Source organism: Protomyctophum bolini, assembly GCF_963924005.1.
Source record: "Protomyctophum bolini genome assembly, chromosome: 11".
NCBI classification, from domain to species: domain Eukaryota; kingdom Metazoa; phylum Chordata; class Actinopteri; order Myctophiformes; family Myctophidae; genus Protomyctophum; species Protomyctophum bolini.
This window is the reverse complement of record NC_137872.1, coordinates 23271626-23415351: the sequence shown is the minus strand read 5'-3', so window position 1 is coordinate 23415351 and position 143726 is coordinate 23271626. Positions and strand designations below refer to the sequence as shown.

The window sequence follows — 143726 nt, the reverse complement described above, 5'->3', positions numbered from 1 at the left end:
TGTTTATATCTGCTGCTGCAACCTTCAAGGAAAATGAACCGGAAACTCAGAAAGTAAACAATAAACGGCTGTGGTCGTTCACTAGACACTACTACTACTACACTGCTACTATGTGTTGACATAGTCAGAGTAACTCTCCTAATTTGATTTACAATGTCACGGTTTTTAAAGTAATGGTTTTAGTTTGACAACACTAGTGATATACTGGACTGTTGGTTAGACCTGGTTTATTTGATGATGTGTTCTGATGAAAGGAGAGGGCTGCTGTTAAAATTGGAAGCAAACATTTCTAATGAAAGCTTTTCGAAGTCCTATCACATCAGATGTTAGTTTCAGAAATTTGGAGGGCAAGGACTGCATGGTCCGAAGTTCAGAGTTTGTCTTTTTTTACTACCATATTTATCACCCGCCCTGCTATTTTCCCATCCCCTATTTATCCACATGCCCAGTTGCACTGAAAACGCATGTGTGGTTTGTGCGCGTGCACACACATACACAAAGTTGGCAGATTGCCTGTCCCCTCTCCCCTGCTCAGTGTCCCTGTTGGTTTTGGCTGTGCCGGTGTACAGATGATTAATGGGAGCGCCTTCAGACTTCCTTGCTGAGTCTCATCACCGAGTGCACTGCTGCCTCTTCCAGTGACCCCAACCCCCCAGCCTAATGCATACCCCTCCTCCGCACCCTCCTCCAATCCCTGACTGAAAATGCCCCCACCCACCCGTCCAGTGACGAGGCTATCGGTTGAACCTCCTCTGAATTGCTGAGGGTTGGAGCTTTGTCACTCTGGCCTGGCAGCTGCGCCATTGTCTCTGGGAAGGGTGCATATGGCACTGTCCTGGATGACAGTGTCTTGTGTCTGGCTACAGTACACTTGCGCTCTTATTGGTTTCATCAGGGAAATCAGATACTGCACAGAGCTCTCACTGGTCACCACATACAAGAGTATGAACTAAAGTGAAGGCTTCTTTACTCTCCTGATCTCTTGGAGAAAATGCATAATGTAAAAATTGAGTAGGCCTTGTGTGCACTCTCAGATTTGTGTATGTGTAATTAAATTGTTTGAGATCCTTGGCATGAGGTCAGTATTCAGCTTTCCTTTGGCAGTTTATGTTGACTACCTAACAATGTGCGCTGGCTTTGATGAGCTGTGGTTGAGACTAAAGACAGAGGCATAGATGAGTGAAAAGTAAGGTATTTCATGAGAGATGTTCTCCGAAATTGACCTTTTGCTTTTGGCTCATCTGCCAAATTGTGCAAATGGGACGCGACAGTTTTCTGCCCCACGAAGGGAGGGATTTTCGCCCTATAGTTTTAGACCGCAACGGAGGGGAGCCGTCTCAAGCGAACTTGAGCCACCAAGTGAGCGAGTTGCCGTGTCGAACGTTGAGAAGTTCACTTGAGCCGACCGACTCTGCCCTGTTCGAGTCACGAATCACCCGATAGTCACAGAATAGTAAATCCTCGTCTGCCCTACAATGAACACAGAGGAGCGCTCCCTACCCCCGTCTCACCCAATCACAAGCCATGGCGCTTCTTCCAGCCCCTCCCTTCAAGGGGCAAAAAAACAGGGTCGCCAATGGGACTGGATTATAAAAACACCAGAAAAGCATATTCTTTTTTACCAGTCACCATAATAAATTGCCTCTTTGTGTTGCATGCATTCTTTTGTCTTATTCCTTGTACATCTTGCCACATAACTATTTAATTAAGCTGGCAGGTGACCGGCAGCAAGGGACATTTTATCAGAGAGCTGTGATGTTGAGTAGCTGGTGTCCTGTATGGCAGTTGTCCCCAACCACCAATGGTCTGCTATGCGGATCCACACCGATTGGATTGTTTTTTTTATAGTGACGTTGAAATGGCAGAGCAATTTAAAAAAATATGTTTCAGTTTAGCATCCTGAAACTGACTGGTTCATCAATGGCTGAGCATTTCAAAAACATTACAAAGCAATTGGGCAGTTATGACAAGATTACATTTCCCCATTATGCAAGTTATTTTAATCAGATATTCTGGTCATGACCAATTCACCGGTGGCCACCCCCTTATGTGGTCTGATTCAGGTGCCGCAGTTAATCAAATTATCGATAATATTGATTATAAAAAATAATCAATTTGATTCATTTTAAAAATGATAACGGTTAATAAAATTGATTTATAAATAGAATGATATGAAAGAACCTAGAATATCTCTAAAAGCATGATCAATGATCGCCAAAACCTACTTATCATTATTGAACATGAATACAGGCTCATGAATGTAGTCTGATCCCAGTCTGCTATTCAACTGCATGCAGGAACACATACAACACAACACATTTGTGTAACTAATAAGTTATAATAACTCAAACAAAACTACGATACTACCATTACAAACGGCTGAATTAACATACTCCAGATGGAGGAGGGAAGTCATCTCTGTAAACTGTGTAGTTTGGGCCATTCATCAATAAAATACATGTTTATATTATTGAACTTTAACACACATTTTCTTCCTTGCAGCAAGTGCCTGTAGTTGTTTAGATCCCATAGCCTGACAGGACATTCGGGTGAACATGATTTTGACAGGACAGAACTGCCAGTTCAGTGAGTGACATCACAACACAGGTGGAAATAGTACTGAACGAACTGGTGAACAAATCAATAGAAGGAAACTTAAGTGAACTGTACTACGTACTGAATGATTCACCCTACAATGTTACTGAGGAATAGAAACAAGAACTGATCAATTATCAGTTAATTACCAGTGGCTGCCTTATATCTCCAGAATTGTGCTATGAAAGGTAAATATTTTATAAATAAAAATAATAATCCGGTGTGCACATGACGTGCACGTTTTTTAATTGCCTTGTATTTTAATTGCCTTGTATTTGTCACAATGGCCAAAAATGGCACAACCTCTACACTTTGGTGTCAAGCAGGTGCCACTGAATGAGTTAACAACAGTATCTGTCAAGGTGACTGTAACTGACAGTGTAGCATTAGCCTACTACAAATGGAACCAAATGACACTTTTATAACAAACTCTGATGGAAATACAAATGGACTGTTTGTATTTGTGCACTCTCAGGTAGCACATTCTCCAAGACATTAAATGTCGCACCTCACGCACAGCTGTCGGTTGTAGTGTTGACATTGCCTTGGCAGGTACAAAGAACAGATGGGTCCCAAATACATTTTATGAGTCCTCCTTCAACAAAGTTAGAGTACAGTACTGAGAACACTCAGAACAGTATTGCATTCTAATCCCGCAACCCCCGGAGGGTAACATGATTGCGTCCTTTGTCAATTTAGTGTTCGTCCCAGCTTCCCATGTCCTGTTCCATGTCAGCGCATGTCGACGCAAGTCGGTTGAGTTGCATGGCGACCCATTGGTGTGTTTTGGGCTTAAGGATGCAGGCTATTTGCATCACTGACTATTGTATGGGGCGGCAGTGGATAAGGGGCAGAGTGGCCGGTAGAGCAGCCAGTTTGATCCCGGGCTCCCCCAGAGTTAGTGTCGAGGTGTCCTTGAGCAAGACTCTGAAGAACCCCTAATTACTCCAGATGTGCAGGTTGGTGCCTTGCATGGATTTCTTCGACATCGGAATTGCATTGATATATTGCTATATAAAAAGTCCTCCTTGATTATTAAATAAAATTCAATCTATTGAATCATTGCCAAGTATATAATCGATAGTTGCAGCCTTTGATTTGATAGTGAGTAGGCAAACTGAACAGGAGGTTTCATTGTGAGTAGGTGGACCGGAGGTTGGGTACCTGACTGTTGTTTTTTTGTGTGTGCAACAGGCAGGGTAAAGAGAGCATTACATGACACCCTGGGAGAAAGGATGGGGACGTGTGTGTGTGTGTGTGTGTTACATTTTCAACACATCTGTTCTTTGAGATTGTAAGAAGTGTGACTCTGCCTGGCAAATGCCCTTGTACTCATTACTCACAGACTTCACCTCTAAGAGGTATGTAGACATAAGTCATGTAGCACTAGTCTGTTCTCGCAGTGCTGTAGACGGTGTTGTTTTCAAATTTAACCACTTTCAACCTAGCATCTGTCATAGTGTTTAAAAATGGAAGGGGGGAATCAAGAATATAAATTAAACTCCTTATCATATATCTAGTGTGGTGATCAATTGTATACGTTTATGCTGGGAAAGTAATAAAACTTATATTTTTCCTGTTCTGCATTGGGATGTTTTGTAGATTTTTGACCGTTTTGCCATTCGAAAATACATGCCATGCCCAACAGAGAGACGTTGAAAAAGTGGTTAAAGGGATAGTTCAGATTTCTTTACAGTTGCAACCACTATATTAATGGCAAGTATTTCATACAGCTTAAATCTTAATTATCCCTTTAAGACGGTTGCTTTATTTAGAGTCTCCTGCCCGCTGTGGAGTGTTGGCACGTACCATCATGTTTATTGCCGGCTACTCTGCCTGACATAGGCACAATGGGTGGTCTCCCAGTCTTTTTTCACACTCTTTTTATCTCATTTCTCACTTACCACTCTTGTCCCCTTTATGTCTGCATTCTTGTCCCTGCTGTCAACATTCACAATGTCCTGCTCTCTATTCTCACTTCAGAGATGGGACTTTCTTTCTGAGACTTTACATGACCAGTGTTTCAGGTTTATGTGCTGATACGCACGCTAATTGATGTAATGAGTAAGTAAGTAAAGATGTGAGCAATGACATGGTCAAGTGTTTTTGTACCGCAGATCAAGTGTTTTTGATCGATTTTTCATTTTTTACTGTGGGATGGCTGATGTAAGCACTCATACCTGACCTAATTAATACTAATTAGACTTGGAGCTAGGTGTGACTACACATCTTGTTGCCCATTGATTTATCAAATCGATGCACACGGGATAAATCAGTCATTCCCACAAACGTTAAGAGAGCCAATCAGCCATTGTCGATTTGTCACAACAGATTATGTATCTGCCTTTTATCTATTTTATGTTTTTTTCCTTGTGGCTATCTATTACTATATTTCACCAAAGGCATGGCAAGCGGTGTATAATGGTCATTGGTCACATGGTTATAAACATACCCTTTGACCGGAAACCTTGGCTATCATCTATCCTGCAATTGAGCCTGTTTCATAGTGTCGTATTGGGTATTTGGTGTCCAGCAACAACATGTAATGTGGGAGTGGAGAGGAGTGAAGATAAGGGAACACTTGGTTTTTGGAAAGATCAGGGACGAGTCGGTGAGTAGGGGGTGGGGCGGGGTGAAATAGAGGGAAGAGGGTGCCAAAGGTGTAAGATTAGGGGGGTAGAGAGGGAGTGTGTGCACAAGGGACCTCCAGGCTATTGATGGGAAAGATGAAAGGGGTGGAGAGAGCGAGAGAGAGAGAAAGAGGGTGTAACAGAGCAAGAGGGAGGGGTGTGTGAGTGTGGGCTGAGGCTCTGGTGCGGGTGAATAAGGAAGCAGCAGAGCCATTTTTACTGTTGAGCAACTGCATGCTGCTCTCTCTGTCCGAGCTCAGGAGAGAGAGACAGAGAGAACTGGAGAAAGAAAGTGATCCACCTGGATCTCACCGGAGCCCCCCTGCCCTATCCCTCCCCCTCTCTCTTATGGAGCTGGTGTCCGTTTGAGTGGGGGAGGCCCGGAGAGGAGACAGACACACAATGGAGCGAAGAGCCTGTGGCAACTGGGCTGTTGTACTGTCGACTGTGCCGAGAGGGGGAGGGCGTAGAGAGGAGAGCGGTGCACACAGCTAACAGCCTGCCGGCTACCGGCCTCCACAGCCTCCCCTCGTTCCGCCTGGATCCACTCTGTTCCCAGGCTCCTTTCTGGGGCCTTCCTTGTCTTGTAACAACCACCTTCTAGGTTCAAACTGGGCTAAGGATTACAAAACCCGTCCCGCTGGATTTTCACACTGGAGTCTTCAGTCATGGGAGTAGCAAGATAAACGGAATAACAAACTTCTTTTATTCATTTGATCCTTTTTAGTTTTGGTTTCTGTTCAGTGAAGTTCATAAATGGATTACAAGATGCACGCCAAGTCAAGTGATTTGCTGGATTTTCAGAAACTGGATGCGCTTCTGGAAAAAATTGCACATTCAGTCTCTGTGAAAAGGTAATTCTTGTTTTTGTTTGGGTAGAATGTCCTCACAGCTGAGATATATTGAGGCTGCCTGAGAACATTGACAGTGTAAATATAATTCACTGAGGCATATGGTGAATGCTAGGATGAAGGCTAAATTCAAGACCGACTTTAGTCGTTCTTGGGTTCAACAATAATGTTTTTACTTGGAAGCAAGTGTTCAGTGTTAGGACTGCATTGTTAGTCAGGATACTACCAGAAGCTACGAAAAGCAACCTCCCGGTGAGAGAGGAGGGTGTGTGGGAAGGGGGGTTCGAAGAGGAAGAAGGGGGTTGTGTGTATGAGAGATGTATTGTGGCAGTAGCCTCTAGGTTTTTAAACATCTCCTGATTCCTGGCAGGGCTTGGCTTGCTTACTAAGAAGCTGGAAAGAAAATGTGAAAAGAGGGTTAGCTTTAGCTTTAGTTTCCAGTTACAGTGTGACTGAGTCATGCTTAGTCTCTGTGTCAGGGCATGTTGTCATCCTCTGACTCACAGTTGATGTTGGCATAACCAAAATGATCTTCCATGTCACTCTCCCAACAACCCCCCCACACACACACACACACATACACGTCCAGTAACTACTATAGAATTTATGATTCAAAATAATCAGATGTGTGTAATTATTAAAGCCTATGAAACAGCTGAGCTTAATTTCTTGGTCCAGGTCACACAGCTTTGTGGATCTTTGCCATTCGTCATGTCATACAAGTTCAGCTCATGGATGTTAAGGCTGATGCCAGGCACGAAGACCATTAACACAGTTAAATACAGTGTACTACCAGGAAGTGTGTGTGCGGGGGGTGTTGTCATAGCGTATATCTATTCTACGTCCGAGCATAGACATGGTAACGCCCCGCCTGCCTCTGATTGGCCTACCGACACTGCTCGTCTTGCCTGTCCTCCGAGATGCAAGGGTACTCGGTGGTGGGTACTCGGTACAAGAGAATGGCAACACGCTACAGTAACTTGTGACTTTAATTTTTGTAGAAGAGGCAAACTAATATTCTTTGTGCCGTTTGCTTTGATTGAACACGTATCTATGATTTGATTTGGCTGTGTTCTAAATTAAAGTGTTAGTGTTGATTATCGTGTATTAACTAATTATAGTAAACAATACTATTATACTAAAAAAAGATAAAGATCAAGGGAAAGAGACCTTTTTACAGTACGATAATGTTTCAAGTTTACACATGTATACAAATAAACAGGCCAATGGCATAAACAATATTAGTTTGCCTCTTCTACAAAAATAAAAGTTACTGTAGTGTGTGCCAAGCTGTCATTCTCTTGTATTATATCATACGTATTATTTATTTATCTCCCACCATGGCGTAACCTGCGGCAGACTATCCAGCATGCTAATAATTATTGTATATCCAGCATGTAGCTTCCACCTCGGAGGAAACTCTGGTAAGGCCGGCAGTCTCGTTAGGCCAATCAGAGGCAGGTGGGGCGTTACCATGTCTATGCTCGGACGTAGAAAAGATATATGAGTTGTCATAGAAACTGTGGCTACCATCTCTGCAGTCTGCACTGTATTTTTGGCTCTGATGTCTTAGTTTGGAGGAGCCTGTATGGTATGGAAGAGTTAAATGGTGCATGTAAGCAGTTCAAGGTTGGGTTATTTGCCTACAATATCGGCATTAAATCCCAAAGAACACCAATACATGTTTAGGCAATGATTGATTATCATGGTCATGTGTACATCCGGTTGTCATTGGTTTTCTTATGCAATAAAAAACAGCATTGTTCACACTTAAAACTTCTGTCAGCCTGTCAAGTAGTCGTCAGTAGAGAGGTGAAGAAGTAGAAGAGAAGAGACATTTCAGGTCAATTACATTTAAATTTCATATTTTGCATTGTGGAACATAACTATCAGTATCAGAACATGACAATATCCTTCCTATCTAGTACATGTGTTCATGAGTGAGCCATAATCTGTCAGTTTAATGGGAATGTTATCCCCTACTGACATGTCTACCGGTGCTTCTGTAAGATGTCATCATGCCTCCTAGGCTAATGGATGAAATTGATTGGATAAATAGCCCCCTTGTTTGAAGGTATGTGCGTACGCACTCAACACAGCCGGATGAACAAAATTATCGCTGTGTCGGAGCAAATCAATATGTCACTGTTGTATATTATATTTGCAGGCAATGCAGCACTTTTTGGAGATGCTGCTCCCTGGAGGTGGTGCTGAAGGGGATAGCATGAAAGAGGAGAGGATTGTTCTTTGCCATGTTGCTGTAGTGGCATTAATTATTTATTTATTTGCTTTCAGGCAAACCCACACCCTCACTGACTCTCTGAGCGTCAAGTGTAATCTATGGGCCTGCTTTTTTGTGTGCCTGCGACCATCTTCGCCCTCTTTGGAGATTAATGATTTATAGTTTACTTTCATGCGGGATACAGATGTTTTGCCTTCACCCCCCTCCCATCTTTAATGTAGGCCAGTCATTGAGTGGCTTTAACATAGAAACACATTTCCTGGTGTGGTGCTGTCCACCCCCTCCCAGTAACCAGAGCTACTTCCTCTTCTCCAAACATTCCACAGAAGTCTGGGGTGATCTATGTCCAGGTCAGAGGTCAACTGTTATTCCAGAGAAGGATAGAGCACATGTAGACGGGATGAACTGTTAACTCTGAGACACTCTCAAGGCTATGACATGGAAAGCCTGACACTGACACGAGTGAAGTTGGGTTACCGACCGTACTTGTTCAGAAATTAAAGCATCAAATTGTCTCGTGAAATTCTACTGCAACGCAATTCATAATTTGAACTGCGCCACCAACCCAAATCACAAGAGAAAATGAACACGCATGCAAGCACACTGGGACTGTTCTATCTCTCCATCGTCCCATTGAGTTTTTCTCTCTCTCCTTTCCGCTTGCACTTAAACATTGAGAGTATAGAGTAAAGAGTATGCTACTTTTGTACGATGATTCTCCTCATTCATATTTTCAGTTCAAAGCACTGCCATCATCAGCTAAATGTGCGCTAAGAGGGTGGGACTACTGTAGTTTTACACCGAGGATCGGGATCTTTGCAGACCTTCATCTATTTAATTAAAAACTGACTTTCTCAGGAGAATTTGCAGCAGTCAAACTTTTCATAGTTGAGATACTCGTCAATGCTTTCCTTGATGCAATGTACACATTACGTTTTGGTGGTCTGAGCTGCGTGTCCAAAATAGAAATAGAACCATGCTTTGAAAGACATGATTTTGACGCCACGGTACAGCAGCCGTTGCAAACAATGGGTGCATTTGATGATGCAAGCATCTGATGTTTTCAGTGTGTCAGGACCTTCAGAGTTTACAAATGGACAAGACAGACATGATCTGCTAGGTCTACTCTCATAGTAAGTGCTCACTGAATTCGCAACAAAGACTCTGGATAGTACAGAGCATTCTATTCCAAGCCAGAATAAAAACTGCCATGTTTTTTTGTCATCTCCACTGTTCTCCAGACTATCAGTAAAATTGGCATTTGTCAAGACAGAACAGACCAGAAGTGATGAATTGCATATTCTGGAGCGGATCTACCTGTACAAGCTCACAGTGCATTGAGTGCAACACGTTGTGAGCTTGTAGATCGGCTATACAGTCTGTTTAGTGTTTAAGTCTGTTAGATGTTTGTGACAGTGGGAATAGGCCCAGACTGATGGTGTCATGATAATCATTATCATAAACGTGGTGAAGTGATTCATCATGAGGTCAGATTCTTGGCCAAGTGAACTAATCATTCCAGCCTTGATTGCGTCTGTGTTCAAAGAAAAAAATAGTCTACTCCGGTGGTGTCAGTGAAAGTGGTGCAACGCTGAGATGGAATTGTACTATACAGCACATTTTGAAGAAAGACAGCCTAATTTACATTACCGTGGTTGTAATTTAAATGATTGTTGTAAATGTATGCAGTCTCCATCAGGTGAGAAAATCCAAAACCATTCGCATCACCAACCATTGATATGTAGAGAGCCATTCATGTTAATTTGTGCTACACTATGTGATTTGTTGGTTTTCACATTCAAAGCCTCAGACCTGAGTGTGATTGTTTTTGTTCGACGGTGTGAATGTTTGGCCCGTCAAGAGATTGTCTGATGTTTGAATAGACCCTCCTCTCATTTACATGGACCCATTGCTTTAGTATCAATGACTGCCATGATGTCACAGGGCAGCGCACTGTGAGTTTGTAGATCTGTTATTTTCAATGTCTGATTGTGTGGCACAGCGCACATTGATGGTACAGTACATCAAACCTTTTATGAGCTGTTGTGGACCATCTGGTGGCTTTGTATGTATTTTCACATACTATGTTGAGATGTGCTCTATGGATCACTGTAGGACAGCTGTGGACCAGGCTCATATTGTTGCTAACAGCCTCTGATTAGTCCCTGTGGAGTGTTTTGGTGTCTGGTCTCAACCATCTGTACGATACTGGCTTTCTCTGTTTCCAGGAGGTGCCTTTGACTCAGTCAGAACTGAATCAGAATTACTCAGCATAACAAATAACAAAAATAACACCATTCTATGTTTATGAATTGAATACATAGGACCACAGTGGAAATAAGTCCCCAGGACTTTTTGGTATTATGCTTTTAGCCCAAATGTATGTCTGTACCCTGTGCTGTTGGCATTTCTGTCTAATAACGTAATTATTCAACGATATTGAAATACGATTATTTGACAGTAAAGCCTGATGCATATTGCATACTCGACCAGAACAACAGACGTGAGTTTGTTTTGTCTTAGCTGATAAAACGGTGGACAGACAAATGTTTGCTCTGACTGAAGCAGTGTACGTACACTACAGCCGACAGTACTGCAACAGATGGCAGAGGTTGTGTGTTTATGAATGGTCACTAGACAGACATTTAGCTGTTTTCACTGGCTTCACTGGTGACAGAATGAACTTGGTGCTGGCCTGAATGAGTGCGGAAATCATGCAGAACATCTGTGACCAATCACAGTAGCCCTGCCAAACTAGTTTGGGTAGTTGCAACACCAACAAAGGTCCACCCGAAACTCTATTGTAGTCTAACTGGACCCAGCCGAACTGAAGAAACGTCTTCAGTTGGCTTTGCTCATAACATTCCCAGATAATTAGGCTAGTATGCAACATTATCATTGATCTTATCCCACTGCTCATGCTTTTTCCTCTGGCACCCTAAAGGTTTGACATCTTGGTTTTAAACCATGTCATTAAGTAGTAAACATCTGACAAGTATCATTGGCTCTATCTGTCAACAACATTTTGTGCCTCAGGTCCTCAGCCCAAACTCATTGACCATCTCAGACAGTGACGTTTACATTATGCTGTCATTGATGTATACAGTGCAAACATGAGCCTGTGACTTAAATTAGTATCTTCTTGCTACATGTACTTATTTAGATCAATGGATTCATTATGTGAGCCCTGCCTGTAAAGCTAGACAATGTAATGATTGATATGAATGGTCTAAAAATTGATTTGTGCACCGGCAGCATTTTGTTTATATTTTTCCAAGATCTCAAAGCCGAGTATAACAGGTCTATTACAAAAAAAGTAACATGGTAACCGTAGCACCATACCATGCTACTCCTGTGTTACAGGACTGTTGTGTGTGCATGACTGTTTAATGTACATTCCCTTTACATTTTGACTGAGTTTACAATGACTCACTAGTGAATTCTTATTGAAGATAGACTTAGACTGAGTTTACAATTAAACACTAGTGAATTATTTTCCACTGCTGTCATTCCACGTGTTGGTTTGTCTGTCAGTGGCGTGCCTCCGGGAGGCTGTAGCAGGAATCATGTGGTGTGGCGCAAGCCGCGCAAACTGCCTTTCCTCTTCGTAGAAAGAGGTTCAGTGACTCACCAAGAATGTGATTAGTCACACAGATTCATGCAGTGGTGTGTTTATCTTTTAAGGGCCTCCGCGAGGGTGTGTTTCTCTGTGTGCGACTGAGTGACGGCATTGACGCGTATTAGTAGTTTAGTTTTGCTAGTAAGAATAAATCCTTAAGAGCAATCATATTTTTCTTATTGTTTTCAAACTCAGATTATGGCGAGAAATGTTAGGATATTTCCAAACCAGTGTTCAGAAATGGTTTGTCACTCTGAAGTCTGAACCATATGCTACACAGTGCTAAAGTCCTCAGTGTTCGTTTAACTGAGAATGTAAAGAATGACCAAACAAGAGCTAAACTAATACTGAGAATTTGACTGTGTGCGGATTGCAGAACATCCCCAGGGCCTCCGTGTTCCTCACACAGACGCAATGTCCCTGCCGTGTTGGCCTGAGGAGAGGACGCACACGAGCAGGGACGGGGGTGGGCAATAATAGGCTGTGGAACAAGTTCCTCGGCAGCCAGATGACGCCAAACATTCCCATTCCCGTCCGCCCACATCCCCTAAAAACACTGCCAGGTCCCGAGACTGAGTGGGAAGACAAATGTCCACGTAAAGCACACTGCCATCTGAGCCAAAACCCAGAGCCAACCCACTTGTGTGTGTGAACTCACACTGACACAGAGCAGCTCTTTAATGGTGGATATTTTGTGAATTAACAGTTTTTATTTATAGTCCTTAAAGGACAACTTAGTTTTTTTCATGTTGAGTGTTAATTTCTTTTCATTTGCTGCTTTCTTTCATTTTAGGGATTTTAGCTGTTTTTGACATTCGAGCATGGGGGCTAAATATGTATTTCTTTACAAAATGTTATAGCGATTTATTTTTTTATTATTTACTATAGTCCTACTAGACTCCAAGAAATTACATCTGGCCACAGAAGATCACAGGTTCTACTGAATGTGAAGGTAGCCTACTGGGGGGAAGCCACACTGTGTCATAGGCTCAATATGTCAGTTTGACATATTTTGTGGCCAAATGTAATTTCTTGGGGTCTAGTAGGACTATAGTAAGAATAAAAAAATAAATCGTTATAAAATGTTGTAAAGAAATACATAATTTATTTAGCCCTGTGCTCGGATGCCCCCGCCCCCTGTAAAAAACAGCTAAAATCCCTAAAACGAAAGAAAGCAGCAAATGAAAAACACTCACCTTTTACTTTCTCTAATAACAACCTAAAACATGAACCGTGGTTGAAAAAACTAAAGTTGTCCTTTAAGCATGAGTTATACTTTGGTTGCCCATCCTGTCAAGCTTGTAGATCTGCTATTTTCGGTGTGATACTGGCACGCAACTAAGAATAAACCTGGCTTTAGAGACACCCAGGTGTGGAAACATTTGGGGTCAAACATGGCACTGTTTGATCTCTTTTTGTGTTTCACCCAAGAGGGAGTCCTTTGAAAATGTAATTGCGTCCCTTATAGGTCTCTTGTTACCATCTCTCATCACAGGAGGGGAAACATGATCAAATCTTTTAATCTAAGCTGTGTCTATTGTATGATATGACTATTTTTGTAACATAACCTGATCAGCAAGATATGTGTGGCTGTACGTTTAGATTTCACTTTCATTATTCAGATTTTGTATGTCTTGTGTATGTGTGCGAATATTATTATTATATGAAATATTATATTAAAGTGGTGTGGACTTAACTGGTATAACAAACGCTTGATATTTGATATCTGGTTGTATTGTGTCAGTCAGTCCACTACTGGGACAACCAGACCTGTATACACGAGAGTTCCTCTAGTATACAATTTATATAGCCCTAGTACAGAATGCAGTGAAGGAGTGAGTGTATATTGTGTACATTGCTAGATGTCCTTGGTTACTGGCCTGGAGGTTAAACATCACCTGAGAAGGGGATGTGTGGGGGATTTCACTTTCAGGTACATTAGGAAGGGGCGAAGGGGTTTTTATCATGCCGTCACGGGTATGGGGTTGGATTGTAATTTTCAGGTCCATTGAAAACTCTAAAACGGTGGTTGACATTTTCATGTCACAGACCCCCAAATTGATTATGCAATTGGCTGCAGACCCATCCGAAAATATTTTTGGCCAGGGACCCCCATGTGAGAAGAAATTTGTGTTTAATAATTTGAACTTTAATAATTCTAGGGAACCCCCCTCAGACACTACTTTGAGAAACACTGCTCTAAATATGACAATTACAACAAAAAACAAAAAAATAACATAACAATTATATATACACGTATATTATAAATGACATACACTATTGTAATTTCAATTCTATATTATTCAACTGTAGAATTTAAGAAAACCGAAGAATGTGTAGTTTCTGTTACCTAAGAACAAATTGCAGCGAAAACATTGGGTGAATGTCATAAAAATCTTTGTAAAAACGGCACAATGGTTGGTAAATGAGGCTTACTGTTACAATAAATGGAAAAGGATTGTTACTGCTCTACAGCCTTCATTTTGGCATAATGATATCATATGAATAGAACTTCATGTTGGGTAGTAAGTGACTAGATGTTATCAGGATTATGTCATCGGAATGTGTAGCAAATTGTGTGTGTGTTGGGGGGGGGGGGCAGGAAAATTGAAAAAGACTAGTCCTAATTCATTACGTAGAGAGCATTTGTAGCCTAGAATGAGGATCAGAAGAGGTGCACATCCATTTTCCATTTAAAGGCTGGTGCTGAACGTCAAAGTACTAAACTTAAATTTACTTTAATTGATGCTAATTTGTCCCGGCCCTCCTCTCTCGTCTCAAACTCATGCCGCGGCGGTGGCTCAGTGGCTGGATGGGAATCGCAAGGTTCCCAGTTCGAACCCGGCTCCCCCAGAGTTAGTTTCGAAGTGTCCTTGAGCAAGACTCTGATGTGCAGGTTAGTGCCTTGCATGGTTTCCGCCGCCATCGGTGTGGGAACTGGGAATGTAATGCTGATAGACGCCCGATGTCTGCAGTGGAGCCCCGGCATTAGGCATTTATTTAGCAGACGTTCTTAATCCACAGTTTGGGAGCGAGAAGAGAGAAGAGTCTTGGACGTGTGGAATGTTGTCCCGGGTGTTTTAGAGAAGGTTCTTACAGCTTCCCTGTGTTGGCTGATCTTTTATGATTGGGCTATTGAAGTAATCTGTTGAGTTAATCAAAAACACCTATTCACGCTATTCTACCAAAAACAAGCACACTCAAGCTTTCTTTAATGGTAAATGGTGCGCCTTTATCCTAACTTAAGCTCTTTACAATGTGCTTTTACATTCATCCATTCACACACAGATGGCAGAGGAAACCATGCAAGGCACCATCCGTGTGTTAGGATACTCCATCACTAACCCAGGGGGGCAGTGCAGAAGCCAGGAACCTTCCGTTCCCACTGCTGTTACAGCTTGTGTACAGGACGGGTACATACAGTAATCAGTCAAATTAATTTTATCTGGATAAAAGGAATAATTAAGAATAAGAAAAAGAACGGTTTGTCCGTTGGTCCTATAGCTGAAGGTGCGCTTGAATACCAGACTGATGTCACTCCCATTAAGCAGAGATCAGTAAAAAATATATATAAACTTTGCTTCCCGTGTTTCCAGAAGCACAAGGAATACCTTGTGTCACGCTGTGTGTTCCCTGTTAAGGCCATTATTAACACATTTATTATTGGACTCATCAGCCTACACTTAAATATGTAATTCATTTGTTTATGTCCGGATACCCCGTCCAGGACAGAAATTCCTAAATACATCATGAAAAGTGGAGTCATTACTGCTGCTCACAGACATTTCACTTGCACCAGGGAGTATTCGAAGTGCATGCCACCTGTAGTTTGCCACCCGAAGGTTTTATTTCTATTTCTATTTTACACATTGTCACGTCGTGTCACGTACATTTTGTACCGGCATGTTGGCTTGGAACAACTGGAGCTGCACATCATTGTCATCACGGAGATCATCCCTGATCCTACTAGGTTATTGAGCGCCGAAGTCCTGACGTCACTCGTTTGTTCCCTCCATTCCCCTGGTTCACAGAAGTCATTTCTCTATGGAGAATAACATGGGGTCTTAAAATCGTTTCATATAAGCGTTGTGGTTCAAAAGTAAACAAGCTGTCTCTGCGTTATTGTCAGGGAGGTGTCTCTGTTTGTGACTGTCGGTGACAGTCACTTATGATGCAGTCTGTTTCTAGCGAAAATGTAACTAATTCAGTAGCAGTAACATTAGTGTTTTCTCTCAGTCAGTTGATTCTTCATATCCATATGAGTGAAGCGGCCTGGATAATTTGTTTATTTTTCAAACGGTTATTATATGAGGCGATCTAAAATCCCTCTATGGGGATTAGAATGCAAATAAAAAGGACATGAACCTGTGGATTTGCACCCTCTATCGATATTGACGTCAGACTTCGGTTCTCTATGGGCTACATATACTACATATGTGCGTCTGTCTGTCTGTCTGTCTGTCTGTCTGTCTGTCTGTCTGTCTGTCTGTCTGTCTGTCTGTCTGTCTGGTACCCGAGAGGCAATTATTTTCTGAGGTTGTACTTGGTGAAAAAAGGTTGAGAACCACTGCTCTAGTCATCATCATGCAATAGGATTGTCCTGTTATTTAACCACAATAATATACCATGACATACTGTAAGTTTCATATATGATTCTTTACTCTAGCTTTAAAACTGAGGTTGGGCATTGCTAACGAGTCTGTGAGCTGCCGGCTGGCTGTTTGAACCGGTTTGAATGAGAGAGGGGGGGGAGGGACTGGGAGGCAGCTTGCTGTTTATGTATGCATGTACATTCAGTTTCTCCTGAAAAGGATGTCCTTGTCCCTCCACCTTTTCATGTCCCTGACTGTATCACCCATGTGATTATTTGCCCCCCAACCCCCTAAATCACACCTCTGTTAAAATGGTCGTTTGAATGTGAAACCCAACCAATCCTAAGTGTTGCAGAGCAAATTAACATTGATAGCATTAGTGGCTGGCTGCCTATCAATGCTAGTGGGCGTAGGCCTACCTGTTTAAGTAGGCTACTGTACTGGCTACAACACAACTACCTTTAAAACACAGTGAAGTGAGTACTAGAAGATACGTCAAGAAACGGTTCGACCACGCACGCATCGCGCAGTTACAGTAATATGTACGCAGTGGCTGGTGGTGGATTTGGCCTTCCTCGATAGAGATACTGAATTTACAGCTGCAAGGTAAATTGTACAATTCTGTGTGTTGATCACATCAGATGGAACGCTTGTAACTACTCACTGAGAATTTATTTCAAATGTGAAAATTGTAACCGTTAGTTTGTGAGTATCTACTGTGACCATTTGTAAGTTGAGCAAAACATTGAATTCTGAGCATATTCTCTTATCCACCCAGACTATTTGTTTGTAAACAAAAAGGTAGTTTCCAAAGTGTGTACATGATTGTGTAGGTTACAATCATGTGGTTTTCATATCGTAAATATGAAGTTTGCCAAAATCGCATTTAATCTATGTCTGTTGTTTGTTTACATTTTAAAAGTGTCAACATTACTTCAATATAGTACAGACCAGCGGTTCTGACTACCCCATGTGTCATGTAGTTGTTTTCTCTATTCTAAACCCCAGCCTCAACATCAGGTCATATACCTAAATAAATGTATTACAATTTACAACTTATTTAGTATAGGCATATTTGTCAGCATGTCTGTGTTTGTACAACATTGAAGTAGTTTTGGAAACTACTCACTGCCCCCACACACACACCAGCTCCATTAAAACATTCCTAAGATTCCTTTCTCAGATTTTGTGACATCTATCAGTATAAAACGTACTACCTTTTATTATGCTGGAGCCCCCCCTCCCCCCTGACTGCCTTCCGTCTCTACTGCTGCTGCCTGAGACCAGCCTAGAACAATACAAACTGATAGGCCATCATCTATTCAACTAGGTGTAGCCTCTTTGCAAGCTGTGTGTGTTGCTCAGTGCTCACATCACATAGGAATAGCATGGATAGGTAAAAGGACCAACAGCTGAAAGAGAGGTTTTCCTTACACATCAACGGATATACAGGCTGTTTTTCCAGATAAGCATGGTAATGTTTAGTAATTTAATTTCAAATGTTTTACGTTTGTTTTACCTGTAAGTTTCACCTACTAAAAGATATCATTTTGAAATTGAATTGGGACACTGCAAGTGTAATATCAATAATTAAAGTAGATATTCTTCTTGCTAATGAACACCATTTGAAAGTGATCTACTGTAGTTACTGCAATGACAAACTTTTGTCAATTTGTCAAATTTTAGTTTGTTGAAACAACTGAGAACTGACAAGACAACAATGCTACTGCCACAGAAAGAAAAATAGGTTTCTGTTAGACCCATTTATGTTTGTGTGAAATGGGTTGAGGTGTCTCTGACTGACTACTGGAATGGGTGAGGCCCATTATTCCTGTGTGTTCGCCATTCCGTCCCTGCCTATCTTCAGGTCTACAACTTTAAACATTGGCAAATGTATGCCAGTCGTGTTGTGTTTGGGGCTTTATACATCATGTTAGGACTAGGTTTTTTCTCTCAATTTTACTGCTGTGAAACACACACACACACACACACACACACACACACACACACACACACACACACACACACACACACACACACACACACACACTCACACACACAGAAGAGAGTTCAAAGCTACTCATTTCCCCTCCCCTACATTTTTGTGTTATTTAAGCCCTTTCTGGTGTTATGACATTGTTGCTCTTAGGTCACCTAGTTTCATATCATAATATCATATATATCATACTATCTTCAGCTTTAAAACTGAGTTTGAACATGGCTAATGATTCTGTGAGCTGCTGGCTGTTAGATTTAGTTTGAATGAGGGGAGGAGGATTGGGTTCTTGAGCTGGTGCTGTTTCTGTGTGGTCCTGTTCAACTCCTGTAGCAGTGTGTAGTTTCTCCATGTATCTCCAGAGAAGGCAGGGGACTATCCCCCACCACCATATTTTCTGGTCCTAGACATGTCCCCAATATCCGCCCCTAAACTACGCCCCCTTTCAGCCATAGACATGAATGTGAAACCCAGTCAAGCTGAAGATGAACTGACATGTGCAATTCATATTTAAGTCCAGTCATGCTTGCTTAGATTCCCAGTAATCTTGAAAACTAAGTATTTAAAACCAAGTTAAATACACATTTGTATTATGAAATAGTATCATGTTATTTCAAGAGTCCCATCATTATTGTTTGTCATGCGGACCAGATAGTCCGAATTTACTCCTCTTTATTATTCACTAGACCGGTGCCCGCACTGCCCGGCTGTAGAGCACAGAGGCTGTAACGATGGAAGTTGGAGATCCATGGCAACCCGGCTATGCAATACCCGTTGTACCCGTGTCAGAGTAACCGTTCCACCCAGCTTTCTGTATCCCTTTTATGCCCATATATGGAGATTTCTGTAGCCGTCTGTCTGTGTCCTTCTATATATGGAGTTCTGTGTCAGGCATGCCCAAATATGAAGTGTTGTGATATCAGAGCAGACCAGCTTCATATGTGGAGATATAGGGCTGATCAGGTCCAGAGCGGGCAGAGGATTTTGTGCTGGTTCTGGACAACCGGCTATCCGACGGACTGGACATGGACACCGGGCACTGTCTGCACTCCCTGTGGTGGTGTCACTGGTGTGGAGCGTGTGTCGAAATTGAAGTCGGTGGGGGCGAATGATTTTCAAGTTACGTGAATTACAGATGTACGTACAGAGACGTGGTGCATTTATAGAAAGATATTACATTATTGTCTCATTCTTTTTTTATCATTATTGACTCAATTAGCAGCCTATACTGATAATTTGAGCTAAAAGCAAGTAGTTTTCACTGTCTGGCACTTGCCTTGGAAAACGACCAAATGACAATGTGCTTGAAAAGGTTGCCCCCCTCTCCAACTGCAAAACGTCTGTTAGAAAATAGGTGTGACCAAATCTGGCGCCAAAGTCCCAATGCGGGTGATGTGTGAGGTTACAGATAGGGCTATGATAACCAGCATGGCAACAGCTTACAATGTTGTATTATTCAGATCAAAATGTTGATCCATATATGGACCTATCCTATCTATCTGACATATCTAACTAATCTATCCTAGTCTGACATCACAAACCCCAAATTTGGACTTGATCTAGAGCTCCATATATAGAGCTGGCAGAGATATCTACTGCTGACATCATGCTACAGTAAAACCCCATATATGGATATATAGCTGACTCATCATCGTGACAGTCAGTGAGTTGTCACGAGCATCCAGTCGAGCACTATATAAAGGGTAGCTGGGGCAAGCACTATTTACTCCACTCCTCACGTACAGTATCTCAAGTAAGTGCCTTGACCAGCTCTCACCAGGAGAGACTCAAGCGCCTTTGGTATGAGTCAGGATATTTGGCTGTGTTTCACTGCATTATACATGGTCTTCAGATCCATGATCTTAACCATCACGGTTGACATCTCTGTTAAGTTCTTACCGGACACCACTGCGGTGGGTCCTGGACTCGGATAACCAGTCCCCTTTGAGTAGTATTTTATAATGATCGGACACGTTGATTTATTTAATTGTTGTCTTGCATTATTGTAACTGTGTGGGTTATGTAGTGCCCGATCAGATCGCTAATTATTTCACATATACACATGTCTCTGTTTATGACATATACGCTGTCATAAAATCTTTAAGGTTTTCACACTAAACGATTGATCGCAGACAAGGCATCACTCACTGCAAGAGTTCACCTAGATGCGATCCAGACCCGATACATACTATAGGCTACGTTTGTTTTTATTCCAATTCATTTTGACGTCTCACGTACGTGCAGGCTCCCGTGATACATGCGTGATACCGACACAGGACGCTAGATCTTCTCACAGAGCCTTTCACACACAGTGAGCAAAACCATGGCTATCAAAGCCCGGTCTTGAGTCAGATTGGGGGTTTTGTCGGCAAGTGCCAAAACTGCATTATCGGAACAAATATCTTGCAGTGTGTAGGGGCCCTCACAGGAGATTGTACATTGTGTTGCTAATGAGTGTATACTCCCTTCCTTCACAGAGAGTCCAGTGAAGAGTGCAATGGGATCAGCAGTACTCTGTCAGTGGAGTCTGTGCCAGGGCCAAGACTGAACTGGTGTCCTGCCAGCACCGCTACCCCTGCTCCAGTTCCTGCCCCGGGACCCTTGCCTACGCCCAGCCGTGCTAGCATGGGGGACGGCCTGGACGCAGCACAGATGTCGGGCAGCAGCAGCCAGGGGCAGCCCCCTGCCCAGCCTCCTAACATCGTGATTCCAGAGTACATCAACCCCAGTAGGCCCAAGCGTCAGACCAATCAGCTGCAGTTCCTGCTGAAGGTGGTGCTGAAGAATCTGTGGAAGCACCATTTCTCCTGGCCCTTTCAGTCTCCAGTTGATGCGGCCAAGCTTAACCTTCCGGTGAGTGCTTTCTCTATCCGTCTCTTTGTTCACAGTACCACACAACTCGGGAATGTCAGAGATGCATCAAGTATGAGGTGCACATAGTCAACAGATTTAATTACAGTCAATGTGTCTTGCTGTATTATTTATCCCTTCATTGCACATAATGAGGTAGTTGAAAATGTTGCAAAGTCAAGTTAATTTATTTAAATTGAAGAATGCATTATAGCTGCATCATTACTTTACAAATTGCGACATTAAAATTAAATACCACACCTTACGGTACAACCAACTTTTAGTTTTTGTACTTCCTATGTCTTTATTTAGAGCTTGTGATGAAGCGTTCTCTTCTTACTCAAGTTGTTTGTAAAGATTAAGTAAGAGTAAGAGTTAGTTAGAGTTTAGAGCCCAAATAGCCTACATCTGTCTTGTCTTGCATTGAGAAGTCTCAATAACGTTTCCTAATATTAAAACAAAACATTGTAAAATGTTCTCTGCTACCTTTTGCTAAGCATACATATTTCAAGTCACACTCGTTTCTTCATTTCTGTAATTTAGACTTTAATGTCTTTGAATGCTTCTGTATGCTATAGATTTGCCCTTGTGTATGACATTGTACATTAACCTTGCCTTAATTTCTTTTAGGACTATTACTCAATAATCAAAACTCCTATGGACATGGGAACAATCAAGAAAAGGCTTGAGAACAGCTACTACTTTAATGCCCAAGAATGTATCCAAGACTTCAACACCATGTTTACCAACTGCTACATCTACAACAAGGTATGTACTGAAGCTGTAATACCAATCCACATGGATATCATGTTATAGAACGCTGATGGATGCTGATTCATGCGCTCTGTCTCCCCCTACAGCCCGGAGATGACATAGTCTTAATGGCTGAGGCACTGGAGAAGCTTTTCCTCCAGAAGGTCTCCGAAATGCCTCAGCAAGAGACTGAAATTGTTGTCATGACAGGCAAGGGACGAGGTCGGGGCCGACAGGCGAGGGACGGAGGTATTCAGACTTCAGCAATTTGTTTGGCAATAAAACCCATTTAGACCTGTGCACGCATCTGTGTATATAGTGTTATAACCACTAACCATTATTTTAAACTTGAGCTGCTGAAAAATAGCAGATGTACAAGCTCATAGTACGGCACAGAGTGCCATGCTATGAGCTTTTGGATCTGTTATTTTTGAAAGATTGTGAAAATGTGTGCAAATCTTTTAATATATATTCGTTCACTGCAAATGTTTTTAAACCAAATATTTGCTTCTGGGGGTCCCTGTAACAACATATTTTGAGATGGGGGTTGGCGGCCAAATATATATAATTTTGGGGCTCCTTGACATGAAAATGTGTGAAAACCACTGACATAGAAACATAGGTTTTTCAGAAAACCTGGACATTTTTATAATCGGCCTCAGTTCTTGATCGGTTATCACATTTATACAAATTTACTGTCTTCTGCCAGACAGTGTTTTTCATCTTATTGTGTCTTCCATCAAGGACTGAACTTGAAACCTGGACCCATTGTTGATGATTCTCCGTCCACGACGCCACACACCCGTGGCTTGTCCAACCCCCCGGCAGCACCGACGCAGACCAGAGGACCAGTGCAGGGCCCGCCTTCTCTACCTCCCCAGCCCATCATGCAGAGCCTTCCCCCTCGCGTGCCCCCTATATTACCAAGCCATGCACCACAGCTTGGACCGCCATACTCCCTGGGCCCATCGGACTGCTCCCCTCAAGTCCCGATGATGACCTCTGTGCCTCCACCCACCCTGATCAGCCACCCACCCGCATCCATGCAGAGCACCGCCCCCATGCTGCAGGGCCAAGTAACCATGACCAAAGTGAGTGCAATTGACATTGAGCTTATTGTTCAGCATTCTGCACAATGGGTGTTCTGTTTTTGGCATCTGATCTAATCATTGTCTTTTCGTGTTCTGTCCCATCTGTCTTGCTTTCTTTCCGTTCACCCATCTCCAGCAGAGAAAGAGCCAGAAAAGGAAAGCGGACACTACCACACCCACAGCGAATGACCAATTAAGCGAGTCCTCTCCCGTAGAGTCCAAGTCTGGGAAGACGCTGCCCAGGCGAGAGAGCGCGCGGCCTAGCAAACTGATAAAGAAGGAGGCCCCAGACTCCCAGCATCATATGGGCATGGGACTGGGAGGAGGACTGGGAGGACCAAGTGCAGGCCATAGCCCCAAGCCGCAGGATCAGCTGGGTTACTGTGCTAGCCTGGTTAAAGACATGCTCTCTAAGAAGCACGCTGCTTACGCCTGGCCATTCTATAAACCTGTGGATGTGGCCGCCCTCGGACTGCACGATTACCATGACATCATCAAACACCCCATGGACCTCAGCACCATCAAGGTGTGTTGAAAGTAGTGTTGGCCTTGTTACTTACAACACGTTACTCGTTGCTACTTCCATTAGTAATGGATTTACGTGTTGCTCCCTGAAAAACATGCTTACCATAAACAATCGGTAGCTCAGTCGGTAGGTCATGCATTCGATCCAGACTCCCTACGCAGTGTATGAGTAGCACGGCTTGATTGCAGTAAGTCCTGCAGTAAGGACTGGGAGTTGATGAGAAGTGGTGAGCTCCACATTAGCAATCTATCTCCCAGGGGTCTAGCAGATTCTCTTCTGATCCCATCAATAAGTCTCTCCGCCTGCACCTTTTTAATTACTTACTTATATTAGGGTTGTCCAGATCCGATCGGAAATCGGGCCGATCACGTCATTTTCAAATGATCGGATCGGGAGCAAAGAAACGTGATCGGGACATCCCTATTATCAATATTATATCCATACCATGATATTAGACTGGATATTGTCTGTAGTTTTGGATATTGTACTATTGTGATATGGAATAAGAGTTCTATAAAAAATATTGGATCAGGGAAAATCGGTATACTCAAAATCTAATGATCGGAATCGGAACGGCAGCAAAAATACGTGATTGGGACATCCAGATAAACAATACCAGATTCTTACCAGATTCTTGATGTGTTTATAGGTCAAGCTGGAGAACAGGCAATATAGGGAAGCCCAGGAGTTTGCTGCTGATGTACGGTTAATGTTTTCCAACTGCTACAAGTATAATCCACCAGACCATGAGGTGGTAGCTATGGCCCGCAAACTACAGGTAAAGGTGTTTTAACATGGATATAATCTCAGTAGGATTGCTCTGGCAAAACGATTGCTATGGCAGTGTTTTCACCATCTAATTAAACTCGTAGCTCATTGTGCTTTGTATGTTTATAATCGTACATTTCAACCTCTACTGTATATACACGCTTGCTCAGATCGTTCGTCTCTCCTCGTTTTCCAGGATGTTTTTGAGATGCGCTTTGCTAAGATGCCAGACGAGCCCGAGACCAAGCCGCTGCTCTCCACTCCGCCTCCCCCCCTGCACCACCCCGCCCCCGTCAAACCCCAGCCGCCGCTGTGCCGCGTGGCGCCCGTCGTGGCCTCCTCCGACAGCTCCAGTGACTCGTCCTCCGAGTCGGAGTCTTCCACAGACGACTCCGAGGAGGAGCGTGCCCAGAGACTGGCAGAGCTCCAGGAGCAGGTCAGTGAGGTCATACAAGTTCATTGATGTTCTTTGGGCGTTTATCAAACATTGGGTTGGGCACTGATATGTGTGGGTCGACAGTAATATCCCCCTTTTATATATATATCTCTTATTTTAAAATATTAAAAAAAATTAAAACAATTCCAACATACATATTTAATATATAATATCAGAAAAACTAATAATTTCCATAAATATAAGAGAATGTTTAAGAAGTATTGAAAATAGCAGATCTACGTATATACTCACAACACCTCACGAAGTGACGCGTTGTGTGAGCTTGTAGATCTGCTATTTTCACTAGTTTGGGTCCCGGGCAAAAGTCTTAATTTCTCTTTTGGGTCTCGACTCTCAAAGCTAAAAAGTTTGGGAACCACTGCTTTAGCCAGTTGTCCAGTTTTTTATTCCTTTTCTGGCCTTCTCTCGAAAACAGCTCAAGGCTGTACATGAGCAGCTCGCTGCACTGTCCACGCCGCAAACCAGCAAACCAAAGAGAAAAGAGAAGGAGAAGAAAGAGAAGAAGAAAGACAAGCATAAGAAGAAAGGAGGAATGCCTGGCCCGGTAGATGAGAACCTGGATCCCACATCGGTGTCCCAGCTCCCTAAGAAGTCAAAGAACCATAACAATACCAACAAGGAAGTTGTTCCCAAGAAGAAGTCTAGGTTAGTCAATTAATATTACACCCAACACCTCAACGCAGAAGTAAGAATTTTGTACAATTCCCTGAGGTACTGTGATGGATGGCGCCTATTCAGTTGGCTTGTAATTACAAAAACAATGTTGTATTTTCTCCCCAATCTCTTAAAGCTATGTTTGTATTTTGTGACCCCTTAGCAAAAAGGACGTGGTGAAAAACAACCACCCGGTGAGCATGCAGTCTGCTCCCAGTCTGGAGGATGACCTTGGGGCGGCTGGGTCGTCGGCCTCGGGGGAAAAGTGCAAGCCTATGTCGTACGAGGAGAAGAGGCAGCTAAGCCTAGACATTAACAAGCTTCCCGGAAACAAGCTGGGACGAGTTGTGCACATCATCCAATCCCGGGAGCCTTCGCTCAAGAACACCAACCCTGATGAGATCGAGATCGACTTTGAGACACTAAAGCCTTCAACTCTGCGTGAGCTGGAGAGATATGTGTCGTCATGCCTCCGCAAGAAGAAGAAGGCTCCTGGTGAGTAACTGTAGAGAATCAGAACTGGTCACTCTCCTAGCTGTTCATTTTGTTCTTTTATGGTATTATTTTAGCCTGAACATGATATATGATCATGCTCTTTTCCTGTCTGCAGTTGTTGACAAGCCCATGGAAACCACGACTTCCTCCAAAAAGGCTGGGTCCTCCTCAGAAAGCAGTGGCTCCAGCTCAGACAGTGAGCGTGAGGAGACGACGGGTAAGGATTGGTTCTTTGACCACTTGAAACCTCTGCATTTATGATCCTGTATGAAAGTGAAACTAAATCAGGCGTCTTTTCAGGAGTGGCCCCAAAACAACAGAAGAAGAAAGGCCAGTCTGTGAAGGAAGGGAGGAAAACTCATCCAACTCATGTTCAGGGTGGTTCTACTACAGCCCTGGCTGGACCTCGCTCCCAGGCACAAGGTATCCATCCTGGCATCCAGCTGAAGCAGCATCAGCCTCCTCCCCCCACAGGCTTCATCGCCCCCCCTGTAGCGCCTCTGGAGTCTTCCCAGATGCTAGAGAACAGCTTTGACTCCCTGGCGACGCACTTTGGCCCGCCCCTCATGCATCTGTCCCACCATGCTGGTAACTCTTCCTCACCCGCTCCCCCTCACCCACTCAACGCTCACCCTGCCGCTGTGCCAGTGTCTCCGGAGACTCACCCCTTCCTCAACCCTGTCCTCCCATCTCCAGGTATGGATCCACATATTTGTGGTAATCATTTGGACAGGGGTTATGTTTTTGCCTTATTTCAACCATAACCATAATAACTAGAGAATGGATGGTTGCATATAATAAAACGTGGTGTGAATGAGTAAGTTGCTCGAATAATTCCTGGGTTGAAAAGCATAGTGTTTGAGGGAAGTATGCACACTATTGCGGGCAGTCTTTCTAGTTTTTAAATCAACTTTTTTCTTTTCCTATCTTTCTTGACCACATTTTAGCCTTGCACATCGCCCTGCCCCAGCAGCCTTCTCGGCCCAGTCACAAGGCAGCAGCGCTACCTCCCAAGCCCCCCCAGCACCAGCCAGCAGCACCGCCACCACCTCAGCAGCAGCAGCCGACACCCATCCAACAGCAGCTGCAGCCCCCCCAGTCATCAGGCCCTCCACAACATCAGCTTCCCTCTCACATGCTCCACCCTCCTCAGCCTGTGCACCAGCGGCCTCTGTCCCCTCCAACACTCACCCCCCAAGGCTTGCTCTCCTCCCAGCCACCCCAGATACTGCTGGAGGAGGACGAGGAACCGGGCCCTGCAGTGCCCCTAAGCCAAGTACAGCTCTACCTGCAGCAGCTCCAAGGCCGCCAGACCCAGCAGACCCAGCAGTCCCAGCAACTCATGCAGACTCTCCAGGCCCAGGCACGTCAGCAGCAGCAGCACCAACAGCAACAACATCAACACCCACAACAGCTGCAACAGCAGCAGCCGCAACCAAGCCAGGCTCCTCTCTTGCAGTCTGTCCAAGTGCAGTCTCAGTTGTCCGCTCAGACCTCCCTGCCTCCTCCCCAACTCTCTGCCCAGCCTCAGGCTCCGCCAGCCCCGTCACATCAAGCCCAGCCCCAACAGATGCACTCGAACCCAGCCCGCCATATGCAACACACACAGCAGATGGGTTACCAGCAAGGCCCTGGTCAGACTGGTCAGTCCCAGATCACACAACACAAGGTAGCCCTGCCCACCACCAAAGCACAGCAGATTATCCAGCAGCAACCCTCTCCTCGCCAGATCAAACCTGACCCGTATAACACTGGTAAGTTAAATAAAAGGTGTGTGTGTGTGTGTGTGTGTGTGTGTGTGTGTGTGTGTGTGTGTGTGTGTGTGTGTGTGTGTGTGTGTGTGTGTGTGTGTGTGTGTGTGTGTGTGTGTGTGTGTGTGTGTGTGTGTGTGTGTGTGTGTGTGTGTGTGTGTGTGTGTGTGTGTGTGTGTGTGTGTGTGTGTGTGTGTGTGTGTGCGCGCGCGTGCGCGCACGTGAGATTATTTGTAGCACACACTGCTGTGGATGAAGCAGGCTGTAGTGTTAAGGATTTTCTTCCTGTCTTCCAGGTCATGCGAGGGAGAACCCTTCCCCTCTCATGATGCACTCCCCACAACTACCACAGTACCCACCTGTCACTCACCAGTCTCCACCTCAGATCATGCAACCTAAAAAGGTGAGTAACATTCCTTGACATAGCTATACAGTTGATCACTTGGGGATTTACAAAAGTGCTGCCGTTCTTGTGAGCTGCATCCTGAGCCTTGTCTCCAATAGAGCAGAGCCTACATCAGGAAAATGATAATTCAAATACTTGTATGTGTGCTTGAGCCATGGCTGCTTAGAAACCTCAATGTGACTGTATGTGTATATCCTATTCAGGATCAGAGCTGTGAGATTTAACCACAATCCTAATTTTGTCATACAACTAATATTTATGTCACCATTTGCTTTCCGTGCAGCAGAGGCCTCCTCCAAGTCACGCTGTGGTGAAGGAGGAGAAACCGCTCCCCACACCGGTGATGAGAGGAGAACCCTTCAACCCTGCTATGAGACCAGACCATCACAAACATCCTGACAACAAGTCCTCTCTACCTGGCCACGGCCAACAGAGTGAGTAACAAGTCTACTTCCTGTTCCTTTTTTACCTGTCTGTGATCAAGAGTGTACGCTCGATGCTGAGACTGTCTGCTTGTGTTGTGCAGATGTGAAGTCCATGGACACCTCCCGCCCTGTCATCCGTTCCTCAGAGTCCACTGGGCCATCCCCTTTACTGCAAGACAAGGAGAAGTTTAAGCAAGAGCCCAAGATGCCTGTTGCCCCAAAAAAGGTACAGGTGGGTGTTTGTCATTAGTGCATTACGTTGGCTTGATTTGAAAGTTAAAACATGCTGGCATGGCAAAATAATAATTCCCATAAATATCCATATAAAATATAACCATATCATGGTTATATACTGTAGATGTCTGTCTTGCTCCACAATTGCCATCAACTGCTTTTTGCCTATTCAAAGCAGTCACTTTTGTTATTAATTCAACACATGATACCTGATCAATAATGATTATCTCTCTTCCTCTTGTTACCGTCTTGTCTTTTACAGGATGTGAAGCTGAAGAACATGGGCTCATGGGCTAGCCTGGCACAGAAGTCTACGTCGGCCCCTTCATCTGCGGTGAAGTCCTCGAGTGATAGCTTTGAGCAGTTCCGCCGTGCTGCCAGGGAGAAGGAGGAGCGGGAAAAGGCGCTGAAAGCACAGGCAGAGCAGGCAGAGAAAGACAGGCTCCGCCGAGAGCAAGAAAAACTACGGTAAGACAGGCCGAGAGAGGAGACGCTATAAGCTTAAGGCTTTAAGCATTTTGACTTGACCTGGGTATTAATTCAGCGCTCTGTCTTCCCAGGGGTCGGGACGAGGAGGAGGTAATGGAGCCCACCAGAAGGCTGCACGAGGAACCTCGCAGTAGGCGGCTGGAACAGCAGCAGCACATTCAGGCCCCTTCGCAGCAGCAGCAGGAGCCCCCACCTGCTGCTGTCCAGCAGCCACCCCAGCCCCCCACGCCACCTCAGGCCTCAGCACAGAGTGCACTGGACCAACAGAGGGAGCTAGCACGCCGCAGAGAACAAGAAAGGAGGAGGAGAGAAGCGGTGAGATTTTGCCTTATTTTTAAAGTGTCTGTGTTTATTTTTACGTTTTCGTCTCTTTAGATTCTATATAGAATTGGGAAACAAAGGTCGTGAGCTGGTGTTGAACTGTATTATACAGGAATTTGACAGAAATATTTAATTTTCATGGGACAAAGTCTTTCTTGTTGTTTTCGGCCTCTCGCGTCATCGACCCATTTAACCCATTGCTCTTTTTTTCCTTCCCAGATGACGGCAACCATTGACATGAACTTCCAAAGTGACTTAATGGCTATCTTTGAAGAGAATCTCTTTTAAGGTGGAGCTCAACAGAAACGTTAACTGCAAAAAAGAAAAGGATCTTCCTCTGAAATGAAATAGTGATCATGTACTACAGAGGGACAAGGAGTCTGTGTAGACATGTCATGGCCCTCAGAGACTGAATTAAATAGCTGGACTGGCCCACAGTGACGTGCGGCCATCAGCTACCAGCCCTGGGGACCGAAAGGACATGGTGAACAGGGAATACAGCATTGTACTGACTGTAACGAGAGAAAAAGGACTCCTGTTGACACAATTACTGTTGTCACATGTCTCTTAAATGGCGTGTGCGGGAGCAAAGGCGAACAATAATTGTAAAAGGAAAAGACGTCCCAACAGCTATGAAATGCTCTGAAAAAGTACTGACAGACTGCCGAGGTGTTGTGAAACTGCCAGATGTCTGAGGTGGTGAAGAAGACTGGTCTTTTTATGTTCTGTTTAGTTTTGTTGTATGTTGAACACATGCAAGGGTGGGTTCCAGGAGAGGGATAAGAAGGAGGAAAAAAAAAAACTTACATACTGTAAAACATATTTCTCAGCAGAGAAGGTACAGTTTGCCTTACACACTATTTCCTATACAGATGGTATGTTCTGTGGCCTGGACACATGAACAAACCAATAACAACAGTTAAAACCAGGAGTGGGAGCAGTGCAGATCTTTTTCATCATGTAGGATCTACTGAAAGAAGTATTTTCTTATAGTACTATAACTGTTTATTTTGGATCTTTGTTGTTTTGTTTTTATCTTCTCACCAATACACTCCGCCACCAATGTCTATGCCAAACAATCCATTATCCTTTTATGCTAAAAGTCCTGGTCCCAAAACATGTAGGTAGCTAGCAAAAACTCCCCTAATATATGCATTATTGTTATTCCAGCAAGTATTTATCAAAAACAGAATAATTTGAAGTTTTTTGTATTACCATGTCTGTTTGTGTGAAGATAGAGCAGGATCTTGCTGGTAGAGAGTGAGGGGGGGAAGTCCAGCTGTTTCTGAGCTTTAGTTAGATTATGGTTTCATAATGACAGTAACACCATTATGTGTATTACACCTGGCGGTGGGAACACTTCTTTCATTGGCCTCTTTGCAACCAGCACACATTTCACACTACTGAACCTGTTTATTTAATGAAAAAGGTGACATGCTCCTTGTCCTTTGTTCCCCTAATTGGCCAGGATTTTATTCTGATCTGATTTAACCACTTGAACCCTAGCATCCCAATTTGGGGGCAAACAGGCGAAAATAGAATTATCTAGTGTTTTTGGAGGGAGAGATTTGGTGTAATGGGAAATACTAGAAGATCTGGTATAGAGCCCTGAAGGGTTAAGTAGACAGGGTTTAAGTGGTTAACTGTTTTGGTTTAATAGCAATATGCAAAGAGGGGAGAACAATCAAGGAGATAAAACACTGAACAACTTAATTACCCTGATAACAGAGACACTTCCTGTAGAGTTTTCCGTACTTGTTGCAGGGATTGGAATGCGGCAATGAGCACTCGATTAGTCTTTACAACACATTTTCCTAATTTATTGAGGGCACGCTGTTGACAGTGCAAGTATAATAACCAGAAGTTATGAAAAAGAAAACATTGAAAAAAACAAACAAAAAGTCTTGATTTATATCATTGTTCTTTCGATAATAGTGGATGTGAGTTCTGATTCTGTTATCTGAGACATTGTTAGGATTGGGGATTATTGAAATCTAACTTAATCTCATCCTCTTGACTTGTCTGTTATGGTGTTTTCTCCAGTGCCTGTATTGTGTTGCGAATCTAGGTGGCTTATTACACTTAGGGTAGGAAGGGGTGAGTACGGACTGGGTGGTGTAATATTTGGTGGGGAGGGAGATTTTGGAACTTTGTGTACAAAGGAAAGTCAACATTTTATATTTTACCCATTATCAATAATCAGGTTTTAAATTTAGTTTTAGCTGGACTTCTATGACGAGTGTACACACTTGACAACTACTTTTTCATTTTGTTCAATCATGCAATTTTAGATAGATCCATTTCCGCATTGCCACATTAGCATTTGAGTGTATGTCTAGGTGTGTGAATGTGTATATTTGGATGGCTGTGCGACTGTATGTGTTTTTTGTTTGTGGTGCAGGGAGACATGTTCCCCATTGTAGATAAGCATTCTGTTGGTGAGGAGATTAAACGATGCTTCAGGAGAACTTGTTTCTCTGCTTAAGTCACCTTTTATTTCTATGAAGTCCACCATATATGAATATATATAATTTTTATTATTAGAATGGTTTAAAAAAAGAAAATAAGGGGTTAAAGAGAAAAACTTCATTCCTTTAAAGCCTGATTTATGCTTCGGCAAAAAAAAGTGCTGTGCAACAAAAATACGATTTTCAACCGAAAAAGCATCAACACGTTACAGCAACGTGACTTCGCTTGACAAAAGTCATGTATTTTCAACTGAAAATACTATTTTTGTCAAGCAACACTTTTCATAATGCCTAATTTATGCTCCGCTGTACGTGCGTCACCGTCGTATGACGAAGCATAATTTAGGCTAAATGGGTTATGCCGTTTTCTTTTTCACAATAAGTGTTGGACATAATGTGCCATGGGTTCTACAGAGAATGTGCTGACCTGCAGCTCAGCCCAGAGTTTGCTTTATTCAGGTATTTTATTTTGTGTTACACCTTTTTGGGGGGAGGGGGGTTGTGTTCAGACATTTTCCTCGATTATTGTTTGGTATGTGAGTGGTCTATCGAGGTCTTCAATCTGTTATGATCATTGAATAAACTCATCTCTTTTATAGAAAATAAAAAAATGAAATAAATATTGTTGGTCTTTTTTTATTCATGTATCCAAAAGATCCAAAGAGGATTGATGATCCATCAACTACTGCCAGTCAGGTTTTTAAGCCAGGGAAGGTCAAAGGAATTGAGCTGTATGGGAATGTTCAGAAATGGGGTTATAAAAATTCAAATTTCATATTGTCCTGCCTATACAGTATATAGTTGTTTCCACTAGAGTGACTAGAATATCAGATGTCGTGGGAGACCTGACTTTTTGATCCACGATACCTGCATCTTTGAATCAAAACAACATGCCCCCCTTTTTCCCCCCTATTAATTGAATATGAAGGACAAGGCATAGGCAGACCTTGTATTGAACTGTAGTTTCCTGTGCTTTTTTTCTGCAAACTGTTAAAGTATTCAATCATGATGCACAAGATTTAGTGTGAATGTTTCCTCCCAATAGTGATTTTTGACATGTAGACCAAATGAGATTCTGTGAACCCACATTGATCCATGTCTCCAGAATGTTCCCCATTGAAGATGAATGGCCCCTGTGATCATCAGGATTAGATTCAGTGCAGCTCAGTATGCAGTAGCCTGCTGTGCTAACATACTGTTACATACAAGACAATACCTATTAGCAGTGTTGGGCAATATTTAGTTACTTCTTATTAGTCCTTAAAAAAGTAATCTATTACTTATTTCTTTGAATCAAGAGTAATATATTATATTTCAGATTATGTTAATTTTGTGGCACAACCACACTAGACAGCTATGTGTGTCCCTGGGTCCCTGGCTAGGTCAGTCTGTCTGTCCGAGCACAAAATTGCGTTTGGTTGGTTTTCACTTTTCAGTGTCACTGTTGCGCATCCTAACTGTGATGATTTGGGGTTTTACAGTACAGTACAGTAGAGGGACCCCCTGGGGAGTCGGGACCCCCACACGGTAACTCTGTCATTTCTCAACCATTTCGGATGGGGGCGCCTCGCCGGAATCTCGTGCAGCCCTGGGCGCGTTCCTGGGGTCTGGATGTTCCAGGGACTCCCACAGTAACTCTGTAATTTCTCGACCGATTTGGACGCAAGGGCGGCTCGCCGGCACCCTAGCCGCGTTCCTGTGGGTCTGGAACCTCCGGGGACCACCAAACGAAGTTGCACCACTCACTTCACACGGGTGTGATTGTTTTTCTTTTTTAAAGATATTTTTGGGGCTTTTTTGCCTTTATTGATAGATCACAGTATAGGTAGACAGGAAACGGGAGAGAGATGGGTTGGGGGGAAGACACACAGCAAAGTTCGTTGGGATCAGGACTCGAACCCGCGAGCAAAGGTGCCTGGACCGCTAAACCGGCCCAGGCCATTAGTTACATAGGGCCTATTACTTTTGCCACCCCCACCCAGAAAAAAGGGAACCTACAACAATAAAATCTGTTTAGTCAGAATCCATTTTTTTGGAATCAGAAGAATAAAAGTGTCACCATCTGCCAAATAGGCTATAAATTAATTAGCAATCTCTCTTGACCTTTTAAATGAAATGTTTTCAAACTGTAGCCAACAAATCCTGAGTAATATGTAATAGTGCTATTTTATTTACAAAGTAATGTGGTATAATAATATTAGTGTTTTGGCAGAGTAACCTTACTTTGATCGAGTCGTTATACTGGACCCTGCAGCCAGCACCATGGAGGTCGGAGGTGCGTCAGGCAAAAAATGCCCAGCAAGTCTCATCACTTGTGCTTACATCTATTTATTACTAGTAACTTGTTACTGCCCAACACTGCCTATTAGATGGGTTCTTAAGACAGCTGTTTGTCTTTAGGGCCACATCAGAGATTGTTTGGCAATGGTTACATTTTATTTAATTTAACCTCTCCAGAGATTTTCAATGAAAAATATTGAATAAATAAATAAGGTTACGAGATTGTGTTTTATTTGGGTACAATGTTTTTCATAGTGCTTTTTGTAAAGAATGTATCTTTCATGCCCTCCCTTTTCCTTGTAGCTTGTCAGTGATTGGGCCGTTTCTTGATGACGCAGTGAAGCAAATCCGGAAGTACCGTGCGTGAAGGTTGAATGTGAAGAGTTGAAGCTTTATATTGTAAACATCATGGCGGGTGTTAAATTAGAGGTGTTTCGAGTAAGTGAGAATACTAGATGGTTAGATTATATGATTTATTAAATATTACGGCTTTTACATTTTCCATTGGCAGGGAATAGAATGGTGTATTTCCACCCGAACTAGCCATTAGCCTTAGCTAGCCATGGTCATGATGACATGATATGTAACTTAAGCTAACATTACCATGTACTTATGGTTCTTATATCTACAGTCATAACGCTTTCTTGTGTCTGTCCCCCCCCCCCCCTCCCCTCAACAGATGATGGTGTATCTTTCCTTTCCAGTTGCCATGTTCTGGATCTCAAATCAAGCTGAATACTTTGAAGAATATATAGTGAAGAGAAAGGTCGGATTTCATTCAGTTCATTAGCCTTGGATGTATTTTATACCAGGATTAGACCTTCTGAATGAAACACAACTGAATATTACCCAATTTGTTTGTTGTGTTTATTTTTGAATTAACAAAGCTCTCTCCATGTTTTCTCTTGTGTTCTCTCTGTGGTGGTGTTATGATGTCCAGAGAGAAATATTCCCTCCTAATGAGAACATAAATGTAAGTTTTCTTTTTAAATTTATAAATTGCCACCAATTATATACACGACCATAATTAAAATATATATTTTCATTTGTTTTTATTATTTAAAAACTCATGATTCAGCAATCTATAGTAGGATTTTGTTTTACTTTTTTAAAGAAAAAACATACAGACCAGCAAGACAAACACAAAGCGCAGACGGGGACAAGACAGACATGCAGTACAGGGTCACTTTAGCTTTTAACCACTTAAACCATTATTTTATATTGGCTTTTCTTTTTTATCGTGAAAAAAAAAAGGTTTTATGTAGGCCATGATTTCAGGGCTATTTGTTGGTGCTTTCTTGAGTTAAAAGTCAATGGACCCTATAAAAACCCTACCAACAGTGTTTAGTTGTTTGAGATTTTTCATGACTGCAATAATAACTTTTAGTGATGCACCGAATATTCGTCCACAGAAAATATTTGGCTAAAACTGCATTTTCGGCCTATTCGGTTTCAGCCCGAATAGGCAGAAAATATATCACCGAATAGTGTATGCAATTAATGCATTCAAAAGAGCTAAATGTTTTATGGACCCATAATAGTGATTATTATTTAAGTTAATACCCTCAATTGACATCCCATTGATCCAAATTGCATTTCCGATCTGCTTGTATCAAACAATGTTAAACTTGCCAACATTGCAGCTGTAGGGAAAGCTTCAATTATCCTCTTTCAAACTGCAAAGCGTTTGCTTCATTAAAAAAAATCACCATAGACATGTTATGAGCTACTTCTTGTCAAGAAATTCTGTGCATGTGATTCTTTTTCAAAGTGTTGGAGTTTTGAAGCGCTCGACGAAGTTACTGAACGGCCCTGCATACCACCTGTTTAGAAATTGCACATAATGCAGGAGGCAGCAACAGCATGACCCTTCAATAAAAACGAGTGCTTCCAAACTCCAGCCAGCACTTAGAAAAAATATCACGGCATGTCATTTCTTGACAGAAATTAGCTCATAACATGTCTACGTTGGATTTTTATGAAACAAACGCTTTGTAGTTTGAAAGAGGATAATTCAAGCTTTCCCTACAGTTGCAATGTTGGTGAGTTTAACGTTTAATACAAGCAGATCGGAAATGCAATTTGGATCAATGAGATGTCAATGGATTATAAAAAATCTAGTGTTGCAAATTGCGGCTATATATAGTGCTATATTTTTATTCTCTTTTTACACCATTTACCATGAAAAGCAACAATGACATATGGCTTTGTAGGTTAGTTGATTAAGATTATGTAATATTTTTTGCAGAGGCAAGAGCTAGCGGATTTCAAAGAGCGAATGCGACGTCGTAAGGAGCAGAGGATGTTAAAAGAAATGACTGTGGAGTCTGAGAACTGAGGATTACATTTAGGGTTGGGATTCATAACCGGAGGAACTGGGGGAACCAGATCCAAATCATTTGGGACTGTTTCAGAAACCGGTTTTTATCACACTGTCAGAGCTGGTATCTGGACTTCACATCTGCCCAGCTGTACAATTACAATACCGGTGGTTTGCAAACTTTTACTTTTCATGGACCACCATAACTCTGGTTGTAGTACAGTGTACCAATGGTTCCGTAATCATAACCAAAAGGAACCGGAATCGTTAACATCGGAAAGGATCCTAACCCTAATGACATAGTGGAAGAAATAATTGCTGCCCCCCAGAAACACACAGGAGCATCTGATGAAGCAGAGATTAGACTTGTGCTGTAGCATGGAAATTTGGAAAATGCTGAGTAGAACTAAGTTGTACACCCCAGCAGTGTTTGTGTTCCAGGGAAAAGGGTTATCAGTTTCAATTTAATCTCTGAACTGCTTACATTTCAGCTCTGTGGGTGTTTTGCTTTGTTCAGCTGCAATTATGTGGTTGTCCCCCAAAATATCTGATTGCATCAGATAGAAATTGTAATTATTATTGTATTGTATATTATGTTTTGTATTGTGCAATTTCCTCATCAGCATATGAACACCTTTCATTAAATGTGTTTGCTTTGCATTCTAATTTAATCATTGCATCTCAAAGGACAACGGTAAACAAACACAATCTTGACATGATTTTCTTGTCTGTGTGCTGTGCCATTTCATGTCATCGTTAGATGACGATATCCAATGGGATGAAAGTTATATGGTAGATCACCTGCATAGTAAACTTCTGTATACTACAGCGTTATGTGTTTATTTAATCTGTAGACATGACATGCAGTATAATATGACGTTCCCATGACTTAAAAAAATACAAAGAGTGAAGAGGTGCTCAGTAATGCTGTTGCAGAAATCAGATGTTGGTAATTAGTTGGAATTTATATTTTGTGTCTAGATGCAAAAGATGTAAATGTATATTAACATTTTGAATGCCAAATAGTGACATCTAAACTGTAAATAATTTCAAGGAAGTGTATAGATGTCATTCTGCAAGGACAGGACAGTATACATATTTTTAGTGGTGCAACCATAGATATATATCTATGGGTGCAACCACTCCTATAGACAGCTGTGTGTCCCTGGGTCTGTCCGTCCTAGCAAGAAAATAGCAAGAAAATAGCGTTCTAGCGTTTGTTCACCAAGTGTCACTGTTGCACAGCCTAACACAGACCAGGGAGGATGGCTTGTACAGTACAGTACAGTACAGTACAGCACCACTCACTTCAGATGGGTCTGAATTTTTTTAAATAAATTGTATTTCCACTTTAGCAACAATTAACTATCTAGCCTCAAGTGTATTAAAGTATATAATGCTATCTGGCATCTAGAGTTGCCATACCAACCCTTTAACAGCCCATTCAAGTCCCAACGAAGTTAAACTCCTGTGTTTGAAAGATTGCATCTTTCCATACAGCTGCAATGTTGGTGAGTTTAACCTAACATTTAATTTAATTAAATAATTAGATAGGACTTTTCTATTTGGATGAATGGGCTTAATGGTTGGTATGCAACTCTCGATGCCAGATAGCATTTAGCATCTGAGTTGCTGGCTAGTGAGTAGTGACAGACTAATCCATTCAACAGAACTGACTAGCTTTTCATTGATAAAACTTGTTTCCATGTTGCCCTACCTAAAAGTCTAAAGTCTAAAAACAATATAAAGCCAAAGCAAACATATCTACTGAAAACAATGATGTGCTTTATATTTGTTTTGGTACAAGGTCTGGTCAACTGTCTATCAGGAAAAACTAGTTGTGGTTTTGTGTGTATTTGTCCACCATAGACTGACTGGTTTTTTGACCCTATGGTTTTGACTCACAATCCATGCATTACCAACACCAGCCGCTGGGGGGTAATGTTTAGCCTCAAAAGTTGCGTGAATGGAACGGAATGGACTGGGGAAGAAATCAACCAAAATCAACAAGGAAGTGACAGACTCACAAGTTGTCAAGATGGCACCGAGTGGGTTGAAGGCAGTAGTCGGAGAAAGTAAGTAACCTTTTCTTTCTGACTGTATCCTAAAAAATATAGAGTGGCCTCAATGTGATGTTTTATTCTAAACACGTCATGCGGATCTCTCTGGGTCTTTTGATAGCGTGTGTTTGAATAGCAAAAGGTGAATGACGTAAGTCGGTCGCCCAAGTGATTTCTCACCCCCAAAGATAAACTATTAACCGTGTTTTTGCTTGGAAATGAGCACTGTGCCACTTAAAAAAAACAATCATATGATGCGGATGTATGGTAGTCGTTAAATTGACCAGGGATATTAGTTAATTTGAATACACATAATTGAGAGGTAGCATAACCGAGCGTTAGCTTTCTGTTGTTGACAGGTGTCCGCTAAGGAAGTTAGTTCTGTTCACCTGCCTTGTTTACTTTGAAATGGTTTGGTTCATTCGTTTAAAATATAGTTGAAAATGAATGGAATTTTAAAAATTAAAACGTTTCTCAGCTGTCTCTGCTTGAGACTTGGGGGTGTGTTGAAGAATGTATGAATCATACTAATGTTCCATCCACATTTCATAACGACGTGCATTTGTTTTCTAATAATAATTGTGTTGTGGTCGTGCAGGTGGTGACTAATTGTCTGCCAAGAAGCCAATCGATAATGATCTTAACCTGATCGCAGTGATGCTATATAGCCTAAAGACTATTCTTCACCTGTTGAAAATATCAGACTGCTTTATTTTCGCCAAAGTTACCTTAACACACAAGGAATGTGCCATGTAATGGTGATGTTAGGTCATACTAGTTAACCACAGCCACTATAGTATCAAGTATTCACAGAGAGCTATTTATTTAGCTAGCATAAACATCTACTCTACTGTACAGTATGTGTTCATAATCACAGAACAATGTACTATCTCCACCATTATACATTTAGCTGAATGTTGCTACAGTGCCAAGTAATGTCATACAAGGAAATACTGAGGGAAGAACATCAGTTCCTCATTTCTCATCATTACTTGTGTGACAAGTCACTCTAGTAATGACACATCAGGGGTTTTCAAGTAGAGATGTACTGTATTACCGATTCCGATCGATACCCACAACTTGGTGAGGGTGTACACTGTCAGTTATGGAGGTCCTTGAAATTAAAATGTTTGAGTTCAACATCAACTGAAGCAATAAAAATATTACTATTAAGAAATATCACGTTATAAATTACCTGCTATCGGAATGACAGTATTCAACAGCTTTTCCGATACCGGTATCGGAACAACTTTAGTTTCAAGACATAAAATGCAACTTAAAAAAAATACTTTAATGTTGATTTATATCTTGAATTGATTACCACAAGTATTGTGCCAGTAAAGTATCATCTAATCATAAATCAACAGGTTTAATATTATATATTTTAGTACTAGGTCTAGGTTTAGTATATTATTAGAGAGATACAAGCTCAAAGCTGCAGGTCACAGTGTGTCATCATTAGTGTGTCATTGAAGAACAGAGAAGTTGTCTGTGTCTGCTGCTATAATGAGAGATAACACCCAAGACCACATTCCAGATGCTCATCTTATCCCCCTCAGGGACTATAAGTTAACTGCACACACACAGTTCAATTTTAAGGTCTCTCACAACAGATCTGAGCTGGTAACACGCATACATTGAAAGGCTACATCAGCGGTGACCAAAACGAGAGATTGTGTTTGCCCAGGAAAATACAGTGGAAATAGCTGATCTACAAGCTCACGATGTGTTTCACTACTTCTTAAACATTTGTTTTCTAATTTATGGGCTACATGATTCGTGTGGTTAACGTAATAGTCAGTGTAAAGGGCCGTTCACACTGAACACTATAAAACTATAACCATATTTTTCACCATTGTATTTCTTTATTATAGTTGGTGTGAACTCTGCCATCCACTTGACTTTTTATTTTATTTTTATACTTTATTTATACTTTATAGTTATAGTGCTCAGTGTGCGTTATTTACAAAAAATAAAATACAACAAATGATCCATTGCTTATGTATTCCTATGAAGGGGAGAAAGGCATGGTAAAGTTGTATGACACATACTTCTTTGATTATAGCAGCTAGAGAGGTTCCTTCCCCTCAGTCTAATGAATAGAATAGGCCTAATATTCCTTCTGCATTATGTATATTACTTAATAAATCCACATTGGTCTCTTGTTTCCTCACAGAAATTCTGAATGGAGTCATTAGAAGCATCAAGAAAGATGGCGAGTGGAAGGTGAGAGTTGGCGCCTTCATATTTTTTATCCTCACTCACACATTTGATGTTCAATCATGTTCTGTGTTACTCCAGCATTTAATTTGTTTGATGTACTGTACCTGTTCTGTTACTCCAGGTCCTCATTGTGGATCACATGAGTATGCGAATTTTGTCATCTTGCTGCAAGATGTCTGACATTTTGGCAGAAGGGGTGACCAGTAAGTATGGAGGCAATTTATTGTGAAGGTGTTACAACAACATTAGGAACAGTGCCATATTTGACAAATCAATGATTTATTAAATAGTGAATAAGTAGTCACACTGTCTACACCTATGTTTTAACCTGTTTAGCCCAAATTAGGTTAATAATGAACATGACATTTTAAAATCTGGTTTTGGCAGCTTATGGCAGTTATTGTAGGCAGTGTTTTCCTGGCCACTTGGAGGATGAGACTAATAACTATATAAACCCATTCATGAGTGATCTTTTCCCCCACATTTCATTAATAACAATAGGACTTCCCATCATTGGAGGATTGCATTGTTGCCTTGCCTTTACAGTATTGTTCCAAACATTTGATAATATTTTATTAAAATGTGTCTTCTTCCACTACACAGTTGTGGAGGATATCAATAAACGCAGGGAGCCCATCAATAGTCTAGAGGCCATTTATCTGATTTCTCCAGTGGAGAAGGTGAGAGTCAAGACATGAGCCTTTACCTGTTCACAATGTCACAACCATAACCATTATATGGGTTATTGTGTTTTTCTAATTGTTTTTTGCCTTCTATTTGAATTTCAGTCAGTCCATGCTCTGATCAATGACTTCAAAGATACTGCCTTTACTTACAAAGCAGCACATATCTTCTTCACAGAGTGTAAGTTGTTTCATAGATTTTAGTATATACACAAGTATTTGCAAGCATGCATGTTTTTTTGAAAACCATGTTTCAGCTTCTGGTGTTTATTGATGTGGATCTAAATTGATTATAAGTTGATGTCTCGTCTGTAGCTTGTCCAGATGGTCTCTTTGCTGAAATTGGGAGATCTCGGGTCGCCAAGGTCATCAAGACTTTGAAAGAGATCAATGTTTCTTTCTTGCCGTACGAGTCTCAGGTGTGTGACGAGGATATTTCTTTCCTACCTTTCCTCAAGCTGGTTCATTCTGTTGAGCGAGCCAGTTCAAAGCAGCCGATATGAACCTCACCTCCTTCCCTTACCCTTCAGGTGTTCACCCTGGACGACCCCACCTCCATGCACGACTTCTATAGCCCTGTTTCGTCCACAGACAAAGGCAAAATGATGGAGAAGCTGGCCGAGCAGATTGCCACTCTCTGTGACACACTGAAGGAGTACCCCGCTATCCGCTACCGCAGGTATATATATATATATATATATATATAGTAACCCAACATAAATGTTTTATTAGCAGCATTCATTCCATTGTATTCACACCTGCTCAGTTCAAAGTTCTACAACCATCCTGTCTCCACTCTCCAGGGGCCCGGAGGAAAATGCAAGACTAGCAGAGGAGGTCTACCAGCGCCTCAATGCTCATAAAGCAGACAACCCAAGCATGGGAGAGGTGAGGCTCTACTGCAGTAGTCCCAACATTTTACTTTGTATAATAATGTATGTATTTTTTAATTATTATCTATGTCAAGACGTATGAACAAACTTCTCGTGGTGTGTGATCCATTTTTAGCTAAAGGAGGTTGTTATTATTATCATGTTTTTATAATAAAGGCTAGCTGTAACAGCCCCACTGAAATTATGCTTCTCTATGGGTTTCAACGTTTGTGGGAGTTTCTGTGCTTTCTGGTTTTATTTCCTGTTAATTATTTTTCTACTTGTTGCTGGACCTTGCTCTCTATCTTCTCTTCTTCATTTCTGTTTTTCATAGCTGACATCTTGCGTCTGAGATGAGTCTCTACAGGCATGTATTACCTTTCCCTCTTTGCCTGAAATATAGTACAGTACAACATATCGTGTCATTTTCCAGTTCTTCTTGGGCTTTTTACCTATTTCAGCTCTTGCTGCTTTCTGAGCTTGTGTGCTATTCTCCTAATCTCCTTTATTCTCATCTCAAAGACAGTAATACTTGTTTGTGATGTTATCTAACACACCACAGATGCATTTTTATTGTATCGCACTTATATTTGTGAGAACAGCCAAGAAGTAGTAATATACCAATAGAAGGATGGCTGTGTTTGAGCTCCACGACTCATGAATTCCCTGACTTAACCCCCCCTGGTCCCCGTTCTTGAACATTCTAATATATATATTTTTTGGGGGGTCCAGAAGCTTTGATGTGCCCAAAAGAGCTTTGAAGGTCAGGCCTAGTGTGCACATGTGCGCATGCATGTGCAAGGGTGTGCACATTTGTGTGCCTATAAGTGCATACTTATAGGCACTGTGTCTAAGTGACACACACATGTGCATGTCTATGTACAGTATGTGTGTATGTAAGTGCGCACACACGTGCATGTCTATGTACAGTATATGTGTGTATGCAAGTGCACACGCATACATATCTAATTGTGTATACACAGCATGTACAGTACTCAAAGGTTGTTTCAGTGTGTCCTGCTGCGCTAGGTCAAAGATTCTAGAGGGAACACTACGTTGCCTTAATTGATGTGTGTGTGTGTGTGTGTGTGTGTGTTCCCTCCCCCCCTTCATTTTGTAGGGTCCTGATAAAGCACGCTCACAATTACTGATTGTTGACCGTGGATTTGACCCTGTGTCACCCCTCCTACACGAGTTGACCTTCCAGGCCATGGCCTACGACCTGCTAGATATCCAGCAGGACATCTACCAGTGAGTCTCTCTACATCACTGCTTCCCAAACATTTTTATGGGTCCATTTATTTTTGGTTTTTCCTATAATTTGGAAAAACATTCAAAAAGAAAGCTACAATTTTCATGAATTGAAAATAATGTAGAATAACCACCACTCATCTGCGGTGCAGTCACTGCAGTGGTATGCTGCTGTGCCTGAAATTGTGCCTAAATTCCTTTTGTTTTGTACCCCCGTCGTGACCAGGTATCAGACGACTGGGATCGGAGACTCGAAGCAGCGGGAAGTGTTGCTGGATGAAGATGATGATCTGTGGATTCAGCTAAGGCACATGCACATAGCAGATGTCAGCAAGTGAGTAGCACAGTTGGATGAAGCCTGTCCCTGAGTCAACATTCGAAACCAGTGTTGGAAGGTTTTTTCATGAACTGTATTTGTCATATTGTTATATTGTCAGTATTCTAATACTGTTTAATACTGTAATTATAATACTATAATAATGGCTTAGCTTTTAAGATTTGTATATTGTCACTGTCAGCCAGACATCTTCTAGCATCTCCATATTTCATCTTGTGTGTTTTCTTTCTTCTAAATTAATGCTTATTTTATAAGACTTATTACAATGTTGTGCAAAAGTACCTCACCACTAGATGTGCTGTGAGCTCGTCTTCTATTTGACTTGCAAGGTTTCACAACGATAAATATATAAAATAATATTCTGGTAGAATTCCAATTCTCACAATGTCTTATTTATTGAATGATTAAGTTTAAAAGTCATGTTTCTTACTTATAAAAGTTAAAAAAATAATTAACTCTTGATTATATAAGGATTTACCGTGATGAATGATACTTCTTCCAAAGTAACTCTCAAATGCTTTACTCTTCCTTACAGGAAAGTGACAGAACTTCTCCGCACCTTTTGTGAGAGTAAGAGGATGACAACTGATAAAGTGAGTGTATACATTATGCCCACTGTTTATTTGGTGTTAATTATTAGTTTGTCTTTTTCAAACATTTTTGTTATTTTTTTGTATCTTGTGTTTTGATTCTGAACATGTGTTTTGCTCTTCAGGCCAACATCAAAGATCTCTCTCAAATGGTAAAGAAGATGCCACAGTATCAGAAGGAGTTGAGCATGGTGAGTTCTGCTTTGGGCAGTATCTTATTATAAATGGCTGATTCTTCATCTCTAGTATCACCTCATGATTCTCAGTTAAAGGGACGATTCACCCTGAAATATCTACATACAGTACTAGCACATAACTACATTCATTACAGTGCTGTCACTGCTGTTCTGGTCCTAACCTTTACCTTTTTGGATTCACAGTACTCCACTCATCTGCATCTAGCTGATGCTTGCATGAAGAAATTCAAGGCCTCTGCTGATAAGCTTTGTGAGGTGGAACAGGTCAGTGTCACTGGATTTGTGTTTGTGGCTTTTTCTTTTTTTTTGTTAGGTTTTTATTCAAAGACGTGGAGTATAATGTATAAAAGTCCTTCGGAGTGTTTTGTTATCCCTATTTTAGGCATGTCATTATAGGCAAAACATTTCTAAAAGATTTCAAAGAATTGAAAAAATAATAATCTCTTTCCAAAATCTGAAAAGCATCTCAATGTGTGCGATGCTCACAATGCATCTTAATGTGTTTTTTAGAGCTGCTATAGAGCTGCTATATACTTTTTATTTAGATCCGTTACACCTATACTATACATTTCAAGCTGGGAACACCTGTCATTTTAGTAGTTACTATGTATAGAGCAGCATTATTTTCAGAAGTTTTTCAGAAGACTCTGGTCAGGATTGAGAGGGCGTTTTTGGAATCGGCCTCCGGGTAGGTGGATTGGCAAGTTTCTTTCAGCTTTAAGTTTCTGTGAAGAAAGTGGGTGGAGCTGAAGTTGTGAGTTATTTGTAGTCACTCACTTTACAAACTAGTCATTCAAGATGAGGTGGAAATATAAACAAGACGGTCCTCAATAGGTAGGCAACCAAAGATGACAATCAAATTTTTTGTTCATAATTTAGGTTCATAGTGTTAGTAACTTAGTGAAGTGGACTGCAACAGCTATAGTTGTCTTGTTTTTTAATGCAAGCAAAAATAGTAACCATATCAAGATTGTTTTTGAATAAAGGCTTTACAGCATAAATAATCACTTTCCATCCACTATCCTAACATGGTAACCCACTAGCCACTGACTTAAGAGTGCATTGCTGTTGCTATAATGCTCACGCCCTCAATCCATACAGTATAAAGGAAAGCCATGCTAGCATCTCTATTAATGGGTAATCTGGGTTTAAGTGGCATTGGCACAGCGTTGTGACGTTTATCAATCTTAATGGTAATATTGCATAATATATAATAATATTGCATTGAGACATCCTGTGCATAGTAATGCACAGGAAGCTGTTAAGTCACTACTGAGAGTAATGCCTTCAGCATGCTGTCCAGAAATCCCCCTGCATCAGCTTGAGCCTGGGGTAAAACTGCCGTCCCCGTCCCAGACCACTTCCAAGACCCAGTAAATTGTTTGGACGTCTGGTGTGTTCTCTACTGGACTTAGGCTTATATCAGATGAGTCACAGGCATTTTTTGCATGATTGTGGTATTATGTGATAGAAGTGTTAATGGGCTACTTGTTTGAGTGATTCTCTTGGTCCATTAATGGATCATCATCAGCATGTCTGAAAGCTGTCTCTATAATCATACAGGCATGTGTTGGCTTTAAGATGGACAGCTGGGGCCAGGCAGCCAGCCACAGCTCTTTACTGTCAGCTGTCCTCGTATGAATGCTCCACTGCATAGTTCTGTGCAGCGCCATCCAAATCTCCCTCTGTAACTGTATTAAGGATGACTCCCGCTAGTTGAAGTGTTTTATATTAATTGGCGTAGCTTTGTGCTAGATTTATTTGGGCTGGGGATTCCTAGGAAGATTACGCACTTTTGCAGCTTTCTATCTTAAAGGCAAGAGCAAGACTGCACCAATGCAACTCCTTGCAACAAAACGGTTTTAAGGCCAGTGCACACCAATGCAAGTGCTTGCAACTGCCATTGGGGAATGGGGATTATGTTTGCAACTGAAGTACTTGCAAGTAGTTGCATGTTACAATGCAAGGAGTTGCAATTAGTTGCATTGGTGTGGACTGCCATTTAGAAAGAACAACCCCCAACCCTAGCAATATGCATCGAACTAATGTGGCCAATATTTGGCACTGGTTTTCAAATGGCTTTTCGATCATGCATGCAGATTGGCTTTTTTTAATCATACTGTCATTTATTTACAGTTACTGTACTGTCAGATAGTAACTGCATTAAATTTAGCTGAATGTAATATTTAAATAGAATTTCTTCACTTTATATTCAATACCACGATAGGACTTGCAGAATGGCTCAATCACTGTTGTTCTTTTTTTTCCTTGCACCTCATTTCAATTTAGTTCGTGTAAATACCGGGGGTAAGTAACAGGGCAGACACTCTGAGCTGGTTTTGTAGCCAATGAAGCTAATGATTGACTTCTCCTGAAAAATATTTTAAATTTATTTCCTAAAATGTAAAATACTCTCCCAAACTGAAATGCCTCTTTAATGTGGCACTCAATTCAAAGGAGCTTTATTGGCATGAGTAAACATATGTTTACATTGTCAAAGCAAGTGTCAAAATGGAATAAAAACAATAGAAAATGGGGACGGTATATACAGTTGAAAAGGGTACAGCATTATGTCACAATCACATTGTGCCTATATGTTTATACACACACAGGGTATAAAGCTTTTTGAAACAAATAGAACTAATATTTTGCAGTCACTTTGGGCCATCCTCAGGGTGGTTGTATTGCTGCACCTTCTTTTATCGCAAAATCTGCACATTGTTGTATGGGAGTTTTTTGTTGTTGGTCATGTTTTCAACATCACTTTGGGTGTGTGTGTGTAATCTGTGGGAAGTACAGTATGTGTTTCTGATGTGACTCTGCCAAAACTAACTTTTAGACACACTCAATGACAATGATCTACTGCTGCTTTCCACAGGACTTGGCCATGGGGTCGGATGCAGAAGGAGAGCCTCTAAAAGATGCCATGAAAAGCATTGTCCCTGTGCTCCTCAACACTGAAGTCCAGGCCTATGAAAAGATCCGCATTATTCTGAATTACATATTCCACAAGAAGAAGGGTGGGTACTAAAAAAACGTTCTGTATTAAACAAAAAAGCACAAGGACTTTTTCATGCTTGTTTGTCTTGTGGTCTAATAAGCTCATATCTGTCTACATAAGACTGCCACTGAGAAGGACTAATTTAATATTTTGAAATGCTGTAGTAGACTAAAGAGTTATTAAAAATGCAGATCTTCTTGGCTATTTCTCCATAAAGACTGTGATTCTCTCCATGTAGGCATCGGAGAGGAGAACCTGACAAAGCTCATCCAGCATGCCAACATACATGCTGACAGCAACATCATCACCAACATGCAGCATCTGGGCTGCAACATCATCTCTGGGGTAAATACTCAACTGCTTTTTGTTTGTTCACATTCTCCCTTTGCTTTAAGCCTAGCATTCCTTGATACCACCCCCCCCCCCCCCTTCTGTCAGGGTCCTAATGCAGGGAAAACACTTCCAGAGAAGAAAGAGCGCAAAGAAAGCACCTACCAGCTCTCTAGATGGACACCCACCATTAAAGACGTGATGGAGGTATGAACGTCTGAGGGCTACTGGGGACAGACTTGGGACATGTCTCAGTGCTGACTTAGCCATTTGGATATTCTCATCCCTGACTTGGACTTCTCTGTTTCCATGTGTTGCAGAATGTTATTGAAGACAAACTGGACAAAAAGCTGTGGCCGTTCATCTCTGAGCCTGCTCAGATCAATACAACCCAGACAGCAGTCAGGTTTGTACTATTGAGAATGGTTAATGTTATATTGTCTGTGCAATAATATAAATAAACTGAATTAAATGTAGATTATCCTACAGTATTTAGACCTGGAACACCTGTTATTATACTTTTCAAGCCGGGATCACTTTACTTTTTAGAATAAAAATTGGACGTTTTTAAGAAAACTTAGCTCAGTATTTAGAAGGCGTTTTTAGAAAGGCACTTTGTAAGGCACTTTTGAAATAGTTCAGCTTATGGTTGACATTGACAATCCACTTGCTATGCAGTTAAATGATTGCTTTAACTTCATCTAACTTTGACCAAGATTTTGTTAAAGTGAGCTGGAGGTGAAAAGGTGAAATTAAGCCAGTTTTACTTTGAATAAATCCCCCATAATCGCCATGGGTTTTCCAACATGATTGTGGCGCTTACAGCAACCACTATCATGAACTTGGGAAGATCATAATCTGCATTTGCTAATGGACAACACTTTGTCTCGTTCCTGCTTGTCATAGAATTATTTTTGTTTAAATTTGACGTGTTATTAATGTCAACACTGATATTCCATTATTATGACAGCAACTGTTATCTGTACTATTGTGTGTGTGTGTGTGTGTGTGTGTGTGTGTGCGCGCGCTAAATCTGTCATGACTGTGGTCTGTCATTACGTCTGTCTCCCACGTGTTTAGATATGGTTAAGATTAGAAAATCCACCAAACATACATACAGATAACAGTTGTCTAATGACACCAACTGTTAACTGTACTATACTATGTATGTATGTGTACATAACGACAGATGCAGACGATTTTAATGTTTTAATCGTGAGAACGCACACACCAGATGTTTCCGTTATGACGCAGGACAACGCACTTGGACATTAAACAATTTCATAGTAGAGATTCCAGGGATTTTATCGAAAACGTTATGACCGTCTGTCACTCGTCACATTACTGGGATATCATATGCTACATCTGCTATGCACAAAAATGTGTATCTCCAATAGCAGTCCCTCACTCACCTCACGGATAGAGAAGAAACAGGTCGGTTTCATGAAGCAGGATTGCTTTAGCTTGATTTTGTGTTTAATTTATTATTATTCTTACTTGATTGATGGCAACAATTGATTGAGCAAGGGATCTTAACGAGAACCTGTCCACACCCTTGTCTGCTATCACTATTCTCTCCCCCTTTATTTTGTTAGACCAAGTTTCCTCATTGTTCTTCTTTTGTTGTTTGTCTGTTTGTTTTTTAAATTGCAGTGCACGTGCATATGGCCCAAAATGGCACAAAAATAAAAATCCGACAGAATATTGTTCAGGTCCTCGGCTCATCATCTTTGTGATCGGCGGGGTGTCACACTCGGAGATGCGCTCTGCCTATGAGCTGACTCGAGCCACTGAAGGGAAGTGGGAGGTTTTGATCGGTAAGCACCCCCGTGTTGCTTTTGGCAGCAAATTTAGATTTTAGTTTTAGTCATAGTCTCTTGAATAGTTGAATAGCAGTTTTAGTCACCTGGAATGTCTTAGTGTTAGCCTAGTTTTAGTCGACTAAACATCATAAGATTTTTAACAAAATTTATTTTGGCGGGCCTTGATGCTGTCGTAATGACAGTTTCTTTTCTCCACTTGCTGAAAATGGCTGATCTACAAGCTCAACGCGTCGCAGCACTTGTGAGCTTGTAGATCGGCTATTTTCAGCATGCAACTAATTGTAAAATGACTTATACTGGATCTCTTGTCCACTTGTCCCTTCCTAACATTTTAGTCTAGTTTTTATTTGTTGTTAGTATATTTAGGCTTAGTTTTCATTTAGTTTCCATGTAGTTTTCATCAGTGGTAGTCGAACATTTTTCGTCTTAGTTTTAGTCGATGAAAACAACACTGAAGCCATAAGGACATACTGAAGTCCAGATCTATGCACATCATTGTCTAACCAATTAAGAGCTGGAACACATCTGTGTCACTTTAGCGTTTAACCACATTAACCATTATTTCATACTTTAGCTATTGAAAAATGGCAGATATACAAGCTCGTAGCTATGAACTTGTACAGTAGATCTGCTTTTTTTTATCGTGAAAATGTGTGCAAATCATTGAATATATATTCTTTCACAACAAATGTTTTAACTCAAATCTTTGCTTCTGGGGGCTCCCTGGAACAACATATTTTGAGATGGGGGGGGGTCCGTGGCCAAATACAGATAAGTCTGGGCGTCCTTGACATGAAATAGTTTGAGCACCACTGATTTTTCAGAAAACTGTCAGGATTTAGAATTGAGACTGAGTTGATGGATTGTGCTTGATTGATTGAAATTGATTGACATTTTTATTCACAGGTAGCTAGAATGGGTACATTTCAAATGAGTCACAAAACTGCTACGAGGATGAAACCAGGAAAATCACTAAGACTTGTTTACATCAGGGTCCTCCATTTTCAATTCATCAGAATTGACCTTCTCTGTTCTCCTCTGCAGGCTCATCTCACGTCCTAACCCCCACCAGCTTCCTGGATGATCTGAAGAGACTGGACCAGGTGCTTGCTCCTGATTGTTAGGTAACGTCCCTGGGCATGGAGGAGCACACTGGGATTATGCCTTCAAGTCTTTCGTTCAACATGATTATTCAGAACTGGTCTTTTGTAACAGGTTTGAAATCTCTGAAGCCGAACATGAAGATGTAAGAATCAACCACAAAACAAATGGTCAGAGTCAATCGTAAAACAAATGTCAGAATCGATCATAAAACAGAACTTAAAGGACAACTTTAGTTTTTTTCAACCAAGGTTCATGTTTTAGGTTGTTATTAGAGAAAGTAAGTAAGTTTTCATTTGCTGCTTTCTTTCGTTTTAGGGATTTTAGCCGTTTTTTCTGACAGGCGGGGGCATTCGAGCATGGGGCTAAATATGTATTTTCTTTACAACATTTTATAGTCCTACTAGACCCCAAGAAATTACGTGGCCACAAAAGATCACAGGATCTACTGAATATGAAGGTAGGCTACTGGGGGGAAGCCCTGTGTCATAGGCTCAATATGGCACAATCAGTAGATCCCGTGATCTTTTGTGGCCAGATGTAATTTATTGGGGTCTAGTAGGACTATAGTAAATGATAAAAAAAAGAAATCGCTAACATTTTGTAAAAAAATAAGTATTTAGCGCCATGCTCGAATGCCCCCGCCCCCCCCTGTGAAAAACAGCTAAAATCCCTAAAACGAAAGAAAGCAAATGAAAAAAAAAAGAACACTCATATTTTACTTTCTCTAATAACAACCTAAAACATGAACCTTGGTTGAAAAAACAAAAGTTGTCCTTTAACGGCTAGATATACTTTGTTGCGCATGGCGGCGGCGTGCAATGAAAATAGATGAAAGTGCATCACACTGCAACACGTTGTGAGTTAGCATATTTGCTATTTTCGTTGTGTGGCACTGCCGCGAAACCATTTATATATCCAGCTTTACTTGTGATTCTCTTTTTTTTGCTCTTTAGAATATAATTGTTATTGTAATTCTCGGTGTGAAATGGTTAATGTACTGTATATACTGCTGCTGTGATTGAAATTGTATTCAAAATATTTAATTTAACGCACAGAACTTTATGAAGGTTATTTGATTAATGTACCATGTAAAAGCATCAAAGTTCAAATTGTTTTTATGTTACTATAATTTTCTTTTCCTTTGTGTTATACCTATAGAAATGTCTTAATCCCAACGGAGCTGGATAATCCTGAGTCAAATGTTACACATATTGACTGACACAAGTAGGAATTGTTTTAATAATTGTTTATTCTTCATTTCTGAAGGGCAGTGTGAGAAATATGTCTGACATCCAATGTTTGTTACCATTGAAGTCGAGGTGCCATCTTTTGATTATTTTCTTCCAACTTTCACTCAGACTCTTAAGTAGCGTTTTATTTTAAAACGATGCACTTTTACCATGTACTTGTACAGTATGTAGGATTGGGACTGAGTGTAGTGTGTTTTTGTTGTTTTGGTTAAGATGATAAATAAAAAACGCTGTATAGCTATTAAAATGTGCTTAAGTGCATCATTTCTTAGAAGATGGGACCTTACCGTAGTCGCTCAAAACCTCTTTACAGCATTATGATGCAAGCTTTGCAGAAGCCTTATGGTTTATTTTCTCCAATTAGTTATTTGAAACTTTGTTTTATTTCACCCACTTTCATTGATCCTAGGCATGACTTAACAAGGCATAAGTATTGAGACAGCCAAGCTGTGATGTAACTCAAACATTCATTGTCAACAGAGTAGGCCCAGAATAGATCAAACGGCAGCAGCTGGCCAGGCTTTGATCCAGTCAGTGTCTATGTGAACACCTTACTCTACAGGATAATTAAATCGGTTCAGACTAGCCTCGAATAGGGAATGCCTCTGCAATTGTCAGAAGGGGCGATTGAGACCCAAAATTAGGAAAATTATCTCTTGCAAGACTATTGCTATTTCTTAGTGGGAAAAGTGATTCCAGAACATACCACCTGATGGTGTCAAATCACAATACACGTAGAGCAGAAAACCAACAGAGATCCCAGGTAACCAATGTACTACTATTTTTTTTTTCCTAGTGGAGGAATTTCCCCACCCTTTGTATTACATTTTAATGAGTCATTAAGATGGAAAGTTTGTGATACGTTATTGTTCAGAGAATTACTTTCAGATTTATCACATGACATCAATAATGTAGGCTTACAGATGAATGGTTCCCAGGGCCCCGCAACAGCCACCACCAGTCCTTGCAATTCTAGGTGGACTGTAGCCTAGTTGTTTCACTCAAACTCTAGTTATACAGAATGATAATACGAAAATAACTGGATTAAGAAAAGCTTATTATTTTGTTAATTACTTTCTGCCTTCAGTTTCTCACTTATTCATAGTGCTGGCCTGCCCCTGCCCTCAAGACCTGTCGGGAAACGGCTGATCTAAATGACGCCAAAAGAAACTATACTGTTAGATCTGTGTCTCTGGACACGTCAACTTTGACATGACATACGCATGTTTGCAAAACGCAAACATATAAAGTGTAAGTGATGTCAGCATTTGCTCAGTTGAGAGCATACCTTACTACCAGTGAAAAGATCATCCCTCTCCATGCTGAGGGATTATGTTTTCATCTAGGATTACAGATGGCAATATTAAGAGGGGGGCAGCAGTTCGGGTCTTAATGGCAATGGGTTAATACTAAGAGCTTAAGTCTATTTAAAGTGCTCGCAAGCTACAACCAGTACAAATTTGGAGCTAAATCAAACTGGATCATATTGTTGACCGGGCGTTGAATGTTTAGACATCTAACGATATATCTCTGTAACGTTATATTACAAGGATTACTATCTCAACTGGCTGGAGATTTCTTTGTTGGACCACCTATTTTGTCATACCTGGTGATGACGAGGACTGCTTCTGGAGTGGAGACAAGAATGGAAGCAGACAGCATTGTGGTGGTAGGATGAGGGAAACCCTCAGTGTGTGTTATTACTAGTAGTGCATTGTTTGATGTAATTTCGAAGTCAAAGCTTTCTGGTTTAACTTTTTGCCTTTTTGCAACTGCTAAAGAAGGCAGAGATAAATATCTTTCAGTATAGACTGAAATGAGATACTTATTACTTTTTTGCAGTCTGTCTCATATTCCAGCTCTTATGGTGGTTCTTAATCTGGTCTGGTATTGAGAGATTATGTAAATTGTAAAACATCGTATTTTTAACCAACCGCTTTCTTTTAGGTGGTATATAAAAATAATAATAATTTCACCTCAATCTTATTCCCACCAGGGAACTAAAGACCAAGAGCAGATGATGGCCATTATGAGTTACTCTCAGCGTGGGCGCATGGATGAGCAACGTTGTACCTTGGCTTCAAGCAAGAGTGCCCCTGTTACACCTTGTCAAATGAGAACTGAACCCTCAGGTTGGGATAGTACTGTAGTAGTGATTGATTGATTGATTGATTGATTGAACAGTTTGTAAAATAAAAAGAAACACAGAAGAATACAGTTTAATACAAATACAATGCTACTAAAAGGATTGAACCCACGAATGCACTACGGCTATATGGCTATAGAAACATATAGTGATAGACAATGTACACGTTTTCAAAGCGGGGTCAGAACTACCCAACTGGAAAGGAGAGCTAATAAAATATAATATGAACATACCGGTATCTATATGAGTACATAATGTTTTATTGTGCCAGTTTGACCACTTTCAACCTGGTACCCCTATTTTGGTCAACATTTTTGAGTTGCAGTGTTTGGTGAAGAACAGTCTTGGAACCCTTGGTACACTACACACTCACACATATTCTATATAAGATACAACAACACTGCATCCATAATGTGTGTGCCTGTTATGTAGAGATTCTTCTGCTCCCCACAGGCCAGAGAGCAGTGATTAGCAGTGACGACTACTATTATACACTGGCCAATGTCCAGAGGAATCGACTTCACGGCCAACATGTTGCACTAGCGTTGCTGCCAGGGTTCAACCAACAGGTAAGCAATTAGATTAGTGTTCATCCCGACGCTCACGTATATCTATACAGAATTTGCATTATGGATGTATGTACCACTGGTAACTACTGTAAGATATGACCTTTTATGTTCTCTTAGAGCCAAATGATGGAAAAGGAGAGCCGTTCTGCACCTCAGATCATTTTGACTGAGAGTACTCCGGAACCATCCAGAAGACTGATCAACCCAGTGCATACTCTATCACATCCGGTCTCGTCCAAGCCCATTCAGGTTTTGGCAGTCTAGTTTAAAACTCTTCGAAATCACTGGTTCTCAAAGTGGGTTCCGGGGCCCCCTAGCAGTCCTTGAGGGGATTCCAGGGGCCCCCCATGAGTATAGCATCAAGATCAGTTTAACAACTTTAACCCTAGTTTACAAACTAGAAACTAGCAGATGTACAAGCTCACAACACGCCGTGATGCAACACATTATGCCGTGATGCAACGTACATTTAACAGTACAGTTAAAAACAATTTGAACCAATGAAAAGTAGTAAAAAGTGCTTCTGACAAAACCAGCTAATTCCATTGGACCCTCAAACTGTCTGCTAAAGCAGCTAACTCCACCACCTCTCCCCCTCTCATGCAAGTAATTGACAATATATAAAGTCACAATACCAACTTTGATGAGGCAGTATTGCTTTGTTAAAAAAAAATATATATATATATATTTATTTTTCATTTCCTGAGAAATGAACATTTTGGAGTTAGCTGGTTTCTTCCTGACAGCAGAGATATATGAATAAACCTCTGGCTTTATTATTTTAAGTTCAAACTCCTTTGGGACTATTTAACCCACTACAGCAGTTCATAACTACGATGGCCCCATAGTCAGTGTGGATGATAGCACTTCTCTTTGGTCAAAATGAAAGCACCCTGGCTTCTACAGCCAATACAAACAATTTACCACAGTGACATTTACCTCTGTGAACTATTCCAGAAAAGGGATCCAGGTCCAGATCCTGACCAGTTCTTCAGACTCTTGTCCAACTCTCAAGGTCGTCGGCTTGATGACCAGCGAGTGGCGCTTCCTTCTTTGCCGGGGATACGGCATCAAAACACCACATCAACTGCTGGAGGAGAGTCAAGTTACTTGTGTTACATGGTCTCCAAAGTTCAAGTTAGTATATCCCAACCCAATCTCTTGTTCACAAAAATGCCTGAAAACTGTCAAACCTTCACGTTGTTCAAACATAATAATATATTATACCAATCATTTTCAGGGTTCTAGAATGGAGGAACAAAGGTGCTCCTTACCCCAAATCAAGCCTACCCAAAGAAAGGATAGCTTGGTTCTTGGTTCAGACCGTCCACGTTCAGCATCTGCATGCTACAACTCAGATATAGTGCGGCAGAAGATCAACGATAAAATATTACCCCAACAGGTATATTCTGTGATATCCTGCTAGTCTTGGTGCCCTTTTCTATGGATAAGACACATTTAGTCAAATCTAAACTTTTTACTGCAACTTGACCTAGCTGCTTGGTATTCAATTATATGTGGATTGTGTATCTACCAGCTACATAAAAAGTAAAGGGTGCATTTATATAGCGTCTTTACGAAGTGCATTATATTCACCCATATGGTGGAGGAACCCATGCAAGGCACCAACCTAGCCGAGAGCAATTAGGGGTTCAGTGTCTTGCTCAAGGACACTTCTCCTCAATAACTCTGGGGGAGCCTGGGAATGAACTGGGTTCCAAATCGGCTGCTCTACTCCTGTGCCACTGCCGCCACATATATTGTAACAGCCAAGTGTCAATCAAAATGAATCATTTAGGCTAATCTGAAAATATGGATAGTATTATAAGTCTTGTTATGTTTGCATTGTTTGTAAGGATTAAGGAAGATACTGTAACTTGAGAACACATTTTCCCGACACTTTGTAGGATTGATAATTAGGCTGCCCTGAAGAGATCGTTCACTTTTGGGTTAAAAAAGGTTAATGGTAAAGGTCTCAATCAAGGTCTAAAAAATGTAATAGTTATTATTATTGTTTTTTTTTAAATTGTCTGTACAATACAGGAGATGTCTACAGCTGAGCAGGATAAGTTCATTTCATTAATGAGCCATGCCCAGCGTGGTAGAATGGATGAACAGCGCTGTGTCTTATCTCCCAGAAAGACCAGCACTGTACCCACAGGTGAGTACAGATTCATTGACGGGGACATGCGTGCCGAAAAACAGAAACACGTATGTTTGGTAGACAAAAAAGACTCCTAAGACCTCTACAGAGAGTGCGGATTGTATGTTCCTTTTTACGTATTATCTGAATCTGCACCCAGTATATTCATTCATTTCTCCAGACTGTCCTCGACTACAGTCTGGAGAAGTTAAGGACCTTGAGTTGAGTGAGCCTTTCTGCCTCTTCTAATTTGGTAAATAAATATGAACCACTTGAGCCAAAGCATTTTCTATTCTATTCACGCATTTTGAGCATGTAGATTGGCTGTTTTTGGCGAAGAGATTTGGTGTGGACAGAGTACAATAACTCAGTGGTTAAAAATAGTTTATGTCCTCAATTCTTGATTCATGTAGCTATTATAGTATATGTCTGTATTTACCCCTCCTAGGTCCAGAGTCTGATAAGTTCTTCAGCCTCTTGGCTTCCTCTCAGAGCCACCGGCTTGATGGTCAGAGAGTAACTCTCCGTACACTACCAGGGATACAGAATGGGGGGTCCACATCAGCTACTGGAGGAAGGGATGATTTGTGTTACATGGTTTCCAAAATCCAGGTGCGCCCCATATCTTCTACCATGTAAGAAACCTCAGTGTTCATTTAACTCAGAGTGTACAAATGTAATCAACTGGATCATAAAGGTCTATTTGTACATCTGAGTTACAAATAGATCAATAATTAACACAGAGAATTTATTGTGGACTGTAAATACTGCATATAAAGAAAAGGGCTTTGACAATTTGATGTTACTGCAAACAATTGCAGTGGTGACTGATTATGCATCGGCCTATTAGATCAACATTAGCATTACAAATTGCAAAATGTTCTTTCTCAGGGCTCCAGGATGGATGAACAGAGATGCTCTGCACCCCATATCCTCCAGAATCTGGGCACCCCATCAGTGCACGCTGATCCCCCATTGAGGTCTGCCTCCTTCAACAATGTCCCAACTGACCAGCCTCAGAAGGTTCGAGATCATGCATAACATGCAGCCTAATATCGATATACTTTTTTGTTTAGGGTTAGGGATAAATATTTATTTCTCCGTTTTGCAGGAAGTCTCTCCAGCTGAGCAAGACCGGTTCTATACCATGATGCGGCATGCTCAACGTGGCCGTATGAACGATCAGCGTTGTATTTTACAGCCTAGCAGGAGTACACCAGCCACACCCAAACACAATGGTGCTGTTGGACATGTGGTACCTGTACATGCAGGTCAGAGCCAAACCCATGGCATTCATGATCTGCTGTATGTATTTTCAGTAGAACCTGGCCAATACCTTTTTGGCGACATATGTATCGGCAATTATGCAGCCAAATATGTGTCTCAATCTCGATTTTCAACCTGTCGTCCCTATTATGGGCAGGTCATCACGGCCGAACATTTTCTAAAGGTTTTCAAACATTTTACATCATTTTGCAGTGTGTTGTCTGCTTTTCCGAATGGGGTTCAAGTTCTGTTTATTTACTTGTTTGCTTGGTCATTGCATAATTAAAGTTAAATGTTATTTTTATATTTTGAACTTTAATATATTCGGACCCAACAAATTGTCGTCGGCTTAATTTTCAGTATCTTTAACGGGATGTTCAGATCATTCACTACCAATCCTCCATTCATTTACAGGTGGTCCTAAAGCTGATGACTTCTTCAAGCTTCTGGCCTGCAGTCAAGGCAAGCGGCTGGATGATCAGCGTGTTTGCCTTCCTGCCTTGCCAGGGATAAGTGGCACTACTGGGAGACAGCGAAATGGAGTTCAGGTTAGTTAGTTACCCACCATAGAGATTATCATTCGCTATGGTCAAGAGTGTTATAGCCAACTTTTGTTTGTCTTCTGCCAGAGCCCTGCACAACACATCATGTTGACGCCAGGAAAATCAAGTATGGCCTGTCCAAGATCTGCCACTCTGCCTCAAAATCCATATGCAGAGATTGCAGAGTCTGGTGTGCTGAAAGCTCCACCCAGATCTGCCTCCTTCAGCCCAGACACGAAACATCAGAAAATGCAACCTTCCCCGCCCCAGGTAAATACTCCCCTTAAAATGTGATAGTTTGGTTACTCCTATTCTACATTTCATTTGTATCGACCTTTCTGCCAGGCATGATGACTACGCATCAGAAAATCTCCTTGCATTCTCTATTAATATTATGAATAAATACAATTATGTCAATACTTTCCAAACAACACTGAAATATTGCTTCCACACAGATGACCTTGAGTCTTACCATGAGCGTCACACCACAACAGGTAAGTCATTAGCATTCCTGACATGTTCCTAGGGGATTCAAATGGAAGATATGTTTTAGCTAATCACATTTACCACATATATTTTTCTGTCTCTACTTATATTTTGTTTATTTTTCATTTTTCAAAGGGACGTAAGAATACCGGTCAACCATGTGTATTCCCAGAGGTCTTCCTTACGCTGGGATCTCCGGGAGAGAGCCTTGTGGTTCCTCTGAGCCCATGTCCAGGCAGACCCCTCTCCCTCAACCTGAATCTGGTCCCAAAAGAGGGACCAAAGCCTACGGATGCCCACTCGAGGCTCTCCTCTCCTAATCCAGGAGCACGTAGTAGGCCATGCTCTGTACCCGCAAGCCCTCATCGGGATGTAGTGAGGAAACATGGAACCAGTCCTGCTATCAGCCCAGGTCTCTACGTCATCCAAAAGGTTCACACAACAGCCCAGCAGCAGCAGAAGGGGACGAGTCACGGAGGAGAACAGGGGAGAGGGGACCCCAGAAAGGGGAAGGGAAAGACAGAGCAAGGGAAGGGGAAGGGTGGGGGGAAGAAAGACAAGAAAAGATAGCTATAGGATCTGCTATTTTTCAATGGCCAACGGAAAAATCTCAAGTAACACATGCCTTCCCGGTTTTTAATGAGTTAATGAATGCATTAATTCATTATTTAAAAAGGTCAATAAATGCACTGCCACCATGAGCATGGAAAGATTCAGTGTTGTCAAATGGCAGTAGCTGTCTGGAACTGTTCATACAAGTTCATACATTTACAGTAAACTGCGTCATAATACTTTTATTTATCCAATGAAATGTGACATTTATAGTCATTTTTATACACAGGCCCTAAAATACATTTTGTGTGGCACTGTGTGGTTTGATTGATTGATTGAAAACTTTATTGAAAATTAATTCAAAAGGATACAGACACAAGAAAGCCGTTAGGCTTGTTTCCGTTGTGGTCCAGGGAGTAACAAAACAAAACAACAAAATACCATTTGTATTCTGCCCTGACCCTGTTCCTTTTGGGGAGACAAAGACAAGAACAAGAAACAAGAAACAAAAACACATAAAAAGTACAAAAAGAAATGTCTTATTTTTAACCTATTCTAATCTAAAAGGTCAGTATGGATTTAAAAATGTAGCTAAACTAAATGCTGTCTAAATTAGTGATTATTATTTTCAATTAGGGTGAACTATAACACGTTTGATATTATTGATTGCCACAAAATGACACATCCTGTGATCATGTGCAATCTGGGAACCCATTGGCAAAAAAAGTCTCGAGAGACTAAATATGTGAATGGAGTCATTTTAATAGATTTACATGACTTCACAACATATCGACATAAAAAGTTGTGTTAAATGTTCTTTATTTATGCCAATGGTGGGAGTAATTTTGCCAATTTATTGAATTTAATACAATTTCAATCATTAGAACTACATTGACATACATTATTATGTATGTTGTATTTTTCTTTATACATACCATGTCTGTACAGTACGTATCATCCTGATATTAACTTTTTTGTTAATGGACATCAATATATCAATAGGCTATATTTTCAACTGAATGCCAAAAATGAAAATAGAAAATGCAGACTATGGTTGGTTTGTGAATTGATCTAAAGTTGTACTTACATCCTGTTCATTTTGATAGCACACACAGTAAGAAGCCATTGGAATTTCAATTTACTTTTGGATACACACTCAAATGTAAAATGTTATTGCACCAACAAAGTTTAACTCATTCATCTTCTACTTTCGGCAGGAAAATAAAATTGCGGAAGGCTAAATGTTGTTAAAGACCTGGTGGACGACACATCTGCAGGTAGATGAAAAGCCCAAAGGCATCCATTAATTTCTTGATGCAACATTTTTCTCCAATTATTTCTGTATTCATTTAAAATTATACTTTACCTATTTTTTTCTTCGTTATTCTGATTAGCATAGGATAATAAGACTTAAAGGAGAATTCCATACTAAAAGTCTTTCTTACCTTTCTTTGTAGTTGTTACGTCCCCACCAAAGAGGTCCAGGTGTTATTGGAGAGACGGCTATTTCCCCTACCATAAGCCCTAAATGAATTGCATTGAATTGAATGGGGCTATGGGGTGTTGTGCTAATTCGCTTATTTCCATCACTAAAAAAAAAGCGATGTTGCCTACACCTGTCAGTATAATATCATATCCAGTAGGGGTTGAGATACACTGAATGAATGCTGCTGTTCTAGAATCTCTGTGCTAATGCTACAGTAAACAGTACCTACAATAATCCATACCATTTTGTAATAAAAGCTGGAATATTTAATATTCACCAACAAACTGTTTTCATGAATACATTTCTCTAATTTGAAGTAAAAATGTGTTTTTCATATTTCTTACACTGTTTCTCAATGTCAGGTGCAGGGACCACCAGGGGTCCAACCAAACGGACCCATAAGGGTTGGTTCCATTTGTACATAGAGTTAAATTAACGATGAGGATTTTACAGTAGAGACTGGGGTTGCAATCAAATGGGGGTCCGAAGGGCTAATGCTTTTGACGCCGATGGAGGGCTCGTCTGAGGACGACGTAGTAGAGAGTGGAAGTTCAACCACGTATACGTACATCCAGCAGTCCAGAGACTCCAGACTCCAGTTTGTTCAATTTCCAGCACCGCCTGACTCCGCTTAGGCCTTTGCAGTATTGTACTCATTGTCAGTGGGCAGTGGGCACTATATGTACAGTACATAATGTTGTACCCATTGTCAGAGTACCCATTGTATGTGTTGTGAAAATACTTAGTGCAGTACCAGTTATCATAGAATGGATGCGTCTATGATGTCATAGACTGACCTCCCAAGTACTCCGGTACGTCTATATATATTCCCTAAAGGATTGAGTGAGACTGATGTCATATTTATGACGTGTGATTTCAGTCAGCTTGGCTTCAAAGCTGATTGCACAGATTGGACTGAAAGAAAGATGGATATAATGCTGTAGTCACTAGTCACATCCTAAACATTCCTGGATCATAAAGGTCAGGTCAGATCACTGGTCGAGGACACCCCAGCAGCACCACTGCTGCTGATACAGCCAAGATTCCAGTTAATCAAAGTTTTTTGTAGTTTTAGAAATGGGCCAAATGGCATCCGCCAGCAGTCTCCTGTCTGAAGAGGACTTCCTGTGTTCTATCTGTCTGGATGTGTGCACTGATCCAGTCAGCACTACATGTGGACACAACTACTGTGAAACCTGTATCTCACTTTACTGGGACACTAATGATGTGTATCAGTGTCCACTATGTTTAAACATCTATAAGAGACCACTTATATCTGTCTGCCAGGATTCATCAGTTAAGGAGTAAAATGTTGAAAGAAGAATACGAAAGAAAGACAGGCTGAAATTCAACAGATTGTCCAGGAGAGAAAACGATGATCGAAGATTCAGGAAGTCAATCAATCAGTAGAGATCAGCCAGAAACATGTATAGACACAGAGATAGCAGACAGACAGTGTCCAGGTCCGATCGGCTGTATTGATAGAAGCCAGGCTGAGCTCGTTCATGTGATAAATGAGAAAACAACAGAGAAACAGGCTGAAGGCGTCATTAAGGAGCTTCAACATGGAAATCGCCCAGTTAGAGAATCTCTGAGATGAAGCAGCATCATCACACACTGGTGAGCACCCATGACTTCACATCCATCAACACCCACAAACGACTGGACCATGGTCAATGTCAATCCATCTCCATATGGGGGAACCGTGAGGACAGTCCCCGGTGCTGCACAGTAGCTGTTTAATGCTTCTAAAGGAGTTAGGATAATATCAAATTCAGAGCATAAACTTCCCCAACACCATGTTGTTGTACTCCTGTTCCGTATTCCCTTATGGTTCTCACCATTATGTGATATAACCTAGCGATGATATAGCAAAAACAAAATCACACCCGTGTGAAGTAAGTGGTGCAACTCCGTGTGGCGGTCCCCAGGGGGTCCCCTGCGTGTCCCCGGAACTTACAGACCCACAGGAACACGCCCAGGGTGCCGACCTGGTTCCGGTGAGCCGCCCCGCGTCCGAAGCGTTTGAGAAATGACAGTTACCGTGTGGGGGTCCCCGTGGGTCCCCAGTACACCCAGACCCCCAGGAACGCGCCCAGGGGGGCGTGCCGGTTCCGGCGAGCCGCCCAGCGTCCGAAACGGTTGAGAAACGACAGAGTTACCGTGTGGGGGTCCCCAGGGGGTCCCTGTACTGTACTGTACTGTACTGTGCTGTACTGTCACTCCCGAAATCATCATATATACAGTTAATATGTATGTGTGTTAGGCTGCGCAACAGTGACACTTGGTTGTGAAAACAACCCAAAAAAATTTCGTGCTCGGACAGACCCAGCCAGGGACCCAGCCAGGGAGACACACGCTCCTTAATGAAGTGGTTGCATCACTTAAAAACACACACACACACACACACACACACACACACACACACACACACACACACACACATGGTTGCACCACTTTAAAAAAAACTAAAAACACACACACACACACACACACACACACACTGCACTAAACACCAAACCAGACTATACTTACAATAAGTATTAAGTACACGAAGATGAATAATTATTTATCATCCTACCAGTTGGAGTCTTGGACTTCAACTCCAGAAGGTAGGTGGCAGTAATGCAACGCCAATGATGCAAGCAAGCTGAAGCTGCCGGTGAAATCCACAGAAGAAGAGAGCACAACACACGCTGAAGAACTAGCATGCTAGCAGTAGCAGCCGCTGGCTAGCCAACTTTACAGTCATTTAGTGTGTTTATTGTGTTGTAACTTGTAAGGATAACAAAAAATGGCTCCACTCAATGGAAAAGCGAGCGTCATGTTTGTAAGTCGATTCATGTATAACTTAGTTTGCTACGTACCTGTTACATTGTTGGTTTAATAGTTACAGCGTCATAAACGTAAAGGTAACGTCAGGAAGCGAGCTAGCTTGGCTAACAACACGTATCGTTCATTAAAGTTGGATTTTATTTTTTTGGCACAAAGTCACACAGCCGCCAGCTACGTTAACCACATTAGCGCCAAATTAGCCCTGAAATAATAAATAAGCTAAAGTTCTTGAACTGAGCTAACCGCTTTAATGTGTGCCATTAACATGGCGATTTGTTTGTACTCTCCTCCACACAGGAGGAAGATGATCTTCCATATGAAGAGGAGATCATCAGGAACCCATACTCAGTCAAGTGTTGGATGAGATACATAGAGTTTAAACAGAATGGACTCAAAGCCACCCTGAACATGATCTACGAGCGGGCCCTCAAAGAGCTGCCTGGAAGGTATGGAAGAAGTACTCACAGGTTTTACTTAAGTAAAAGTAGGTATACTCTGTTACAAGTGGAGGTCCTTTATTTAACATATAGTTGAGTAAAAGTACAAAAGTATTGGCATCAAAATGTACTTCTAGTACCAAAAGTAAAATTACTCATTGTGGGGAATGTCACATTTTGTCACATTCAAATGGCTCGATTCTACATATTAAGGCTGAAGTGCTTGGTGTAATACTAATCTATCTTCAAAGTAAATAAAGTTTTTATATAATTGTAATGGAGTAAAAGTACAATATTTTCCTCTGAGGTGGAGTAGAAGTAAAACAAGTATTGCAAATGTAAGTAAAAAAATACCTCAAAATTGTACAGTACTTGGTTATGGATACTCTCTCTGGCCACAATCAATTGTTCTCGACTGTCCTCTGACCTGCCAGTAAAGTGTCATGTCCGTACTTTGGGGACGTTGTCTCACTTAAGTTATAACAGTACGTTTTAACAGCGGGCGACAGCCAGACCAATATTCCTGAAGTGCATTATTTGTCTATGGGACCCGGCTACTACCGGCGATGGCAGGCGAACCGGCGATGGGCAACGTCGCCCGAAAAGATACAAATAATTCATCTTTTCGGGCGATGATGGGCAATTTGCCGATGTTATACGCTGTTAAAACGTACTGTAACACTGTTATCGAACCTGAGAGCCCATAACCTAACCTTATAGTTCATAATGTATTGTAGGTCTTTGCCGACACTTGTAGCAAGGCCACAGACACAAGGCAAACCCAATTAATAGTTAATTAATAGTTGTCGCCAACATAACTGTTCCTGTACATACAATGCAAGAGGGCAGCGTTAGTGTTTTAAGGTGGTTGAATAGTTGTGAACATGTTGGTATTTATTTACAATTGATCAACAGTGGTCTGCTCACTCACTCTTAACTTTTCATTTTATTTGTACAGTTACAAGCTTTGGTACAACTACTTGAGAGAAAGACGGAAACAGGTTAAAGGGAAATGCATCACAGAGCCTTCATACGAGGAGATCAACAACTGTCATGAGAGAGCACTGGTGTTCATGCATAAGGTGAGGCAATGCTCCTCAACCCAGTTTAGGAGAACTCGATGGTCAGTAGACAAATACATTATGTCTGGTCTGTGCATCTTCTAACGGTCCGCCTTTCCCCAATATTAGATGCCGAGAATATGGCTCGATTACTGCCAGTTCCTGGTGTCTCAGTGCAAAATCACACGGAGTCGGCGAATGTTTGACCGTGCTCTCAGAGCACTCCCGGTCACTCAGCATTTTCGCATCTGGCCCCTGTACCTCCGTTTTGCCAGGAATTTGCCTCTGCCGGAGACGGCTATCCGAGTCTATCGCAGGTACCTCAAGGTAAGAGAACGCATTGAAGCTCAACCCCATGAGGTGTCTTGTTAAGTTGGACACGAGTTAGACTAGTTTCTGTTGTCCGCATACACAGAGATCACTCGCTTGCTTCTAATGGAAATGTATTCGATGTCACTGTTCTAAAAGGTTTATTTTTTGACATTTTATGCTTCATTCAGATAAAGTTAGTGTAGGGAACCAAGGCCAGAGGAAAGACTAATGAAACAAGACAGTTTTGGTCTCAAACTAGTTGAGGCACCAAACACCCAAGCTGTCACTGTTTACATTTTTATTCCATGAACAAAACAAACACCACAATCAAATCACAATTGAGTGAGTTTGCAAATGACAACAAAAAATCAATTGAAGAGAAGACCAGATAAAAAAGACAAACATAAGCAGAGAAGCAAATGGGAAGGATTGTGGTGTGTACGCTTATGAGAGTGCTGTGTGCATTTGAAAGTATTGTACGAGTGGGAAGTAGCTGAATAGAAGCTAGAAGTCAACAAGCAAAACAACACTTTGCGCTGCATTTGTGTCATGAAAAGTGCTATTATTATACGTTTTGACCAAACCATAGCAAAATAGGCTATCCTGTTGAACACTAATGTTGCAGTTCAAGCGTGCGAATGCAAGTTGAACATGCTTTGAGACAGGTGTGTATTAGTTTAAGACTAAGTCATTATGTTGAGCCGTTTTTCCATGCCCTCCATAGCTGTGTCCAGAGAATGCAGAGGAGTATATAGACTACCTACATTCTATTGGACGCTTAGATGAAGCTGCTGTGCGACTAGGAGCAGTTGTCAATGATGAAAGCTTTGTGTCTAAAGAGGGGAAGTCCAACTACCAGGTAAGATTTTTCTCCCAATCCCATGCCAAGTTATCCGTTATTTTGTTGGGGCCTTTCACAAAGGCCCCACCAAACAGCCCATTATTAACTGTATTACTCTCCTGTGACAGTTGTGGCACGAGTTGTGCGACCTGATTTCCCAGAACCCTGATAAAGTCACCTCATTGAATGTAGGAGCCATCATCCGAGGAGGCCTCACACGCTTCACAGACCAACTTGGCAAACTTTGGTGCTCTTTGGCTGATTATTACATCCGCAGTGGACACTTTGAGAAGGTGGGTGTTCTTTGAATTCCGTCAATTAGTATGCAGTCCATAAGCAATGAATGGTAGCTAGGTTTAATTAATTAAATAGAAACTATTCCATCAGGCTTTGAATTATGCATCCGTACATTTTGTTTGAGTTCAATGATTATCCTCCATCAGGCCCGTGATGTGTATGAAGAGGCCATTCTGACTGTGGTGACAGTAAGGGACTTCACACAAGTGTTTGACAGCTATGCCCAGTTTGAGGAGAGCATGATCGCTGCCAAAATGGAGACCACATCTGAAATTGGGAAGGATGAAGATGGTATGTGGGGAATGCTTTTACAAATGAGAAGCAAAATGATTCGCGTTCAGTTCTTTTTGCCATGCTGCTGGTCGTTTTTAACCTTTTGGTTCCTCTTTTGTTCCAGAGGACATAGACCTGGAACTCAGGTTGGCCCGTTTTGAGCAGTTGATAACCCGGCGGCCACTTCTGTTGAACAGCGTACTACTGCGGCAGAATCCTCATAATGTTCACGAGTGGCATAAGAGGGTGAAGCTGTATGAGGGCAATGCACGACAGGTGAGTTTTATCATCATCAAGTAGTCTGTTACTACCTGACAAGACTTTGATGCGTCTCCTTGTGCTATCATAATTCTGTGACCAAAATCTTCAATTACAGATCATCAATACTTACACGGAGGCAGTGCAGACTGTGGATCCAATGAAAGCCACTGGGAAACCTCATTCCCTCTGGGTTTCTTTTGCTAAATTCTATGAGGAAAATGAACAACTGGATGATGTAAGTTAAAGGTTTCATCCCACTGTGAAACTATTAAGAGGACAAAAGTTGTATTGTCTTCTCGCATCTGTGTAACTTTTTTGTCCTTTACCACTCAGGCTCGGACCATCTTTGAAAAGGCCACCAAGGTCAACTACAAGCATGTGGATGACCTGGCAGGGGTGTGGTGTGAATATGGAGAGATGGAGCTACGCCATGAGAACTATGACCAGGCACTCCGCATACTGAGAGTGAGACAACTGCACACAAGAGCACCATTATTTTAAGATTAAATATTGATGATAATTATAGTACTACTAAAGTACCAAGTTGTTCTTTATCTGTCTAAATTATTTAATTGATATAGCAGTAAGATGTAAACCATTTAATTTTTGTTGCATTAATCTAGAAAGCTACAGCCATCCCATCCAAGAAGGCAGAGTATTTCGATGCATCCGAGCCAGTCCAGAACAGAGTCTACAAGTCCCTCAAGGTGTGGTCGATGCTGGCTGACCTGGAGGAGAGTCTTGGAACTTTCCAGGTATGTTCAAGAGAAGCTTACGTTTTAATTCTAAAAACTAAGGACATTTTGTGGGAACTGCCACCATTTATTGCCACTCCCCACTTTTAGTAGTATTTAAGCCTTTTAGCCGGGGATGACAGTTTGTTCCAAATAAAATTGTTAAATACAGATTTTAATTTTATAATGACTCTCATTCAAGTCAGCTGACAAGCTCTGTGGGAAACCCTAGTCTGGTGGTTCACTTTGACTTTGTGTACTGATAAATCAGTCTTTTGCTGTACACAGATTTTGTCTAATGCCTGCTTTTTATTTTCCCTTTCCTCCTCAGTCTACGAAGGCAGTCTATGACCGTATTATTGACCTCCGCATTGCCACACCACAGATCATCATCAATTATGCCATGTTCCTGGAAGAACACACTTACTTTGAGGAGAGTTTCAAAGTAATTATACCCATATTTTGTTAGTCAATCCTGTATCTCACTGTGCAGCGTTGATTCTTGTCAAAACAATTGAGCACCAACTACATTTCTCATGTTTATTCATTTCAACCCTCTTTAGGCATATGAGCGTGGCATCGCTCTCTTCAGGTGGCCAAATGTTTATGACATCTGGAACACATACCTCACCAAGTTCATTGACCGTTACGGAGGCAAGAAGTTGGAGAGAGCTCGAGATCTGTTTGAGCAAGCTTTGGATGGTTGCCCAGCCAAGTTTGCCAAGAGTAAGTAGTTTTGTTACATATCTTCGAATGGGGTTACTGGATTCCTAATGTATTAACTATATAATAACCTTGTGTCATTGTGTTTGGCTCCTAGCCATTTACCTGTTGTACGCTAAACTGGAAGAGGAGTATGGCTTGGCTCGACATGCCATGGCAGTCTATGAAAGGGCAACACAGGCAGTGGATCCTGGTGAAAGACATCATATGTTTAACATTTACATCAAGAGAGCTGCAGAAATCTATGGCGTTACCTACACCAGAGCCATTTATCAGAAGGCCATTGAGGTAACAAAGCGTAAATGTACATTGTACGTATGTAAATGTCATTGTCTTTTATACATGACATCAGACTATAACAGTTCTGTTCTTCCAGGTCCTTCCAGATGAGCATGCCAGGGAGATGTGCCAGCGTTTTGCTGACATGGAGAGTAAGCTGGGTGAGATTGACCGGGGCAGAGCAATCTACTCTTACTGCTCCCAGATCTGTGATCCTAGGGTGAGATATTGGCATGAACCCATATTAATAATACACTTAGTCATAATTAATTTCCATTATAGGCTATATACTGTATAATGTGTACATACTTTTTAGATATTCATGATTGTGCCGTCTCTGTGTCTTTTCTTTCAGAACACTGCCACTTTCTGGCAGAACTGGAAGGAATTTGAGATCCGCCATGGAAATGAGGACACCATCAGAGAGATGCTGAGGATCAAGCGTAGTGTCCAGGCAACATACAACACACAGGTTAACTTCATGTCAGCTCAGATGATGAAGGCCACGGCCAGCTCCACAGGTACTGGTGAGAGAAAGGCTCAGCATCACAGATTGTTATTACAATCACTGGTCCTAATACAAGTGTCTTATTGAGACTTACTATGTCTGCCAGAAGGCCACTCTAAGATTGTGTCCCAAATACCATGCTAATTTATGCACTGGCCCACAATTTATTGTATGTCTTTGCTTTAAAGTATCTTGTTTGTTTGCAGTGTCAGACCTCACTCCAGGCCAGATGGGGCTCGATGACATGAAGATGCTTGAACAGAAGGCACAACAACTTGCTGCTGAAGCTGAAAAAGACAAACCCAAGCCCAAAGAAAAGATTCTCTTTGTCAGGTTTGTAGTCTATGCTATACCCATCTCATTGCACAAAGTACCGCTACAGACTTGGTGGTGTATCTTGCTTTCTATTATTTTGTTGTTGTTATGCTTTATTGGTCATTTTGGCGTGGAATAAAGTCTGGGGGTGCCCGCTGGCCTAGTGGTCCAGGCGCATGCCACATATAGGCTCTGTCTCTCCCTCCCACTTCACTGTCTGTCTTCACTAACTATCAATAAAAGTAAAAAGCCAAAAACAAATCTTAAAAAATACAAAATTAAGTGTGAACACCCCTTAAAAATAGGAGCATGTGTGGCTTAACCTGTGTTATCTCTGTATATTGACTCGTGCAGGAGTGACACTTCTCGTAGTGAGCTAGCTGAACTTGCCAAACAAGCCAATCCTGATGAGATTGACATTGATGATGGTGATGGTGATGAAGAGGATGAGGATGAAGGACAAGGGCCAGAAGGTGAGTGGCAAACCCAATGACGGATACAAATGTTTTTGTTTTTTAAATCAGTGAAAATGTGCTCATCGTCTTTTGTTCTTCTGTCCACAGAGGTGCAGCTTGAACAGAAGAGTGTCCCAACAGCTGTTTTTGGAGGGCTTAAAGAAGAAGGGCAGAAAGAAGAAGACTAAATCTGGAAATCCTGTAACTTGTTGGCAACCACACATCCATGTAACTGAAATGTGTTTTACTGTGTTAGTCGAAGGACTCATTTGTTTTCAAACCCATGTAAATTACTATATTTTCCACTCTTTCTGTAGGTGATGCTGTATTTGTACTCAATAAATAACCACAACAATAGTGAAGAATTAGTCTTTCTTGGTACATGGTACATTATTGATGATGACTCAATTTGTATTGTAGATGTTTGTATTAATTTTGGCCACAAGGTGTCAGTGTTTTTCAATTTTGAAGTAGACCACAGTTCTAAAAAACGGTACTAGATTAGGATTCCTTGTTAGAGGCAGTGAGCCAGTGACTAAGTCTCTTCAAGTGTGGTCTATTTATCATATTTTATAGTTACAAATTAATTAATAGTGAAACACCTGTGATACTACAGACACTGAAAGGAAGAAAGCTGTTCTCCAGAGACATTGGGGAGGATTAAGGGAGCCAGCCAGAAGGAAACTGGAGCTGGGGAAGTACAAACCATGCAAGACTGGCCTGAACTTGTGTTTTGTACTCTCACAAAACTTCTGTTTGTTTTATTTAAAAACCACACCTGGCATTCAGACATAACCAACTATAATTTGAGATTGTAATCCATTATCCAGTTACTTACTGGCAAGTGGCAAGCAATTCTCAAAACGGAGAATAGCGGATCCAAGCTTGGATTTTTAAGGATTGTAAAACAAGAATGAGGAAAATTGCGTTCTAGTGCCATTAGATTAAAATAGTTCCATGGTAATCCTCTTACAAATTTACGGCTGAGGGGCGCCAAGAGAGCTCTTGGAGCCGTCGGTGACATCATGTGATGGGAGGTACTTCCAGAATGTTTTCATTATGGACAGTACTGCAGGAAACAAAACAACCCCCCACTTGGCATTCTTAATTGAGCACTGAGCCATTTAGCTTTAGGATATGTATTTTATAAATTGGGACTTATTTACATTATTGTCAGCTTGTATATTTGTAGCCCTACTGAAAAAAGAAGGGGCTCCCGCATACCCCGTTTCGGCCTATACAGCCTTCATCAGGCTATCTTTCGTAGTAGTAGCCATACTAAAATATATGTAACTTTGCCAGGCTGTTGAGACAGAATTACAATTATACTTTCCTCCAATTGATTATAAATTTGTTTTATAAGTTATTCTGCATGAAATATGAATACAGGCTGTGGTGAGTGATTGTTTTAATTGAAGCGTTTGTAGTAATGTTTGTTATAGTGTAGTTATTACTTATAAGTTTATGGTGTGCACACATTAAATCCAGCATCAATAGCTTTAAATGAGCTGAAATTAAACCCAAGGACATGAAAGTTCTTATAAGAGCACGTTAAAAAAAAGCATTGTTAATGCAGTTTTATGTGTCACAATTCCCTTTTCATTTAAACAGATGAGATGATGTAAATGTGTTTTGGATTTTCCAAGTACTGTCCCGTGTCACACAAACCATTAGCATTTTGCCATTATTTTTTATATTATTGAAATAACTTCCACCCTTTTCAAAGATCCATGGGATTTAAATGATAAATATAGGATGGTTCACCTTGTCTAGTATGCATGCACTGCACCATAGAAATCCTCAAGGTTAAAGGAGTAGTTCACCCAAAATGTTACTTATTTTCTATATGACTCGCCCCATGAAGCCTTGAATTCTATCAAAATGGATTTATTAATTTGTTTTGATAATTTGATGACTGGGTCATCGGTTAATAGGACACTCAGTTGTCATCAAACTATTGGTTTAGGAATGCGACAAAAACAATCTCCATTAATTCAAGGCTTCGTGGTAGTGTGTAATTGATAGAAAATAAGTCGTTTTTTGGGTGAACTACTCCTTTTAATCTATTTGTAACTCAGAGAGTGTACAAATGGAAGGGTTAATTTGTACACTCCCTGAGTTAATTCAACACTGGTAATAATTTCTGTGTATGCCTACTATCATGTACTGTGTGAGACATCCTCCCTGTCCACCTGCCAGCCAGCAGATGCACCTGTGTAACATACCTATACCTGCTGTTTGCGCTCACACGGCGTATGTCCCGCCTTCGCTGCTCACGCTCGGTTCCCATTGGACGGCTCGCCGGATGAGTGATGTCCGTATGGAGTACCTGGGAATCAGTCATCGGCGGCGGGGCTCTGGTCTACACACTGAGCTGTAGCAGCAATGCGGATGAAGAGGGCAAAACGAGTGGAATATTGCGGCTTTATGAGATAATCCGATGGTTTGGGGGCTTCGCTAGGTTTCATTGTATATGATTTAAACCGTGATATTGTCTCCCAACCAGAGGGGTGAAGGATATCTGGACTAGACTGGAAGCAGCTCCCGGGCGGATATTTTTCCTGACTAAACGCTTACCCACATCCGTATTCCAGCCCTGGTAATAATATGGAATAGACTAAACGTTACTCAAAAGGATGGTTGCTTGAATTTCTAGGCTGCCTAGTAGCCTCGTCGCTTGAATTGCTCCTATATATTTTTTACGATTCCACAGACTCGCTATGGTGGACTCCAGTGCCAGGAAGACTTTTGTAGTACCGGACATAAAGCCATTGGATTTGTATGATTGCACTAAGGCGAAAATATGCGCAAGTGTCGGATGGCTATTGGCAAAATCCTACGGCAATGCAGGTAGGTCAGTTTATATAGACTACGTGTGTTGGCCCGATGCTTAACAACCTATTCAGTCTGTTTTTGAAACCACTATTGTTTGCACAGTCCAGCATTTCTGCAGTATCCTAATAAAAAGCGCATGCATGTGACGTGTGCGTGTGTGTGTGTGTGTGTGTGAGAGAGAGAGAGAGACACACACACACACACACACACACACACACGAGCTCAGCGATTTTGGGCACACAAAGAGAGCAGCAGCACATGAAAGGTGAACCATGCACTCCTATAGCCTATACACATCTCATTCTCACTCAGATGATCACAGTTTGACATAATTGTATCAGAAAATAGGCCCCTCTCTTTGCCCAGGATTATCCATTATGGCTACTATACTATATTTATTCTAATAAATGTGTAGTGTAGTTTTAACATGAATTGATTTAAAACCATTTTGACCCCTAGCATGGACAGCTACTACTACTGCTACTCTTAACATCATTGTAAACATCTACTTCCCCCAGGCTGCAGAAAATGCCCAAATACTTTGCCTTTGTGTTCCTGTAAAATGCCCAAATACCTTGCCTTTGTGTTCCTGTAACTTACTGCGTAAACACAATGTAGGATATAATTTGACTTTCCAGACACTATGCAGCCAACAAAGCTCACGAGCCAACCACCGGGGCATAGTCATGATGCGCAAACACACCCACATCCACATGAGAAGATCCTCCTTTAGATTTAAGACCATAAGCTATCATGGGACAGGTTTTGCCTCAGGTTTCAATTGTATCTCACATTATAGTCTGCTGCAAATTTGAAGGGAGTTCTAGTTAAGTCTGTTCCCACATTCTTTTTGCTGTGGTGTGGTGCCTATGGGCTAGTGTACTGTAGTATATCCCATAAAACAGCCAAATAGGCTGATAAACCTCATAATTTACTGGTCCTTCCTCAAATTGGGGTCCAGCCTCCAGGGGTCCTTGCTAGCTAATGCAAGCTATTTGATTGATGGTTATGAACCAAATGGACCAATCGCTACATGTAACTGTAACTTTGAGTGTTTGAATGTAACTACATTGTTTTTGGTTTGGTTACATTTATTCACCCGTTTTACAGTGTAGATTGGGGTCCCATCATTAAAAATGCATCAAATGGGGGTTTGTGGTCGTCCTTTTAAACTATAACGTTTGAGAAACACTGTGATAGTGTGCTCTGTTTACCTCACCAGCACGGTAGGAAAGAAGTAGTATACTATATGGTTCCTGTTGTGCAAATCAATAATAATAAAACGAGCTAAGACATTTCATGAGGTCAGGTGTAAAGTTAAAATCCTGGGTTACCCGGGATCTAGGGCTCTTAGAGCGTTTAATCATATGCTACATACCAACACTCCGAATTGGGCGAGGTGAACTGGATTGTACTTTAAACAAAGTATGTGTTATGCAATCTCAGGCCATGGGTCCAGGACTCTAGCCTGCTGTTTGTCTACTCCCTCTCTCTCTGTGTGCTCTGTTTAGCACCTCAACCACGCCCACTAGTCAATGTCACCCTCCCTGTCAGTCCAAAGGACTCTGAGAGGCCTGAGAATGGCAGCAGGTTTTTTGTGTTGGAGTGCGCTCCCGTGCAGAGTGCAGACAGTGTCCCTCCTGATTGCCAGCTTTTAATGGCCCTGCTGCTGACCTGGTCTCAGTTGATATTTATTCCTGTTAAGGCAAAATGACATCATCTATCTATTCCCTTCCCAGAAATTCAACTGGTAGGACAACACAGCACATCATCAGGAGTCAGAGCAGATTGTCTGATAGCTCCTCCGGCCATCAGTGTCATTAATCTTCATGTAGGCTGTAGCCAACAAGGTTAATCTCTGAATCACTTTTTCACTAAATGTGTTTTCATGTGTTCCAGATTTAGCCCAGATTTGTGGGGGTGGTACTATAGTGGACTGTAGCCTATTAGATTATTCCTGGCAGGCAGGGATGCTATTATAGTACCGGTAGGTTAGGTTTTTGTGTTCCTGTCTGTTCCAGAAAAAAATAAATAGAGAAATAAGTGTTCTTTATTCTGGCCTAACTGTTCAGCATGACTAAGACTACTAAAGGTAGAAACCAGAGCACTGTCAGACATCAAGAAACTAACCGAGCATTCCTCTGTTGACAGTTACTTCAAGAGTGGACTCATAAAATGCTACTTTTATAAGTCCACACTCCACAGCTTACCTTTCCACCAAATTGTCCCCACACAGCATCTTCATTCTGTCATTTCAGCCCTTGGGAGAAACGTATGAACCATTCTGTTCTAGGATTTCCCTTTAGGGGCACTCTGGCCAGGCCCTTTGTGCTTGTTTGTATGTTTGAAACGTGTTTGTTTTGCACAGCCGAAACCTGTTGCATTAGCTCCACCTGGCTACAAAGCTGTTTGGATCAGTGTAAATGCCTGTAGGAATAATACTTAGTCATCCTCTCCCCATCAGTGTAGCTGGGAGTCAACATTATGACCAGGACCTAAGAAGGATGCTTGCTTAGTTGTTGTAGGATTGTCCTCGACTGAAGTAATTCTTAGTCTTATAATAGTCATGGGAATTTGTCGATAATCAATTAGTTGATATCGTCAGATTTGTTTCCTGAAAGCATACAATCATGTAGAGACCAGCCTTTTCAGATAGAGAGGTTGAGACTGAACGTTCTATTATTGATTTCACAGTGGGTTCTTCTGTCTATTGAAAGTATATAAAGGGTTTTAGAGTTCACAAGAAAAAAGCATTGGTTGACTAAGACCAAACCGACCAATATCGTTATTGACATTGATTGATTTAATACTTTATTAACATGATTATTAACAGTAAGTACAGGTTGTACAGTCAAAGGTTATGCTAAAAAGATAACAAAAAGCCTGACCAAACCAACCATTAAGCCTAATTTAATGTCCTATTTCCAGTTAATTAATTGGCTTAACCTGATTACTTCCCATCTTGTCGAATCATTCAAATGTTTAACAGTGCACATGAAATCTAGTGAGTGTTTTTCTTTAAAATTAGAATACTTCCGAGGCTTTTAGTAATATAAGGCCTGCAAAGTCAATCTCATTATACCAATTTTATTACCAAGGTTGACTTGGGGAAAGTGCTGCAACTTAGGACATTTCCATCTATGGCTGGGAGATACAACTCAAATATCATTATTTTATTGGCCTAAATACCTCTATCAATAGTGTGACGATAATATCACTTTTATTTTGGGGATATCTGTTGGTGTTTTCACAAAAGTATTTATTTAAATGATTACGATTGCATTTAATTAATTTAATACAATTTAATAATGACTGTACAATAACTAAAAGCAAATAATAGAACAGCTATAGTAGAACATACAAAATTAGATAATTTCATATTGTAATGCAGACTTGAATCACTTAAAACCTGGGGTCTGTTTTGGGCATGTTATCAGCATTAGTAGGAAATAAAGTATTGATAAAACCAGGAAAAGACACGATATTGCATTGCAATATACAAAAAGCTAAATCCTGTCTCAACTTACTATTGTTTGTGTATAAGTACATCCGATCCACAATCAAAGTATTTATTTTGCAAGCTTTCGGTCTACTGAAGAAGGTCAGTAGACCGAAAGCTTGCAAAATAAATACTTTGTGCACAGATCTGTGCTTCAGTGCTTCTCTTTATAATGTTTTCGAATAGCCACAAAGTATGTTTCCTTTTTTTTCAAACGAAGGCCATGCACCCCCTGTTACCTCCTGACCAAGCTGACGCACCCCCCCCCCCCCCCCACATGGAAATATAAATTGCATAAACTATATAGAGACATACATTTCCTATTCATCCACATATATGCACATATATGAACTTGAATATGGCGTATATAATCTGAAAATCAATAATCAATCATTGATTTCAGTTGATGTAGATTCTATTCTAGGTAGGCTGTATGTTTGTTACTCAGTGAGAATGACCAGCTTAGCGGTTGGAATTAGTACAGAAACATGATTTACCGTAACCAAAGACAGTGTATTCACCAAACACCAACAAGAGGTCATTCTCACACTCTTTCTCACATACTTTACTCGTTTACTCAAAATAATATTCTAATGAGCAAAATATTTCTATTCTATGCAGCAAAAATATCCCATTTCTTTAAAAAAAGAAAAAACGCTCAGCATGGGCAATATTTCACAGTTCTACATAACATGCCCCCAGCAAAAGTAGTTAATATATAGCGTCGCAATCATTTTAACCACTTTATCCATTTATCGATGGATTTGTTTTTACGTACGGTTCAGATCAGACGCGAGACATGGCTCAGATCTGAACCCATTTGATTTGATGTTGGGAACCAAGGCAGGGTTTGAACCCACAACCTTCTGCATGAAAGGCATATGCTCTAACCACTACACGAAGGCAGCCATGTTGGCTATTTTTAATTTCTTTAACATGAATCTTGTCTTCTGGGGGTCCCTGGCACAAAACATTTTCAGGGGAGAAGCGGGGTCCGCAGGCAAATGTATATAAATGTGGGTGTCCATGGAATGAAAAAGTTTGACAACTAGTACACACTGCCCTACAAAGCCAAAGTGCAGTAACTACGAACAAAAGTGTAATTGAAAAATCACACCTGTGTGAAGTGAGGGGCGCTAATATATTAAAGTTTAACGGTAATGTAAGGGTGATGTAAAACAAACAGTGCAAACACAAACATTAAATGCCATTAACAATCAAGAGACAATATGACGTAAATGGCACATTATGACAAATCTTCCCTTCATTTTCAATGGCGTTTACTAAAGACAAACATTAAACCTGTGTATAGGAGGGCCCCTCAAAAATGGGTTTAAATGTAACTGAGATGATATTACACTAATTGTTTATCTCTTCTTGAGGTAATTGTTTGTCCCCCATAATCACAAACTACTTTTCGGATACACAATGAAGTCGGTGTGTCCAAAAACGTAGTTGCTGCACTTTGGCTTTGTAAGACCGATCTACTGTATATTCTACTGCAGAGAGTTGGTGTTCCCTGCCAGGCTTGTGGCTGTACTGCATGTAGTCTTTGCTTTGTACTCTCAATATGCCTGTTTTTTCATCAAGGTGCTGGGATTAAAGGACTTGAGGTCACATGTAGGCTAGAGCGAATGACACGCCTCCTCTCTCACTGCTGCCATTTTGGAGCATTATAACAAGACCTGGCTTTGTCCTAAAACCAGAGAATATAATCGCCTCTGTTTGATACCTTTCACCACGTGGTGAAGCGTTTTGAAACTTTCTGTGTTCCAGGACATTCACATAAGAAAAACAAAGGTGATTTCTTTTAAAGTATTCCATCTGTAAAATGTTTCCCAAAAATTCTACGATGAGGAACATTCAGCAATCAGAAGATTACAGTAGTTTTCCCCTTTTCGGAAGACATTGCACAGGTCAACAATAACACTTGTGTTATTGTAGTGTTATTATAGTGTAGAACCGAATAACCAAGCCTTAAGAATAAAAGGGGAATTGTTTATTGCTAAGGAAGGATGACATTTGAGCCCCAGCTTCCTCTGTCTGGAAGCTTAGTTTGCACACTTCTGCACATCTGAGCTCTTAATATGAATTATTGAATCCGCACCAGTGTTCGTGAATGGGTTCTATCACACAACCAGGCAACTCGCATCGTCATCAGGTCAGTTTTTGCAGACGGCTGTGCCACTTAATTAATACGAAGAGCTTCTTAATGTTCACTCAGTCACCATGACGACCAGGCTCAAAATCCAATGCTGCATGGTCAGTCCTCTTGGGTCTAAAGTGGAAGAAGGAGGGACAGGGGTTTTAACCGTACTGATTGGGGTGAAACAGTTAATCAAAGAAAATTATAGATTTTGGGGGGGAACCAAAAATAGCAGATCTAAACGCTCACAATACCTCGTGATGCGGCATTGTGGTGAGATATTCTTGCGTGCGACAGTCATATTATGATGAACTTTGAAGTATTAAAAGTAGGGCTTTAGTGGTCAATCAGACTAACTGATTCAGTCGATTATGAATTCGATGATCACATAAGCATACATCAAGAAGGAGCTTCATGCTAAGGAAATAATCAATAGGTGCAGGCAGCCCTACGGTTTCTCCCCAGAGGAGCTACAGTAGCCTGTTTGGTTCACACACACTGCAGTTGTTTTCAGCTGAGCTGACCCTTGTGTTTGTTTGGATGTGTTTGTTTCTTTGTGTCTGGTGACGCCTGCCAGACACGTGTGTGTATAATGTTTGTGACATGACCAGCATGCTTTGCTAACTCAATCAATCAATTGGGTAGAGGGAGGGACACATGATGGCCATTTTTTATCTGCAGCAATGGCCTATCGGGCCTGCAGGTCAGCAGAGATGGATACTGTAAAAGCTTACACAGCTGAGCTCACTGAAGCAACGTTGGCAAATATTATCTGCATTAAATCCATTACATACTGTAGTAGTAGTAGCAGTACATACAGTAATCTTCTTCAACCATTTCTATGTCGTGGTCTGTGTTTGTAACCACTAAAGCCGTATATACAGTACCTGGTCCTTGTCGTAGCATGTATAGCTATAATAGCAAGTTCGGAGCTCCCAATGTATTACCCGTATTGCTTCCAAGATCATCAGACTTCCTATACCCACACTCTCTGATATGAACAATAAGGTTATAAGGCCATCACACGGTTAGAAATTTCGATATCAAATGACACTGATCATCCCCTGGATCGCTTTTTCAACCTCATGCCAGGCATCTGGACATGAGGTTGCGTGCACGCATCCGCCTCGTTGACGGCAGACTGCTGGGCGAGCGCTGGTGCTTTGGCATGGGGGGTCAGACCAACATGGAATGAATTCTGTACTGGCCATATTAGTAGCATTAGTGTCCAGGGTTTGACGAGGTCAGATCAACATATGGAATGTCAGAACAGGTCAGCTCCATACAGTATGGAGATTTAAGGGTGGTAGCGGGGACATTATCTTGACTGTACAGATACAGAACCTTACTGTGGAATAAGGTCCGCTTTAGTAGGAGTTTTGTCCTCAGCCATTGCAGCATTAAACAAACTGCCCCGTCGATAGGATGGTTCTGTGCACAGTGGGGACCTCATGTTAATGTATTGTCTCGGTGATATGTTTTTCTGTGTTATGCTTTTTTGTCTCCACCAGGCAAGGCATGGGGAGAGAGTATGTTTTGCACTCTGTCCGTCCGTGCGCGCGTGCGCGTGTGTGTGTCCGTCTGTCCGTCTGTGGACAGCTAATCTCCGCCACCGTTGGCTTGATCGCAGCCATACTTCCTGAATGCCACAGCTGAACCTTTGCCCCAAGGTTTTAGCTCCACCAGGAGGCCGCTTTGTGCAAAAAAAAACTTGGACAGTACACCTACAGATTTTGTCCAAAAATTGGTACACAGTCCATTCAACGAAACTGGTCTTTCAGAGGACTCCATCCTGATTGGCTAATATAATATTGGCTTCCAAAGTTCGCAGGAGTGCTCAGTTTCAAACAAAATGCCGCAAATCATGAACACATCATGTGACACACACACACACACACACACACACACACACACACACACACACACACACACACACACACACACACACACACACACACACAACATGTTTATATTACTCCTAAACATTTTGCCAAACATCACACACTCCTGTCCTCTTGGTGGAGACCTGTGCACAGAAGGGCACTTTTTCTGGTTTTTCTTAAGCGTAAGAAGAATATCCTTCGGGACAATAAAGTTTATTATTAACTTGTAGGCCTGGTATTTCTATTTATTTATTTTGAAATGTTCTTCTTTTTTTCACTTTCCCAGAATAGGGATCGCAGGTTGCAAGTGGTTAATCCAGAATGGTCTGTAAAAGAGACACGTTTAACTTTTGCCTTTTCCAAAGCCCAACAGACTCTGAACCCTTAATACGCACTTACGCAGGCTGCTGCTTCACTTAGCTAATTTCTGCACGCAGACACAAATGTTTGCTATATAAATACGATCCCGTGGGTTTGTGGTGGTATCAACATTCAGGTGATGTATTTAGTTTTTTCTTCTAATGCATAGATGGGCAATAGGCCTCCTGGCCTCCACCGTCTGTCGTTGCGCTTGCTCTATATCTTCTTCAGACATTTAATGAGAAAATGGTTTGGTCTGGATCTTCACCCGGTTTGTTTTTGCGCTGCGGGTGACACACGGGGCGGCGGTGGCTCAGGGGTAGAGTGCCTGGATGGGAACCGCAAGGTTGCCAGTTCGAACCCGGGCTCCCCCAGAGTTACTGTCGAAGTGTCCTTGAGCAAGACACTGAACCCCTAATTGCTCCCGATGTGCTAGTTGGTGCCTTGCATGGTTTCCGCTGCCATCGGTGTGTGAATGGGTGAATGTAATGCACAATCTATGTAAAGCGCCTTGGATAAAGGCGCTATATAAATGCACCATTTACCATTTACACCAATGTCAATTCATAGCTCCGCTTTCCTGTAGGGAAATTATGCTCTTATCGCCCACATTAATCTCTGAGCTGTGTCATTTGCATCCAACTTTACATTTTCTTTTACCTTTTTCTATTTTTACACGTCATTATCAGTATGTATGTGACATGAGTCATCAGTTTTTTCCTCATGTGTTATTTTGTTTTAGCCACTTTCAACCAGGCTATTTTTGGCATATCAACATTGTTAAAATGTTGGAAAACATTGAAATAGGGCTTCAGTGGTGCCCTGAATGCTAGTGACTGAAAGTGAAAAATATTTGGAAGGGTTTGGTTTTTCCATATGCCCCTAGCCTGCCCATCGGAGTTGAAAGGCACACAATGGTGTTCACAACAAAATGGGCCATGTGGCGTGAGTCACACAGCTGTTCTGCACCTATAGTCATCAGGCAGAGAGAGGGAGCCGTGGACACTGTGCTCTGTACACACTGAGCGTGTCATGCTTTTTGTCCTGTTGCATTGTCTGATGTCAATGGATACATTACAGGAATTTCATGAGGCAACAGCATGGCCATATCTCTCACCTGTGGTGGTGTTCCCTCTCGGGTCTCGGTACTGCACGAAACACACACAGTTGTTGAAGTGGTTAGTATTTCATCTCGTCAACCTGTAGGGCGTTTCAAAAGGAGAGCAATGCTGAGTTCAGGCCTCTGCAGTGGTTCTCCATGTCGGTCCGGGATCCAAATGGATCCAAACTGAGTTAAATAAACACTGAGGATTTTACAGTGTAGATTGGGTCCCCAGAGATATTTTGTTTTTTATAATCAAATGTGGTCCGTGGTCAAATGCATATTAAACTGGGGGTCCTTCAAATTCAGAAGGTCAAGTATCAATGGTGTATTGGCTTGTTTTGTCATCTATGAATGTGGTGAAACCAGTTTCACAGAGTGTGTTTCAGGGGAAATATTTATTCTGGTCTCATTTACAGATAAAAAAGAAGAAGCAGTCCAAAGTTTATTTAGCCTACTAATAGCTTAATTAATTGCCTAACTCAACCAGCTTGTTGGGAATTAAGCTACCACAGTGCATAGCATTGACATACACGTAAGTATGGTACCAGGCTATTCAGACATGGAATTGGTACCAGGCTATTCAGACATGGAATTAAAATGTCCCTGTTTGTATCCGGCTCCAACTACTATGGTTCACTCCACTCACTTTTATTTATCAACACACGTTACATGCAGGTTTTACATTTGGTTCTGTGGAGACTGGAGCTCTGATATCCAGAAACAAAGCAGCAGATTATCACCGTCCTTGGAAAAACAAGTGGCATTGCATCTGGTAATCCTCAGACGCTAACCTTCTGGGCCACGCATGCCTCACTAGCCCTGAGTGACGCCTGCTGATTATTACTACTGGATGTGTTCACGATAGCTGTTGACTGGCTCTGGATAAACATGTGACCCTGATGGGTCCTGGAATGCACCGTGGCATCATATCAGTGGAGGGAGAACAGTGTTGTTTGCACTGCAGACAAGGAGGGAAATGCATAAGACTTTACTGTAGGAAAGGTGAAATTGGACCCACCTCGTCCTCATATCCACTTGACTGCCTTCAGGCCTTTTGACTTATTTACGGTTGATTTAAATCAACACACACACTGTATAGTTATACTCCTCTCACTAGCTCGTAGGCCCTTTTACCTTATCTCTCACTCTAATGCACACACATACACAAACAAGCATGCTTCATTTAACCCCTGCTAGGCTCACTCACTCAGATGATTATAGCCCCAGGGTATAGACCATGTCACCAGTTGTCTCAATCTGCCTCTGTAGCGTGGCGGCTGCACAGCCGTGGTGGTTCCATCGTTATAACTTGCAATTTAGGCACTTAGCAGATGCTCTCTTATCCAGAGCCTCTTGCAAAGAGCAAGATCACAAGGCTGCTTTTCTTTGACTGAAGAGGTTAGTAGTTGATGGTGTCATGTCAGCCTGCTCCCTAATCTATTACTATTTACAGAACACTCAGAGATCCTATTTATCATCTCCACTCTCCACCCTTCAATTGTGTTTTGTTGCTTGCAGTACTAACTGTTATCTCTCTAGTAGTGTAACATTACTCCCAGGCATCTCTCTGACGACAAACATCTCTGTGTGTTTTGTCTCTTTTGTAGAGAATGTCCCCGTGGAGCTGCGTGACCCCTTCTACTGCGACCAGTATGAGCAGGAACACCTCAAACCGCCCGTCACGCGTCTCCTGCTGTCCTCCGAACTCTACTGCCGCACCTACAGCCTGCTGCTGGGGGCAAACGCTGCCGACGCTCCCCCCAAGGACAACACTGCCCTGCTGCAGCTCCTTGATAAGAGAGGCGTGGCCCCCGCCGACGACCAGGGCACACCGCTGAGCGACGCAGACCTCCGGCACAAACCCATCAAAATGGTAAAGATGTGTTTATTTGCAGACTCACTCGATTAGAGAGAGTACACAAACAGGATGGAAGACTTACCGTGACTTATTCCATACCAGTTTGGAAAGCTGTGTGCTCGCCTGGCCATAATAATAAATTAATTTAAGGAACGGTTGATTTATGTTGGCTAAAGAAGCTACCACAGTTTTTCAGATGAGTCACAGCATGCCATTGACTCGACTCATAGGGACCCATGTGCTGATCATCCTCAGCCTTGAGCTGCTCACCAGGGGGGCTATAATACAAGAAGGGGTAGGATGGCATTAGTTGTGGATGTGAGACCCGTTTATGCTTTGATTTGTGGGATTAAAGAACATCAAAAAGGAACCCCCACCCCCATCTCATCCCAACACCCAGAATCCCCACCCTTCCCCACCCACACTGCCTGCTCCAGCTGATCCCTGAAGCTGAGTGGATGTCTGCTGGGAGGGTCACGGTGCTGGGAGGGTCACGGCAGTCTGCTCTGGGTGACGCGGGATGAATGCCGCCTTTAATGCTCAAGTGAGGTGGGAGGGAGAGCCTGGACGGGAACACAATAGGTGGTCAGGATCAGGTGGGGAACAATGGCGGAACAGTTCCAGTGAAACAGGAGAGGCCGTGTCGAGAGAGCACTCTGCCCCCCTGTCTTATGTTCTTAATATGCTCTTGCAGGCTGTGAATCCAGAGAAACTGGTTTATCATCCTAGCTCTTGACAATGAATGTGTGTGTCTCTCTCTCTCTCTTCTGCCCCCCCCCCTCTCTCTAGTCAGTGTATGTTTGGGGGAGTGCGGGTGGTACTTGCTAATGATTTCATTAATGCAGTGGTAGTAGTCGCATTGGTTGCAGCTGATGGTAATGGTAAAGGTCAGAAAGGGCTACCAGGCACGAAATGTCCAGTGTCCATTATCTTGAGATGTTAGCTTCTGCCCGGCAGCTGGCTTTATGCGTTGCAGTACGTAGTTCAGACTAGTCATTTGTCCGACAAACGACAACCCACCTCAAACCCTAAACCCAACCGCAAGCACGGGAGCAGCGCATGTCCGACATGCGGACGCATGTCGGACTAATGCTCCGTCGGAATTACATTTGGTCCCCGGCTTTATGTTCTTGCTTTATTCACTTTCATTATTTTAATGGGAAACGCTGGTGGTTCAGAACGAGAAACGACTACACTTCTGACCTACTTGTCAAGGCAGGCGAGTTCACTGTAACCCAGTTTTCTGTAGAAATCCTTCCTTCATCAGTTCATCCAATACATCGTCTTCATTATGCGATGACAAAGACCAGCAAAGCCCAGCCATCTTGGTTCATGCACACACATGTTTATGTTTTGAAAGCCAGAGAGTAAATCTCTTGGGATCTGTGTAGAGAAGGAGTTCCCCACGCAGTCAGTTGAAAGCTGTTCTCTCCATATGCTCTAGTCTCTAGTGGCCACTAGAGCAGGTCGTGTGTGTGTCAGTGCCATGGTGATGATGAGCTTAATGGTACTTGTGCTGCTGGTGTGTGTATAATGATGTAATATAAAACAAAAAATAGCATACAGTAGTATTGCAGTTCGTACTAGGGCTATTGTCTGAGGGCTACTCAGTCTGTCAGACCATTTCCACTTGCTTTGGATATAACTAATACATTGGATTGTTCTATCAATTTGTACACCATAGCTTGCATGTTGTTGAGGTTCATTTTATTCGCCTAAGAAACTGAAACTGCAGTCTTATCTTCGCTATTGGAACTGTTGTTTTATTTGGTGATTGATAATAAGAAGAGCACTGCAGGGCAAAGGAAATTGTGGTATAGTTTCACCTGCTGATGCTCCTACTGTATACAATACATGCTCCTACTGTACAATACATGCCTCAAGGTACTTAGAATTGAAGTGGTTACAACATTGTGGCTATGACAATGATACTGTAGTGTAGTATTATGTGTGTGTCCCACAGCATGCCATTAGCATGGTATGGCAGTAATATGATAGGCAAATTGTTCAAGATTTTTTTCTGTGCAATGTGCATGTACTGTACCCTATGTGTGGGTACATGTCATGACTCATGAGTGTGTATTCTGTCTCGGCTGTGGGTGATGCTTGCTATCAGGCCAGCTACTATAAGCTTTTGACTGTCAAAGGCCTTGCACTAAACTCCAAACATGCCTATTAGTGCTTCTGCAGCAGCTACCGTTGGTAGCAGTGCTATGTAGGCTTGTCACAATTATTACATAATCGTCTGATTGCAATTGTTTGAGATGATTGATTTCAATTATTTTTGCATAATCGTCAAACTGTCTGTTACGGCAGCTGAATTCTCAGTTGGCTGCAGTGCTATGTGAGAGAGCATACAGCTAACCCCCTCAAGGGTCCTTGAAGTTCCGGGGGGGGGGGGGTCCCCACCCAGCTAAATTAGTTAATATAACATCAAAATCAGTTTAACTTACAGTTATCTAAGGAGGTTGGAGGACTAAAACTCCCAAATCTGAGACACTATTTTTGGGCGGCACAGCTGAAACCATTAACAATTTGGCTCCAGGAAACTGAGGATACTAGATGGCTAAATATTGAAAAAAGCCTCTGTTCGCAACCACTCCACGTTGTACCCTTCCTAGATACCTCACTGAAAGAGATCCAAATGAGCGAGTGGACTAGAGTTACTTTAAAAATATGGAGAAAAATAAAAACTTCATTTGGACTACCTAAACAGATCTCCTCGCTAACACATATTGGTTACATAAAGGAGTTCATACCAGCTCAACTGGATGTAGGATTCAGGAATTGGACAGAATTCGGCCTAACCAGCATACACCAATTAGTTAATAAGGATGGCCTTAAATCATTCGAACAGATACGGACTGAATTCGGGCTCCCAAGGACAAATTTTTTCAGATATTTGCAACTGAGAGACTTTCTAACAAAACATAAGGACTGGGAGAGGGCCATGAAACCCACTCCTATTGAGGAGCTGTTGCTCAAATTTGAATTTGGCGATGGCAAGGTAATCAAGGAATTCTACCAAGTCTTCTTGAACCTTTGCCCAAATAACACACTGTATATAAAAGAGAAATGGGAGGCTGAATTAGGTATAGAAGTAACAACGGATACGTGGGAAGAGGTATGTAGTGAAGCGCACCTGGTAACTAACTCAAATACTTGGAGAGAATTTAAATGGAAAGTAATATCTAGATTTTTCAGGACGCCTCATATAGTGGCCAAAATGGGTCCAGATCATTCAAATAGATGCTGGAGGGACTGTGGAGCACATATCGGGAATCACACTCATATATTTTGGACATGCCCCAAATTGAGAACATTCTGGAGAGAGGTGTCTGAAGCACTAGAAGAAGTTTTTGGTCAAAACATCCCAGAGGATCCCACAGTAATGTTGTTGGGAGTGGTACCGGAAGGTCTGGAGAGTAGAGCCAAAATATATTTATTGCATGTGCTGCTTACAGCGGCCATCAAATGTATTACAATTAAATGGCTGAAACCAGCCCCACCAACATACAGTATGTGGGTGGAAAAAATATGGGACATCTACCAGATGGAACAAATTACTTATGCCCTGAGGCTTCAACCAAACATATTTAGTAAAAGATGGAGTCCTGTTCTGCCTCTACTGTCGAGGTAGCAGGCTTTCGGAATCTTGAGTAACCCATACACTTCTCTTCAGACCTTCTGGTGTACCCATACACCTTCCTCCATCTCCAGTATGTCTGTTCCCAGTATTGTTTACCTCCCATTGTTGCCGTCGCTCTGTCGTTTTTGTCTCGCTGTATACCTGTATTTTTTGTTGTTTTGTTTTCTTTGTTTGTGAGTACTTGTAAATGTATGTGAAGTTGTTTGTGTGTATGAGTGTAACACTTATATATCCTGTGAAAGTATGCAGCTGAGGTCGTGAAAAAAAAAGAAAAAAAAAGATCAGTTGTAAGAAAAATGTATACTTGTAATTCTGTGAAGTTGCCTAAACTGAAATAAAAACAAAGTTCAAAAAAAAAAAATCAGTTTAACCACTTAGTTCAAGATCAAGATTGCTTTATTTGTTTTTCCAATTGCAGAAATGATATTTCTTCTAGTTAAAAGACAGCATAGATTCATACAAGAATAAAATATCAAGTGCAGAGGGAAAAAAAGGGCAGGGTACAACACCTTTTTTTTTTTTTTTTGCTTTTTCTAATTTGTTCGACCCAAAAATAGTTTTCACGTTCTGAGTTGGCTTCGCCCAAGGCTTAAAAGGTCTTTAAATAAATTACTTTTTGAAACGTCTACGGGAGAAATCCATAGTAGATGCTTTTCCGGGTCTGTCGTTGTCATGTCATGTTGGAATAGAGGTTCACTGTTGGCAGTCGAACTATTGGTTGTCAGACTATTGGTTGTCGGACTATTGGCTGTCAGACTATTGGCTGTCAGACACTGGCTGCACCACTCAAAAATAAATATTTGTCTAAATGTTGGTATTCAAATATTATTGCATTCTATTCTTTTATAACAATATTTTTTTTATGGGGTCACTGGCACAAATTATTTTCAGATGGGAGTCTGTGGCCAAATACATAATCATCTGGGGGTCCTTGGTGTGTGTGTGTGTGTGTGTGTGTGTGTGTGTGTGCGCTGCAGGGAAAAGTGGGTCATGCGGCAGCATTAGGAGGATGGACCATCAATGCGGCCAATAAACCGCTTTACTTTGGAGCAGCAGGATGGAATCTGCTGCAGCGCTGCTTTACTGCATATCAAAACTCAAATTGCCGTCGGGTGGAAACCTTGTATGTCCAAAACAGTTACTGTTCAGGAGGAAATGGGAGAAGAACAGTAGTTATGACACAGTGCACACATGACAGACACCGACACGAGCTGTGCCTGTTCAATCACTCTGAATCTCCCTGCTCCCTCTGCCATGCCCTGGTAGCTGGCAGTCTTTCCCTGGTGGCCCAGCCCCCCATCACTCCTCAGATTGAGGATAAAGATCTGACTGTGAAGATTAGGGGATAATCTGCCAGCCAGACGGACTGTCATCCGCATATGACCCATCAGCGAGGACCACGGATGTATCTAGCATCTTCTCCGGAAAACGTCAAACCTATATGTCACATCATTGTTTCTGGAGAGCTGCTATATCAAGTCCAAGTGTTAAGTTGCAATGGTATTATTTATACTACGGAAACCTTAGCTATTGTCAGAGGTTCCACCATACTTCTATATTTGCTCCCACTGCTCTGAAGTCAGTTGTGTAGCCGTTAGCAGTGCTAACGCTCTCTCTGAACACTTGGTCTCAAACCATACTGCTGTGTCGGCAGGTTTTTCGGTCAAGCGAGCATCGATCAAAAGCTCAGTTGAAACTAGCACTGGCACGCTCTTATCCCCGGATCAGGAATGGTAAACATTGTCTCGCAACATTTGCTCTGTCACGGAAAAATCGCGTGGGCTGGCAATTATGCTTTTTCTTTTTGCAAGTGGAGACAATAAAAGCTTGTTGCAAGACCTCATAATGTGCTGGCCTTGTCCAGATGGGGATTGGAATAATGCTAACCTAGTTTTTCTTGCTTTGACCCATTTTGACCTGAGATCTACATCCTGACCGTTTTCTGAAAAAGCTATGTTTCTATGTCAGTCGTTCTTCGTTTTTTCAAAAATAGCAGACTTACAAGCTCGTAGCGCGCCACTCGGTGGCGTGCTATGAGCTTGTAGATCTGCTATTTTTCAATAGCTAAACCATAACATAATGCTAACACCAAAAGGGGTTCCCACCCAAAATGGGTTAAGCAGTTAGGCGTGTCAGTGCTGATAGAACCGTGGGCCGTGAGAGTCGGCTTGGTAATGTTCTACCCAACACCCCAAATCGGGCCCCAGACCTGCCTGATCCCCATGTCTCAATCTTTCCCCGTAATAGGCATCAGTCGCTACACTGGGGTGGGATGGGGTTAATTCATATTTCACACATAATCAGATTTAGCCTTCATCATTCATAATCGCACATAATGACCAGCAAGGTGCCTTTACTTCCGGCTTGGTTGTGCTGTTATTGACATGTGCAGACATGGCATTAATGACGATGATTTATTTTCTGCTGGTCGATGTTCATTTCCCTCTGCCTGTCAGGTTGGTTCTCAGCATCATTCCTTTCATCGTGGCTACGAGTATGCAACTGCTTTCCTTCACACTTGCTGTATCTTCTCTGTAGTCGGCACCTCTCCAACACCGGTGCTCGTTCCTGCCCCTATCCTGTATTGCTTGCTAGCTAGACATATCCAAATGGCAAGCCAGTGTTGTTAAGCTGAGAGTACTACTGTGTGCAGGCTTGTGTTAAGGTGCATTGTGGGTCAGATAGCTGGTTGTTATGGTGATCCGGCTGGAAGGCTGTGTGCTGTGTGTTCCAGAGTTGCTCCTCGCTCCTCTCTCATTAGGGAAACTTGTGATTTGGCTTAGCGGAGCTCTCCAGCGTTGGCAACAGGGAATCCACGAGGCCCCCCTGCTTCTCCCCTTTCATTCCTCTCTTTGGTAATGAATTACCCTCTCTCCACTCCCTCCAGAATAATTACTGTACAGCATAACAACAACATTCTCACTGAGGCCTTCATTCTTCTCTGCTTAATGCTCATCCTCATATTTTTGGGTCCAATGCTAATCTCGATATTGGAGAGTCCTGGATCACAGTTTTGTTATCTTTTGACCGATATGTTGTATGTTGTCAAACCAAACTCGGCTTCATCTACGCAACGGTAGAGTCTGTTCTCCTACACGGCACTGAATGTTGGATGACTGGAAGCAATGATAGAGGGCTCGTCTGAGGACGACCTAGAGAGACATTAACTTTAATTATACAATGAGCAACCAAACAAACAAGTTAATGTAAAATACACACACTGAATGTTGCTTTTATTTAGACATTTAAGTCCTATTCAAGAAATGCAGACATAGCAGGTCTAAAAGCTTGCATCGTGTTGTGAGCTTGTAGATCTGCTATTTGTATTTTGCCTACAATGACATGCCCAAAATAGGTACGCCTATTACAAATCGGGAAACATTGTCTATATATCTGCCGATACCAATGCCGTCAAAAAAGGCGTATAATAGCAGAATGTGTACCTGTGTCATGCATATGGGTTTCAGTTTCTGTATGAGAACTTAAACATAACACCTGTGATTTAAATGGGCTGGTTATCAAGATATGACTTATCTTGAGTGCACCGCAGACAGCGTTTGGATGATCTTTAGTCATTCATTAATTTAGGTTGTGCAATGGAATGCCAGAATGGAACAACATAATAAGTCTAACTTATCCCAACGATATATCCTGTCGTCGGCCTCTAATTCTCTCTTCTCTTTCTTCTCTCGCTCCTAACTGTTTTATCGTCTGCTTCTTTCATGTTGTATAAATTGCTAGTCTAGCCAATACATTTTAATTTGTTTCTTGGATGAGTTGAGATTCATTGTTTTGGCTGCTGTTTAAGTAACAGCAGCCTCCTTGTATAATCCCATAACCTTTGGTCAACACAGCTGGAAAATCACATTTGGCCTCACCCCAGGACCAATGATAAAATGGCAATACAAAACAATGCAAGATCATCCCAGATGACAAGCACCAGTACATGATAATTACACAGATACAGTATAGTGCTCAACTAGTCCTAATTCACTATGTGGAAAGCCTGTTTTTTGTTCCCAATTGACTAGTGTAATCCGGTCTAGAGCCTGCCTACTAGTATCCCTATCTGGTTGGGGGCCACAATGTTATTGTTCCTCCACATAATTGCCGGATCGAGTAGCCTAAAGTATTCCAAGAAAGCTGGATTCCTAATATTTCACTTGTTTATGGGTTGACCCTACCACTATGACGGCTGACGCCCCTGGTTTCCAAGGGGAATTATTTTTGGGAGCACAGACCATATTCATTTCCACTGATTCTCTTGACCAGATAAAAAACACAGCTAAGTGCTAAATGAGTTGATCCTAGTCTACAGTAGTCTTATTGAGCAGGTCAACTGCAGAGAGAGAGAGAAATGATGACTAGCATTTATTTTGTTTTGTATGCTCTTTGTGACAGATACTGAGTGAGTTGCATAACTCGAGCATGCTCTGCCTACATGGGAAAACAGCCTTTATGCCAGACGGTGAAGGCAAATGCTTCAGTTCTGGGAGCTTCCGTTTCGCGCACCTCTCCCCTTGATTAGCTATTAGCTATCATCAGTCTTTGTCAATGTTTCAACCGATCCCATAATTTAATTTGCAGGCGTGACATTGAGCCAGACTGCAAGGCTTCACCTTTTCAGAGAGAGGCGGCTGCATCAGAGGAGCACACATGAAATGAAATGGCAAGCATGTCAGATAATTATCATTGGCTGGAACGATAATCATTTGACCCGTATAATGGTTTTCTGAACCGGTCACTTCTTGGTGGTTCCCTGGCATTCCTCAGTCTACAGACAAACCTCAGTGCCTCAGCCTAAAGTACCTGCCCATTTGTCACTGTCTGTAGTACTGCAGACTTTTTCCCACTAAATGGACAAGACATGTCGCACAGGCATACTGGGCGAAACTCTCCCTCGATGCCTGGCTGTTTGCAGGGTAAGAGAGACTAGTGACCAGGCCCCATGCTGTTCTGACTGCCTGACTGCAGTCATCTAGAGGGCCAGATCCAATGCTATCTGACAGGCCTTTGCTAGCATCGCCCTGTCCTGACTCCTGTCCTCCGCTTGCTCTGACTGGAGCTGCCCGGGTCAGCGCTTTACATCAAGGTTGAGTAGACAGACATGCAGACAGGCCTGATCTGATGTGAGAAACGGCATCACCGTCCACCTTCATATGGGGCACTGTGAAGCCAAAATAATGTGTTATCGACTGATGTGTCCTGTCCACAGTACTTATTTTCCCCAGTTATGTTATTTTTGCTAAGCAACAGATTGCACGCCATGCACTATGACATTTGTCTTGAAAAATAAATCCAGCTTTAGAGGTTAAGAATGCCTTGGCTCTAACAACATGGAATTTGTAAAGTAGTAAAATGTATCAGGCACTGGTTTACACAGATTAGGCTCATACTTGGAGGTTGAGGGACTGGAGAAATGCCCCTGTGATAAGAAGAATGCTTTGGTGACCTGCCTGTCCTCTCTATTGGTGGGAGTTAACTATTATAACTGGGACTCTGGGAGCTTCTTGCACTTAGCCAATAGTGAAGAGGGAGGGTCCCTGTGCTGCTGTCAACTGGTGAATATTATGTCTGCAAATACAGTTTGTGAAATAAGTTTACTTTGTCAGGGTAGCGACGGAAGGAAAGGTGTGTGTGTGTGTGTGTGTGTGTGTGTGTGAGAGAGAGAGTAAGGTTTATTTATAGAGCACCTTTCACAGACAATTACAGTCACAAAGTGTTTTAACAACAATAAAATTAAAACAAGTCACTAACTAAATCACTAATAAAGTAAGGCAAAATAGAAAAAATAGAGCAATTAACATTTAACCAGGAAAGGAAAGGCCTGTTTAAAAAGGTGAGTTTTTAACAGTCCTTTGAAAATGTCCACAGAATCCACAGTTCTTCGGTAGAGGGGGAGCTCATTCCATAGCCTAGGGGCAAAACCTGCAAAGGCTCGATCGCCTTTGGTTATTAGTTTTGTCTGAGGAACAACCAGCAAAGCCTGTGATGTGGATCTCAGTGACCTTCTGGGCACATACGGTTGGAGCAGGTCAGAGAGATAAGGAGGTGCCTGGCCATGGAGGGCTCGGTGTGTAATAACTAGAATCTTAAAATGTATTCTGTAATAAACTGAGACCCAGTGTAGGGAGGCGAGGACTGGTGTTATATGACAGGATCTTCTGGACCTGGTCAGCAACCTAGCAGCTGTATTCTGAACCGTGTGTGTGTGTGTGTGTGTGTGTGATCTCAAAGCGCTGGATTGATCGTTGGCAGACTTTGTATGAATCTTCGCTTATAATCACATCCCATATGTCTGTGAGTTTTTATAAATATTTAACCACTGACACGATAACAAACAAAAATAACAATGAAGTTCGATCCATTAGTGCACAGCTTATTTTCTTTCCATTTCCTGAAAAGTCAAAGTAATTTTTGGACACGACCGACAGCAACGTAAAGTCGTAAAATAATATGATCTCCCTAACATACTGCAGTGCCATGGATTTGTGTAAACTCAGGGAGCTTTTAAATCTAGTGTAGGCTAAGAATTATCAGCATTACTTGCCAAGTACCGTACTATAAAATGCACAATGCTTTTCGACTTGGGAGTTGGTGGCGCATTAGTAAGCACTTTCACAGCAACATTCCCAAGGCATATGCCAAAGTCACTGGCTGCAATACTCTTACTGTATATCATCCTGTTGTGCAAAATGAAGATGTACAGTACACTGCATGGTTTGAATATCAAAGACCGGGTGCAGGCCTGCGTTCCTTCTGCAAGTAAAGCTGGGTGTTCAAATGATCCTGGGTGTTAAGTTAACCGCAGTGGGGACAGGTGTCCAGTATACCTGCAGATGGTGTCCAGTGTCTGTGATGCTCTGGGGGGTGGGGATGGCTGTGGGGGGGTCTGTGATGATCTGGGGGGTGGGGGGGTCGCTGGCTTTTAGACGAAGCCTCTCCTGAAGCCCCTTCTCAACGTCAGATTACACACCCTCTTCAGTTACCCTGCCTGGTATTAATGTAGTGTAGCGGTTATAGATAATACATCCACTCTGAATGTTTGGTGAAAGTTTATTCCAGTCAATGGTGGGTTGGTGACTAACTGGAGCCAACTTGAACTACATAAATACAAACGGAGTGTTTGATTTAGTTTTAATTTGCAGGTCACTGTTCCTCTTTAGGATTTTAATGGGACATACTTGTGTTTACTTTAATCATAAATCATGTGCTCTTCAGCTAGCTCAGCTATTTCAGACAAATGGATAACCTATGTTGAAGGCAGCAATAGATCAATATGGTGAAGACTAAGAGTACATGTTCTGTGTAGCGTGAATGGAACATGGTGGTTAATGAGCTAACCATCTTATGGGACTTAGGGCGCTCTTTATAACTGAGCTGATAATGTTGGTAGTTTGTTTTAATGGGCTCTGGCCATTGGTAAAAGGCTCCGTGATGGATTATCGACACTGAGAAAAAAGGCAGTAATGTATTTGTTGGTTGCGATGGAAAGGTTGGAGACACTTGACATCTGTAACATTGACAATCTCTCATGCCATGTGATGCGTAAATATTGATAGTTGTGTTGGTTTTTCATACTGTGTGTTTCCTGTGCATGCAAACACACACAGAAACTGGAAAACAGAGTTGTGGAATTCTTATTTCTGGAAGAGAATACTGTTCTTTTTCTAATGCTTCCTGGTGAGTCAGTTACAGCGCTCACTCTATTCTGCAGTCTGTCCCACGTGAGTCATACGGACATCATTTACTGCACAGCAGAGGAGGTAGAAGGAGAGGAGACAGGGGAACAGAGAGAGAGGAGAAGGTACTTCCACCAATGGAAGGGAATTGAGGAATGACAGGCTTCATGTTATCGTAGCATATATTGGCAATTATTTTCACTGATAGTATAGATGTCCATCCAAAGTTCACACACACACACACACACACACACACACACACACACACACACACACACACACACACACACACACACACACACACACACACACACACACACACACACACACTGCTCACTGTGTGGACTCTCATACCAGCTTCCATGTTGTCAATGTTTCTGCTGACTCAGATGTAATCCCGTGGAGACCCCTGGTGGCTTTAGGTGGTAATTACCCCCAGTTGGCACCGAAAGCCCTGAGTGATCCCTTGGCCTTTACTGCATTATCTCTGGGCTATAACGTTCCACTGCCAGACCAGTAGAGCTGCCAGCCAGCCACAGGCCAGCGGTTATCCAGTTAGCCACAATTGATTAAGACCGTAAAGGCCGTCTGGCTTTCTCTGCATCTCCACCCCGGCCCTGACTGTTCTCCTCCTTCTTCTTCTTCTCCTCCTCCTCTCTCCTCATGTGATTGGTGCAGAGCGCTCACCTGGCAGTGATGGACGCCCTGATGGCAGTGGGAGCCATGGAGACGGTGTCGGCGGTGAAGACGGGCGGGGCCACAGAGCGTCTGGGTGGAGGCTCCAGCTGGGAGGAGACGCTACTTCATTGGGTTAATGGGGTGAGGAGCGGAAGGAGCCTGTTTGTGGCATGGCAACATGCATATCGTTGCTGTCGGGCAGAAACCTCCTATCTCCATATTTTAACTTTTTGTGGTTTGCCGACGTAAATGAACGCCTACTTCTACTCCATCATGCTATAGCGTCACACGAAAGCCTCAAATGTGCTTTTGCCGTTTTTTAAATTTGAATACTGAAAACGAACGTTTTTTTGACATGCAGTATGAGGTTTCCACCCGACAGACGATATCATTGTCTCTATGATGTCAGGTCATCTTGGTCTCTTCACACATCTCCCACAGTATGGCTGGCACAAAAACAAAAAACACAACGCCATAACACACTGATACTCTGTTCTTAAATAATGGAACATTGTGTACTTGTCTACCCAAAGGGCATAAGGAATGCTTGTTCTAACACTAAAACACTAAAAACATTAGGATAAAAGCGTCTGGGTCCTGGGAATTAGTGTGCACTCCATAGAATGGAGTGCACGTAAAATCTGCATTTGTACATCATGATTACACTACTCTATATTACAGAGGATTTACCAGCTTCCGTAGGGTACCCATTTGAAAGCTCTAAGTAACAGATCTACAAGTTCATAACATGTCACATTCGCGATGTGTTGTGAGCTTGTAGATCAGCTGTTTTTGGTGCGTGACACCGCCGTCCGAAGCATAAATTTAGGCAAAAGAGATTCAAGTCTGGGAGCAAGCATGCTATTACACAAAGGAGGAACTGTTGTTGGGATGGGTTTTTGTAAGTACATTACAACAATTATACAACAATCTACCCCACAGATGCACTTTAGTCTAACCAACTCCCCATACTGGACTAATTACTGTTCCTGTCCACCATTGTGTGATGGTACACTACAGGCTTGAATCTCTTAGACGGGGGTCGTTTTTCAGCCCAAGGACCCCTTAGCTGAGAGAGCGATGTATCAGGGACCCCTACTACTGTACATTCTTTTTTCTCATAGATTTCCTAGATTTGGTTGACGGCACTATCATGTTGGATTCTTGTTCATGTGTATAGGCCGTCGCGATCAGGAGTCGAACCCGCGGCACACTGCCAGACTCTGACTACCTGCCAAGGTGCCTGGACCGCTGAGCCACGGCCCAGGCCGGCCTATCATATTTTTAATGAATGAATAATTACCGCATTTTAAAAGCCACCTTAATTGTGAGTTGAAGTGGAACATGTTTCTTGCATTCTGTTCTGTCAGCAATGCATGTCACGCTCAAGTACCGCTGTACATAAATCTCCAAAACCCGACAGTCCCTCGATCTTCTCTTTATTTAAAAAATATCTGATTCATAGCCTACACCCAATGATAGACACTTTATCATCATTGCTCTGGCAAGTGGCAAGTCGCGTCCGCAACCAGTTGTGAGCTTGCCTTGTGGAGAGAGTGGCAGTTTTCGAGGTGTATAAATAAATATATGTCACGTTATAATATGTAGGCTAATAAAGGACATTTCGGGAACAGCGTTCATGCACGCACATACATGGTCGGACTCGGCAGGCACAGTGACAACGGAATGCAGTCAAGGGTGCGCCCTTTGCCTTCATTACCTAAACAGGAGAGAGATGCCATGCGTTATTGTCGACTGCCGACTGGACATGACCCATACTTTCTTCTCACCAACCAGGCAACCACGCTATTTGATGCGATTGCATTTACAGTTCACTCTCTCTCTCTCTCTCTCTCTCTCTCTCTCTCTCTCTCTCTCTCTCTCTCTCTCTCTCCCTTTGCTCGCTGGTGACGGTGCAGTTGATGCAACAATGATATGTTTTAAAGGTGTCAATAGTGATATAAAAACATGAACAATCGAATAGATATCTGTGTAGTTTCCATGCAGGCGCAAGCTGCAATTCTCATCTAATTATAGTAAAAATGACATGCGCTAATGAGCCGTGATGTCATCTATTCTCAAAAGATCCATTTCGCATGACTACACGGATCCACTGATCCGGATATTTTGGAAAATGTAACCTCCGTTTGCGTGTGGCTGAAAGGCCCAAGTTTGGAAAAAGATCCATATAGGTGTAGCCGAGGCCTTGACATGGCTCCTAGATGCTTCAGTTTCCCTTGTGTTGTTATACTTTAACATATCCTGGTTGTTTTTTTGAGTGTTGTAACAAGCATTCCTTACATACGTGTATTTACATTAGGTAAAGTACACATAGTACAGAGGAGCGGTATGTTGTTTAAGCAATATTGTACTGTACTTAACCCATTAATGACCAAAATATAAAAACATTGTTTTACCCAATACACTAATGTAATGTTTCTTTGTACATTCAAATAAAAATACAATTTATTATCTTGGTCTATATATACGAGTATATTATATAATTATATATTATATTATACGTGTATTGTTTGTGAAACTGAACTTTGGTGATACTTGTCATGCAGTTAAACCAGAAGTTGCGAGAGCGAACCGAAGGAACCCAGTTTGAACCATCTCAGGCCTGTACGGAGCCCCAGTCCGTGCAACCCTCAGTAAGTTTTCAGTTACGTACCCAGTGTATTTATGAAAGCTAATTGTTGTTGTACTCGTCACACATGTGATAATCTACTATAACCATGCTTATGTACATAGGTCTTTCAACAGATATTCTACATTGAACACACGCATTATGTACAGTCTGAAGTCTGAAGGCTATCGAGTTATTATATTGATTCTGCTAATACTGCCTCTCTCGCACGCACGCACGCACGCACGCACGCACGCACGCACGCACGCACGCACACACACACACACACACACACACACACACACACACACACACACACACACACAAATGTGGGGAGTATTTTAACCGCATGAACCCTACCATCCCTATTCTGGGTATGTCATCATTAGGTGAACATTCTACTAAAACAGGCACACAATTGCCAAAAATATAGCAGATCTACAAGCTTTTGTCTGACCTTCTACTTTTGGTATTTGACCAAAAGTTTATAAGCAGTTAATGTGTAAACAAGAGATTGTTTTGTCAATTCTTCTGGGTGATGCTGTCATTATCAACGCTTTGCCTGGACGTTCCAGTTCTCTCATGTAGCTGTAATGCCTGTCCCTATCCGTCTGTAATACCTATCCGTCTGTAATACCTGTCCCTATCCGTCTGTAATACCTGTCCCTATCCGTCTGTAATACCTGTCCCTATCCGTCTGTAATACCTGTCCCTATCCGTCTGTAATACCTGTCCCTATCCGTCTTATTGTCTGTTTATCTCGTTTCTCGTTCCTCTCTACCTGCTCTCGCTCCTTCTCCGACAGTGTCCTACACGCTGGTATTGGAAACTTGTTCCTGTAAGTTCCTTCCTGCTTTTCCTCCTGTCCTTCCTTCCGCTGCTCGTTCATAAACCACTGCGACCTAATTTTCTTTCCCTGTTGGTCAGGTCTGTTTTCTCCATTCGCCATCTCCCCCCCCCCCCCCCCCCCCCCCCCCCCATCTGCTGATGTGCCTCATGTGTCCTCATCTGCATTTAACTGCACCGTGCTGAGGCCATGGCTGGGGTTTTGGGAGGGGGAGGGGGGGGTGGGTTTGTTGCTTTCACCTGAATGAATCACCATCGATACACGACGCAGGTCTGCGCATGACATTTGCATCCTGTCCCTCCGGTCCTACCTGAGAGACAGAGGGGTGTGTGTGTGTGTGTGTGTGTGTGTGTGTGTTGACAGTAAGCTCTTTGTGTTCCCTGCTACCTGTTGGAGAAGTTCAGTATTTTCTCTGTATGTCTATACTAGGGTGTCACGATTACAACATTTAAGTTGATGATTGGTTGTCACACAAATAATTGCGATTAGCAGTTTAATTGTGTTTTCTGGCATTGAATATTGGACCATATGAAGAAAGATTACATTTCTGTTTGGCCTCTAAAGCTTCATAATCAAAAGTTCCACAGGGAATATATGACAAATAACTTCAAATTCAAAGAAATAAAATCAAATAAAACAATTATACAAAAATAATTGCGATTATCTCAAATTATTGTGATAATGCAATTACAGACAGCCCTGCCTGCCTGCTTGCCTGCCTGCCTGTCTGTCTGTCTGTCTCGCTTTCTTTCTCTCTCTGACTGTCTCTCTGCCTCCTGAGATCCCACTTGTCCCACTTTCTACTGACACGGCTCTGCTCTGATTAGGTCCCTCTCCTTCTACCTCCGCCTACCTCTCCTTTCATTTCATGTAATTGTCTCCACCAGGCCGAAGGCATGGGGAGAGAGTATGTTTTGCAATCCGTCCGTCTGTGTGTCCAGCTGTCCGTCTGTCTGTTACTAGCTAATCTCCAACACCGTTAACCCCCGGTCGATGTCAAATTTTGCACACACACTCCCTAGATTCCAATGATGAACCTCTGCCCCAAATCGTTACACAGTATCTCTATAGTCATGTGTTCAAGCCGGATCTGTCCAATATTTCAGATTTCATCCTAATTGGCTAACATTGGCTTTCGAAGTTTGCAGGATTGGCCCGTTTTGAACAAAAGGCCTCAAATCATGAACGCAGTGTGCAATTTATGTGAAATCTTTCACATACTTTCCTACTAGGCTGAGGAATATATCCCACCCTTTTCACATTGGCCTGTTATAGCGCCACCAACAGGTGGATTTTTGAAAAACTCATTTTTGGAACAAAATGCCTTAAATCATCCAATTACCATCCAAGGCGTCAGAAGAAATGGCACCTTTTTCACATTGACCTATTATAGCGGCACCAGGAGGCCACAACCTGACCTGCCCTGGTGGAGACCTGTGAACCGAGGGGCACTTTATCTAGTTTCTCTTCCTTTCCATGTGCATTAGCATGTTTTTTTTTCCATTCTCTCAATCCCTGGAATTCTTTTGAAAGTTTTCATGACTGGGAAGGCTGTTCATTTGAATATCCACCCATGTTTGAAGAGTCCGGGCTGTAACATTTGTTTGGATTGACCTATTAGGACAAACACTTTAAAGAAGACAAAAAGCAAACATTAGCTAAGCTATCTGCACTGAGCTCACCTACAGTGAAGGACTGAACGACTTTCACCTCTCTCTCTGACTCTCTCTCTCTCTGTCTCTCTCTCTCTCTCTGTCTCTCTCTCTGTGTCTCTCTCTCTGTCTCTCAGTTACGCTACAGGAAGGATAAGGTGGCATCCAAACTGAAGCCTACCTTCCCGGTAGTGAATGAAGTGAAAGACCTGTCCAGTGGTTGTGCTGTCGCTGCTGTCATTCACTACTATTGCCCCGGCCTGCTTAGACTTGAAGGTAATGGCAAAATCTGACCAAGAAGACAATATAATGAAGTGTGCACACAGCAAAGTGGCATTTTAAAATGGTCCTTATGCCGGGACCTGTACAACTTTTTTTCTTATTCTTATCTTATTATTGTTATTGGCATTTTAGAAATCAACAAGTGAATAATACAATGACATGAAATGCTCCTATAATAACCCCACCCCCACACACTCTTAACCAAACCTAGGATGAGGAATTATGCTGACAGTAATAACAATAACAAACAAAAAACACATAGAAGTTAACAACAACAACAATACTAATGAAGGTACAGCACTGCCTTTTCTGTTAGTTTTTCATGCGTTCATGATAACGTCAGTGTTACTGACTGTAATTGTTCTTTTTCGTCAGATGTTTGTATGAAGGAGACGATGAGCGCGGCAGACAGTTTGTACAACCTGCAGTTTATCCGGGAGTTCTGCGAGAGCTGTCTGAAGAGCTGCTGCGCCCTGTCTCTGGAAGACGTACTGTATGCACCACAGGAGCTTCAGGTACACGCACACACACACACACACACACACACACACACACACACGCACACGCACACGCACACCACTAATAATAATATATACGATTTATATAGCGCTTTTCTGGATACCCAAAGTCGCTTTACAGAAAGAGGTCCACTACCGTATACTGTAAGACCACTGGGTGATTGTTTCACCATGTGCTGCAGTGCTGTCTTCATGTTAAAGTCTCATGTCTTAAACTTGTGTGTGTGTGTGTGTGTGTGTGTGTGTGTTTGATGTGTTTAGCCGAACCTGCTGAGCTTCCTAGCAGAGCTGCTCAACTGGTTTGAGGTGCGAAGGCCAGAGTTTGTTCAGCCAATAGACACAGCCGGTAAGTGAGAGCCGCCCCTCCCGTTTGTAATAAGGGAGCTGGCAAACTCGGATTAGTGAGACCTTAACTCATCTTTATTGTCTGTTGTGACTGCAGTTCTACAAGTGCTGTAGCAGCAGCAACACGACCACTAACAATGCCGTGTTCTTCTGCTTCTCTAGATTTCTCCAAACCAGGAACGCCAAGTATGAACTGTAACAGGTAGCTTTTCCTATTTCTCACATCTGTACGTCTGATGTTATTCTGTTGAAAGAATCGCCATGTTTGAACCGGGACTGCTTTCCCTCTCTCTGTGTGTGTTTTCCAGTGGCTCTCAGTCTCCGTCTATTTTCAAGAAGCCTTTCCTCCCCATCTCCTCGGGGTTACCGACAGGTATGTAAGAGGATGTGATTTAAAAATAACCCTGAATGTCATGGCGTGCCTTTATTATACCATCTGGTGTGTCCCCCTGTTGTCTGTGTCTGTGGTTTATGTCGGCATGTTGATGTTGTCGTTTGTTAGAATGTTTGAAAATGTCTATGTATAATATTTCTTTATTTGTCTTCTTTGTGTGTTGTCTGATTGGTGCTTTGTGGCGTGCATGCCTTTACTTGTGTTTGTGTGTGTGTCTCAATGCACTCAGGATCTTTGACTCAGTCTACCTCACTGTCTCATATAGAAGTCGCCGGAAAGACTTGGAGCAAGAAACCCCTCAGGTACATTAATTACATGTGCTGTGTTGTGTTTTAACTTTTTTATATTTCTGGTGTGTACTTGGTACTCATTGGTCTCCTTGTCCTTAGCCGTCCCCTGTCAGCGGTGTCCTTCAGCATTCCCTTTGGCCTGGACAGTGACGTGGACGTTGTCATGGGAAACCCCATCACGCGCTCCGTCAGCTCGGACCAGCTCAACCCGGCGGGCCAGACCATGACCCGAGTGCCCTACACTCCTCCAGAGGACCTGAGCCACCTGCTCAGCAAGTCCCCTGGTTCCCACAGTCCCCAGAGAGCCTCATGGTCCACCCAGAGCCCCGCTGTGCCCCACCAGCTGGCCGAGGAGAACGGCCTTGGGGAGAGTGAGGAGACGGGAGAGCTGCCTACTATCGAGGAAGCGCTACAGATAATCCACAATGAGAGCAAGATGGAGCCTCGCCTCCACCCAGACGGAGCTCCCGATGGTTTCTACTTGCACTCCCCCGATGACCCCTCCAGTTCCAGAAACAACTTCAGCCCTGCCCCCATGAGCTGCTCCGCCCCCTCCCGCTCAGGAATGATGTACCGCCCCTCTGGAGATCCCAGAGAGCCTAAACGGACTCGAAACGCATCTGAATGTTCAAGGGACGATGACTCAGTCCTCAGAGACGGCAGCGTAGACTCGGATGCCTCAGAAGACCTCCCCAAGACCCAGTCCACTCCTGCAACACCCGCTGCCGCCGTTCACTCTGTGAGAGGCCCGGGTAACGAGGCACCCGATAGCGGCGTGAAGATGACCACCTTTGCAGAGCGCAAGAAGAAACATATTTTGGATTCCCCCAAGGCAAGCGAGCCTCCTGGTGCTCCGATGACCTCTTGGGCACAGAAATCTGAGGAGAGCCCCAGCAAGAACCCTCAACTCACCACTGAGATGTCTGAGCTGGGCGCTCGGCTTGAAGAGAAGCGCAAGGCCATCGAGGCCCAGAAGAAGCGCATCGAGGCCATCTTCGCCAAGCATCGCCAGCGGCTTGGGAAGAGCGCTTTCTTGCAGCTGAAGAAGGACCAGGATGGAGAAGGTGAGGAAGCTGACGGTCAGATGAGCACCTCATCCACCGAAGATGACCTCACTCGCCTAACGCTGGAGGAGAGGCTGGCTCGACTGGAGGAGGAAGAGCTGCGTGAACAAGGCAAACAGCGCCCCTCGGTGGAGGAGGATTTTAATGCCAAAGCAGGGCTGGGGCCCGACAAGCAGCTCACTCTCTCCAGGGACAAAGCAGGCGCACCGGGAGAGAAGGGGGTCGCGACCCCAGGTGAGAAAGGGGCAGCGCCACTAGGAGACTATAACAACGCCGTGTCCAAGCTGACGGCTGCACTGAGCTCACTGCAGAGTGACATGCAGCGTCTCTCTGACCAGCAGAATCAACTGATCAGGAAAAAAGCGCCCAGCAAATCCTGGGTCATCCCGCCCAGCCCCAAGACATCCACCCCGGTCCCTCCTTCGGCGCGTCTTTCCCGAGAATCCACCCGGGATCTGAACTCGGCGTCGTCCTCCCCGTCGCCGTCCCGCAAACTCTCGAACCACACCAACCCGCCCAAATCTCCTCAAGTTTCCCACCGCAGAGCCCAGTCCGTGCCCCCGAAAAGCCCCAAACACCACCACCATGGTCGTCCCATGGAAGGCAAAGTGCCCGCTATATCGCGGGTCCTCACCCCTCCGCAGAACGTGGACTGCATCCCGCATCGGCGCCGTGTCAACCCCTGGCAGTGCCAGGTGCAGACCTCCTCCTCCTTCACCATCGGCTCCTCGGACGGCGTGGATGAACTGCGCTCGTCCGCGTCCACGCCGGTCCACAGCCCCGTCGCCACGCCCCTCCCCCGTCCGTCGACAGACGACGCCCTGTCGGACGCAGGCTCCAACGACGACCACAGCATGTTCAGCATGGACCTGGAGGGTCCAGGGCCTTCGCAAACCCTGACCAGAAGGGAGCACATGGCCGGCGGTGGCGGCAGCTCCGGGGCCCCCTCCGAGTGCTCCTTTGAGAGTGAGGCCCCCGCGGCGGTGTTGAACGGCAAGAGCAGCAGCCTAATCGAGATCTCCCTGTCGGCCTTGAGAGGGGACGGGGCGGAGGACGAGGAGCAAGGGCCGGACATGTTCTCTGATTGCATGAGTGACATGACGGAGCCCGACATGAAGGGAGGCGTCGGCTTCTTCTTCAAGGTGAGTGACTTTGAGAATGTTCTTCTACTTCCGAAAAGCAATTTGCCTGAGTTATACTTAGTTGCACATGGGTGTCGCTTAACAAAAACAGTCTATCTACAACCTAAAACCACGTCGCAGCGTGACACATTGTGAGCTTGTAGGTCTGATGTTTTCAGTACATGACAAGCTGTGCAACTAACTATAAATCAGGCTTTTGGTGTTAGTGCTGTGACCTCACAGTATCTGTGCATCATGTCTTGAAACAGGATGATAAGATGAAGCCAGAGGATGAGATGGCCCAGCGGAGAGCAGCCCTGCTGGAAAAGCAGCAGAAGAGAGCAGAGGAGATGAAGAGACGCAAGCAGGAGCAGGAGAAAGAAAAAGAATCCAAGTAAGACTTTTGTTTTAGGAAGGGAAATAATGGTTGGATACCATTTGCAGATGTTTTGGTTTCATTTAGTTTGTTTCATTTAATCAATTTCTTTAGGGTTGGCTTTTTTTTTTATGACCCAGCCAGAGAATTGAACTCCTAATCTCAGGTCGAACACTTTAACTAGGGTTTAATTACCTCCCCTTCCCATCTTGTGAATAATAAATGGTGTGTAATTTTGAAGCCTAACTTGTTCCAATTGTTGATATATTTTAATTCTCAGAATTATTTCTTAGCATCAGTGACTGACAGAAATGTAGGGAGGAAACGGGAAGTGAATTTCATTAGCTAATTTAGGCTTTGGGCCTAAATATCAGGGACATTAACGTCTTTGTCGCCTTCAACATCAGCAAGCCTCAGTGGATGATCATTGAAGGCTGGGGGGACAAAAGCGAGGACAGACCACGGACCCCCGGCACCCCCGAAGCACGCACCCCACCACCAGAGGGTACTCCCCAGCGCAGAGGAGACTTCACCAGGCAGGAGTATGAGCGGAGACACCAACTGAAGATCATGGATGACCTGGACAAGGTCCTGAGGCAGAAACCCACCACTGTCCGCGGGGTCAAGAAGCAGAGGCCCAAGACTGTCTTCCACGACGACTCAGCCATCTCCCGCAGTCCTGCCAAAGGCTTTATGGGTAAATGCTTGCTTTAGTTTCTACTGTTTTGAATTTTCATTGAGTATTTTACTTGAGCCCGTACTTGGAGAATCTGCGTTCCCACGGCGTCTATATTGCTCTACTTACTGTACTTCCTCTTCATATACTCTGTGTCTTATTCTTATACCCACACAGGCACTAAGTTGAGCAAGGTGTACTCTCACTCCACTATGAACCTGTCTTCCATGGCTAATGACTCTGGAAACTTGACTGTCAGGAAATCTCCCAGGTAACCTTCCAATTTAATTTATTATTTATTAAACATTTCTGAGGATGCAGACAGTTTGCGTGAGAACAGAAACTTTATTCTCCAGTGCCCAGGGTTATTCTTATTTTATTTTTTATTTTTATTTTTAAAAAGTGACTTAGTGATTAGCCCTCATTACAAACCTGTCATCAGGTTTTTTCCTAAATATTTCTTTTGACTTGATAGTGTCGTGCCAGTAGGAAAAATAGCTTCTCTCACATTCTGAGATTGTAGATCTGCTGAATTTTTTTTATTGAAAATCCTCACCTATAATGGCGTGTCCCAAATAGTGGTTAAGACTGCCTGTGGGTTTTATTTATAGTTAACCATTAAAGTGTTACCAAAAGCGTGTGACTAGATAATAGCTACATTTGACTCTTTGGAACAAAAGTAACGGTTTGTGTTTCTGCCCAACGGTGTCGATATGGAATATTGAATCTAATCAGCTCAATATAATTATTACAGCTGACTTTACTCACTCAGCTCCCTTTTCTTTTGCCCATCTAGCCGCTCTCATTCCCCCTCCAGACTCATGTCACCAGGGCGAATGAGCAATCACAACGGAGAAAACTGGGAGACTGGCTCAAATATATCGTCTCCGGCCTCAATCCCGGAATATACAGGTGAGGTATTAGTTTAGCTCGCCTAGTCACCTACCAGGTGTTGTGTTTTGTTCACATGTGACTTCTCTAAATATGATTTGTTTGTTTTTTGTTTTGCAGGACCAAAGTTGTACAAGGAGCCTAGCTTTAAGTCCAATAAGTTCATCATCCACAACGCTATCTCTCGATGCTGCCTGGCCGGCAAGGTCAATGAACCACAGAAAAACAAGATTGTAGAGGTGAGAGTCCACACGGCCTGGGGACCTTGACGTTTATTTTAATATACACCGTTGTATGACAAAATATAAATCGAGCTTCACAAGGTTGTAGGTCGATGTGATTGCTGCATGTTTACGATACCATGTGGGTTTGATATCTCTCTGTGTCTCTCTCTCTCTCTCTCTCTCTCTCCCTCTCTCCCTCTTAAGGAAATGGAGACGAGCACAGCCAACCACTTCCTTATCCTGTTCAGGGACGCCAGTTGCCAGTTCCGCGCTGTGTACACCATGAACCCCGAGACCGAGGAGATGGTGCGTCTCACTGGCACCGGCCCCCGCGTCATTGTGCCTGAGATGGTAGAGTCCATCTACAAGTACAGCTCCGACCGCAAGCAGTTCACCACCATCCCGTCCAAAACCATGTCCATGAGCGTGGACGCCTTCACCATCCCCGGTCACTTTTGGCAGAAGCGCCCAGGAACCCCCAAAAAGCTTGGCACCATGAAATAGAGACCGCTCAAATCTGGTAAAGATCTTTTGATTCGGGGACATTACACCCCACTGACTGGACCCCCCCAACACATGCACGCACACACACACACGCACACACACACACACACACACACACACACACACACACACACACACACACACACACACACACACACACACACAGATGGACTTCTTGACAGAAAAGAAACTATTTCCATATGCCAAGAGACAAAAGGCCAATCAGTCACTACAGCCATTTATATAACTCCAGCAGCAATTCACTCAGCCAGTTCTACCTAGATTGTAAAATAATGTGATTAGATTTTTCTTTCTCCTCTACCAGTCACCCTGACTACCCTTCACACAGTCCTCTAGGGCAGTGGTTCCCAATTTCTTTCATGTCAAGGACCCCCAAAATGATACCCATTAGCCCCCTATTTGAAAATATATGACAAGGACCCCCATAAGAGAAGATTTTTACGGCTCTAGCAGTGATTTTCAACTATTTTAATTTCAAGGGCCCCGATTTGACCTGAATTAGGCTACAGTCCCCTATGTAATGGCATTTCCATCTCGGGGACCCCCAATTTATATGTAAAATCACTGTTAATTTAACTCTGTGTACAAATAGGGTCAATTTGTTTCCATTTGTACACTCTGAGTTACAGACCCATAAGGGTCAATTTGGTTCCTATAATTTAGGGGACCCCCTGGAACTCCCTCAAGTACCCCTAGGGGTCCCCGGACCCCACTTTGGGAACCACTGCTCTAGGGCAGTGGTTTTCAAATGTTTTCAAAAATTCCCACCCTGTGCGTACACACGTGCACGTACTGTACGTGCACACACACAGCCCTCGACTAGACATGAGTTTGTCCTGAGGACTATCTTTCTTATCACTCATTAGGTATGACTATGATATTGTCTAAATGTCTCTACACCTGGTTGAAATGCTAGTGGTTACAGTTAACGTTTATACACTCATTTAGCTGAGGTAACCCATGGAAACCCCAGTGAGGAGTTTGGAAACCACTGCTCTATATGGGACTCTCACGGTGAGAGTAACATTCTCACCAATGGGACCAGCCAGAACAGTGTTCTGGGCCAGACTGGTCCTACCCCTCTATTCCTCTTGCTATACCCTTTGCTGCCTTTTCTTCTTCCAGGAACCTCTCTCTCCCTCCCTCTCTCTCTCCCTCCCTCTCTCTCTCTCTCTCTCTCTCTCTCTCTCTCTTTCTCTCTCTCTCTCATATCTGAGAGAGGTAACTCGGCGCTCAGTTCAGATCGGAGATCTCAGCTGAAAAGTAGCAGGTAATACTGCTCTCTTATGAATGTAGGGCACAATTCGCTAACCACTCATTCCCTCCCAGGGGTGATTTCATTGGTTAGTCAGAACCATTAAATGCTCTATTGGGTTGGTGGGGTGGGGGTCGGGGGCTCCACATGGAGTGTGGCGTTATGAATGGCTGCTGTGGATGTCGGTGGACTTCTCCACCTACAAACTGCCTGTGCCTCTGTAGGAGCGAGCTTCACTCAGCTCCAACTCTACTTCAGCTGTAGACATCTGGATGTTCTTTTGATACTAATTTTGACATGTGTTTTGCTGGACAAATCGCTTCAGCCTTGGGAGCTGAAATGCATCAGACTGTTTCCCCCTTAGTTGGTTTATTTACCCATTTTTGATATGTACATGTAATTAATAGAAATGTTACCTGAGCTCATCTCGAGAAGAAAAAACAAATACTGGAACATGAAGGAGGGCTTTATATTATGTTGAACAATACCTGGCTCGATCTGTGTGAAAAAGATAATCAATGCTGATTTAATATATAATGAATGCCGTTTATTGCCGATTCTTTTCATTTTTGACAATAATTTGTATAAAGTAAGTTGACCTTTGTAAGCTACAAATAAGCTAGCCTGCTGCTTACTCATTTAGTGAGACGTACGTATGTTTGTTTGCTTGAGAGGAGAATGAGCGAGTGAGAATGAATTGAAATTGTCCAATAGCTGAGAGACTTGCTGAACTATTCTCAAGCGAGGGAATAATAAACCCTGGTAGTTCATGAAGAAGCTGTGTCGTTGTCTATAAATAAGCGTATGTGTTCTTCAGACACTAAACTGCATTCTTTTTCTTGATGAAGGATTATTCAGGACTGTATCAGCCCTTTCCTACCCCACAACGTGGGGCTTGTGTAGGCAGACTGATGAAATAAAATAGGCCAAATGCTTTTTTTTTTACCTGTCCATGCTGTGGACATTTGGCCTGCTCCTGTCCCCCTTGCCTCCTTAAAGCACTACAGCAGCGGCAGCTGCCTGCCTGACATATAACACTGCCTCCAACAAATGTGTTGCGTTTCACAGATTCCAATGCAGATGTGTGGAAAAATCATGCGTATTAATGCAGTTGCAGAGAAAATTGGTTAGACGATTGATTCAAACTGCACGCGTGGGAAAGTGGATGAAACTTGTGGGAGTTTGTATATACCGTATCTGTTAAGAAATGTGGTAGCTGAACATTTTATGTAAGTTGATCCTGTGCAATTCTCTAGAGATCCTGTCACCTGGAGGTGTATTTATTGGGTATGGATTAGATGGTGCATTTGATGTTTAGTTTCAGATTGTATTATTTATGTCCTTTTTTGGTTTAAGGTTGTTGTTCACTCATTCATTTCATAAATGTCATGTCTAACATGGATGTCCTTTTCTTTTTGCTCTGTTATCTCTGTGGTGGCAGAGTATCTGTTTGTTTCATAGACTGTTTGATTACCAATCTCTCCCTGGCAACTGGACCAGAGGAACAAAAAATAAAAATCATTTTTAAATCATGCTCATCTTTGATTTGATTTGATTTCCATGCTTTCCAAGTTTCGTTGCATATTTGTTTTGTTACCCATGTTTGTGTTTTCAGTTCATACCATTAATGTCGGTGGCAATAGGCCAAATCTTGGGTATTATCGAAACCATTATAATCCATATGTTCAAATGTTAACACATTGTGAAAATGGGTGCACGTTAGAGAATAATTTGAATAGGCACATTTAAAAACTAAATTTATTTTTATTTCAAACATATTTCTGGTAGCAATCAGTAACTTGGCACTTGTTTTAAGGATACTAATGAAAGGTATTTTTAGTTTGTTTTTTTGTTTTTCTGTCTTACCATCCATAAAATAAGTCCCAAGTTTACATGTTGGGCAGTGTAGCTAATCCAAACAAAATGCAGAAAAATAATCCTTTGGCTTCATAGGTTTGTTAATTAATACTGTTACTGATAATGGCTTCTTGGGTGATGCGTTGCACATTCAGAAAGGATCCTCTTCCATGTTTGGTCCTGGTTCGGATGTTTAACTTCACCTCAGGACTGCTCTGATCAGTAGAACTGTCTCAAAGGAGTCAAGGAAAGGGAAATGCAGATGACAGGGTTGTTCTCTCAGCTGTGCTTGGTGTGCAGCATCTCGGTGAGCAGGGAGTTGCAGGGCAGGTCTCCCAGTAGGTGTCGCTGGTACAAGTACTCCTCCACCTGCAGGCTAATGCTGCGGACCTCGGGTAGCCGAAGCAGCAGCTGGCCAAACTTGTCTGCGTGTCCCGGATGAGTCCGCTGCGTGTGCTCCATCAGGGCCCTGTTCACCCTCTCCTGGGTGTGCTCCACTTGACTGCGGCTCCGCACCGACTTCACATCTGTAGTGCACAGAGAAGACCGGCGGTGGAACGTGAGTAATTAGACCACCTTTACTCAAGAACTGTACTTGAAGATAGAGTAGTGCTGTGATTTTTTTGTACTTTTTCAGTGTTGTATGTGTATGGAGTAAGAGTTAACAAAACTCTAATAGACGCACAGTGGTTAGAATATTCAAATATGTCTTCACTGTGTCTTTTTGGTGTCTTCCTGAAAACTGAAAGCCTTTGAGTCAAAAGGCCCAATCGAAAATACACCACTTTAGTGGCACCATCATCTCACGGCACTCAATCTTTAAGTAGCCTACAATATTGAGGTAGTTTTAGTACATTTAAAAATAATTATATACTTTATTCTTCTGCTCCACTATATCTCAGAATCTGAGATATAGTGGTTTTGCATCTGAGCTTCCTGAGTCTGTGATTTGCATCTGAGATTCGGATGCATATATTGTACTTTTTTACTTTTTAAGTACTTTGACTTTTTGTACTTTAAATATATTTTGATGCCAGGACTTTTGTACTTTTATTAAAGCAAAATTCTGAATACAGGACTTGTACTGTTCAGTACAAAATCAGACTACTTCTGCCACTGCAGGCACAGAGAACGCATGCACCCAAGATTCAAGATTCAAGACTTTATTGCCATGTCAACAGAGTTGATTGGAATTTGTTTCAGTGCACTAAAACACCCTTAATGACAACGCACAGGACACTTCCATAGCAATGATAAATCATTGCAATCATACAGTATTGCTTTAGGTTACAAGATTAGAGAGCTTCATTTGAAGAGCTCCCTTGAGTTTCTCTAGAGGGAAAAACTCACCAGGGTTGAACAGAACCAGGTATTTAAGACAGACAAACTCCTGTCTATCAAATTTGAGTGCTTTCAATTTGTATACCAGGTCCTGAGTCCGCGACACCAGGCTGCTCAGAGTCACTCCGGCTTGGGAAAGAATATTCCACACCTCGATCTGCAGGTATGTCATGGAAGGAATGTTGATCAGAATCACATATTTTATTAGGTCCTGAAAAATATATGTGCAGCCTAATATCACTTAGCCGAACGGAATACGCGGCCGCGGTGTTCCAATGAAAACACGTTCATGTTGTAGTTTAGCCTATTTTACCCAGGCCATGCGTAATATTAACCAGTGGACGTAGCCCAGTCTAAATCTTGGGCTACAGTGGCCCCATCTCCCCTCATTCTCTACTGCTGACTTGACTAATATGTTGTGAGCTGGTCTGGAGGCTCTGGACGAGAATATTTAAATGTATATTCAGTGATTTCACTTAATTCAAATATCACTTATTTATTTTGTTTTGTTGTGATAATCCTAGTCCCTACTATAGTGTGCTGACCATATAAGGAGTTTCTCCCTGTCCCCAGTTAACCCCTGGGGTTAACACCTTAGGTTTCGTTTTTGGCTGGGTGGCCCAGCCTTCATCCAATCAGGATAGAGAGGGAGGGGCCTTCCACCAATCATGATCGAGCGGGGGCGGGCCTTGGTGTGTGTGCTGTTGGCCTGTCGAGTGTCCCTCCACTGCAGTGCGTGCATGTGCACATCTTGTTACCGGGGCGGACCAGGGGTTTTTCCAAATCACTGAATGCTCCTTTAAGGTTTATTTAGCATATTTAGAGTTATTTTTGCTCTAAACAAATTGATCACAGTCCTGGATAACTGTCTTAAACCTTAAAAGAAAAGAAAACACTGCAGATCCCGCAGATTTTCCTCTGGAATCACTGCAGAAAAACAGAAAAAGACCAGCAGATTCCGTTTGGCCTTACATTATCACATGGCATTTTTCAGCTGGAAATCTGTTGTTTTCTTCCAAATTAAGTATAAAGACAGGCATTACTTGCTGATCAGGTCTATACAGCATAGTAATATTCTGATGTGTATACAGTGCAACCCGTTGTGTTAACTCTGATTATTAGACTATAACTACATCTCACCTGTTGTCCAGTGACGAGGTAGATGCAGCCCTCACAGCCATAAGTGACCTGCCTACAGAGGTGGTCGAGGACCAGCAGTTCACTCCAGCAGCTCTGCAGCAGCACCATCTGGTCCTCTACCTGTAAGGCGCATCCATGTAGTTCACACAAAACACTTTCACTGTGAAATGCTCAAAAAGTGCTGTTTTTTCATGCGTGCACACACACAGACACACGCACACACGCACATCTAACTGGTAAAAGTAGCAGTTGTTTCTATACCTTGATCTCCTTGAAGATGGCACTATTCCTGGCCCACTCCACCAGTCCGAACAGAGTCAGGTCAGCCATTTTGCACATGATGCTGAAGGTGTTGAGGCGGTCGTGTTTGCCTCGGTTGGCCTGTTCTCTCTGCAGGCTGGCCAGGACCTTGGCACACAGCTGGCTCTCGTCTGGCTCTCCCTCCAGAAGCTGTGTAAGAAGGTTGCCTGGAGGAGTGGACACTGGGGCAGGGACTGGGAGTGGAGTTGAAGATGGTGTCAGAGAAGGAGTTGAGCTTGGCGTCAAGCTGTACGGTGGCGTCGGTGTGCTCAGTGGTGGGAATACATTTCTGGCTGCCGGGTGGGTCAGAGGGGTTGTAGAAGCATAAGACATCTCTCTCTTCTCCTGGGGGAACCCAGGGAAGGTCCGGTGGTACAGACGGGGGCATGGAGATGGAGATGCCGACTCCCGTTCTGCGTTCACAGTGTAGTCCAGAGGCATGGAGACAAATGACTGGCCCATGCCAGAGCAGGGATAGACTTGAGATTGGTGGAAATGGTCAGCGGACAAGGGGACCATGGTGTGACTGGACATGGGGTGGATGTCATTCGAAGCTGTGAGTCGGTGTGTTTGTGTAGTTTCCATCTTGATCCTGTAGGAGGCAGTATTTGTCGGGTGATAAGCCCTTAGCAGTTTCATCTGCCTGTCCCGCCGGTAGAGAGGGCCAAACTTGTTCCGGCCACCTCTCATACGGTCTGCTCTCACCGCTGGAGACAGACCAAGTTAATTAATTAGTGCATTTGAAAATATAAAAGAGTGATTCTCTAGTCTAACAGGTGGTGTAAAATGTTGTACCGTATGCATGATGTAATACAAAGTCAGGATGTTTTATGTAGGTCATTATGGCCTACGCTACACAAGCACTGGTTTATGAGTTCACAGATAAGTCATATGGGTTAACAGGAACAGGAATGGCAATTGAACACAGCAGTGCATGTCGCAATACAGCAGAGTTGATTCCTAGAAGCAGACCGGCAGTGTTGGGCAGCATGTAGCCCAACACTATTCCTTTTAGTTATGTAATTATTAATTTGATGTTTTATCCAGTAAGATATAAATACCTGCACGTATAGTGGAGTAAGCAATAGGTCTAATTAAGTTCATTAATAGGCCTATTAGCTATGACTCATTGTTATCTGCATGTTGGGTCAGATACATGTAGCTTAACTTGCCCAACACTGCAGATAACAATGAATCATAGTAGACCTTACTGGGAAAATAAATACAATAAAATATATAACTAAAAGGAAGTTAAGCTACATGTAGCTGCCCAACACTGCCGATAGGCAGCATTAGGTTTAATACAAATCCTTATGGGTCAGTTTATCACATTGTGAGTTAAGAGTTGTGTATACATGTTTACACAAACATTGCCCGGTCTGTGGGGGACTGTGCTTTGTATTTGTTGAGGACAGTATAGAAGCAGAGGGAATATTGCTGCGACCATTTCATATTACAGTTAAATCTCTACCATTTTTGGTCAGTGGAAGTTTAGGAAATTGCTCAAGCTGTAGAGCTTTCAGTAGCCTAATTTGCACTGAATATCACCGTGATTATGCTATACTTCAAACCTCAACCTGCCCTTCCAACATCATACCTACTAGCACACCTCAGTATTGTGTGTGTGTGTGTGTGTGTGTGTGTGTGTGTGTGTGTGTGTGTGTGTGTGTGTATGTGTGTGTGTGTGTGTGTGTGTGTGTGTGCTGCTGTCAAATGAATATTTATTCTGAAATGTAGTGGAGTAGTAAAGTAAAAGTACCATGAAGTGTGTGTGCACGTGCGTATGCATGTGCGTGCGTGTGTGTACAGAACACAATGTACCTTCTCTTTTCATGCCCACTGCCAAGCACTTCTGGAAGCGACAGTAAGGACAGCGTTTCCTCTGTGATGGGTTCATTGGGCAGCTCTGTCTCTCTGCACAGGTGTAGTGCTTGTTGTTCTGCACAGAGCGCTTAAAGAAGCCCTGCAGAGAGAGAGAGAGAGAGACACACACAGAGACACAGAGAGAGAGAGAGAGAGAGAGAGAGAGAGAGAGAGAGCAATGTGGAGAGAAACACATAGGTACATAGAAATGGAGGAGACAGCCATGGCAAAGCTATATCGTATTCATAACTGATGCTCTTACATGGTTACAAAGCTATATCGTATTCATAACTGATGCTCTTGCATGGTTACAAAGCTATATCGTATTCATAATTGATGCTCTTGCATGGTTACAAAGCCACATGCTTAGTTCTGATGGACAAATATTACTCAACTACAAGTGAAAAGAACCTATTCACGAGCCCACAGCATGTTGCATTGTGAGCTGGAAGATCAGACTTTTCACTATTCTTTAAAATAATTCATAATGCATTTCTTTTACGTTTTGGTCCCGGGGTTCCTTTCCTAGAAATGTAGTGGAGTCAAAAGTATAATATTTGTCTTTCAAATATCAACAAATATCCAAGTAAATTACATAAAAGTACTTAAAGGAGTAGTTCACACAAAATAATATTTATGTTCTTTTTTTTTTTTAACTTTTTTTTTTTATCCCACGATTTTGTAACCCATTTTTCACCCCTGTGTCAATCATCTACTGTGATCCTGGGCTCTACACACCCTCCGCCAACCTGGGGAGAGCAACAGACTTAACTCATGCTTCCTTCATGCTTGAGTGTCCAAGTTGCTCCTTTACACCTGACAGGGGGAAGTTTCCCTGGTTGGACGTAGCGCGTGGAAGGAACACGTTATTCCAACCAGTTCCTTTCCCCTCCATCAGGCGCCCCGGCCGGCCAGGGGGAGGCAGTTTAGAGACCAGGATTACTGGTTTTTGTGAGGGTATCTACCTACATATTTATGTTCTATCAATTACACCTCCCATGAAGCCTTGGCTTGAATTCATGGAGAGTTTTTATTTATTTATTTTATTTTATTATCAGAGACTCTCCACCGGTCATGAAATTATTGCTTAGGAATGCGACAATAACACAAGAATATCCATGCATTCAAGGTGTCATGGGGTGTGCAACTGATGAAATAAGTATTTGCTCCTGTATTATTAAAGTAAAAGTGTACTTTGTTACTGTGCACCAACTAGTCCTGGCGTGGCAGAGAGTTATACCTTGCAGCTCTCACAGGTGAGCAGTCCATAGTGGTAACCAGACACTCTGTCCCCACAGACTGGACAGCTCTCCTCAGGCTCTGGCCTCGTCTCCAATTCCGCTTTCAGCTCCTGGGCTACAGAAGGAAGAATTAAAACAGTCAACCTTTTTTTAAACCCCAGTTTGATTTACATTAGGTCACTCACAGACCAGAACCACTGTACATATTATTCTGTCTTTCAGCCAATAAACTCCTCTGCAAGCTGCAATGATGAGTATGAATTGAAAGCATTAACACTGGCAAGTAATAAAGTGTCTTGTTTGCTGTGAGAAGAAGGGCTTACAACATACGGTAGCATAAAAACATCATCACTGTAAAATCCTGAATATTAAGTGTAACAGTAGACCAAAATAGAAAGACTGCTGAAGTCATATTTTCTTGATTAAAACAAAAGGTTTTTCTATCAAAGTTTAAGCTTTATATTCTGATAGTAATCGTTACTATAGTGTTTGTTCAGTAACAGGGTTCTCCCTCACTCTCCACACACACACACACACACACACACACACACACACACACACACACACACACACACACACACACACACACACACACACACACACACACACACACACACACACACACACACACCTGTCACCATTAAATATAAGCATGAACATACTGTTGTCTCATGTCCACTATCAACAGTGGATATGAGACTGATATACAGTAGGCCTATGTACAGTGGGTATGGAGGATTATCTCAAATCTGTGAATCTAATGAGTTAAATATACAATCGATTATATATAGATCGTTTGCAAGTGGTTTGACAGAATAAAAGAGCTCGATTGACATATACTGTAAGTGGGTCATGTGATCAGGTTTATAGCGGAGTTAATGACACAATAGTTATATAGCGGTATAGGACCATCTAGTATCTTATCAGTCAGATTGATTGGCTAAACTGTAATCTCAGATATGACTCTTACATAATTCTCCATGATGCTCATAGTTTATGAATTGAACAGTCATAGGAAAAGGTCTGTCAATGGAAACATTAAAACATATATTATTTTGTTTATACAGCTAGCGTTTGACATGGAATATGAATCTAAATGATTGCAATTTACATTTGACAAAGTAGATAAGATGTCAACATCTTTCACAGAAGTTCAGAGGAATCACATTATGAACAGATTGTGTTTCTGTGTCAGGCAATTACTTCTGCCCTATTGAGTCAATCAGTGAGAGCACTACCCGCAGTGCTACCTCAGGCCAGTACTCACATGTTGAAGAGTCATCTAAAGTCAACAGATCCTGGGAGTATTCGGCGGGACAGTGGGCCAGAGGCTGGTGCTGCTGCTCTGTGTGGTGAAGATAAGGTAATTCCATTCTGGTTGAAGGGGCACAGATGGGCCCGTATCAGACCAGTTTGTTCATCATGTTCAAAGAGAACAGGAGCCCGGACAGAGACAGCGGGAGAGACAGAGAAAGGCAGGCAGGCAGGCAGAGCAGCCCTGGTGGACTGATGCTTGGATGAGGCCCACAAATGGACTTTGATCCATAGTGAGTGTCATAAAATCTCTCCTGACTGGCACTCCTACACACAGCCAGTCAGTCAGTCAGTCAGTCAGTCAGTCAGTCTGTCTATGAGTATTTCTGCCTGCCTGCCAGCCAGCAAGTTGGCAAAAATGTTAATAAATTGTTATGGCTGAGTAAAATAAAATACAATAAACACAATTTGCCTGAAAATAGATTACCCAGCTATGACCTTTTTCATGAAAAAAAATGAGTAGTGATATGGCTGACTGAGTAAAATAAAACAATCTACCTGAAAATAGATAGCTATAAGTGAAGAGCAATTTCCGCAATTTCCGCAATTACCATTTCCACAATTTCCGCAATTTCCATTTCCGCAATTTCCTCAATTTCCATTTCCGCAATTTCCGCAATTTCCATTTCCACCATTTCCGCAATTACCATTTCCGCAATTTCCGCAATTTCCATTTCCGCAATTTCCGCAATTACCATTTCCAGAATTTCCATTTCCGCAATTTCCGCAATTACCATTTCCGCAATTTCCGCAATTACCATTTCCAGAATTTCCATTTCCGCAATTTCCGCTATTACCATTTCCGCAATTTCCGCAATTTCCGCAATTCCGCAATTTGACAAAAACGATGGGTTATAGCCCATGTTTTTTGAAATTTTGAAAAAAAAAGTTAGCCTCGTTTCTCATCATTTTGGACCGTGGGCTATAGCCCATATCGTACGGCATACTATAGCGCGCAGTTTTTCATCATTTTTGAGGATTTGAAAAAAATGAAAAATGAAAAAAACGGTGGGTTATAGCCCATGTTTTTTGAAATTTTGAAAAAAAAAGTTAGCCTCGTTTCTCATCATTTTGGACCGTGGGCTATAGCCCATATCGTACGGCATACTATAGCGCGCAGTTTTTCATCATTTTTGAGGATTTGAAAAAAATTAAAAAATGAAAAAAACGGTGGGTTATAGCCCATGTTTTTTGAAATTTTGAAAAAAAAAGTTAGCCTCGTTTCTCATCATTTTGGACCGTGGGCTATAGCCCATATCGTACGGCATACTATGGCACGCCGTTTTTCATCATTTTTGAGGATTTGAAAAAAATGAAAAATGAAAAAAACGGTGGGTTATAGCCCATGTTTTTTGAAATTTTGAAAAAAAAAGTTTGCCTCGTTACTCATCATTTTGGACCGTGGGCTATAGCCCATATCGTACGGCATACTATAGCGCGCAGTTTTTCATCATTTTTGAGGATTTGAAAAAAATGAAAAATGAAAAAAACGGTGGGTTATAGCCCATGTTTTTTGAAATTTTGAAAAAAAAAGTTAGCCTCGTTTCTCATCATTTTGGACCGTGGGCTATAGCCCATATCGTACGGCATACTATGGCACGCCGTTTTTCATCATTTTTGAGGATTTGAAAAAAATGAAAAAATGAAAAAAACGGTGGGTTATAATCCATGTTTTTTGAAATTTGGAAAAAAAAGGTTAGCCTCGTTTCTCATCATTTTGGACCGTGGGCTATAGCCCATATCGTACGGCATACTATGGCACGCCGTTTTTCATCATTTTTGAGGATTTGAAAAAAATGAAAAATGAAAAAAACGGTGGGTTATAGCCCATGTTTTTTGAAATTTAGAAAAAAAAAGTTAGCCTCGTTTCTCATCATTTTGGACCGTGGGCTATAGCCCATATCGTACGGCATACTATAGCGCGCAGTTTTTCATCATTTTTGAGGATTTGAAAAAAATGAAAAATGAAAAAAACGGTGGGTTATAGCCCATGTTTTTTGAAATTTTGAAAAAAAAAGTTAGCCTCGTTTCTCATCATTTTGGACCGTGGGCTATAGCCCATATCGTACGGCATACTATAGCGCGCAGTTTTTCATCATTTTTGAGGATTTGAAAAAAATGAAAAATGAAAAAAAAACGGTGGGTTATAGCCCATGTTTTTTGAAATTTTGAAAAAAAAAGTTAGCCTCGTTTCTCATCATTTTGGACCGTGGGCTATAGCCCATATCGTACGGCATACTATAGCGTGCAGTTTTTCATCATTTTTGAGGATTTGAAAAAAATGAAAAATGAAAAAAACGGTGGGTTATAGCCCATGTTTTTTGAAATTTTGAAAAAAAAAGTTAGCCTCGTTTCTCATCATTTTGGACCGTGGGCTATAGCCCATATCGTACGGCATAATATAGCGCGCAGTTTTTCATCATTTTTGAGGATTTGAAAAAAATGAAAAATGAAAAAAACGGTGGGTTATAGCCCATGTTTTTTGAAATTTTGAAAAAAAAAGTTAGCCTCGTTTCTCATCATTTTGGACCGTGGGCTATAGCCCATATCGTACGGCATACTATGGCACGCCGTTTTTCATCATTTTTGAGGATTTGAAAAAAATGAAAAAATGAAAAAAACGGTGGGTTATAATCCATGTTTTTTGAAATTTGGAAAAAAAAGGTTAGCCTCGTTTCTCATCATTTTGGACCGTGGGCTATAGCCCATATCGTACGGCATACTATGGCACGCCGTTTTTCATCATTTTTGAGGATTTGAAAAAAATGAAAAATGAAAAAAACGGTGGGTTATAGCCCATGTTTTTTGAAATTTTGAAAAAAAAAGTTAGCCTCGTTTCTCATCATTTTGGACCGTGGGCTATAGCCCATATCGTACGGCAGACTATAGCGCGCAGTTTTTCATCATTTTTGAGGATTTGAAAAAAATGAAAAATGAAAAGAACGGTGGGTTATAGCCCATGTTTTTTGAAATTTTGAAAAAAAAAGTTAGCCTCGTTTCTCATCATTTTGGACCGTGGGCTATAGCCCATATCGTACGGCATACTATAGCGCGCAGTTTTTCATCATTTTTGAGGATTTGAAAAAAATGAAAAATGAAAAAAACGGTGGGTTATAGCCCATGTTTTTTGAAATTTTGAAAACAAAAGTTAGCCTCGTTTCTCATCATTTTGGACCGTGGGCTATAGCCCATATCGTACGGCATACTATAGCGCGCAGTTTTTCATCATTTTTGAGGATTTGAAAAAAATGAAAAATGAAAAAAACGGTGGGTTATAGCCCATGTTTTTTGAAATTTTGAAAAAAAAAGTTAGCCTCGTTTCTCATCATTTTGGACCGTGGGCTATAGCCCATATCGTACGGCAGACTATAGCGCGCAGTTTTTCATCATTTTTGAGGATTTGAAAAAAATGAAAAATGAAAAAAACGGTGGGTTATAGCCCATGTTTTTTGAAATTTTGAAAAAAAAAGTTAGCCTCGTTTCTCATCATTTTGGACCGTGGGCTATAGCCCATATCGTACGGCAGACTATAGCGCGCAGTTTTTCATCATTTTTGAGGATTTGAAAAAAATGAAAAATGAAAAAAACGGTGGGTTATAGCCCATGTTTTTTGAAATTTTGAAAAAAAAAGTTAGCCTCGTTTCTCATCATTTTGGACCGTGGGCTATAGCCCATATCGTACGGCATACTATAGCGCGCAGTTTTTCATCATTTTTGAGGATTTGAAAAAAATGAAAAATGAAAAAAACGGTGGGTTATATCCCATGTTTTTTGAAATTTTGAAAAAAAAAGTTAGCCTCGTTTCTCATCATTTTGGACCGTGGGCTATAGCCCATATCGTACGGCATACTATAGCGCGCAGTTTTTCATCATTTTTGAGGATTTGAAAAAAATGAAAAATGAAAAAAACGGTGGGTTATAGCCCATGTTTTTTGAAATTTTGAAAAAAAAAGTTAGCCTCGTTTCTCATCATTTTGGACCGTGGGCTATAGCCCATATCGTACGGCATACTATGGCGCGCCGTTTTTCATCATTTTTGAGGATTTGAAAAAAATGAAAAATGAAAAGAACGGTGGGTTATAGCCCATGTTTTTTGAAATTTTGAAAAAAAAAGTTAGCCTCGTTTCTCATCATTTTGGACCGTGGGCTATAGCCCATATCGTACGGCATACTATAGCGCGCAGTTTTTCATCATTTTTGAGGATTTGAAAAAAATGAAAAATGAAAAAAACGGTGGGTTATAGCCCATGTTTTTGAAATTTTGAAAAAAAAAGTTAGCCTCGTTTCTCATCATTTTGGACCGTGGGCTATAGCCCATATCGTACGGCATACTATAGCGCGCAGTTTTTCATCATTTTTGAGGATTTGAAAAAAATGAAAAATGAAAAAAACGGTGGGTTATAGCCCATGTTTTTTGAAATTTTGAAAAAAAGAGTTAGCCTCGTTTCTCATCATTTTGGACCGTGGGCTATAGCCCATATCGTACGGCATACTATAGCGCGCAGTTTTTCATCATTTTTGAGGATTTGAAAAAAATGAAAAATGAAAAAAACGGTGGGTTATAGCCCATGTTTTTTGAAATTTTGAAAAAAAAAGTTAGCCTCGTTTCTCATCATTTTGGACCGTGGGCTATAGCCCATATCGTACGGCATACTATGGCACGCCGTTTTTCATCATTTTTGAGGATTTGAAAAAAATGAAAAAATGAAAAAAACGGTGGGTTATAATCCATGTTTTTTGAAATTTGGAAAAAAAAGGTTAGCCTCGTTTCTCATCATTTTGGACCGTGGGCTATAGCCCATATCGTACGGCATACTATGGTACGCCGTTTTTCATCATTTTTGAGGATTTGAAAAAAATGAAAAATGAAAAAAACGGTGGGTTATAGCCCATGTTTTTTGAAATTTTGAAAAAAAAAGTTAGCCTCGTTTCTCATCATTTTGGACCGTGGGCTATAGCCCATATCGTACGGCAGACTATAGCGCGCAGTTTTTCATCATTTTTGAGGATTTGAAAAAAATGAAAAATGAAAAAAAACGGTGGGTTATAGCCCATGTTTTTTGAAATTTTGAAAAAAAAAGTTAGCCTCGTTTCTCATCATTTTGGACCGTGGGCTATAGCCCATATCGTACGGCATACTATAGCGCGCAGTTTTTCATCATTTTTGAGGATTTGAAAAAAATGAAAAATGAAAAAAACGGTGGGTTATAGCCCATGTTTTTTGAAATTTTGAAAAAAAAAGTTAGCCTCGTTTCTCATCATTTTGGACCGTGGGCTATAGCCCATATCGTACGGCATACTATAGCGCGCAGTTTTTCATCATTTTTGAGGATTTGAAAAAAATGAAAAATGAAAAAAACGGTGGGTTATAGCCCATGTTTTTTGAAATTTTGAAAAAAAAAGTTAGCCTCGTTTCTCATCATTTTGGACCGTGGGCTATAGCCCATATCGTACGGCATACTATAGCGCGCAGTTTTTCATCATTTTTGAGGATTTGAAAAAAATGAAAAATGAAAAAAACGGTGGGTTATAGCCCATGTTTTTTGAAATTTTGAAAAAAAAAGTTAGCCTCGTTTCTCATCATTTTGGACCGTGGGCTATAGCCCATATCGTACGGCATACTATGGCGCGCCGTTTTTCATCATTTTTGAGGATTTGAAAAAAATGAAAAATGAAAAAAACGGTGGGTTATAGCCCATGTTTTTTGAAATTTTGAAAAAAAAAGTTAGCCTCGTTTCTCATCATTTTGGACCGTGGGCTATAGCCCATATCGTACGGCATACTATAGCGCGCAGTTTTTCCATCATTTTTGAGGATTTGAAAAAAATGAAAAATGAAAAAAACGGTGGGTTATAGCCCATGTTTTTGAAATTTTGAAAAAAAAAGTTAGCCTCGTTTCTCATCATTTTGGACCGTGGGCTATAGCCCATATCGTACGGCATACTATAGCGCGCAGTTTTTCATCATTTTTGAGGATTTGAAAAAAATGAAAAATGAAAAAAACGGTGGGTTATAGCCCATGTTTTTTGAAATTTTGAAAAAAAGAGTTAGCCTCGTTTCTCATCATTTTGGACCGTGGGCTATAGCCCATATCGTACGGCATACTATAGCGCGCAGTTTTTCATCATTTTTGAGGATTTGAAAAAAATGAAAAATGAAAAAAACGGTGGGTTATAGCCCATGTTTTTTGAAATTTTGAAAAAAAAAGTTAGCCTCGTTTCTCATCATTTTGGACCGTGGGCTATAGCCCATATCGTACGGCATACTATAGCGCGCAGTTTTTCATCATTTTTGATGATTTGAAAAAAATGAAAAATGAAAAAAACGGTGGGTTATAGCCCATGTTTTTTGAAATTTTGAAAAAAAAAGTTAGCCTCGTTTCTCATCATTTTGGACCGTGGGCTATAGCCCATATCGTACGGCATACTATAGCGCGCAGTTTTTCATCATTTTTGAGGATTTGAAAAAAATGAAAAATGAAAAAAACGGTGGGTTATAGCCCATGTTTTTTGAAATTTTGAAAAAAAAAGTTAGCCTCGTTTCTCATCATTTTGGACCGTGGGCTATAGCCCATATCGTACGGCATACTATGGCACGCCGTTTTTCATCATTTTTGAGGATTTGAAAAAAATGAAAAATGAAAAAAACGGTGGGTTATAGCCCATGTTTTTTGAAATTTTGAAAAAAAAAGTTAGCCTCGTTTCTCATCATTTTGGACCGTGGGCTATAGCCCATATCGTACGGCATACTATAGCGCGCAGTTTTTCATCATTTTTGAGGATTTGAAAAAAATGAAAAATGAAAAAAACGGTGGGTTATAGCCCATGTTTTTGAAATTTTGAAAAAAAAAGTTAGCCTCGTTTCTCATCATTTTGGACCGTGGGCTATAGCCCATATCGTACGGCATACTATAGCGCGCAGTTTTTCATCATTTTTGAGGATTTGAAAAAAATGAAAAATGAAAAAAACGGTGGGTTATAGCCCATGTTTTTTGAAATTTTGAAAAAAAGAGTTAGCCTCGTTTCTCATCATTTTGGACCGTGGGCTATAGCCCATATCGTACGGCATACTATAGCGCGCAGTTTTTCATCATTTTTGAGGATTTGAAAAAAATGAAAAATGAAAAAAACGGTGGGTTATAGCCCATGTTTTTTGAAATTTTGAAAAAAAAAGTTAGCCTCGTTTCTCATCATTTTGGACCGTGGGCTATAGCCCATATCGTACGGCATACTATAGCGCGCAGTTTTTCATCATTTTTGATGATTTGAAAAAAATGAAAAATGAAAAAAACGGTGGGTTATAGCCCATGTTTTTTGAAATTTTGAAAAAAAAAGTTAGCCTCGTTTCTCATCATTTTGGACCGTGGGCTATAGCCCATATCGTACGGCATACTATAGCGCGCAGTTTTTCATCATTTTTGAGGATTTGAAAAAAATGAAAAATGAAAAAAACGGTGGGTTATAGCCCATGTTTTTTGAAATTTTGAAAAAAAAAGTTAGCCTCGTTTCTCATCATTTTGGACCGTGGGCTATAGCCCATATCGTACGGCATACTATGGCACGCCGTTTTTCATCATTTTTGAGGATTTGAAAAAAATGAAAAATGAAAAAAACGGTGGGTTATAGCCCATGTTTTTTGAAATTTTGAAAAAAAAAGTTAGCCTCGTTTCTCATCATTTTGGACCGTGGGCTATAGCCCATATCGTACGGCATACTATAGCGCGCAGTTTTTCATCATTTTTGAGGATTTGAAAAAAATTAAAAATGAAAAAAACGGTGGGTTATAGCCCATGTTTTTTGAAATTTTGAAAAAAAAAGTTAGCCTCGTTTCTCATCATTTTGGACCGTGGGCTATAGCCCATATCGTACGGCATACTATAGCGCGCAGTTTTTCATAATTTTTGAGGATTTGAAAAAAATGAAAAATGAAAAAAACGGTGGGTTATAGCCCATGTTTTTTGAAATTTTGAAAAAAAAAGTTAGCCTCGTTTCTCATCATTTTGGACCGTGGGCTATAGCCCATATCGTACGGCATACTATAGCGCGCAGTTTTTCATCATTTTTGAGGATTTGAAAAAAATTAAAAATGAAAAAAACGGTGGGTTATAGCCCATGTTTTTTGAAATTTTGAAAACAAAAGTTAGCCTCGTTTCTCATCATTTTGGACCGTGGGCTATAGCCCATATCGTACGGCATACTATAGCGCGCAGTTTTTCATCATTTTTGAGGATTTGAAAAAAATGAAAAATGAAAAAAACGGTGGGTTATAGCCCATGTTTTTTGAAATTTTGAAAAAAAAAGTTAGCCTCGTTTCTCATCATTTTGGACCGTGGGCTATAGCCCATATCGTACGGCATACTATAGCGCGCAGTTTTTCATCATTTTTGAGGATTTGAAAAAAATGAAAAATGAAAAAAACGGTGGGTTATAGCCCATGTTTTTTGAAATTTTGAAAACAAAAGTTAGCCTCGTTTCTCATCATTTTGGACCGTGGGCTATAGCCCATATCGTACGGCATACTATAGCGCGCAGTTTTTCATCATTTTTGAGGATTTGAAAAAAATGAAAAATGAAAAAAACGGTGGGTTATAGCCCATGTTTTTTGAAATTTTGAAAAAAAAAGTTAGCCTCGTTTCTCATCATTTTGGACCGTGGGCTATAGCCCATATCGTACGGCATACTATAGCGCGCAGTTTTTCATCATTTTTGAGGATTTGAAAAAAATGAAAAATGAAAAAAACGGTGGGTTATAGCCCATGTTTTTTGAAATTTTGAAAAAAAAAGTTAGCCTCGTTTCTCATCATTTTGGACCGTGGGCTATAGCCCATATCGTACGGCATACTATGGCGCGCCGTTTTTCATCATTTTTGAGGATTTGAAAAAAATGAAAAATGAAAAAAACGGTGGGTTATAGCCCATGTTTTTTGAAATTTTGAAAAAAAAAGTTAGCCTCGTTTCTCATCATTTTGGACCGTGGGCTATAGCCCATATCGTACGGCATACTATAGCGCGCAGTTTTTCATCATTTTTGAGGATTTGAAAAAAATGAAAAATGAAAAAAACGGTGGGTTATAGCCCATGTTTTTGAAATTTTGAAAAAAAAAGTTAGCCTCGTTTCTCATCATTTTGGACCGTGGGCTATAGCCCATATCGTACGGCATACTATAGCGCGCAGTTTTTCATCATTTTTGAGGATTTGAAAAAAATGAAAAATGAAAAAAACGGTGGGTTATAGCCCATGTTTTTTGAAATTTTGAAAAAAAGAGTTAGCCTCGTTTCTCATCATTTTGGACCGTGGGCTATAGCCCATATCGTACGGCATACTATAGCGCGCAGTTTTTCATCATTTTTGAGGATTTGAAAAAAATGAAAAATGAAAAAAACGGTGGGTTATAGCCCATGTTTTTTGAAATTTTGAAAAAAAAAGTTAGCCTCGTTTCTCATCATTTTGGACCGTGGGCTATAGCCCATATCGTACGGCATACTATAGCGCGCAGTTTTTCATCATTTTTGATGATTTGAAAAAAATGAAAAATGAAAAAAACGGTGGGTTATAGCCCATGTTTTTTGAAATTTTGAAAAAAAAAGTTAGCCTCGTTTCTCATCATTTTGGACCGTGGGCTATAGCCCATATCGTACGGCATACTATAGCGCGCAGTTTTTCATCATTTTTGAGGATTTGAAAAAAATGAAAAATGAAAAAAACGGTGGGTTATAGCCCATGTTTTTTGAAATTTTGAAAAAAAAAGTTAGCCTCGTTTCTCATCATTTTGGACCGTGGGCTATAGCCCATATCGTACGGCATACTATGGCACGCCGTTTTTCATCATTTTTGAGGATTTGAAAAAAATGAAAAATGAAAAAAACGGTGGGTTATAGCCCATGTTTTTTGAAATTTTGAAAAAAAAAGTTAGCCTCGTTTCTCATCATTTTGGACCGTGGGCTATAGCCCATATCGTACGGCATACTATAGCGCGCAGTTTTTCATCATTTTTGAGGATTTGAAAAAAATTAAAAATGAAAAAAACGGTGGGTTATAGCCCATGTTTTTTGAAATTTTGAAAAAAAAAGTTAGCCTCGTTTCTCATCATTTTGGACCGTGGGCTATAGCCCATATCGTACGGCATACTATAGCGCGCAGTTTTTCATCATTTTTGAGGATTTGAAAAAAATGAAAAATGAAAAAAACGGTGGGTTATAGCCCATGTTTTTTGAAATTTTGAAAAAAAAAGTTAGCCTCGTTTCTCATCATTTTGGACCGTGGGCTATAGCCCATATCGTACGGCATACTATAGCGCGCAGTTTTTCATCATTTTTGAGGATTTGAAAAAAATTAAAAATGAAAAAAACGGTGGGTTATAGCCCATGTTTTTTGAAATTTTGAAAACAAAAGTTAGCCTCGTTTCTCATCATTTTGGACCGTGGCCTATAGCCCATATCGTACGGCATACTATAGCGCGCAGTTTTTCATCATTTTTGAGGATTTGAAAAAAATGAAAAATAAAAAAAACGGTGGGTTATAGCCCATGTTTTTTGAAATTTTGAAAAAAAAAGTTAGCCTCGTTTCTCATCATTTTGGACCGTGGGCTATAGCCCATATCGTACGGCATACTATAGCGCGCAGTTTTTCATCATTTTTGAGGATTTGAAAAAAATGAAAAATGAAAAAAACGGTGGGTTATAGCCCATGTTTTTTGAAATTTTGAAAACAAAAGTTAGCCTCGTTTCTCATCATTTTGGACCGTGGGCTATAGCCCATATCGTACGGCATACTATAGCGCGCAGTTTTTCATCATTTTTGAGGATTTGAAAAAAATGAAAAATGAAAAAAACGGTGGGTTATAGCCCATGTTTTTTGAAATTTTGAAAAAAAAAGTTAGCCTCGTTTCTCATCATTTTGGACCGTGGGCTATAGCCCATATCGTACGGCATACTATAGCGCGCAGTTTTTCATCATTTTTGAGGATTTGAAAAAAATGAAAAATGAAAAAAACGGTGGGTTATAGCCCATGTTTTTTGAAATTTTGAAAAAAAAAGTTAGCCTCGTTTCTCATCATTTTGGACCGTGGGCTATAGCCCATATCGTACGGCATACTATGGCGCGCCGTTTTTCATCATTTTTGAGGATTTGAAAAAAATGAAAAATGAAAAAAACGGTGGGTTATAGCCCATGTTTTTTGAAATTTTGAAAAAAAAAGTTAGCCTCGTTTCTCATCATTTTGGACCGTGGGCTATAGCCCATATCGTACGGCATACTATAGCGCGCAGTTTTTCATCATTTTTGAGGATTTGAAAAAAATGAAAAATGAAAAAAACGGTGGGTTATAGCCCATGTTTTTGAAATTTTGAAAAAAAAAGTTAGCCTCGTTTCTCATCATTTTGGACCGTGGGCTATAGCCCATATCGTACGGCATACTATAGCGCGCAGTTTTTCATCATTTTTGAGGATTTGAAAAAAATGAAAAATGAAAAAAACGGTGGGTTATAGCCCATGTTTTTTGAAATTTTGAAAAAAAAAGTTAGCCTCGTTTCTCATCATTTTGGACCGTGGGCTATAGCCCATATCGTACGGCATACTATGGCACGCCGTTTTTCATCATTTTTGAGGATTTGAAAAAAATGAAAAAATGAAAAAAACGGTGGGTTATAGCCCATGTTTTTTGAAATTTTGAAAAAAAAAGTTAGCCTCGTTTCTCATCATTTTGGACCGTGGGCTATAGCCCATATCGTACGGCATACTATGGCACGCCGTTTTTCATCATTTTTGAGGATTTTTAAAAAATGAAAAAATGAAAAAAACGGTGGGTTATAGCCCATGTTTTTTGAAATTTTGAAAAAAAAAGTTAGCCTCGTTTCTCATCATTTTGGACCGTGGGCTATAGCCCATATCGTACGGCATACTATGGCACGCCGTTTTTCATCATTTTTGAGGATTTGAAAAAAATGAAAAATGAAAAAAAACGTGGGTTATAGCCCATGTTTTTTGAAATTTTGAAAAAAAAAGTTAGCCTCGTTTCTCATCATTTTGGACCGTGGGCTATAGCCCATATCGTACGGCAAACTATAGCGCGCAGTTTTTCATCATTTTTGAGGATTTGAAAAAAATGAAAAATGAAAAAAACGGTGGGTTATAGCCCATGTTTTTGGAAATTTTGAAAAAAAAAGTTAGCCTCGTTTCTCATCATTTTGGACCGTGGGCTATAGCCCATATCGTACGGCATACTATGGCGCGCCGTTTTTCATCATTTTTGAGGATTTGAAAAAAATGAAAAATGAAAAAAACGGTGGGTTATAGCCCATGTTTTTTGAAATTTTGAAAAAAAAAGTTAGCCTCGTTTCTCATCATTTTGGACCGTGGGATATAGCCCATATCGTACGGCATACTATAGCGCGCAGTTTTTCATCATTTTTGAGGATTTGAAAAAAATGAAAAATGAAAAAAACGGTGGGTTATAGCCCATGTTTTTTGAAATTTTGAAAAAAAAAGTTAGCCTCGTTTCTCATCATTTTGGACCGTGGGCTATAGCCCATATCGTACGGCATACTATAGCGCGCAGTTTTTCATCATTTTTGAGGATTTGAAAAAAATGAAAAATGAAAAAAACGGTGGGTTATAGCCCATGTTTTTTGAAATTTTGAAAAAAAAAGTTAGCCTCGTTTCTCATCATTTTGGACCGTGGGCTATAGCCCATATCGTACGGCATACTATAGCGCGCAGTTTTTCATCATTTTTGAGGATTTGAAAAAAATGAAAAATGAAAAAAACGGTGGGTTATAGCCCATGTTTTTTGAAATTTTGAAAAAAAAAGTTAGCCTCGTTTCTCATCATTTTGGACCGTGGGCTATAGCCCATATCGTACGGCATACTATAGCGCGCAGTTTTTCATCATTTTTGAGGATTTGAAAAAAATGAAAAATGAAAAAAACGGTGGGTTATAGCCCATGTTTTTTGAAATTTTGGAAAAAAAAGTTAGCCTCGTTTCTCATCATTTTGGACCGTGGGCTATAGCCCATATCGTACGGCATACTATAGCGCGCAGTTTTTCATCATTTTTGAGGATTTGAAAAAAATGAAAAATGAAAAAAACGGTGGGTTATAGCCCATGTTTTTTGAAATTTTGAAAAAAAAAGTTAGCCTCGTTTCTCATCATTTTGGACCGTGGGCTATAGCCCATATCGTACGGCATAATATAGCGCGCAGTTTTTCATCATTTTTGAGGATTTGAAAAAAATGAAAAATAAAAAAAACGGTGGGTTATAGCCCATGTTTTTTGAAAAAAAAAAAAAAAAAGTTAGCCTCGTTTCTCATCATTTTGGACCGTGGGCTATAGCCCATATCGTACGGCATACTATAGCGCGCAGTTTTTCATCATTTTTGAGGATTTGAAAAAAATGAAAAATGAAAAAAACGGTGGGTTATAGCCCATGTTTTTTGAAAATTAAAAAAAAAAAAGTTAGCCTCGTTTCTCATCATTTTGGACCGTGGGCTATAGCCCATATCGTACGGCATACTATGGCACGCCGTTTTTCATCATTTTTGAGGATTTGAAAAAAATGAAAAAATGAAAAAAAACGGTGGGTTATAGCCCATGTTTTTTGAAATTTTGAAAGAAAAAGTTAGCCTCGTTTCTCATCATTTTGGACCGTGGGCTATAGCCCATATCGTACGGCATACTATGGCACGCCGTTTTTCATCATTTTTGAGGATTTGAAAAAAATGAAAAAATGAAAAAAAACGGTGGGTTATAGCCCATGTTTTTTGAAATTTTGAAAGAAAAAGTTAGCCTCGTTTCTCATCATTTTGGACCGTGGGCTATAGCCCATATCGTACGGCATACTATGGCACGCCGTTTTTCATAATTTTTGAGGATTTGAAAAAAATGAAAAAATGAAAAAAACGGTGGGTTATAGCCCATGTTTTTTGAAATTTTGAAAAAAAAAGTTAGCCTCGTTTCTCATCATTTTGGACCGTGGGCTATAGCCCATATCGTACGGCATACTATGGCACGCCGTTTTTCATCATTTTTGAGGATTTGAAAAAAATGAAAAATGAAAAAAACGGTGGGTTATAGCCCATGTTTTTTGAAAATTTGAAAAAAAAAGTTAGCCTCGTTTCTCATCATTTTGGACCGTGGGCTATAGCCCATATCGTACGGCATACTATAGCGCGCAGTTTTTCATCATTTTTGAGGATTTGAAAAAAATGAAAAATGAAAAAAACGGTGGGTTATAGCCCATGTTTTTTGAAATTTTGAAAAAAAAAGTTAGCCTCGTTTCTCATCATTTTGGACCGTGGGCTATAGCCCATATCGTACGGCATACTATAGCGCGCAGTTTTTCATCATTTTTGAGGATTTGAAAAAAATGAAAAATGAAAAAAACGGTGGGTTATAGCCCATGTTTTTTGAAATTTTGAAAAAAAAAGTTAGCCTCGTTTCTCATCATTTTGGACCGTGGGCTATAGCCCATATCGTACGGCATACTATAGCGCGCAGTTTTTCATCATTTTTGAGGATTTGAAAAAAATGAAAAATGAAAAAAACGGTGGGTTATAGCCCATGTTTTTTGAAATTTTGAAAAAAAAAGTTAGCCTCGTTTCTCATCATTTTGGACCGTGGGCTATAGCCCATATCGTACGGCATACTATAGCGCGCAGTTTTTCATCATTTTTGAGGATTTGAAAAAAATGAAAAATGAAAAAAACGGTGGGTTATAGCCCATGTTTTTTGAAATTTTGGAAAAAAAAGTTAGCCTCGTTTCTCATCATTTTGGACCGTGGGCTATAGCCCATATCGTACGGCATACTATAGCGCGCAGTTTTTCATCATTTTTGAGGATTTGAAAAAAATGAAAAATGAAAAAAACGGTGGGTTATAGCCCATGTTTTTTGAAATTTTGAAAAAAAAAGTTAGCCTCGTTTCTCATCATTTTGGACCGTGGGCTATAGCCCATATCGTACGGCATACTATAGCGCGCAGTTTTTCATCATTTTTGAGGATTTGAAAAAAATGAAAAATGAAAAAAACGGTGGGTTATAGCCCATGTTTTTTGAAATTTTGAAAAAAAAAGTTAGCCTCGTTTCTCATCATTTTGGACCGTGGGCTATAGCCCATATCGTACGGCATACTATAGCGCGCAGTTTTTCATCATTTTTGAGGATTTGAAAAAAATGAAAAATGAAAAAAACGGTGGGTTATAGCCCATGTTTTTTGAAATTTTGAAAAAAAAAGTTAGCCTCGTTTCTCATCATTTTGGACCGTGGGCTATAGCCCATATCGTACGGCATACTATAGCGCGCAGTTTTTCATCATTTTTGAGGATTTGAAAAAAATGAAAAATGAAAAAAACGGTGGGTTATAGCCCATGTTTTTTGAAATTTAGAAAAAAAAAGTTAGCCTCGTTTCTCATCATTTTGGACCGTGGGCTATAGCCCATATCGTACGGCATACTATAGCGCGCAGTTTTTCATCATTTTTGAGGATTTGAAAAAAATGAAAAATGAAAAAAACGGTGGGTTATAGCCCATGTTTTGTGAAATTTTGGAAAAAAAAGTTAGCCTCGTTTCTCATCATTTTGGACCGTGGTCTATAGCCCATATCGTACGGCATACTATAGCGCGCAGTTTTTCATCATTTTTGAGGATTTGAAAAAAATGAAAAATGAAAAAAACGGTGGGTTATAGCCCATGTTTTTTGAAATTTTGAAAAAAAAAGTTAGCCTCGTTTCTCATCATTTTGGACCGTGGGCTATAGCCCATATCGTACGGCATACTATGGCACGCCGTTTTTCATCATTTTTGAGGATTTGAAAAAAATGAAAAATGAAAAAAACGGTGGGTTATAGCCCATGTTTTTTGAAAATTTGAAAAAAAAAGTTAGCCTCGTTTCTCATCATTTTGGACCGTGGGCTATAGCCCATATCGTACGGCATACTATAGCGCGCAGTTTTTCATCATTTTTGAGGATTTGAAAAAAATGAAAAATGAAAAAAACGGTGGGTTATAGCCCATGTTTTTTGAAATTTTGAAAAAAAAAGTTAGCCTCGTTTCTCATCATTTTGGACCGTGGGCTATAGCCCATATCGTACGGCATAGTATAGCGCGCAGTTTTTCATCATTTTTGAGGATTTGAAAAAAATGAAAAATGAAAAAAACGATGGGTTATAGCCCATGTTTTTTGAAATTTTGAAAAAAAAAGTTAGCCTCGTTTCTCATCATTTTGGACCGTGGGCTATAGCCCATATCGTACGGCATACTATAGCGCGCAGTTTTTCATCATTTTTGAGGATTTGAAAAAAATGAAAAATGAAAAAAACGGTGGGTTATAGCCCATGTTTTTTGAAATTTTGGAAAAAAAAGTTAGCCTCGTTTCTCATCATTTTGGACCGTGGGCTATAGCCCATATTGTACGGCATACTATAGCGCGCAGTTTTTCATCATTTTTGAGGATTTGAAAAAAATGAAAAATGAAAAAAACGGTGGGTTATAGCCCATGTTTTTTGAAATTTTGAAAAAAAAAGTTAGCCTCGTTTCTCATCATTTTGGACCGTGGGCTATAGCCCATATCGTACGGCATAATATAGCGCGCAGTTTTTCATCATTTTTGAGGATTTGAAAAAAATGAAAAATGAAAAAAACGGTGGGTTATAGCCCATGTTTTTTGAAATTTTGAAAAAAAAAGTTAGCCTCGTTTCTCATCATTTTGGACCGTGGGCTATAGCCCATATCGTACGGCATACTATAGCGCGCAGTTTTTCATCATTTTTGAGGATTTGAAAAAAATGAAAAATGAAAAAAACGGTGGGTTATAGCCCATGTTTTTTGAAATTTTGAAAAAAAAGTTAGCCTCGTTTCTCATCATTTTGGACCGTGGGCTATAGCCCATATCGTACGGCATACTATAGCGCGCAGTTTTTCATCATTTTTGAGGATTTGAAAAAAATGAAAAATGAAAAAAACGGTGGGTTATAGCCCATGTTTTTTGAAAATTTGAAAAAAAAAAGTTAGCCTCGTTTCTCATCATTTTGGACCGTGGGCTATAGCCCATATCGTACGGCATACTATGGCACGCCGTTTTTCATCATTTTTGAGGATTTGAAAAAAATGAAAAAATGAAAAAAAACGGTGGGTTATAGCCCATGTTTTTTGAAATTTTGAAAAAAAAAGTTAGCCTCGTTTCTCATCATTTTGGACCGTGGGCTATAGCCCATATCGTACGGCATACTATGGCACGCCGTTTTTCATAATTTTTGAGGATTTGAAAAAAATGAAAAAATGAAAAAAAACGGTGGGTTATAGCCCATGTTTTTTGAAATTTTGAAAAAAAAAGTTAGCCTCGTTTCTCATCATTTTGGACCGTGGGCTATAGCCCATATCGTACGGCATACTATGGCACGCCGTTTTTCATCATTTTTGAGGATTTGAAAAAAATGAAAAATGAAAAAAACGGTGGGTTATAGCCCATGTTTTTTGAAATTTTGAAAAAAAAAGTTAGCCTCGTTTCTCATCATTTTGGACCGTGGGCTATAGCCCATATCGTACGGCATACTATAGCGCGCAGTTTTTCATCATTTTTGAGGATTTGAAAAAAATGAAAAATGAAAAAAACGGTGGGTTATAGCCCATGTTTTTTGAAATTTTGGAAAAAAAAGTTAGCCTCGTTTCTCATCATTTTGGACCGTGGGCTATAGCCCATATCGTACGGCATACTATAGCGCGCAGTTTTTCATCATTTTTGAGGATTTGAAAAAAATGAAAAATGAAAAAAACGGTGGGTTATAGCCCATGTTTTTTGAAATTTTGAAAAAAAAAGTTAGCCTCGTTTCTCATCATTTTGGACCGTGGGCTATAGCCCATATCGTACGGCATAATATAGCGCGCAGTTTTTCATCATTTTTGAGGATTCGAAAAAAATGAAAAATGAAAAAAACGGTGGGTTATAGCCCATGTTTTTTGAAATTTAGAAAAAAAAAGTTAGCCTCGTTTCTCATCATTTTGGACCGTGGGCTATAGCCCATATCGTACGGCATACTATAGCGCGCAGTTTTTCATCATTTTTGAGGATTTGAAAAAAATGAAAAATGAAAAAAACGGTGGGTTATAGCCCATGTTTTTTGAAATTTTGAAAAAAAAAGTTAGCCTCGTTTCTCATCATTTTGGACCGTGGGCTATAGCCCATATCGTACGGCATACTATGGCACGCCGTTTTTCATAATTTTTGAGGATTTGAAAAAAATGAAAAATGAAAAAAACGGTGGGTTATAGCCCATGTTTTTTGAAATTTTGAAAAAAAAAGTTAGCCTCGTTTCTCATCATTTTGGACCGTGGGCTATAGCCCATATCGTACGGCATACTATAGCGCACAGTTTTTCATAATTTTTGAGGATTTGAAAAAAATGAAAAATGAAAAAAACGGTGGGTTATAGCCCATGTTTTTTGAAATTTTGGAAAAAAAAGTTAGCCTCGTTTCTCATCATTTTGGACCGTGGGCTATAGCCCATATCGTACGGCATACTATAGCGCGCAGTTTTTCATCATTTTTGAGGATTTGAAAAAAATGAAAAATGAAAAAAACGGTGGGTTATAGCCCATGTTTTTTGAAATTTTGAAAAAAAAAGTTAGCCTCGTTTCTCATCATTTTGGACCGTGGGCTATAGCCCATATCGTACGGCATAATATAGCGCGCAGTTTTTCACGCAGTTTTTCATCATTTTTGAGGATTTGAAAAAATGAAAAATGAGAAAAAACGGTGGGTTATAGCCCATGTTTTTTGAAATTTGAAAAAAAAAGTTAGCCTCGTTTCTCATCATTTTGGACCGTGGGCTATAGCCCATATCGTACGGCATACTATAGCGCGCAGTTTTTCATCATTTTTGAGGATTTGAAAAAAATGAAAAATGAAAAAACGGTGGGTTATAGCCCATGTTTTTTGAAATTTTGAAAAAAAAGTTAGCCTCGTTTCTCATCATTTTGGACCGTGGGCTATAGCCCATATCGTACGGCATACTATAGCGCGCAGTTTTTCATCATTTTTGAGGATTTGAAAAAAATGAAAAATGAAAAAAACGGTGGGTTATAGCCCATGTTTTTTGAAATTTTGAAAAAAAAAGTTAGCCTCGTTTCTCATCATTTTGGACCGTGGGCTATAGCCCATATCGTACGGCATACTATAGCGCGCAGTTTTTCATCATTTTTGAGGATTTGAAAAAAATGAAAAATGAAAAAAACGGTGGGTTATAGCCCATGTTTTTTGAAATTTTGAAAAAAAAAGTTAGCCTCGTTTCTCATCATTTTGGACCGTGGGCTATAGCCCATATCGTACGGCATACTATAGCGCGCAGTTTTTCATCATTTTTGAGGATTTGAAAAAAATGAAAAATGAAAAAAACGGTGGGTTATAGCCCATGTTTTTGAAATTTTGAAAAAAAAAGTTAGCCTCGTTTCTCATCATTTTGGACCGTGGGCTATAGCCCATATCGTACGGCATACTATAGCGCGCAGTTTTTCATCATTTTTGAGGATTTGAAAAAAATGAAAAATGAAAAAAACGGTGGGTTATAGCCCATGTTTTTTGAAATTTTGAAAAAAAAAGTTAGCCTCGTTTCTCATCATTTTGGACCGTGGGCTATAGCCCATATCGTACGGCATACTATAGCGCGCAGTTTTTCATCATTTTTGAGGATTTGAAAAAATGAAAAATGAAAAAAACGGTGGGTTATAGCCCATGTTTTTTGAAATTTTGAAAAAAAAAGTTAGCCTCGTTTCTCATCATTTTGGACCGTGGGCTATAGCCCATATCGTACGGCATACTATGCGCGCAGTTTTTCATCATTTTTGAGGATTTGAAAAAAATGAAAAATGAAAAAAACGGTGGGTTATAGCCCATGTTTTTTGAAATTTTGAAAAAAAAAGTTAGCCTCGTTTCTCATCATTTTGGACCGTGGGCTATAGCCCATATCGTACGGCATACTATAGCGCGCAGTTTTTCATCATTTTTGAGGATTTGAAAAAAATGAAAAATGAAAAAAACGGTGGGTTATAGCCCATGTTTTTGAAATTTTGAAAAAAAAAGTTAGCCTCGTTTCTCATCATTTTGGACCGTGGGCTATAGCCCATATCGTACGGCATACTATAGCGCGCAGTTTTTCATCATTTTTGAGGATTTGAAAAAAATGAAAAATGAAAAAAACGGTGGGTTATAGCCCATGTTTTTGAAATTTTGAAAAAAAAAGGTTAGCCTCGTTTCTCATCATTTTGGACCGTGGGCTATAGCCCATATCGTACGGCATACTATAGCGCGCAGTTTTTCATCATTTTTGAGGATTTGAAAAAAATGAAAAATGAAAAAAACGGTGGGTTATAGCCCATGTTTTTTGAAATTTTGAAAAAAAAAGTTAGCCTCGTTTCTCATCATTTTGGACCGTGGGCTATAGCCCATATCGTACGGCATACTATGGCACGCCGTTTTTCATCATTTTTGAGGATTTGAAAAAATGAAAAATGAAAAAAACGGTGGGTTATAGCCCATGTTTTTTGAAATTTTGAAAAAAAAAGTTAGCCTCGTTTCTCATCATTTTGGACCGTGGGCTATAGCCCATATCGTACGGCATACTATGGCACGCCGTTTTTCATCATTTTTGAGGATTTGAAAAAATGAAAAATGAAAAAAACGGTGGGTTATAGCCCATGTTTTTTGAAATTTTGAAAAAAAAAGTTAGCCTCGTTTCTCATCATTTTGGACCGTGGGCTATAGCCCATATCGTACGGCATACTATGGCACGCCGTTTTTCATCATTTTTGAGGATTTGAAAAAATGAAAAATGAAAAAAACGGTGGGTTATAGCCCATGTTTTTTGAAATTTAGAAAAAAAAAGTTAGCCTCGTTTCTCATCATTTTGGACCGTGGGCTATAGCCCATATCGTACGGCATACTATAGCGCGCAGTTTTTCATCATTTTTGAGGATTTGAAAAAAATGAAAAATGAAAAAAACGGTGGGTTATAGCCCATGTTTTTTGAAATTTTGAAAAAAAAAGTTAGCCTCGTTTCTCATCATTTTGGACCGTGGGCTATAGCCCATATCGTACGGCATACTATGGCGCGCCGTTTTTCATCATTTTTGAGGATTTGAAAAAAATGAAAAATGAAAAAAAGGGTGGGTTATAGCCCATGTTTTTTGAAATTTTGAAAAAAAAAGTTAGCCTCGTTTCTCATCATTTTGGACCGTGGGCTATAGCCCATATCGTACGGCATACTATAGCGCGCAGTTTTTCATCATTCTTGAGGATTTGAAAAAAATGAAAAATGAAAAAAACGGTGGGTTATAGCCCATGTTTTTGAAATTTTGAAAAAAAAGTTAGCCTCGTTTCTCATCATTTTGGACCGTGGGCTATAGCCCATATCGTACGGCATACTATAGCGCGCAGTTTTTCATCATTTTTGAGGATTTGAAAAAAATGAAAAATGAAAAAAACGGTGGGTTATAGCCCATGTTTTTTGAAATTTTGAAAAAAAAGTTAGCCTCGTTTCTCATCATTTTGGACCGTGGGCTATAGCCCATATCGTACGGCATACTATGGCACGCCGTTTTTCATCATTTTTGAGGATTTGAAAAAAATGAAAAATGAAAAAAACGGTGGGTTATAGCCCATGTTTTTTGAAATTTTGAAAAAAAAAGTTAGCCTCGTTTCTCATCATTTTGGACCGTGGGCTATAGCCCATATCGTACGGCATACTATAGCGCGCAGTTTTTCATAATTTTTGAGGATTTGAAAAAAATGAAAAATGAAAAAACGGTGGGTTATAGCCCATGTTTTTTGAAATTTTGGAAAAAAAAGTTAGCCTCGTTTCTCATCATTTTGGACCGTGGGCTATAGCCCATATCGTACGGCATACTATAGCGCGCAGTTTTTCATCATTTTTGAGGATTTGAAAAAATGAAAAATGAAAAAAACGGTGGGTTATAGCCCATGTTTTTTGAAATTTTGAAAAAAAAAGTTAGCCTCGTTTCTCATCATTTTGGACCGTGGGCTATAGCCCATATCGTACGGCATAATATAGCGCGCAGTTTTTCATCATTTTGAGGATTTGAAAAAAATGAAAAATGAGAAAAACGGTGGGTTATAGCCCATGTTTTTTGAAATTTTGAAAAAAAAGTTAGCCTCGTTTCTCATCATTTTGGACCGTGGGCTATAGCCCATATCGTACGGCATACTATAGCGCGCAGTTTTTCATCATTTTTGAGGATTTGAAAAAAATGAAAAATGAAAAAAACGGTGGGTTATAGCCCATGTTTTTTGAAATTTTGAAAAAAAAAGTTAGCCTCGTTTCTCATCATTTTGGACCGTGGGCTATAGCCCATATCGTACGGCATACTATAGCGCGCAGTTTTTCATCATTTTTGAGGATTTGAAAAAAATGAAAAATGAAAAAAACGGTGGGTTATAGCCCATGTTTTTTGAAATTTTGAAAAAAAAAGTTAGCCTCGTTTCTCATCATTTTGGACCGTGGGCTATAGCCCATATCGTACGGCATACTATAGCGCGCAGTTTTTCATCATTTTTGAGGATTTGAAAAAAATGAAAAATGAAAAAAACGGTGGGTTATAGCCCATGTTTTTTGAAATTTTGAAAAAAAAAGTTAGCCTCGTTTCTCATCATTTTGGACCGTGGGCTATAGCCCATATCGTACGGCATACTATAGCGCGCAGTTTTTCATCATTTTTGAGGATTTGAAAAAAATGAAAAATGAAAAAAACGGTGGGTTATAGCCCATGTTTTTTGAAATTTTGAAAAAAAAAGTTAGCCTCGTTTCTCATCATTTTGGACCGTGGGCTATAGCCCATATCGTACGGCATACTATAGCGCGCAGTTTTTCATCATTTTTGAGGATTTGAAAAAAATGAAAAATGAAAAAAACGGTGGGTTATAGCCCATGTTTTTTGAAATTTTGAAAAAAAAAGTTAGCCTCGTTTCTCATCATTTTGGACCGTGGGCTATAGCCCATATCGTACGGCATACTATAGCGCGCAGTTTTTCATCATTTTTGAGGATTTGAAAAAAATGAAAAATGAAAAAAACGGTGGGTTATAGCCCATGTTTTTTGAAATTTTGAAAAAAAAAGTTAGCCTCGTTTCTCATCATTTTGGACCGTGGGCTATAGCCCATATCGTACGGCATACTATGGCACGCCGTTTTTCATCATTTTTGAGGATTTGAAAAAAATGAAAAAATGAAAAAAACGGTGGGTTATAGCCCATGTTTTTTGAAATTTTGAAAAAAAAAGTTAGCCTCGTTTCTCATCATTTTGGACCGTGGGCTATAGCCCATATCGTACGGCATACTATAGCGCGCAGTTTTTCATCATTTTTGAGGATTTGAAAAAAATGAAAAATGAAAAAAACGGTGGGTTATAGCCCATGTTTTTGAAATTTTGAAAAAAAAAGTTAGCCTCGTTTCTCATCATTTTGGACCGTGGGCTATAGCCCATATCGTACGGCATACTATAGCGCGCAGTTTTTCATCATTTTTGAGGATTTGAAAAAAATGAAAAATGAAAAAAACGGTGGGTTATAGCCCATGTTTTTTGAAATTTTGAAAAAAAAAGTTAGCCTCGTTTCTCATCATTTTGGACCGTGGGCTATTAGCCCATATCGTACGGCATACTATAGCGCGCAGTTTTTCATCATTTTTGAGGATTTGAAAAAAATGAAAAATGAAAAAAACGGTGGGTTATAGCCCATGTTTTTTGAAATTTTGAAAAAAAAAGTTAGCCTCGTTTCTCATCATTTTGGACCGTGGGCTATAGCCCATATCGTACGGCATACTATGGCACGCCGTTTTTCATCATTTTTGAGGATTTGAAAAAAATGAAAAAATGAAAAAAACGGTGGGTTATAGCCCATGTTTTTTGAAATTTTGAAAAAAAAAGTTAGCCTCGTTTCTCATCATTTTGGACCGTGGGCTATAGCCCATATCGTACGGCATACTATGGCACGCCGTTTTTCATCATTTTTGAGGATTTGAAAAAAATGAAAAAATGAAAAAAACGGTGGGTTATAGCCCATGTTTTTTGAAATTTTGAAAAAAAAAGTTAGCCTCGTTTCTCATCATTTTGGACCGTGGGCTATAGCCCATATCGTACGGCATACTATGGCACGCCGTTTTTCATCATTTTTGAGGATTTGAAAAAAATGAAAAATGAAAAAAACGGTGGGTTATAGCCCATGTTTTTTGAAATTTAGAAAAAAAAAGTTAGCCTCGTTTCTCATCATTTTGGACCGTGGGCTATAGCCCATATCGTACGGCATACTATAGCGCGCAGTTTTTCATCATTTTTGAGGATTTGAAAAAAATGAAAAATGAAAAAAACGGTGGGTTATAGCCCATGTTTTTTGAAATTTTGAAAAAAAAAGTTAGCCTCGTTTCTCATCATTTTGGACCGTGGGCTATAGCCCATATCGTACGGCATACTATGGCGCGCCGTTTTTCATCATTTTTGAGGATTTGAAAAAAATGAAAAATGAAAAAAACGGTGGGTTATAGCCCATGTTTTTTGAAATTTTGAAAAAAAAAGTTAGCCTCGTTTCTCATCATTTTGGACCGTGGGCTATAGCCCATATCGTACGGCATACTATAGCGCGCAGTTTTTCATCATTCTTGAGGATTTGAAAAAAATGAAAAATGAAAAAAACGGTGGGTTATAGCCCATGTTTTTGAAATTTTGAAAAAAAAAGTTAGCCTCGTTTCTCATCATTTTGGACCGTGGGCTATAGCCCATATCGTACGGCATACTATAGCGCGCAGTTTTTCATCATTTTTGAGGATTTGAAAAAAAT

General features: G+C 41.2%; 7 protein-coding genes across 14 annotated transcripts in view; 6 read left to right on the top strand and 1 right to left on the bottom strand.

The window, feature by feature from the left end:
* Nucleotides 1-32833, top strand: part of brd4 (bromodomain containing 4) — a 36424-nt gene extending 3591 nt beyond the window's left edge. Inside the window, exons 1-19 of one of the 6 annotated variants that reach the window (XM_080776999.1) lie at nucleotides 5452-6079; nucleotides 21003-21378; nucleotides 22006-22143; nucleotides 22236-22377; nucleotides 22873-23219; nucleotides 23356-23745; nucleotides 24395-24523; nucleotides 24710-24949; nucleotides 25386-25615; nucleotides 25788-26119; nucleotides 26235-26336; nucleotides 26420-26815; nucleotides 27067-27873; nucleotides 28167-28273; nucleotides 28560-28710; nucleotides 28803-28927; nucleotides 29198-29403; nucleotides 29496-29739; nucleotides 29965-32833. In XM_080776999.1, coding sequence (XP_080633125.1) covers nucleotides 5982-6079; nucleotides 21003-21378; nucleotides 22006-22143; nucleotides 22236-22377; nucleotides 22873-23219; nucleotides 23356-23745; nucleotides 24395-24523; nucleotides 24710-24949; nucleotides 25386-25615; nucleotides 25788-26119; nucleotides 26235-26336; nucleotides 26420-26815; nucleotides 27067-27873; nucleotides 28167-28273; nucleotides 28560-28710; nucleotides 28803-28927; nucleotides 29198-29403; nucleotides 29496-29739; nucleotides 29965-30033 — 4629 coding nt within the window. In that variant the 5' untranslated portion in view covers nucleotides 5452-5981 and the 3' untranslated portion in view covers nucleotides 30034-32833. Of the gene's footprint in view, nucleotides 1-5451; nucleotides 6080-21002; nucleotides 21379-22005; nucleotides 22144-22235; nucleotides 22378-22872; nucleotides 23220-23355; nucleotides 23746-24394; nucleotides 24524-24709; nucleotides 24959-25385; nucleotides 25616-25787; nucleotides 26120-26234; nucleotides 26337-26419; nucleotides 26816-27066; nucleotides 27874-28166; nucleotides 28274-28559; nucleotides 28711-28802; nucleotides 28934-29197; nucleotides 29404-29495; nucleotides 29740-29964 lie in introns of those variants that run through there. The other 5 variants (XM_080776997.1, XM_080776995.1, XM_080776996.1 and 2 more) reach the window with 5 other exon arrangements.
* A 2007-nt stretch (nucleotides 32834-34840) lies between these two features.
* pet100 (PET100 cytochrome c oxidase chaperone) lies at nucleotides 34841-37473 on the top strand. The gene is made up of 4 exons (XM_080776881.1): nucleotides 34841-34931; nucleotides 35173-35259; nucleotides 35434-35466; nucleotides 36742-37473. The coding sequence occupies exons 1-4, from the start codon at nucleotides 34902-34904 to the stop codon at nucleotides 36829-36831; spliced, it is 240 nt and encodes a 79-aa protein (XP_080633007.1). The 5' UTR covers nucleotides 34841-34901; the 3' UTR covers nucleotides 36832-37473.
* Nucleotides 37474-38803: 1330 nt separating this feature from the next.
* Nucleotides 38804-52781, top strand: stxbp2 (syntaxin binding protein 2). The gene is made up of 19 exons (XM_080777005.1): nucleotides 38804-38888; nucleotides 41050-41099; nucleotides 41218-41299; nucleotides 41700-41776; nucleotides 41885-41960; nucleotides 42095-42198; nucleotides 42310-42458; nucleotides 42583-42667; nucleotides 43772-43902; nucleotides 44129-44236; nucleotides 44775-44832; nucleotides 44955-45020; nucleotides 45210-45290; nucleotides 47905-48046; nucleotides 48266-48372; nucleotides 48466-48564; nucleotides 48678-48763; nucleotides 50011-50174; nucleotides 51225-52781. Exons 1-19 carry the CDS (start codon nucleotides 38852-38854, stop codon nucleotides 51302-51304), a joined length of 1782 nt encoding a protein of 593 aa, XP_080633131.1. The 5' UTR covers nucleotides 38804-38851; the 3' UTR covers nucleotides 51305-52781.
* LOC308323367 (uncharacterized protein) lies at nucleotides 51419-60256 on the top strand (the record flags this gene model as incomplete). Its single annotated transcript, XM_080775096.1, has 15 exons — nucleotides 51419-51426; nucleotides 53216-53297; nucleotides 54531-54666; nucleotides 55134-55249; nucleotides 55367-55498; nucleotides 56207-56386; nucleotides 56490-56651; nucleotides 57293-57410; nucleotides 57841-58004; nucleotides 58284-58415; nucleotides 58504-58663; nucleotides 59073-59206; nucleotides 59288-59470; nucleotides 59656-59694; nucleotides 59822-60256. The coding sequence occupies 15 exons, from the start codon at nucleotides 51419-51421 to the stop codon at nucleotides 60254-60256; spliced, it is 2181 nt and encodes a 726-aa protein (XP_080631222.1).
* Nucleotides 60257-64397: 4141 nt separating this feature from the next.
* On the top strand, nucleotides 64398-71412 carry xab2 (XPA binding protein 2). Of its 2 annotated transcripts, none has more exons than XM_080777126.1 (19): nucleotides 64398-64554; nucleotides 64857-65005; nucleotides 65955-66078; nucleotides 66187-66384; nucleotides 67094-67228; nucleotides 67339-67503; nucleotides 67654-67798; nucleotides 67905-68056; nucleotides 68157-68276; nucleotides 68375-68506; nucleotides 68665-68796; nucleotides 69107-69220; nucleotides 69339-69501; nucleotides 69596-69786; nucleotides 69875-69997; nucleotides 70133-70298; nucleotides 70492-70618; nucleotides 70955-71073; nucleotides 71164-71412. In XM_080777126.1, exons 1-19 carry the CDS (start codon nucleotides 64519-64521, stop codon nucleotides 71241-71243), a joined length of 2571 nt encoding a protein of 856 aa, XP_080633252.1. In that variant the 5' UTR covers nucleotides 64398-64518; the 3' UTR covers nucleotides 71244-71412. The 2 variants fall into 2 exon arrangements, with proteins under 2 accessions (XP_080633252.1, XP_080633251.1); XM_080777125.1 differs by having other exon boundaries at nucleotides 70133-70304.
* A 2011-nt stretch (nucleotides 71413-73423) lies between these two features.
* On the top strand, nucleotides 73424-108594 carry camsap3 (calmodulin regulated spectrin-associated protein family, member 3). Of its 2 annotated transcripts, XM_080776044.1 has the most exons (18): nucleotides 73424-73654; nucleotides 73769-73905; nucleotides 84491-84756; nucleotides 96751-96891; nucleotides 99318-99404; nucleotides 102016-102154; nucleotides 102536-102675; nucleotides 102940-103024; nucleotides 103186-103225; nucleotides 103332-103396; nucleotides 103647-103719; nucleotides 103807-105913; nucleotides 106162-106286; nucleotides 106676-106965; nucleotides 107122-107215; nucleotides 107741-107856; nucleotides 107956-108074; nucleotides 108264-108594. In XM_080776044.1, exons 2-18 carry the CDS (start codon nucleotides 73776-73778, stop codon nucleotides 108561-108563), a joined length of 4317 nt encoding a protein of 1438 aa, XP_080632170.1. In that variant the 5' UTR covers nucleotides 73424-73654; nucleotides 73769-73775; the 3' UTR covers nucleotides 108564-108594. The 2 variants fall into 2 exon arrangements, with proteins under 2 accessions (XP_080632170.1, XP_080632171.1); XM_080776045.1 differs by having other exon boundaries at nucleotides 73424-73905; nucleotides 103683-103719.
* A 3381-nt stretch (nucleotides 108595-111975) lies between these two features.
* Nucleotides 111976-118954, bottom strand: nr5a5 (nuclear receptor subfamily 5, group A, member 5; the record flags this gene model as incomplete). Its single annotated transcript, XM_080775095.1, has 7 exons — nucleotides 111976-112223; nucleotides 113047-113194; nucleotides 114178-114297; nucleotides 114439-115184; nucleotides 116299-116440; nucleotides 117581-117696; nucleotides 118849-118954. The coding sequence occupies 7 exons, from the start codon at nucleotides 118952-118954 to the stop codon at nucleotides 111976-111978; spliced, it is 1626 nt and encodes a 541-aa protein (XP_080631221.1).
* Between the last annotated feature and the right edge of the window lie 24772 nt (nucleotides 118955-143726).

Excerpts from the sequence above, each read along its gene's own strand:
- xab2 (XM_080777125.1), top strand. The coding sequence starts at position 64,519 with ATGGCTCCACTCAATGGAAAAGCGAGCGTCATGTTT. Across the intron at positions 67,799-67,904 it reads AATTGGGAAGGATGAAGATG|AGGACATAGACCTGGAACTC; the intron begins GTATGTGGGGAA and ends CTTTTGTTCCAG. Across the intron at positions 68,277-68,374 it reads AAAATGAACAACTGGATGAT|GCTCGGACCATCTTTGAAAA; the intron begins GTAAGTTAAAGG and ends TTTACCACTCAG.
- pet100 (XM_080776881.1), top strand. The coding sequence starts at position 34,902 with ATGGCGGGTGTTAAATTAGAGGTGTTTCGA. Across the intron at positions 35,260-35,433 it reads AATATATAGTGAAGAGAAAG|AGAGAAATATTCCCTCCTAA; the intron begins GTCGGATTTCAT and ends TATGATGTCCAG. Across the intron at positions 35,467-36,741 it reads CTCCTAATGAGAACATAAAT|AGGCAAGAGCTAGCGGATTT; the intron begins GTAAGTTTTCTT and ends TATTTTTTGCAG.
- stxbp2 (XM_080777005.1), top strand. The coding sequence starts at position 38,852 with ATGGCACCGAGTGGGTTGAAGGCAGTAGTCGGAGAAA. Across the intron at positions 41,100-41,217 it reads AGAAAGATGGCGAGTGGAAG|GTCCTCATTGTGGATCACAT; the intron begins GTGAGAGTTGGC and ends CTGTTACTCCAG. Across the intron at positions 42,668-43,771 it reads ACAACCCAAGCATGGGAGAG|GGTCCTGATAAAGCACGCTC; the intron begins GTGAGGCTCTAC and ends TTCATTTTGTAG.
- camsap3 (XM_080776044.1), top strand. The coding sequence starts at position 73,776 with ATGGTGGACTCCAGTGCCAGGAAGACTTTTGTAGTACCGGACATAAAG. Across the intron at positions 96,892-99,317 it reads TACTTCATTGGGTTAATGGG|TTAAACCAGAAGTTGCGAGA; the intron begins GTGAGGAGCGGA and ends CTTGTCATGCAG. Across the intron at positions 99,405-102,015 it reads CCCAGTCCGTGCAACCCTCA|TTACGCTACAGGAAGGATAA; the intron begins GTAAGTTTTCAG and ends TCTGTCTCTCAG.